Here is a 132165-nt window from a genome sequence, read left to right as displayed (position 1 = left end):
CGGGCACTGATAAGGCGGCACTGATGGGCTCCGATGATGGGCACTAATATGCGGCACTGATGGGGCACTGATAGGCGGCACTGATATGCAGCACTGGTAGACGGGCACTGAAAGGCAGCACTGATAGGTGGCATGGATGGGCACTGATAGGCGGCATGGATGGGCACTGATAGGTGGCACTGATGTACACTAATGAATGGTACTGATGGGCATCACTGATTGGCATCCATTGTGGGCACTGATTGACATCCATTGTGGGCACTGATTGTTATCCCTGGTGGCCATGGGTGGCATACCTGGTGGTGACTAGTGGTGGACATCCCTGGTGGTCCTGCTGGCGTCCCTGGTGGACCAGCGTGGGCATCTTCGGGGGGGGGGGGCTGCGCTGATAATCAACCAGCACAGGCCCCCCCTGTCAGAGGAGCAGCCGATTGGCTCTCCTCTACTCGCGTCTGACAGACGCGAGTGAGGAAAAGCCGATCAACGACTCTTCCTGTTTACACTGTGATCAGCCATGATTGGACACAGCTGATCACGTGGTAAAGAGTCTCCATCAGAGACTTTTTACCTAGATCGGTGTTGCGGTGTGTCAGACTGATATATGTGGACAGCCACAGACAGTATCAGCCTGTCATTGATTTGTACTGGCTTCCTGTCCACAAGTAATTGGAAACATCTGGCTGTTCCCTCTGCAGAAATATGCTGATGCATGGCTCTAATCAGGCGTGGCCACAAACCCTATGGACTCTAGTAATGTTGGTCTGTAAAATTCAAGTCTGACATCCATATTTGACTTATAGTAAAATTGCACCTTGGTGATCTATAGTGAAGGGAGAACACCCCAGGGAGTTGCCAGAGCTCTGTAGCTGTCTTAGTTGTGACTATTTGCATATTGAGCACCCTTAGTTTGGGGGCTACCAGGGAGAGGGGTGGACATCTATAGGAAAAAAGGAATTTTATGTAGAACAGCAGCTTACTGCGTTTTTTAGTGCCACATTCAGTATTAAAGCTAAGAAAAAAACAATCCCCATAGTGGTGGACTTTTAAAGCACATAAGAAGTAAAATAGTGGTTTAATACAAATATAATTTATTAAATGTATACTGTAAAAACATCTTAGTCATGTAACACATAATATCCGGAATGCATATATATAACATTTTAGCATCAATGTACATACAATAGTGTAAAATACTCTTGCACCCGACGCGTTTCGGAGTGTGCATATCTCCTTCCTCAGGGGTGGGTGTAAGCAAGAGAAATTTCTATTCTAGAAAAACATATTGAAAAAATAGGATAAACATCTATTGTGTCACACATATATACAATAATCCATAAACAATTTTCGCATTTTACACTTACATGTTTGTAATAAATTGCTGAATTAGCATTCCGTATAATCCTAATAAAAAAAAAGCTTTATAGGAAAAAAGCAAAGCTTCCATCTGTCCTTCCTGGAACCCAAGCCCTTTGTCCATTTTCCTCTTGACAGGGTGATAAACAATTTTTTTTCCTGCGGGGTTAATTTTTAGCCACAAAGAGTAGAATAATAAAGTAGTACGCACAGCGCACCATGGCAAATTTTCGGTGTTACAAAACACAATAGGATTGGCTTATAAATTCAGCTTACTCATTTGGGTCTATGTATAAAAATATGCTGCGTCAGCAATTTACACAGCAGTTATTATTATTATAATACAGGATTTATATAGCGCCAACAGTTTATGCATCGCTTTTGAATATAATATAAGTTGCGAATGATCCCAGTAATGTGTGTGTTATGTGCGAAATGTCATTTTTTGAACATCAACACCATCTAGTGGCTATGATTCTGTATTTTCATGTAATGCCACAATCAAGTAAATACCACATTATGGCCACTAGCTGCAAATATAGGAAACAAACAGAAAATTAAATTTCACACATATTAGGCAAGTTATGGGGATTATTTGCGACAGCTGTACGAATGCCAAGACATTCACACAGTAATTTTTTTATAAATAGACCCCACTGTGTGCAAAGTATTACATGGCACAGTCCTTGAATCTACAAAATATGCTTTAAATTACTGTGCCACACGCAAGAAACAGACACATACAAACCCCTGGAGGAGATACTTCCAAAGAGTCCTGGGTAGAGCTCTACTGGTGACAGCAAGAATGTTTTATTGTTTACAAACGATTTTTATTTGGAAGGTCAAGTACAAAAAAAAATACAGAGAAAAACGCCAGTACAGAAAGTGCGATATAGGGAACAGCAATGATATACCACATAAAGCAATAACCGGTATCAAAATGCTCCAAAGAATATATCAGCCCCGTTTATCTCACAACAGGTGGGATACAAAAGAAGGGCAAAAGGTCGTAACCTAATGAGATTGAGATAATAGATAAGTTAATGAGATAATACCACAGAAATATATATAAAAACTATCAAACCAATGAGGCAAATGTGTATGTTATTTAGACAAAAAAGCCACCTTAGAAATGAAAACAGCAGAATATCCCAATAGGGATATAATTTTGTATGAAAAACACGCATTGTGTCATATAGGGTGTGATGTATACATTCAGAGAGTTTAATCGTTTCCATTCTAGCCAGCATTGTTCATTTTGTTGACAAAAACATTTGTCATAATTTTCATCAGCGGTATATTTCCAGTGATAAAAGCAAAATGAAAATTACCCCACATTTTTGTCAATTGGTGAAAACTATGATGAAAATCAATTCCATTTTTGTCAACGAACGATAATGGAAAGGAAAATGTGAGGGGGGGACGTTTACCCTTGTGAACGTCTGGTTTCCTTGGAGATCTGCTTGTAAAGCCCATAAGTGCTTCCCCTCCCAGCAAGCAAGGTAGCGACCGTAGCATGATTAGTGCTGTGGCGTGCATAGCACTGTGCAGCATCACAGGCCTCCTCAGACAACCGTCCAGAGCACTGTGCATTACAGGCCTCCCAAGAGTCCTGACTCATGACTGTCCAGAGCACTGTGCATTACAGGCCCCCTCAGACAGTCCAGAGCACTGTGAGTGTGTACATTACAGGCCTCCTCAGACAACTGACCAAAGCACTGTGCAATACAGGCCTCGCGAGTCTCGACAGTCCCAACCATTCAGAGGACCAGAGCACTGTGCAGTACAGGCCTCCTCAGATAACTGTCCAGAGCACTGTGTAGCATTACAGGCTTCCTCAGATGACCATCCAGAGCACTGTGCATTACAGGCCTTCTGAGTCCTGACAGTCTCAAACATCCAAAGGACCAGAGCACTGTGCATTACAGGCCTCTTCAGACTACCCAGAGCACTGTGTGCATTACAAGCCTCTCAGACCACCGTCCAGAGCACTGTGTGCATTACAGGCTCTCGGACCACCGTCCAAAGCACTGTGTGCATTACAGGCCTCTCAGGCCACTGTCCAGAGCACTGTGCATTACAAGCCTCCTCAGACTGCCCAGAGCATTGTGTAGCATTACAGACTTCCTCAGACCACTGTCCAGAGCACTGTATGCATTACAGGCCTCTCAGACCACCGTCCAGAGCACTGTGTGCATTACAGGCCTCTCAGCCCACTGTCCAGAGCACTGTGTAGCATTACAGGCTTCTTCAGATGACCATCCAGAGCACTGTGCATTACAGGCCTTCTGAGTCCTGACAGTCTCAAACATCCAAAGAACCAGAGCACTGTGCATTACAGGCCTCTTCAGACTACCCAGAGCACTGTGTGCATTACAGACCTCTCAGACCACCATCCAGAGCACTGTGTGCATTACAGGCCTCTCAGGCCACTGTCCAGAGCACTGTGCATTACAGGCCTCCTCAGACCGCCCAGAGCACTGTGTAGCATTACAGGTCTCCTCAGACCACAATCCAGAGTGTCTGTGTACTTTGTTCAAACCTTAACATCATAAATAATAACAAGATATTAGATTTGTTTTACTCCAGGGGTATATAATGAGTTTAGAAATTCTAGAGAAATGCCTAAATAATGCATTACACGGTAAACCCTAAATTTGATTTTAGTCGACTAAAACGTACTGCAGATTTTAGTCGACTAAATACAACTAAAACGAACACAATTGCAGATGACTAAAACTAAAATGACATTTTAGTCAAAAGACTATGACTAAGCCTCCATTCACACTTGTGCGACTTTTCATGCAACTTTGGACATCAAAGTTGCATGACAAGCCATTCCCCAGGTTTTACAATGATAACCATTCATATATGTGCGATTTAAATTTGCAGCGACTTTAAAATAGTTCATGCGCTACTTTGGTCCGACTTTCATGCAACTTGAGGGCCATAGACTTCAATGTTATCCCTCAAAAGTTGCATGAAAGTCGTACCTGAATGTTAACCAATGCAACAGTTGTGCAATAGTCATCCATTATCACTGGTCAAAGCCAAAGTTGTATTCAAGTCGCACCCATCCAAAGTTGCATCAAAGTTGCACCAGAGCTGCATCAAAGTTGCACTCCAAAGTCATTGCAACTTAGGAGTCGTACAAGTGTGAATTGAACCTAAATTTAAATTTGACACCAAAATGAACACTGCTAGCCAGGACTTGAGACCAAGGAGCAGAAGGGGAACACCAATTATAGGCTATAAACCCATTGAATGGTGCCAAAAAGAGTGTGTAACAGTTTCACACAGGGGGTGGGAAAGTCAGGTATAGAAGTATATAGAAGACACATCTGCATAGTTAAAGAGATACTGCAACCTGCTATTTTGGTCGTTTTTGTGGCAGCCTGTTGCCACAGAGGTCAAAGATGCTTACAAGTCAAAAAAATATGGATAAAAGTCCCACAATCAGGGCTCCCGTGGAAGCAGCATGGATAGACGATGGGTAAAAAGAGTGAATCTTCACTGGAATTATGTGCCATCTGGTATGTAATTAAATAGCGGTCTCCCAGACGGAAACCAAATGGGTGCTCTTAAGTAAGTTGGTAAGCATCTCTTCTCATTCTAGAGGGGAAAAGGTGTTACCCAATTCAGTATCCCATTGAGTGATAGATTTGGATTTACCTGGGAGAGAGCATTTATTAAAGCAGAACTTTACTCATTACAACTTGATAAAAATGAATGTTCTTTAGCAAGTAACATACATTTCACATTAATAATTATGCTACCAAAATTAGTGTGTGCTGTAAATTGCCCCCAGCATTGCTCCTGTTTCTTCTTGCTGGGGGTTGCCATTTTGCTGAAGCCCAAAGCCTGAACAGCAGTAAAACATAAAGCAAGACTAAACCCATCTAATTAACAGTTTAAAAAAAACAGTTACATTCCTGGAATGCCAGGATTGCTAACTATCACATTTTCTTGTGTCTTCAACCAAACTGTCAAACCATCAAATGGCTGCTGTCATAACTGATCTCATGTACAGCACCATTGCAGGTGCAGCTTCCTTGGCTGTAAAGGATAGAAGGGTTTAATTTCGCTTTGAGGCTGTCAGCAGATCAGCCTCTACAAACTCAGCAGTACCTAAAAATGCCTAAAAATGGAGAGCAACTGAGCATGTGCAGATCAGGGTGAAACAGTGTATTACTCGATTTTAACCGGTTCCAGACCGGCTCAGCGCAGATATACTGCGGCACAATGGCTCTCCTGGGCAAAATCCCGTATGGGTACGTCCTTCCCCTTAGTGGCCGCCAGAGGTGCGCGCTCGCGGATGCTGCACGTGGGGGACCCAATGCGCATGGCCGGCGGATGCGATCGCCGCCGGCCAAGCGCGATCGCGTGCACGACCGCCAGCATGGGGATTTGTGTGTGTAAACACACATTTCCCTGTGCTGTCAGGGCAGAGGAGACATGTTGTTTGTTCCTACTAAGTAGGATACATATATGTCTCCTCCCCTAATAAGTCACATCCCCGTACAGTTAGAACACGCTGAGGGAACACACATTTAACCCCTTGATCATCCCCTAGTGTTAACCCCTTGCCTGCCAGTGACATTTACACAGTAATCAGTGCATTTTTATAGCACTGATCGCTGTATAAATGTCAATGGTCCCTAAAATGTGTCAAAAGTGTCCGATCTGTCCGCTGCAATGTCGCAATACCGCTAAAAATTGCAGATCACCGCCATTACTAGTAAAAAAAAAAAAATAATAATAAAAATGCCATAAAAATGCCATGAATCTTTCCCATAGTTTGTAGACGCTATAACTTTTGTGCAAACCAATCAATATACTATATATATATATATATATATATATATATAATATTGCAATTTTTTTTACAAAAAATATGTAGAGGAATATATATCGGCCTAAACTGATGAAGAATTTTTTTTTTTTTAAACTTGGGGGATATTTATTATAGCAAAAAGTAAAAAATATTTTTTTTTTCAAATTTGTCATTCTTTTTTTGTTCATAGCGCAAAAAAAGAAAACCGCAGAGGTGATCAAATACAACCAAAAGAAAGCTCTATTTGTGGGAAAAAAAGGACGCAAATTTTGTTTGGGTACAGCATTGCACAACCGCGCAGTTGTCAGTTAAAGTGACACAGTGCCGAATTGTAAAAAGTGCTCTGGTCAGGAAGGAGGTAAAATCTGCCGGGGCTGAAGTGGTTAAACAGTATAGACACTTATTTTTAATGTTTTACATAGCTATACATGCAAAAGGGGCCTGACTGAAGTGATCTAGCAGGGCTTAATTTTCTGACTAAAGTTGCATTTTAAGGTTCGATTCAATCCCATATCTCTAGGTGAACTGTGGAAAAGGTGTCTAAAGTGTTATGGAACAATGATAGTGAAAGAAGTGTCTGATTTGTGTAGCGTTACCCCCGCAAAGGCCTGTGTAATATATGGGTCTTCTGTCCCACCCCAGTGACGGCTCACCCTCACCTGGATCCAAGTAACACCAGTACACTGTTTAAACTTTTAGCTGGGCTTTATTAGAACTAGCAATAAGCCGATAAGCAAATGAAAACTGGAGTGGTGTTCGTTTTCTTTAACCGCCAGTGAGAGGCCTTGCCTGAAATGCACCGAGCGAGTGGTGAACGAATACTGTAAGTTGCACAATACAAAAAAATAATGTTCAACAATTACCCAAAAGTGATATTACTGACTATAAGAGCTTATCTAGGTCTTGTAAGTTCTAGCTAACCGCTGGCCAGTGGGAATTCTATTCACACACACAGAGTCTGCCAGCGTTGGGGCCCTTTAAATCCTGTGACTTTTGTGAAGCAATACTTGTAATCCACAGAATGGAAAGGGGTATCTTCGCAAAGTGTCACAGGGTAACAAAGATTAACAGATGTGCTAATCCACCTTCAGATAGAGCTGCATTAGCGGTAAATGGGACCTAGCAGGATTAAGCGAGAGCCACTCACACAAGGGTGGTAGAAGATCTCTCTCCATTGGATGCACTTGATATATCTTCCTTTCAGTATTTGGTAGATTGATCGATGTCTCAGCCGACTGGATGGCGATGGGAGCAACACAGGCCACAGAATCCTCCAAACAGGATGATGATGATGATTGCTGCAGTACGGAAATTTGTCTCTAGATGTCACTGCATTGTAAGCACATCTTCGGAAATCAGGCAAAAAGGGCAGAATAACACTGCAAACTCCCCTCTCAAGTCTGCTCCTCTCTTTAGGATAGTCAGGGACAGAATCACAGGCTTTGGCAGTGCACAGGAGACAAGCACAAGGGACACTTTTCCCTGTCTGGCTGCCACAATGCCAGTCTCTCCCTCTGTCTTCCTCACCCGCCCAAATACAGCCTGCCCCCAATCACAGCTCTCCTGGGCTGCTATCCAATCATGTCCTTCCTTGCCTTTGCTGTTAAGGGTGAGCTTCCTTTTTAGCTACAGCAGTAACCAATCTGCCTTCAGTCCTGCAGCTGTACCCAATAGAGTCTCTCCTCTAGTCTCTGTGAGCTATCAGTTTAGCCAGAAAATGCAATGCAATGTTTCATAGAGCATTACTCTGCACATATTACAGAGGCAATACTAAGCCGGTGCTACATCTGCATATATCCAAATACCTCTGCATTAGGCAGATTCAATTCTGATTCAAGCTGTGTAAAGGCCCCAAACTGGGAATCTGCCATAAAGGAATTCAATGTGATCAAATCATGCAGACAGCAAGAAAGTTTTAATACATATAAGGGTATTCAAAGGCCTCTCACCACACCGATCCAGATGTCCTCCTGACCCATCTGACCCTGTCCCATCAGTCCACTACTTGTCTCTGGTTTTGGTGGACCTGACAATCCTTTGACCAGAGAGAAGTAAGGCTGGCCATATATTATACACTTTTCCTTTAGATTTACCAAAACCATATAATATGAGGCCACACCTAAACACTTTCCATTTGTATGTAATCAGGAAAGACTTTATACTACATAGTTGATGGTAAATCTAAAGGAAATTGAATTAGAAAATTGTTTAATGTATGGCCAGTGTAACTGTGACTCAGCCACAAAACAGTACTTGAGCTGGGTGGCATGGGGGAAAATAATTGAACCCCCATACATAGTGTAGCTGCAGGACAGAAAGTGATGGGAAATCCAAAATGTTACTGTTGTAACAGGTGAGGAGAAATATTCCAACGGTGACCCTTGTTCTGGGAATAACTGCCTTAACCACTTCAGCCCTGGAGGATTTTTCCCCCTTCCCGACCAGAGCACCTTTTGCGATTCGGCACTGCGCCGCTTTAACTGACAATTGCGCGGTTGTACCCAAACAAAATTGACGTCCTTTTTTTCCCACTAATAGAGCTTTCTTTTGGTGGTATTTGATTGCCTCAGCGGTTTTTATTTTTTGCACTATAAACAAAAAAAGAGCGTCAATTTTGAAAAAAACGCAATATTTTTTACTTTTTGCTATAATAAATAACCCCAAAAATATATAAAAAAAACAATTTTTTTCCTCAGTTTAGGCCGATACGTATTCTTCTACATCTTTTTGGTAAAAAAAAATCGCAATAAGCGTATATTGATTGGTTTGCGCAAAATTTATGGCGTCTCCCAAATAGGGGATAGTTCTATGGCATTTTTAGTTTTAATTTTTTTTTTATTAGTAATGGCGTTGATCTGCGATTTTTATCGTGACTGCAACATTATGGCGGACACATCGGACATTTTTGACACTATTTTGGGACCACTGGCCTTTTTTACAGCGATCGATGCTATAAAAATGCATTGATTACTGTGTAAATGACACTGGCAGTGAAGGGGTTAACCACTAGGGGGCAGTGAAGGGGTTAAGTGTGTCCTAGGGAGTGATTCTAACTGTTAGGGGGCTGGGCTTTAACACACAGGACAGTGATCACTGCTCTTGATGACAGAGAGCAATTATTTCTGTCCTAGTCACTTGTTTACAAAAGCATCTCCCCGTTCTTCCTCTCCGTGACACGATCGCGGGCACCCGGCAAACATCGAGTCCGCGGGACCCGCAGTCATGGTCACGGAGACCATGACACCGCTTCTTAAAGGGGACGTACCTGTGCGCCGTTTTGCCTACCAGCGCCATTCTGCCAACGTACATCGGCGTGCGCTGGTCGGCAAGCGGTTAAAAGGGATCTTCCCTCACTATAGAGAGATTACCTCTCACTTTATGTTGTGTACCCCGACAGAAAGTGAAGGAAAATCTCCCAAATGAGAACAAATAAACATACAAAGTTCTAACCATTTCTTAAGCCGGCCATACAAGGATCTAAATTTGGCTGGTTCAGCAGGAACCAGCCGAGATTCGATCCATGTATGGAGAGGCTGATTGTACCCAATTCGATCCATCGATCATCTTGGGTACAACCAACCTGTTGGATTTTTGACATTTGATTGCTGCCGTCACTGATAGCCACTAGCAGTAATCATTATGTTCTGTCGGCCCCCCACCTCAACGGCAGAACACAATAGCGCTGTAGGAGTAGTGGAAGGAAAGAAACTAGAGTCATCTTTGGGCTGCTTTACTTTATCTAAAACTAAAAAAAAAAAAAGATTAGCTATAGATAACGTTTAGGCTGGTTACAAACAAAAATGTAATCACAATACTGCTAACACCAATGAAGAATAATATTGTCCATTGAAAAATGTTAAACTTATTCCCCTTCTACTGTATATGGCCAGAAATGTCCACAGGCTTGTGACGTGTGTGCAGCCTTTCCAGCTCTATGTTTGTGTACATAACAAAAGCTGAATATTTACAGTAAATGTGGGAAATAAGGAAAAGTTTGTTGTTTTCTAAAAAAAAAATGTGCGGTACTTTAGAAAAAATGACAAAGTCCTTCAGAAATATAAACAAAGCTCTGGTGATATCTAAACAGACCTGAGAAGCCATCAAGATCATCTTATGCCGCGTACACACGATCGGAAATTCGGCCAGCAAAAGACCGATGAGAGCTTTTGGTCGGAAAATGTGACCGTGTGTATGCTCCATTGGACTTTTGCTGGCCAAATTCCAGCCATCAAAAGATTGAGAGCATATTCTCAATTTTTCGGTCGGAAAAAGTTCCGATCGGAAATTCCGATCGTCTGTAGCAATTACGACGCACAAAATTCCTACGCATGCTCGGAAACAATTCGACGCATGCTCGGAAGCATTGATCTTCATTTTTCTCGGCTCGTCGTACTGTTGTACGTCACTGCGTTCTTGACGGTCGAAAGTTCAGCGAACTTTTGTGTGACCATGTGTATGCAAGGCAAGTTTGAGCGGAAATCTGGAAAATCCACTCGTGTATATGGGGCATTCCGCTCAAGCTTGGCTTGCATACACACGGTCACACAAAAGTTCTCTGAACTTTCGACCGTCAAGAACGCAGTGACGTACAACACGACGAGCCGAGAAAATGAAGTTCAATGCTTCCGAGCATGTGTCGAATTGTTTCCGAGCATGCATGGTTTTTTGTGCGTCGGAATTGCATACAGATGATCGCATTTTCGGATAGGAACTTTTTCCGACTGAAAAATAGAGAACATGCTCTCAATCTTTTGCTGGCTGGAATCCTGCCAGCAAAAGTCCGATGGAGCATACACACGGTCGCATTTTCTGACCAAAAGCTCTCATCAAGGTTTTGCTGGCGGCATTTCCGATCATGTGTACGGGGCATAAAAGTAGTGGGATTTTTATACTTTTTTTTACGCGATTTCGACGCGACTTGAAGCAATGCCTGTGTCTATAGACCTCAAGTAGCATCAAAGTCGGACCAAAATAGTGCAGGGACTATTTTGAAGTCGCTGCGACTAGAAGTCGCACAGATATGAATGGTACTCATTGGAAATCATGGGGTACGACTTGTCATGTGACTTGGAAGTCCCAAGTCACAGGACAAGTCGCACTAGTGTGAAAGGGGCCTTAGGAATGGTGGCCACTTTAAACAGTGTGATCTGTCAAACGAACGGAGGGGGGAATAGATAAAAAATGGAGCAGACAGAATATGGGGCAGCTGAGCATGGCAACCAATCAGCTTCTTAAGAGCTCCGGAAGGTTTTTTTTGCTATTCAACCATCCAACATACATCTACTTTGGCAGTATGTATTGGGTACATGATCAGGGTTAGGCTTCCATGCGCGCCCGTCACCCCGGCTGTGCTGTGATTTGTTACAGCCCAAGCCGATCAGTGGGTTCTGGCCAATGATTGTGGGGACCTGCTGATCGGCTCAGTCATTCAGGGAAGAGAGCTCTGTGTTGTAAACAACACAGAGCTCTGAACATTGACAGGTGATCTTGCTGGGTTTTTTTTATTCCCTGCAAAGCAAGGTAAAAAAAACAAGACCCTTCATAAAAGCAGCACATATTACGCACATTACATAATGTTAGGCACACAGTTAACCCCTTGATCACCTCCAAATGTTAACCCCTTCTCAGCCAGTGTTATTAGTACAGTTACTGTATATAGTATTAGCACTGATCACTGTATTAGTGTCACTACTGATGTCAGTGTCAGTCAGTTAGTGTACCCCTCAGCCAGCGTCAGCTAGTGTCAAATTGCAAAAATAAAGCCCAAAGACTAACACTGCACTAGAAATATAAATATAGGATATCAGATACAGCTGCTAGCACTCCCAAGTCAAATATGAACTCAAATAGATATAAAATGCAAAATGAGTGCAGCGCTAATAAAGTTAAAATGACATGAGTGAAAAAAAGCTTAAAAAGAAAACTAATGAAGAGTCCCAAATGCACAGTCCATATAGACAGGAGGAACTAAAACCAAACTAAAACCAAAATCCATGCTTCTTATAGATGAAAAAGCTGCAGGTAAGGGGAAAAGTGATAATCCTTCACATTAGATAGATCCTGCTCCACACCCAGGTGAGAGTAAGTATTCCTGCTTACCAGCTTTCCATGACCACCATGCAGTGGTCTCACCAAGCACAGGAAAACAGGTCTCCCCAGGAACCTTAATAATGGCCGGGACCACCACTTTACAGATGGAGCTAGGAAATGTAAAACAAAAATGCTCCCATAGTGAAGTACTTCAAAATTCCAAATTTAATGGTGTAAAAAGATTGCACTTAGTTAAAAGTTAAAAGCATCAAAACAGCATGTCTTTATACTGGAACTGCAGCTTCCCTACGAGCTTCGCTTCACTTCCTGGTTTGCTTGTCTGTCAACCTCCTGGGAGGTTCAGCGTGATGACGTCACCGTTGTAGGCCCTACCCTACACGTTTCGTCACATAAGAACGTCATCTGGGGATTGGCAGATGTCAGATTGCCCGCCACACTATCATAGTCCCACTACAAGTCGATAAGAACCGCCATTACTAGTATAAAAAAAAAATAAAAATCCAGTATATATACCATAGTATGTAGGTGCTATAACTTTCATGCAAACCAAATAACATTTTCTTTCCAAAGACATGTAGCAGGATACGTTTTGTTTTGTTTTTTTCTTTTTTTTTTTACATTTCTTTTTTTTTTTTTTATTGGTTTCATAGCAGAAAGTAAAAAATATTTTTTTTTTCAAAATGTTTTTGTTTATGTAATAAAAAATAAAAAACCCGGTGGTGATGAAATACCACCAGAAGAAAGCTTAATTTGTGTGAAAAAATGATATAAATATATCTTGCGTACAGTGTTCCATGACCGTGCAATTGTCAGTTAAAGTAGAACAGTGCCAAATAGCAAAAAAATGGCCTGGCTATGATCAAAACCTTCAGGAGGGCAAGTGGTTAGCTGGCAATTACGTGGTCATGCAACACTGTACACAATGAAATGTATATCATTTTTTTCACGCAAATACTGTAGAGATTTCTTTTGGTGGTTCTGATCACCACTGAGTTTATTTTTTATTATATAAACGAAAAATACAGATAGGGTGGTTTAGAGTTTTAAGTTGGTTTATATTTCTTTCACAGTGTAGTTTACTGCAGCCTTGTTTTATCCCCACACCTGCTCCTGGGGGGCTTCTGACACACGCATTTAGCCAGACTTTTGTGCCTTCCACTGGTTGGTGCTGAGCTTTTTGTGACTTGGTGAGTGTTATGTTAAGTTGTGTTCTATACAAATATGATAGGTATAATTTTTGAATTTTGAATTGTTTGTTTTTAGCCCTCTTTACCCCCTGGAGAAGCGTGTCATTCTCACGAAACATGTTGAGAAATTGAGTAACTGAGTAACAATGAATCAAGAACTTTCTACATATAAACTATATTGCCAAAAGTATTGGAAGTGGGACTTTAATGGCATCCCAGTCTTAGTCTGTAGGGTTCAATATTGGGTTGGCCCACTCTTTGCAGCTATAACTGCTTCAACTCTTCTGGAAAGGCTGTCCACAAGGTTTAGGAGCGTGTCTTTGGGAATGTTTGACCATTCTTCCAGAAGTGCATTTGTGAGGGCAGGCACTAATGTTGGACGAGAAGGCCTGGCTTGCAGTCTCCGCACTAATTCATCCCAAATGTGTTCTATCAGGTTGAGGTCAGGACTCTGTGCAGCCCAGTCAAGTTCCTCCACCCCAAACTCACTCATCCATGTCTTTATGGACCTTGCTTTGTGCACTGGTGCGCAGTCATGTTGGAACAGGAAGGGACCATCCCCAAACTGTTCTCACAAAGTTGGGAGCATGAAATTGCCCAAAATGTCTTGATATGCTGACGCCTTAAGATTTCCCTTCACTGAAACTAAGGGGCCAAGCCCAACCCCTGTCAAGCAACCCCACACCATAATCCCCCCTCCACCAAACTTTACACTTAGCACAATGCAGTCAGGCAAGTACAGTTCTCCTGGCATCCACCAACCCCAAACCCATCCATTGGCTTGCCAGACAGAGAAGCGGATTCATCACTCCAGATAACACGTCTCCACTGTTCTAGAGTCCAGTGGCGGCGTGCTTTACACCACTGCATCCGACGTTTTGCATTGCACTTGATGATGTAAGGCTTGTATGCAGCTGCTCGGTCATGGAAACCCATTCCGTGATGCTCTCTACGCACTGTTGTTGTGCTAATCTGAAGGTCACATGAAGTGAAGGGCAATGTACAGGGAAACATCATCTCCATAACAGTATGATCCTCTACATGTTTTGCAGTCAGGAGGCTGAGGGTATCATCCAACTTCTCTAATCAGTACAAAGAGCAAACCCATAATCACTGCTGTGCTCTGTATACTAGGGCAAGGGTCTCCAAACTTTCCAAACCAAGAGCCACTGTACTGTCCTTTAGACTTTACTACTGGGATGATCTATTACAACACTATAGCAGTTAGATCACAATTGATTGTTGTCTCCTCCATCTCTTTGATCTTATATTGATTCTATGTTTGTAGATATTTTGCATATTTTGTAAACATATCTTGCTACACCCCGCACTTCTCCATAGTAAGGATACACTGGGAAGGGGGAAAAGCGGACATCTTCTTACTCCCACTGGAGTCTTGCATTTTAAACTTATTTTTAGCAGTAAAGTCAGTTTATCTAGTGAAATACAGTACTTACAATTCTGTCTGACTCGTTAGATGTTGAATTTTAAAAGCACCGTCAAGCCTGCTTATGTCACAGGTTTGCAAATCTGACAGAAGTTCGCTGCTTTCAAAATTCAACATCTAACCAGTCAGACGTAGTTTTAAGTACTGTATTTCACTATATAAACTCAATTTACTGTTACATACAAGTGTAAAATGCAAAACTCCGGTGGGTGTAACAAGACGTCCGCTTTCCCCTTCTCAGTGTATCCTTACTATGGAGGAGTGCGGGATGTAGCAAGATGGCGACGACGGAACGTCACTTCTGTTACACATTCTGACGGCTTGCCTAATCTGACAAAACAACAGTGTTGGAACGCATATGTCGGTGTTGCGCATGTGCACTCCAGCGGGTAGCCAAATGTGATGGGTCGCCATATGTGACAAAACAGGGGCAAGCAGACATCTTGTTACACCATAGTTGCCAACAGTCCCGATTTTCCCGGGACAATCCCGATTTTGGGAACCTCGTCCCGATTGGAGGCTGTCCCGAATCGGGATTTCCATCAGGAAAATCGGGAATGTTGTTTTTTTTAATTTTTGGAGCAGCTGGCTCCAGCAAAATGGCCGCCGACACCGCCGCTCGATCTTCCCCCTAGTTTTCAGTGGAGAGAGGAAGGGGGCTCGGTCCGCGCAGCCAATGAATTGGCTTCTTTAGCTGCACGGATCGGCCCCTCCCCTCTCAATGCAAAATGCACCCAGAAAATGTATTAAGGGCTAGTTTACACTTGCTTCAAAACATGCCTTCTGACAGGCTTTGTTAAAGCTCTCTGAACGCCAGTCAAAGCTCCTGTCACTAAATAAAATGGTTAGCTTACAGTCCTGTTTACACTTTGCTTTTTCTTGGTGCTTCGATGAGGCTTCGATTAGGCTTTGATTAGGCTTTGATGAGACTTTTGGGGGGCTTCAATGAGGCTTTGATGAGGCTTCGGTGGGGATTCAATGAGACTTCGATGGGGCTTCAATGAGACTTCGGTGGGGCTTCAATGAGACTTCGATGGGGCTTCAATGAAACTTCGATGGGGCTTCAATGAGACTTCGGTGGGGCTTCAATGAGGCTTTGATGGAGCTTCGATGAGCCTTTGGTGTGGCTTTGGTGGAGTTTTGATGAGCCTTTGGTGTAGCTTTGGTGGAGCTTCGATGAGGCTTCGATGGGGCTTCAAGCGCGCTTTGTCACAGACTTCTATGGAGGCTTTGAAGAGGCTTTGAAGCACCACTAAAGCTACATGGGGTATAATTTTTGAAGGGAAGCCGAAGCAAAGCAAAAGCAAAGTGTAAACAGGACTGTAAGCTAACCAATTTATTTAGTGACAGGAGCTTTGACTGGCATTCAGAGAGCTTTAACAAAGCCTGTCAGAAGCCTTGTTTTGAAGCAAGTGTAAACTAGCCCTTACTGCAACCTGCATAGGTGTGATTCAGGCCTAATGCCCCATTCACACCCAGCATAGTAGGAATGTGCATTCTTTACACCTTTTTTTTTTTTTTTTGCATGCTTTGGTGCGTCTGCTGGCTTCTCTTTGGATGCCATTAAGAAATAATAGCACCTCATGAGTGACTCCTGGTTTTGCATGTTCTGGAATGGGACGTTTCTGCACACGCTTCCAGAACGCATAGATGTGAATGCAGCTTTACTTGACACAGGACTGGCCTAAGGATCAGGCCTGGAACCAAGAAATGTAAGGCCATGCACCGTGTAGAGTTCATGTATGATCCTGACTACAACTAAGAGCAGGTAGGTACGTCCTCCCCTCTCCACTGAACACACGGCGCCACCGTGTCTTGCCGAAAAGTTCCCCAGCTCGGCTATTTCCGCCGGCTCGTACTGCGCCTGCGCAGGGGGTCTGAGGGGGTCTGCACTGATGGAGGGGGTCTGCACTGATTGAGGGGGTCTACACTGATGGAGGGGGTCTGCACTGAGGGGGTCTGCACTGATGGAGGGGGGTCTACACTGATGGAGGGGGTCTGCACTGAGGGGGTCTGCACTGATGGAGGGGGTCTGCACTGAGGGGGTCTGCACTGATGGAGGGGGTCTGCACTGAGGGGGTCTGCACTGATGTAGGGGGTCTGCACTGAGGGGGTCTGCACTGATGGAGGGGTCTGCACTGAGGGGGTCTGCACTGATGTAGGGGGTCTGCACTGATGGAGGGGGTCTGCACTGAGGGGGTCTGCACTGATGGAGGGGGTCTGCACTGATGGAGGGGGGTCTGCACTGACGGGGTCTATACTGACTCTGCTGGGGGCACCTGATGCAAGGACAGACTCTGCTTGTGGCAGGCGACGTGGCTAGTGACACGCTCAGGGATCCCACTGATTCGGCATTATGGTGAGTTGAATTATTTAATTTTATATTACAATGTAATAATAGAAATAATGCGCTTCAATCATCCTGACACCATAACAACAATGGTGCCGGGATGATTGAAGCGTTAACACCAGGTGTTTGGAGTATCTTTATCTGGGGCTGCTGTCCTGTCATTCCTCTCTCCCCCTTTCCCTCTCCATCCCTCATTCATCTCAGACTCTAACCACACCCTCTTGAGCCACGGCCATTTAAGCCACACCCACTATTTCACGTAAACCACGCCCATCTTTCACCGCGGCGCGCTTGCCGCGCAGCACTTGTAGTTTTTTGTTAAGCCACGCCTACAAATGAATGTCCCGCCCCTAATTATTGTACGGCTCCGCCTACAGCCAAAAAAGTGTCCCACATATTTTTTTTGCAATGTTGGCAACTATGTTACACCCACCAGTGTTTTGCATTTTACATTTATTTTTAACAGTAAACTGAGTTAATATAGAGAAATACAGTACTTAGAACACTGACTGTTTAGATGGTGAATTTTAAAAGCAGTGGCAAGCCTGCTGATCTCATGGGTTTGCTAACTCAGTTTACTGTTTAAAAAAAAAGTGTACAATGCAAAACTCCGTTGGGTGTAACAAGATGTCCGCTTGCCCCTTCTCAGTATATCCTTATTGTGGAGTGCGGGTGTAGCAAGATGGCGGCGACGAAACGTCGCTTCCGTTACACATTCTGACGGGTCGCCTAATCTGATGAAACACCGGGGTCATATTTCCCCAATGTATTCAGTTTCGTCATCACTTATACTGTATATGGCGGGATTTGACCTTCACATGAGTCCCCGCCCCTCACAGAGAACTCCCCCTGTCCGCCGCGCCCCCCGCTGTCAGCTGACCGGTGCGCCCAGCGTCACATGACACTCCTCAGCTCCGAGCACAGAGGCGGGCGGTGTGTAGACAGCTGACAGCGGAGTGATCATGGCGGGTATGGCCCGGGGAAAGCTGATCGCTGTGATCGGGGACGAGGACACCTGTACCGGCTTCTTACTGGGAGGGGTCGGAGAGCTGAACAAGAACCGGAAGCCGAATTTCCTGGTGGTGGAGAAGGAGACGAGTGTGACGGAGATAGAGGAGACCTTCCGGTGAGTGAGCGGCCTGGACGTTTGTATGGGGGGGGAGGAGGAGGAGGTGAATTGATCTCTGTGTCCCCTGAGTTCCATGTGAGGGGCCCCTTCACCACAGGAAGGCACCCCCTTTCCTTCTATCCATGGAATGGTCCTTCTGTCTGGGCTCTCCCCTTTCTATACACATCCCTAATATTATATATATTATATAGTGACTGCTGTGCTCAGGAAGTATGGCGCCCACAAGTGTGTGCTTATAAAATACCACTTTCCTGGCTGTCACTCTGATCCACAGATCAATCACTGAAATATCACAAGTATTCCAGTCTGACTGTCCAGTATGATGATTAGGATTGACACCTCACCCCTCCCCCCCACCCTTCACACCAAGCCGATTTGACTTGTCAAATCTCATGCCGAATCGGAGCCTATTACTGGCAATGACACTGAATCGGTGCAATCCTGACTCTGAGGATCTGAAAAAAAAAGAATTGTTGTTCTACATAAAGATGGCCTAGGCTATAAGAAGATTGCCAAGACCCTGAAACTGAGCTGCAGTATGGTGGCCAAGACCATACAGCGGTTTAACAGGACAGGTTCCACTCAGAACAGGCCTCACCATGGTCAACCAAAGAAGTTGAGTGCACGTGCTCATCGTCATATCCAGAGGTTGTCTTTGGGAAATAGATGTATGAGTGCTGCCAGCATTGCTGCAGAGGTTGAAGGGGTGGGGGGTCAGCCTGTCAGTGTTCAGACCATACGCCGTACACTGCATCAAATTGGTCTGCATGGCTGTCGTCCCAGAAGGAAGCCTCTTCTAAAGATGTTGCACAAGAAGGCCTGCAAACAATTTGCTGAAGACAAGCAGACTAAGGACATGGATTACTGGAAACATGTCCTGTGGTCTGATGAGACCAAGATAAACATATTTGGTTTAGATGGTGTCAAGCGTGTGTGTCGGCAACCAGGTGAGGAGTATAAAGACAAGTGTGTCTTGCCTACAGTCAAGCATGGTGGTGGGAGTGTCATGGTCTGGGGCTGCATGAGTGATGCCGCAACTGGGGAGCTACAGTTCATTGAGGGAACCATGAATGCCAACATGTACTGTGACATACTGAAGCAGAGCATAATCCCCTCCCTTCGGAGACTGGGCCGCAGGGCAGTATTCCAACATGATAATGACCCCAAACACACCTCCAAGACCACCACTGCCTTTCTAAAGAAGCTGAGGGTAAAGGTGATGGACTGGCCAAGCATATCTCCAGACATAAACCCTATTGGGCATCTGTGGGGCATCCTCAAATGAAAGGTGGAGGAGCGCAAGGTCTCTAACATCCACCAGCTCCGTGATGTCGTCATGGAGGAGTAGAAGAGGACTTCAGTGGCAAACTGTGAAGCTCTGGTGAACTCCATGCCCAAGAGGGTTAAGGCAGTGCTGGAAAATAATGGTGGCCACACAACATTGACATTTTCATTTAGGGGTGTACTCACTTTTGTTACCAGTGGTTTAGACATTAATGGCTGTGTGTTTGAGTTATTTTGAGAGGACAGCAAATATACGCTGTTATACAAGCTGTACACTCACTACTTTACATTGTAGCAAAGTGTCATTTCTTCAGTGTTGTCACATGAAAAGATATAATAAAATATTTACTAAAATGTGAGGGGTGTACTTACTTTTGTGAGATACTGTGTGTGTGTGTGTGTGTAGATAGATTATATACACACACACCATATGAATGAATGTAGACTGGACTAATGTCTCATATGGGGACCAGTCAAGCTTCATACTAGATTGACTTTAAAATGAGATAAATATTCTGATCACTCTTGGCAGCCCTATGTTTATTTCTATTTTCTTTGCACCACAATTACAAATGAGCACAGATTTTATTTTATCATTTGTAGTAATGAGTTTAGCTGGTTGCCTTATAAATGTAACCATGAGGCTCGATTCACACCTATGCATGTTGCTTTTGAGCGTTTTTGGAGGGTTTTTTTTCATGCTTGCCGCGTTTTTGAGCCGCGTTTTAGCGGCGTTTTAGCGGCGTTTTTGCCGCGATTTGCGTTTTGCGTTTTTTTTTTTTTTTTTTTTTTTCATTTTTTTTTACAGTCTTACAAAAAAATTACAAAAAAAAAAAAAAAACGGCAAAAACGCACCAAAAACGCTGCAAAAAAGGTGCACTTGCGTTTTTGATGCTTGTCCATTGAAAACCATTACATGCAAAACGCTGCATTTTGCATGAGAAAAAGTCCCCGACCCTTTCCAAAAACGCGGAGATACAAAAAAGCATTGATGTGAACATGTTCCATAGGAACCCATGTTAAAAAATTCCCGTGCATTTCTGCAAAATGCAAAATGCATCAAAAAACGCGCTAGTGTGAATGGGGCCTAACATCACCAATGATCAATAAAAGGTTCTACTACAACCTTTAATCAGTAGGACTTCTGCTTTTTATTTTTTATTTTTTCTCCATACAGTCACATCATGCTCTGACCGCAGTCTTGCAGATTTTCCCCTCTGAGTATCTTGTGTTTGTATTGATAACAGAGGCTGAATGTTTACAGTAAATGTTCTGTGTCAGTGGTGATGGAAGTATCTACAGCATTCTGGATTGTACAGCTTCTATCTTGTGCACATATATAAGCACATAGATCTATCCTCTATATACACACACATGTCGGTGAAAGGCTCTTTTTTTTTTGCCCTTCCTGCCCTGTCATTCCTTTAACCACCTAAGCCCCGGAAGGATTTGCCCCCTTAATGACCAGGTAATTTTTTGCGATACGGCACTGCGTCACTTTAACTGTCAATTGTGCAGTCGTGCGACATTATACCCAAACAAAATTGACCTCCTTTTTTCTTCTCCCACAAATAGAGCTTTCTTTTGGTGGTGTTTGATCCCCTCCTGCGGTTTTTATTTTTTGCGTTATAAATAAAAAAGTGCCAATTTTGAAAGGAAAAGCAATATTTTTTTTCTTTACTTTTTGCTATAATAATAAATATCTCACCCCCCCCCCCCCCAAATATAAAAAATAAAAAAAATTATTCTTCAGTTTAGGCCGATATATATTCTTCTTCTACATAGTTTCGGTAAAAAAATTGCAATAAGCGTATATTGATTGGTTTGCGCAAAAGTTAGTGTCTACAAAATAGGGGATAGATTTATGGCATTTTTATTAATTTTTTTTTTTTTTTTTACTGGTAATGGCGGCGATCAACAATTATATAAATTTTTTTTTTTTTTTTATTGGGATTGCGGCCGACAGATCAGACACTTTTGACACTTTTTTGGGACCATTGACATTTATACAATGATCAAAGCTAAAAATAGCCACTAATGAATGTCATTGGCAGGGATGTGGTTAAAGGGGTTGTAAACCCTTGTGTTTTTTCACCTTAATGCATCCTATGCATTAAGGTGAAAAGACTTCTGACACTGGTGGTTAATTGCGCCTGTATGCCCATGGTGTGGGTAGGACATGATCAGGAGCCGGTCCCGCCGGCTGCCGATCATTAGTGAGGACCAAGGGCTATGTTTGACTGCTCAATCCTCCATGCTGGGAGAATGCTCAGCATAAACATTGGCCACCCAGTGAGGCAGGCAGCAACAGCAAATGACTGTTCAGTTTTTGTGGCCTTGACTGATGGTATGGTTTTAGTCTACATTTATTAAATGTAATTTCTTACGTTTTCTCTTTTTTTTGTCCCCCCCTTTTTTTTTTTTTTTAGGGGTTTTCTGCAGCGTGATGATATTGGAATCATACTGATCAATCAGTTCATCGCTGAGATGATTCGCCATGCCATTGATGCTCACAATCTCTCCATTCCAGCCGTGCTTGAAATTCCATCGAAAGAGCACCCATATGATGCCAACAAGGACTCAATTCTGCGGAGAGCTAAGGGCATGTTCACTGCTGAGGACCTGCGATAACTGCTCATCGTCTGGAGGTTCCTGTTCTGGGAGTTGTGTAACTCTTTCATTTCCAGAATTGCACTGTATGTCAGTGACATGTTAATAGTGGAAGCTGTCTGTATGTATTGTACTTTTTTTTTTTTTTTTCCCTTTATAATTTATCTCAAGAGCCTTAGCTGTATTATTTCATTAATAGTCTCTGTATAAATATTAGCTCTTATCAATGACCTGTTGTGTTCATCCATGTTTCGTGAGAAATATTGAAAAGTTTATCCACTGCTATAACATTCTATATGATGTACAGAACAGGATACACACATAGCACATCAGATTTGTAATGCTCAGCAATGACTCTGCAATAGTGAGTGTTCTAAACATATCTTGTGCTCCTTTACCTTCATGTGTCTTATGAATAAAGATCTCTCTATCCATGCTAAACAAAGCTCCCCCGCTGGCTGTTGGCATCTGCATCTGTCAGAATACCTGAACAGTGAATACATCTGGGTGGACAATTTTCAACCTGACTCCTTTCACAAAACTTGATTGTAAAATCAAATTTTGTTAAGCTGGTGCAGTGCTCCCAGGGCCACCCACAGCTTGAATTGTTCACCAATTCAGTAGGAATCGTCCAAAATTTGAGCCGTGTATGGCAGGTTTTAGTTTCTGGAAGAAATGTCTGTGTTGCCTGTTGTAAGCAGTTACACTTATTTCTGATTTTGGGCAGAAAATATATAATGAATCTAAACTTACTTCAGGGTCTCTGTTCTGGCATCTATGTCCCCTATTCAGTGTATTCAGCTGAGGGTGCAGGTCAGGCTGGGAGTCTACCCTGACTCTATGTAATCCGCAGAACAAGTAGAAGAAATAATCTCAGCCACTGCACACCATACAAGCTTAGTATGTAACAGGTGATAGCCTCAGCCTAACTCCATCCAGGCCACAACCCCACCCCCCTGACCTGGACTAAGCCCCTTGGGTGGGCAAAACAAATTGGAGGGCATAGTGCGGATGGAGTTAGGCTGAGGCTGTTAAACGCCAGGCCTCTATGGTGTGCAATGGCTGAAATGTTGTTTCTCCTTTTTCTGCATAAAATATATTGGTTTAATAAGTGCCCTGCTAGTTCAGCCCTCTGCTGTTCTTCATGTGGCAGCTCATACTGGCTGCACCTTTTTGATTGGAACGGTTAACTCATGTGCTTTCTCTGCTATAGAAGGAGTCTTGGCCATGAAAACTTGTGATCCCTTTGTAAAAATGAATTACTTTTAATTTAATCCATTCACATCACTGTTGTATTGTATTTTTTGTTTTGTGCATTAACATGCGTTAAAGGGCCCAAGTGAAAAGGAACCCACAAAAACACTTGTATCATGGTTTTAGCATCTGCCCAATGAAACCTGCCTGTATTTAATGCTCTTTGCATGATGCATAAATAAAAGTATGCAACATATACTGCATGCTCATAAATGTGAAAAATACATTAAAATATATTTAAAGCTAAAACTTGTTTTGCTAGCTGTAGCCATTGGGAAAATCTTCTTTTCCTGTCTGTCTCCAAATAAAAGAAGTCCCCCTCCTAGACTATTGTCTCTAGAACAAGTGTCCCCGAGTGGAAGATTTGATCTCTAGCCCTGTTCTGGTGACATCTGAGAATTCTGGATGTTCTTTCATGTATTGTCCTTGGGAGAATGGTCATCAAGACACAGAGGGTGTGACTGTCCTCAACATAGACACAGATCAGAGTGGGGAAGATTGTCATAACTACCTATAACTAAGAAAAAAAAAAAAAAAGTTTTAGCTTTTTTAAATCTGGACCTGGAGTACCTTTTTTTTTTTTTTTTTTTTTTTTTTTTTTTTTATTTTATATTGATAATAGCTTAAGAGTTCTAAATTTGAGCAGCTTTTTGTCATGGAAACTGTAAACATGTTCTAAATTTTGATTCATCATTGTTGGCTAAATTTATAAATGTTTGATGTGTTTTAATAAATACCCTAACAGTGGAAGTCAACGTTTTTGTTTATTTAGTAAACTGTATTGGACATGTTTTTCTCTAGATGAGAGATTTACCACACATTGCCGTGATGGTCACTAAAGCAGGATGTGTTAAAAAAGAAAAAAAAAGTTGTCTAGTACCACAATTTTTCATTTTTACACAACCATTTTTAAGCACATTTAACACATTAAAGCCTAACGCAATGCTTACCACTTCCCAGCTGACCTGATGCATTTATGCAACCTCTCGGTATGTGGGCTTTAATGCTGAGTGGCCACATATATGTCAGCCATAGGTAAACACTTCATTGTGCTAAGAGAACAATAACGATCAGGTACCAGAGAGCTCCAGATGCATACTTGCAATTGAGAGCTTTCTGATCATTTTACTACCAATCATAGCAGTCACATGATCAGAATGCCTGCCCCTGCCTCCCTGCATTTGGATCCACTTAAAGGGCTGGGAGACAGCGGCAGGGAGGGGTTAAGCAGGGTGGATTTGATTTAAATCATCATTTTTAAAGAGCAACTGTCATCTCTGTCCCGCAGCGGCTCCTCCTCTGACCCGCTGTTGACTCACCGACAGTCCCATTCACTTTAATGGGCCGGCTGGTGATGCGGCAGTGATATAACAAGGTGAGGGATGTGGTGGCAGCAGGTGAGTGGATGCCCACTAACAGACGCTGCCATGGTGGATCTGAAATGACAGGCGCTCTTTAAATGTAAGGACTTATTCTTGCTGGTAGTTAGAATCTTTAACCACTTCAATACCGGGCCAATTCTGACACTTTGCTCCTACATGTAAAAATCATAATTTTTTTGCTAGAAAACTACATAGAACCCCTAGACATTATATATGTTTTTTTAGCAAAGACCCTAGAGAATACAATGGCGGTTGTTGCAACTTTTTATCTCACACGGTATTTGCGCAGGAATTTTTCAAACGTGTTTTTTTGGGGAAAAAAACTGTTTTGTGTTTAAAAAAAAAACAAAACAGTAAAGTTAGCCCAATGTTTTTGCATTTTGTAAAAGATGAAGTTACTCTGAGTAAATAGATACCTAACATGTCATGCTTCAAAATTGCACATGCTCGTGGAAAGGTGCCAATGTTCGGTACTTAAAAATCCCCAGAGGCGACGCTTGAAATTTTTTTACTGGTTACATGTTTTGAGTTACAGAGGAGGTCTAGGGCCAAAATTATTGCTCTCGCTCCAACGTTCGCGGCGATGCCTCACATGTATGGTTTGAACACCGTTTTCATATGTGGGCGGGACTTACGTATGCGTTCGCTTCTGCGTGCGAGCACACGGGGACAGCGGCGCTTTTAAAATTTTTTATTTTTTTTTTTTATTGTTCATTATATTTTTTTTTTTTTTTTTTTAATTTTATTTTGACACTTTTTTGAAAAAAAAAAAATGATCACTTTTATTCCTATTACAAGGAATCTAAACATCCCTTGTAATAGCAATATGACATGTCAGGTGCTCTTAATAGTGAGATATGGGGTCAATAAGACCCCATATCTCACCACTAGGCTGGGAAGCCTGAAATAAAAAAAAATAAATAAAACGATCGCCGCTTCCCAGCCGAAGCGGCGCCGTTTTTTTGAATGGAGAGGCCGGGTGTGACGTCATAACATTGCGCCTGGCCTCCGACAATCATAGAGACTTCGGGGACCATCTGGTCCGCCGGAAATCTCTACGATCTACATCCGGCGCCGGCGGATCCACTCTCTGCCTCACCGATTGTAACGGTGAGTCGGAGCAAGCACCGGAGGGCGGTGGGAGGGGGGGAACGTCCCCTCTCGCCTCCCATAGGAACGATCAAGCGGCGGAACGGCCGCTATGATCATTCCTATGGTGTAGAGATTCGCCGGCTGAAACCGGCAATATCTGAATGATGTCTGTAACTACAGGCATCATTCAGATATACCCGCCCAAAGCCCAGGGCGTCATATGACGTCCGTGGGCTGGAAGTGGTTAATATTTGCAAACAAAATTAAGGTTTCCTATTTAGGATATAAGCTGTCAGGTTAGTAAAACAGCGATATTGGAAACCAATTTTAGGTTAATAGGTTAATCACACATAGTTGGAGAACTACTCAAATTCTTTTATTTAATTAAAACAATAACATTGCTAGTGCATGTTATCTCAGCTTGCAGAGCTTGGATTAATTGACTGACTTTGCCAAAAATGTAAATATTGCCGAATATACAGCCTCGTACTACATAACTAAGCTCCATTTCATACTAAATAAACAAAATTATTAATGTATCTTAAATGGAAACTCTTTACATAGATTTTTACTCCTAAAGCATTTTATAAAAAAAGTTTGGTAAAACTGTTTTAAATCAAAATCCGTAAAAAAAAAAAAAAAAAAAAAAAAAAAAAATCGATTTTTATCCACCCTGGGGTTAAGCAAAGTTTTTAAGTAGTTTGTTTGAACCAAGCTGGTCTAAAGTAACTGTTTCAGCACTGTATGTACAACAACCCGTTGTAGGCTACAAGTGATTAACTAACATTATCTCTCTGGTAGTCCACTGTTTCAGAAGGGTGCAGATGTCCAAAATGCTTAATCCAGACAGCGATCCAATCATATGGTGTGAGGACGCCGCACATCGCCTGCTCAGCATGTAATACTGTGTTAAAACGGCCTGGTGCTTAATCAGGGCAAGGCAAAACATGTTCGATGTGGGTTTAAAGAGGGGCTGGGGCCATTTTCCATACAGTCTCCTCACACCACATGAGCTGTATGTAGCTGAGACTGCATACATCACTGTGCTGGCAGCGGGACTTGATCTCCTAGACCTCTTTCACACTGAGACGGCTTTCAGTTATTTTAGTGCTAGAAATAGCGCCTAAAACCCGCCTCCTATTCATTTCAGTGTGTCTTTTCACACTGGGGCATTTTCGATCGTTAGGAAAAGTCCTGTAAAGCAGCATCCTTGGAGGTGTTTGGTAGCGGGGTATACACCGCTCCCAAAACACCCTGGCTATTGAAATGAATGGGCAGCGCTTCCACAGTGCCTAAAAAACACTTTGGAAGTGCCGCAACATAGGCATTTTTAAACCCTTTGTTGTGAATTCATGAAGGAATACATTTTATATTTACTGGCAAAAATATGAGAATTTCTTAGGCCTCAAAAAGTAGATGAACTGTGATGTTGCAATAATTGAACTGTTGCCCTTTTGGAGACCTTTAGGACAAATTAGACGTTCTCATGTTTTTCCAAGTTTTTCTACTACTTCAAACAATGGCTGTTCTCGTCACAAAACACGGAGATATTTACATGGTATTAGTGAATAAACGAAAAAATAGGAGACAAGGTTATACAGACTATTCTCACATAGAAATAACCTCACTTGGCCTAAACCCATTGTGTTCAAGTGAGGGACTGTTTAAATAGCTAACACCTTGGCTAACAAAACCCATTGTGTGAATTTTTAGGAACTGTTTAGACAAACAAGTCATCTCTAAACATCCAGTGGGAAAGATTTGAAGTTGGTGCAAGTCAAAAATATTTTAAAAGTATCTATAAGGTTATTATAAGTCATTTCAAACTATCTATGACATTGTAGGTCACAGAGACATATTATAATTTTGGCATCTGCGGACCCAACAACTTTGGTATGAAGAAAATGTATATGAAAGTGTGATTTTATAAGTAGAAGTGTTTTAAGAAACTAATTAGTATTAGGAAAAACATATAATTATGATTATAACTATATAAGACTGTAGCCTATGCTTAGATAAACGAATATTCATTGGAGATACCAGAAGTTATACAGGTATCCAGATGGATAATCATTTTTATGTAGTATTAATATATATAACAACATGGGTATTTCATAGACCAGTTTTTATAGACATACATTTATAGAGATACATATATATAACCAAGTTATGTAATGGTGACTAATCAAACTTATACTGAGTGTATTTTACATTAGACCGATTACCAGAATATTTAAAGGTATATACTATCCTTACCATTATACACATTATGAAAATAGAATGTATTAACTTAAAAGGATAGATTCAAAACACATGTGAGACACCTGGTGGTTGAAGGTGGTATTATTTGAACTCACTAAATTTACGAGAAAGGTAAATGATTAAGTTTGTAACCAATAGAAAGAAGCCATGTCCTTTTGAGCAGAGCCATTATAATTTTTATGGTCTTATTATCTGAAATGGTATTTAGAGGCAAGTGAGATGCCAGAAAGGGGAGAAAAGGAGGGAGAAAAAGATGGAGAGGAGGAGAGCTCAGGGGGAGAGCTCAGGGATCCACCCTGGGGGGGGGGGGGGGACACTGGGAGATACACACGCTCCCAGACTGACACTCATGCACCATGCATGAATACATATCTTTACATTCATGAAGATTCCTCAACACCTAATACTTAGAACTTGGAGGTCACAAGAAGTAAATCCTCCTTAAGAGTATCCATTTTGAAACTACGGCAGCCATCTTAACTCTGGTAACCAGCCAATAGGAACTGTAGCCATCCTGGAATGGGTAATTATGCCATGTTGATTTTATCTTGTATGTTCTCTCAAATATTGATGTATTGAATATTATACAATTGATAATCATTCTCCCGAATCAATAACCGCCTTGTAGATTTTTCTCTAAAGATTCAACTTTTTCATCATATTTTTCTTTTTGCATAGTTGCCACATTTATTGACAATACAAACGTCTAATTTATTTCACATTTTTAACCACTTACTTACCTGCAGCATAGTAACGGTTGTACGTGTGAAATACAGACGTTCTGTTTAATTGTCAAGTTCACAAGGTTATTGATTCTACCGAGAAGTTATCATGGTGGTATTAGGTCAAAGGGACGGTACGCCCATTTTTGCAAGTGTTTTTATTGATTTTCAAGACGTTCATGTAACGCAATCGGTATCTTAATTTCATGTGATTATTTGTTTTTGTCAACCAATAAATAACTGTTTCGTATGCTCACACGTCTCCGTGAATAAGTTTCACATGCACAGACTGTGTCATATAGATTGATTTTGTATCTTAAAAATATCCTCGTTAAAAATTACTCAATAATAATTATTGTGCGGGAAACCTGTCCTTAAAAAGGCGCAACTTATTACTGCTTATTATTCACGACACCTTCTTTGGGGTTAAAATTGCCCGCTAGTGGACAAAAAGCGCCGCTTAAACAGCGCTAAAGCACTACTAAAACAATTGGCGCTTTTGGGCTAATGTGGCTGCGGCCCCAGTGTTAAAGGGGTTTAAAAGGGTCTGAAAATGCATGCATTTACATTAAACTGGTGCTCCATTAATTAGTAAATAATGCCCCCACCCTGCTACAGTCCAAAAGTTGAAGGTTTATTGCTCCAAGGACATATCTCGCATTAGACATTGGAGATACATCCATGGATCAATAAACCTTCAACTTTTGGAATGTAGCAGTGGTGTGGCTTATCTATTGCTCCTGGCTGTGAGATGGATCCTCTGAAGCAGGACTGATTCCTATATTAGGAACTTGCCTGTAGCAGTACTTGCACCAAAATGTCCTTTACTTACTGAAAATCAATCAAATAATAATAATAAAAAAAAATAATAACCAGCCCTCTGGGCTCATGGCCAATTGCCTATAATACAGTATGTTCATGCTGTAAGACATGTAGACACTAATACGTGTAGATCAAGTCTGGACCTGCCTGATAGCTGCTCGTAATTTACCAAAAACCTAAACCAACTGAGATATCCAATATCCAATGAATTTTCCTGCTTGTTAACAAAAGAACCTTGTGAAATAGGTAGGGCATACGTCATAAGTATTCTGGTGGCATGTATTTATAGGATTATATCTCAATACTTTATTTGAGACCCCTAATTAATATGCATTTATTGGATCTGTGCTTGCCAGTTTTAATTCCCCTTTTGTTTGGATCAGAATTTCCCCATTTGTAAAGATTTGCTTAGGTAGATATCAAGTCTGTTCCTGTTACTGCTCTTACCACCTATCCATCCTCTGGAATCATAAGAATGTGTTACCATGATGGTAATACTTATGTGTGAGTTCTTGACGGCTTTGGATGTGGAGACAGAAACACAATGAGCTTCATGCTGAAGAGCCTGAGATTTGAATGGTATGTTCAGACTAATGCACGGTTCCTTACTTGTTTGTCTATGTTTTACTAACCTCTTTAGTTTATAATTCAGTTCTAAAGTGCTTATAAACCTAATCACAATGATTTAATATACGTTTTAACATGCTAATTTAATTTCAAAGGTCATTTTCAGTGTTTTTTTAAAAAAATATGTATTGTCCCTGTCTAGGTATTTCATGTACTAAGGTGATAACTCTGTATCCTGGTCTCAAAATTGTGTTCATTGTCACCTTTTAAAATGGCAATATACCTTGCAGTCTGAATGTGCACACTCAACACAACACTCCATACCAAAACTATGTAGTAGAAGCCCTACCTAAAAAAAAAAATCCCTACTTTGCATCTAGTCACAGATTCTATGAGTTGATCTACTTAACCACTTGCCTGCTGGGCACTTTCACCCCCTTCCTGCCCAGGCCAATTATCAGCTGTCAGCGCTGTCACACTTTGAATGACAATTGCACGGTCACGCAATGCTATACCCAAACAAAATTTTTAGCATTTTTTTAAAGACAAATAGAGCTTTCTTTTGGTAGATAAGAAAGCGTTTTTTGGGACTTTGAGTGAGTGTGGTAGGAGGAATGTAAAATTGTTTAATTGGCATACAAACAAAGCATTGAACATGAGTATTGTTTATCTATATACACAAGACGATGGCATGGGGAGAAGAAGAAGAATCCATGTATGTACACGCACGCATCTGAAATCGCTTAGTATCCCATGGATGTAACTAGTATAAAAAGCCACCTCATTTAAAGTCCCACAACCCCCTTGCTTCCTGTTCTTAGTTGACAGGAGTGGCACCCCAGTGTGGTCTTCTGCTGCTGTAGCCCATCTGCTTTAAGGTTCGATGTGTTGTGTGTTTTCTGCATACCTTGGTTGTAATGAGAGGTTATTTCAGTTACTGTTGCCTTTCTATCATCTTGAACCAGTATGCCCATTCTCCTCTGACACCAACAAGACATTTTAATCCACACAACTGTCACTCACTGGATATTTTCTCTTTTTCGGACCATTCTCTGTAAACCCTAGAGATGGTTGTGTGTGAAAATCCCAGTAGATCAGCAGTTATAGAAATACTCAGACCAGCCCGTCTGGCACCAACAACCATGCCACATTCAAAGTCACTTAAAACGCCTTTCTTCCCCATTCTGATTCTCGGTGTGAACTTCAGCAAGTCCTCTTCACCACGTCTAAATGCCTAAATGCATTGTCTTGCTGCCATATGATTGGCTGATTATTTTTGTGTTACCAAGCAATTGAACAGGTGTACCTAATAAAGTGGGCGGTGAGTGTAATAAGGCCCTATTCTGACGTTGACTTCCTGGTGTTTTACAGCGAGTTCTTTTAGGGCAGCCCATTTAAATGAATGGACTGACAATGCACCAGAATGTCCTAATAAGCAGACTTGCATCAGTTGGACAACTCAGTGGGGGTGATTTACTATGAAGAAGGCACTGCACCAGTTCATACATTAATTGGTGCGCCTGAAAAGTCATTAATCGAACATGCGAACCGGCGAACATTGAAGAGCAAATAACAATAATAAATACCTGCACAGGCATTACTAGCCATTATGGGAATTGTAGTTCCTGAACAACTGGAGGGTCGTAGTTTGAAGACTCCTGTGCTAGACCATTATTATGCCTCCAGAATTGGTTATGTGGCATGTACCCAACTTCTCTCTGCTGGTGGACACAAGAACCTACATCTATAGATATAGATATATATATCTATTATATATACACACACCTGAAGCAGGAAGCAATATGCATTGGCCCGGAAGTGAATCTGTACACAGAAAGTAGGTGTGTGTTTTGAGGCCAAATATTTTAGACATACAAACATGACCCACACAAACACCTCCCCATGTAAAAATAAATAAAAAATTATCTTAATTTGCAAATAAGGATCATCACTTCCAGTGAGCGGGGCATGGTGGTGGGAAGAAATTAGCAGCAGTACAGGCAACTTCCTGGAGGGGCGTGATGTCATTCCTGTGTGCTGGCCACCGCTTCCAGGAACCAGATATGCGCCATGGGTACATACCTCTGTGCACACAGCAGTTGCGCATCTCACATACACAGCGGTCGCGCATCTAGCTGCAGGAAGCCAATTTTTATGGAAATGAATAGTAAAGCAGATGCAGATTTCCAGGACTGGACTAACAAATGTTTATAGTGAAAGGCAACTGGTGTTTTCTATTAAACAAGGTCTAAATGGGCCAGTGACATGCATCACAGTTGAACTTAGGAATGTGTCTTTGCAAAGTTAAACTAAATGAAATCCTTTCTTATTTTTGCTTGGGGATAGAGTGCAGAGGGATTAGAAGTCTTGTCAGTTTTTGGGGATGTCTGCACCCCTGAAAGGGTGAAGACACCTCCCAAATGTTGCCAGTTTCTCCTTCAAATTTGTTCACTTCCTGACACATAGCCAAACAGGAAGTGAGGGTAAAACCCTACCAATGTGGGGACACACAGGTCAGTCTAAATAGTTTCCCCATTATGTAAATTGCACTCTAGCATTTTGCTCTGTACACCCCAAATTATTAGGTATCTTGAACTTTGGGGTTTATTTACTAAAGGCAAATCCGCTTTGCACTACAAGTGCACTTGGAAGTGCAGTTGCTGGAGATCCGAGGGGTACATGCAAGGAAAATAAAAAAACAGCATTTTTGCTTCTACATGATTAGATGATAAAATCACCAGTGCTTCCCCTCAGATTTACAGTGAGTACACTTGTATTGCAGAGTGGATTTGCCTTTAATAAACCCCAAAATACCTAATAATTTGGGGTGTACACAACAAAGTGCTAGCGTACAATTCGCCTAATGGGAACACTAGTTAGATTGACCTGCGTGTCCCCAAGGAAAGACATTGGTAGGGTTTTACCCTCACTTCCTGTTTGGCTATGTGACAGGAAGTGAAACCAATTTTCAGAAAAGGGACACAAAGTCCAACCTAAAAAAGACAAGCAGGGGTTCTAACACTCACTTGCTTTCCCTCAAATGCCCACAATTAGAATAGGATTGTCTTGAGCTAGATTTGAGCTCAGTGCTCTAAATGAGTGGTTCTCAACCCTGTCCTCAAGTACCCCCAACAGGCCATGTTTGCAGGTTTTTCCTTCATCTTGCACTTTAAATCACAGTCAATGGCTTGGTATTTTGGACAGCTATTTTAGCTAAGATAAATACCCAAAACATGTCCTGTCAGGGGTACTTGAGGACTGAGGCTGAGAACTACTGCACTAAAATGGAAAATTGAATACTTACCTCTCTGTAATTTTCCTTTCCTGGTGCCTATCCATGGCACAATCCATGCATATGCTATCATGAAGGCACCAGGAAAGTAGCTTTTAGACAAATCACACCTTTTCTTTTTTGTTTTGCCATGTCAATGAGCCTAGTTAAGCTGTAGCTGGGAAATCTGTTGCATGAAAATTGTTTGGGGGGGGGGGGAGTGTAAAATGCATTATTTGGATTGAGCATGCATTTGCAAAACAAATTAACAAAACACATAAAACATAAAAAATTACTACAAATTTTATTGGTCAACAAAATAGGACTTGAAAAAGAGCAAGGAAAGCAAAAAACACATGTATGTTAATTTGAGACACTAACAGAATATGGTTTTGAGGTCTGACCATTTTGCAGAGGAAATTAACAGGAGGTAAAAGGACTGCGCCACAAACGAACAGTCTCTTATGGATTTAAACATTTTAGTCACAACATGTTGAGGAAGATTTTGCAAAATAATGCAGCACAGACAATTTAATCAAAGAGAAACTAACAACCTACAAACAACACAGATTGACAACATTAAAAATATTTCAGTGAAAAATATCCCCCTCAAAAAAGACAGACAGACAGGCAGCCCAGACCGACCCAAATGCAATGAGCACAAAATAAGCCACCCCCTGTCCAAAATTAAGCACATCATCCAGCATGCTACAAAATTACAGATGGGACAAACACCCCCCCGGTCCAGGGGGGAAAACAAAGAGCCTAACATTGGCAAAAGTTATACAACAAATACCATTGCAGTCTATGGGTACTGACTTGTTAATTTTGTGAGTTCCCACTTGGCTGGCTTATATTCTAGTTATTGGCCTTAAAATTGGTATGGGGGCCCAGGTCCCACCCCGAGGGACATATGTCAATGTCATAAATTTGGACAACCCCAAAAACGAAACAAGGAGAAGTACCTTTATAAATGCAAAATTGCTTAAAAGCTAGTAACTAGGGGTGGGGGACTTACTCTGCCTGTAAAGTGGTGCATCTGTAGCATGTATCCAAAATGCTGCTTCAAAGATGTACTGTTTTAGAGAAAACTTACAAATTTGCAAGATTTTAACCCAAAACAAAAAATAGCCTGCCCCCAATACATACAAGGCTATTTGGGTCTGTTAAGGCTTAAAATAAGAACCCTCACGTGAAAAATACCACCCCAAACTAAAAAAATTGTGCCCCTCCCACACACTAACAAACCCCTAGCCAAACACACAGCAAGCCAGCCCATGAAAGGGGGGGTGGATGCTTGGGGGCAGGAGGGGCTCGGACATCCCAAAAAGTTAACCACCTTGTTCCCATATTCAGGGGGACAAGGGCCTCATCCACACAACCCTAGGCTGGGGTTGTGGGGGGATGCAGACAAGGGGCTTTACAGAATGTGGAAAGCCCCTTTAAACTAGTGGGTACAAGGTGTTTTGTGGTTGGTATTGGGCTGAGCCCAACATGCTCCAAAGGCAGCCAGCTATGTTGAGCGCATGTGGCCTTGTATGGTTCAGGAGGGAGATCGCTCTTCTCACCCCTTTCCTAGCTGGCCCTGTTGTATGCTCTGAAAAAGGATGTGGTTCGGATTGGTGAAGGCAGCTCACAGCCTTTTGAGAATGGAGTGGAGTGTGGAGTTCCCCTTTAAAAGCAAAAGCTAGCCCATGGAAATCATATGCATTAGAGGGGGAAAGTTAAATGCCCTTTTAGGAGGAGCTAGAGGAGCGAGAGTCTTTTTACATAATTTTAACAAGGTGTCTATAGTTCTACTTTAATTTGGAAAAGCCCATTGCAGTCATAAAAACTGTCCTTACAAGCATAGATCAGACCATCTGAGACTTCTCATCAGTTGCAGGTAGCCTGATCTGCAGTAGATTTAGCCATCCATGGTGATATAGGAGGATCAGACAGGAGCTGTCTACCAATATCACGTAGAAGAAAAACAAACTGTTGTGTTAGAGTGGGTGTGTGCACTACTGCAGCCCTAAAACAATATCTAAGTGAATACCTAACAAGTGGTAAAAACATCAGCTGCCCTAATATATGCTGATTATTGGTGGAGAAAGTCTAAATGAGGCTTCTCTGTAGATAACCTACATACACATGGGCTAATTTGGCAAAGAACCAATTGTTTAAATAGTGCAGCACTAATCCTTGGTTTAAAAATGAGTGAAGCTATCTTTTTATCACACTATTCATAAAAAAACAATAATTCTTGAAACATAAAAAAACAAAATGTAGATTTAGATATAAGTATCCAACAATCTTTTGTGCTGTCCCTTTAAGAACAAGTTTTTCATCTGTCCTTGTGAAATTACACAACCAAAAAAGTTTTTCAAGCTGTATAGTGCTATTATTTCCTGTTTGCAATTTTGTGAGCTGCAATGTATACTTTATATAGAGACAAACAGCTGCCAGTACCCTAGCATACTCCCTTTAAAATGTGTATAAATACCCTTCAGATCCTGCCCCTACATGTTTCATCACACCTCATGATTTCCTCAGGGGCTCAGGGGATATGATTGGATGACGCTGTTCCCATTCAATGTATTCCAATCAAATCCCCCTGAGGAAGTCACGAGATGTAGGGGCAGGACCTAAAGGGTGACGCTGTGAGTAGATCAGAGATACAGGTGAGTAGTTTTTTGCTGATTGTAACTGCAGAACCCGAGGTATTCCTTGCTATGGTGCCTACAGCATACAAGGCTGTATTTTAATTGTTTTAATGTGAGTATTGTACTGGCCTGTGATGGAATAAAAAGAGTTTTTTAGGGATAAAGCACGATTGCAGTTTTTCATTCTCTTGCGTGGCAAAATAAGCTGGAGACTGGAGGCTGCTAATCAGCGGGAGAAGTGATTCACATGTGAGCCTAGGTTTACATTGATCCGATTTGACATGTCAATGGTACCGTCCGAATTGTTGCGGCACCGCACCGATTCCCAAAATTAGTTTCTGTACTACTTTTGGCGATTTTGGGGTGCGATTTGTATAGATATCTGTGCAGAAACCCGCACAGATGTCTCTGAAATCGTTCCCGAAGTTGGACTGACATGCGGTATGCAATTGTGCGAGTTCAGCTGAACTCGCATGATTTCAATCCTGCTGTCAGTGTGAACCTAGGCTGAAGCATGGTTGGAGTAAAGGCTACTGGAGTAAAAGTATCAAGTCTATATACAGTATCTATGTTAACAAGGTGAGGGCACATCTGGTGAAGGTGGCACAATTTCCAGTGATCAAGGTACAATGAAAAGTATTGGAAATTGGTGGATATTTTTGAAAACAAGAAATAATAGCACTATACAGCTTGAAAAACTTTTTTGGTTGTGTGATTTCACAAGGACAGATGAAAAACGTGTTCTTAAAGGGATAGCACAAAAGATTGTTGGACATTTATATCTAAATCCACTTTTTGTTTTTTATGTTTTAAGAATTATTGTTTTTGATGCACAGTGTGATAATTAGAAAGAGTCACTCATTTCTAAACCAAGGATTAGCGCTGCACTATTTAGACAATTGGTATTTATACACATTTTAAAGGGAGTGTGTTAGGGTTCTGGCAGCTATTTGTCTAAATATAAAGTATACAGTGCCTTGCAAAACTTTTCACCCCCCTTTGCATTTTCCATGTTTTGTTGCCTCACAACCTGGAATTAACATGGATTGTTTGAGGATTTGCATCATTTAATTTACAGAACACGTCCACAACTTTAAAGATGTTTTCTTTTTTTTTTTTATTGGGAAGCAAACAACAAATAGGGCAAAATAACAGAAAAAGTCAATGTGCATAACTATTTACCCCCCCTTAAGTCAATACTTTGTAGAGCCACCTTTTGCGGCTATCACAGCTCCAAGTCACTTTGGATAAGTCTCTATGAGCTTTTAACATATTACCACTGGGATTTTGCCCATTCCTCCTTGCAAAACTGCTCCAGCTCCTTCAGGTTGGATGGTTTGCGCTTGTGAACAGCAATCTTTAAGTCTGACCACAAATTTTCTATTGGATTGAGGTCGTGGCTTTGACTAGGCCATTCCAACACATTTACATGTTTCCCCTTAAACCACTCAAGTGTTGCTTTAGCAGTGTGTTTGGGGTCATTGTCCTGCTGGAAGGTGAACCTCCGTCCTAGCCTCAAATCACACACAGAGTGGTACAGGTTTTGTTCAAGAATATCCCTGTATTTAGCACCATCCATCTTTCCCTCAACTCTGACCAGTTTCCCAGTCCCGACTGCTGAAAAACATCCCCACAGCATGATGCTGCCACCACCATGTTTCACTGTGGGGATGGTGTTCTTTGGGTTATGTGATGTGTTGGGTTTGCGCCAGACATAGCGTTTTCTTTGATGGCCAAAAAGTTCAATTTTAGTCTCATCAGACCAGAGCATCTTCCTCCATACATTTTGGGAGTCTCCCACATGCCTTTTCACAAACTCAAAACGTGCCATTTTATTTTTTGCTGAAAGTAATGGCTTTCTTCTGGCCACTCTGCCATAAAGCCCAACTCTATGGAGCGTACAGCTTATTGTCGTCCTATGTACAGATACTCCAGTCTCTGCGGTGGAACTCTGCAGCTCCTCCAGGGTTACCTTAGGTCTCTGTGCTGCCTCTCCGATTAATGCCCTCCTTGCCCGGTCCGTGAGTTTTGGTGTGCGGGCGTCTCTTGGCAGGTTTGTTGTTGTGCCATGTTCTTTCCATTTGGTTATGATAGATTTGATGGTGCTCCTAGGGATCATCAAAGATTTTAATATTTTTTTATAACCTAACCCTGACTTGTACTTCTCAACAACATTGTCCCTTCCTTGTTTGGAGAGTTCCTTGGTCTTCATGGTAGTGTTTGGTTAGTGGTGCCTCTTGCTTAGGTGTTGCAGCCTCTGGGGCCTTTCAAAAAGGTGTGTATATGTAACGACAGATCATGTGACACTTAGATTGCACCCAGGTGAACATCATTTCACTAATTATGTGACTTCTGAAGGTAATTGGTTGCACCAGAGCTTTTTATGGGCTTCATAACAAAGGGGGTGAATACATACGCACATGCCAATTATCAGTTTTTTTATTTCTGAAAAATAGTTTTATGCATATATTTTTCTAATTTTACTTCACCAACTTAGACTAGTGTGTTCTGATCCATCACATATAATTCAGATTAAAAAAAAATACTTTTGCAAGGCACTGTACATAGAAGCTCACAAGATTGCAACACATTTAAATTAATACTTTGGCAAAGAATATCTTGTCTTTATGGCAGGAATGTCATTACCTATTTAGTCCCAGTGATATATGTAAATATGTAGATTTACTTTTAGATCCAAAAAGGTATTTTACAGATCATGAAAAAAACCACATATGAAGCATTTCTTCTGATAGCAAAATGTTGTCTTGGTGTTTTGTTTAACCATAGTGACTGACCATCAACAAGAGCAATGACTCTTACATGGGTCTCAAGTTAGTTTTCTCAGCCAGCCAAGTGTAACACTAGGGAAAGCATTGACAAAGTGTCCTTTGTACACCGGTACATAAGGAAGGGTAATGGAACAGCCTAAACAGTTCTACACCTTCTTGCACAGATACATGCAGAGCAGTTGAAGCTGGCCATTGCTTATTTTAAATATCACTTTAAACTAGGTAGAGATCAGCCTCATTGAATCACCTATTCTTGTCATATTTAGAATTATTTCATATACTTTTCTGTTTTTTTTTTTTTTTTTTGTGAATTCCTGTCTTGTGATAACCAGTTTCTCCAATGGCACGGGAGTTTAATCTAACCACCCAGAAACAAGACTTTTTGAAGGAATGTTATCTCAAAGAAGTCCTAACGCGTGCCAGTTGGCGGCATCACTATGGACAGAACTTACCATGTTTCGCAAATACAAAACACAACATTTCTGTGCCGAAAATTAAGGATCATTTCAAGCTGCCGGCTATTTCTGATTCAGCCTTTCATGGCAGTATGGATAAGAAAATAACTGGGAATAGCCATGAAAACAAGCAAGGCCCAAAAGACATTAACAAAATAGACGGAGGAGAGACAACTTGCTTTACTGATACTGTGATGAGACCTGCCAGTCCCAGAACGCTAACTCTATTGTATTCTGGAACTTCTAAAGAGGAGCAAGGACGTTACCACTACATGAGAGTAAGAAATAAACTCAAACCAGAGAACAAATACACTTACCCATTAATTTCCAGCTGGGATTATGGGTGGCAAATGGGTGAGTTGAGATGTATTGTTACTTTTATATGTTTAATTTTAACAGCTGTCTTTAACCACTTCAGCCCCCAGGAAGTATTTACCCCCTTAATGACCAGGCGATTTTTTGCGATACGGCACTGCGTTATTTTAACTGACAATTACGTGGGCGTGCGACACTGGACCCAAATAAAATTGATGTCCTTTTTTTCACACAAATAGAGCTTTCTTTTGGTGGTATTTGATCACCTCTGCGGTTTTTATTTTTTGCGCTATAAACAAAAGAAGACTGCCGATTTTGAAAAAAAAAAACCCAATATTTTTTACTTTTTGCTATAATACATATCCCAAAAAAATGTAAAAAAACAAATTTCTTCATCAATTTAGGCCAATATGTAGTCTACATATTTTTGGTAAAAAAATCCAAATAAGCGTATATTGATGGTTTGCGCAAAAGTTATAGCATCTACAAACTGCCGAATAGATTTATGGACGTTTAATTTTTTTTTTTTTACTAGTAATGGCGGCGATGTGCGATTTTTAGCGGGACTGCGACATTGCAGGGGACAAATCTAACCCTAAGTGACACTTTTTGGGGACTAAAAAAATACACTGATTACTGTATAAATGATACTGGCAGAGAACGGGTTAACATCAGGGCAATCAAAGGGTTAAATGTGTTCCCTCAGTGTGTTTTCTTACTGTGTGGGGTAGGTGCTGACAGGAACAACACAGAGATCGCTGTTTCTAATCACTAGGAACAGCAGATCTCCATGTTGTCCCCTGTCAGAATGGGGATCTCCCTTGTTTCCGCTCTGTCCGATGGTCACGCGCACCGACTCCTCCTCCATGCAGCATGCGCGCGTCCACACTATCTATTGCATGAAACGACGGCGGGCTTTAAGTGGTTAAGACTGGACCCAATTTTGTTAGAAAAAAATTCCTTCCATTTCAGGGGTGCATTATTATAGTAAAGAAAATATCCCTTGAGCCCCACATCCCAGTAAATCCACTATGAAAGAGTATGCGATCAACCCGGGCAGGACACACCCCCAACATGTTTTGCTCCACCCCCTGGAGGTAAGTCATCGCTCCCTTTGACTAAGCTGGGGGGGGGGGCATAGCAAAATACGTTGGGGCATGGCCTGGCCAGAGCACGGTCTGAGACTGCCACATACTCTTCCTTAGTGGATTTGCAGCGATATGCAGCTCAAAGGGTTATTTATGTCACTACATTTTGACGTTTAAAGTTCCCGGCAGGCACTCCCAACAGTTGGCAATGGACTAGGACACTCTGGAGCCTGAGTGGCATCCACATTTTTACATTGGTACATTATTATACCCTTCTATCGTATTTGCTTGACCCCCTTCCTGTTCACTAATATTACTAAATTTGTAGCACAGCTGAACATCTAACATGACTACCAAGCATAGGACATGTAATGTTAGCTGTTTGTAATTTGGATTATACTGTATCATATCTTGTGAAAACCTATAAGTCTTCATGTACACTTGAATTACTTTGACCACCGGCCGCAGGAAAACCTTGCAAAATTGCACCGCGATTTGGCGCATTTTGCGGGTAGTGGTCAAAATGTTCCTATCCTGAACGAAATTCTTCCGCATTCAGGAGAAGAAGGTTAGGGGAGGTTGAACCTTCTCTGACCTCAGCAGCTCCCAATTGATCCTAAAGGCCTATGTGTACTTTAACACATAGGCTTTTATGGAGTTGAGTTTAGGAGCGTTGGCAAAAGAAACGTCAAAAGCTCCTAAACTCAAGTTTAGGAGTTGCTAGTGTATATGGAGCCCTACAAGCTGCATTATGGCTGCTGAATTCAAATGTAAATGGCTTGTGACTCAGCATTATCTGCAATTGTTTAAATAATATCTAATATACTAGTCCACAATATCAAAGGGACATTACAGTGTATTTTCACTGAATACACATTTAGTTGTATTACTGGAAGATTTATTTGAAAGGCATTTTAGATTCGACTTTCACATTTTTACATGTTCGTTGCTCGTATTGCTATACAGAGAGTGTTTTGCTGTAAACCAGTTTAAAGGCTGCCATACATTGCCCAAATTTCAGCTGATTCAGCAAGAATTTCATCTGATTCAGCAAGAATGAGCTGAATTTCTTCCCAAATTTCATCCAATTCAGCAAGAATGAGCTGAATTTGAAGCCGTGGGTGGAATATTGTTGGCAGAAACAGCGACTGTATTCAATCACACGCAGCCACTGTTTAGGTACTCTGACAGCGAGTACTGGTTGTTGGAACCTAATAGCCAGCAGTAGAGAATTTCCCATTCCTGCCTTTATTATGGATGGAGGAATCTGTCAAATTTCTTTCATTTGGCCTGCAGGCTGAAAAAATAAATCTATAAGTGTATGGCCAGTAGTTATACGCTGTAGTTTTTAATCAAGAAACTGTGGCTGACTCTGATCTATATACATATAGTTACCAAATATAGCAAGAAACAAGACTTTTAAATTGTTAATGTACATTAAACAGATTATTTATATTATGATCATCATAGTATCTGAAAAAATAATAGAAAGGATACTATTTATCAATGTTTTCACCCAAGATTTGCTTTATAGGACAGCTTTATAATAGAATCTTATGATGTTAAAATTGGGGAAATATCGTGTACATCTTGGGTGAGGAACGTGATAAACAGACTCCAAAGACTAAGGAATCCTATACAATGGGCTTGGATGTCAGTAGGTGATCCACATCAGCAGAGTGTCAGCGAAGAGGGGTGAGAACTTATCCAACGCTGCTTCTTGAGGTCCGCCGTGACCCTCATTTCCACAGTGGTGCTGGGCGTTTCACAGAGGAGGATTGAGTTTGATTTGGATTTGATTTGCAGTGTCAGTTTGGCTTGAATCAAGAGTTTTTCTTGTGAGTGTAATGATTGAAGTTTTAAAGTTGAATAAATTTTATATGTTTTACGGTATCACACTATTTTGAGTTCTTTTTATGAATTGAGGTGACACTTGGATAAATAAAGAATCTGGATCCTTTTACCTTCAATTGACCAACTATATACCTATGCCTTATTGCCAAAACACGAGAGTGTGAGGCATATTGAGCTGGTGAGTGTTGAATTTAAGGGGAGAGGAATCACCAACACTGAGTGAATTGGTGGACTGTTTCCAGATACTGCACATTTCCTTCACGGTGTCCTGTCTGTGGAATCTTTATGGACTAAATTACCTATATCTCACGTTCAATATCATTTTGCAATATAAATTGCTGTGTGTATGGTACACTTTTATGGAGATTGTCACGATTTTTTGTACACCGATGAGATTTTGTATGATTGTTTTTTACTCATGATTTATTTATATACATTCTTTGCTACAGCACTAGATCACTTTAGTTTATACTAGACAGTACAGATACTGTCATTTAGCGCCACTTTTATTGATTCACAAGGACCAAAAAAGCTTAGGGCCTCTTGGAAACAATAGAAAGGTTTGTACAGTTTATTTTACTTTTAAAGTGGCAGCTTTATAGTAATTTCATAGGACGTTTTCTTCTGTAGGGGGTTAGCACCCCTTTGCCTGGCAGTTGAGCGCAGTGGTGAAAACTCGAGAGGGGCGTATAGATTTGAGTTTTCTCATTTGTCACATTATACAATGTATTGCAACACCTTACGATGATGTTATTTGTTATTTTACATTTGACTAGTCAATTTTGTTTTTTTTTACAGTTATTGCCAGAAACGTGGCAAGATTTGATCTTGGGATTTGCTGTTTTTGCCTAGTTTTGTGCTATTTAAGTAGTCTGTATTGTTTGTTGCTCTTTCCACTTAACGAGGGCCAGCCCTATGGGTTAGTGCTGGTGCATCATATAAGAGCCCATGTTAGTCTTTACTAACTTGACTTCCCATCCCCAGTCTGTTTATGTTTTTGAGGTTTGCCATTCTGACGTGTCTGATTCCTGACTTGACATTGTCATCTATCTATATTATTTTACTAAAGGGGTAGTTGATTCTTGGAATATGAATATGAATGCCTTCAAACATACTTGGGACAAAAAGTTAACCAAAAAAACAAAAACAAAAAAAATACAAATTATGTATTAAAAATGCCTTCAAATATAGTTGGGAAATATGTATTAAAAAAAAACAGGAAGACTCGATGAACTACTTGGTTTTTCTTCCTGCCTTTTCTATGCTTATATAAAGGGAACCGTAGCCTCCCTGACGGTATTCCTGAGTGTGGCTCGGGGTTAAATTTCAGTCCCATTAGCGGTAACCCCGAGCCACACTCAGGATTACATTGCAGGATCCTGGTGCGGCGTTACTTACCTTGTCCCCAGGATCCTGCGATGTCCCCCGCTGTGTCTGCGGGCTCTGTCTCCTCCGAAGCCTCTCCGTGCCAGGCTCCGTTCCCTGCGAGCGTCGCGACACACGGGGCGGAGCCTGGTGGCAAATTTTAAAAAAATGTAAAACCCATAACACATACAGTACTGTAATCTTACAGATTACAGTACTGTATGAAATTATTTCACATCCCTTATGTCCCCAGTGCTTTGGCCCATGCCCTGCATGCAGTTTTATGTTATATATACTGTTCTTTCTGCCTGGAAACTGGAGATTTTCCATAGCAACCAAAAGTGGCTACGTCAAAAGTGGCTTTAGACCAGCTAGAAAACAGCGATAGTAAAGATGCAGAATTGAGCGATAGTGAATCGTGGGGAAATTTATTTTATTATTATTATATTATTATTTTTTAAAATTATTTATATTTATTTATTATATTATAATTTATGTTTTTGTGTGTTTCAAACTTCATCATACCCGGGATATCTACTAGATTCTTGTTTGGACAGATTTAAGTGTGTCAATGTTAAGAATTACAGGCCTACAATATAAAACGCCAAATTTCCATGCAAAATAATTGTACCGCATTCAGCACCTAAAATCCGAAATAATCATACCGCCAGGGAGGTTAAAGGAATGAAATATGCGAGCTGCCATTGCTGGCTTATTTTCAGTGGGGTAAGTTAGAAAGCAGTCCTCCTCATCCTAGTTGGAATACTTGCTAAGATATTGACCTAGGGATAAATATGCAGCCTCTGAAGTTTCAGTCGTTGCCCTGCACTTTGTGTCAGTGACTCCCTAAGTTGTGAAACACAGATGCAGAGTTTCACTTTAGGTTTTAAAGGATTTATCTGCCAACCTCTATTTTCTGTATGCAGCATAGCGCACTAATAAACAATGTGATTATTTTCTTCCAGGTAATGCAACTAAAAACGATGGAAGTTTGTACCGGCGTTGTCCTATTGTGAAGGACACCTTCTATAGAAAGAATGGTATACCCTGCGAACCGCACCCTAAGGATATGGCATTGTAACGTTGTCAGACTGAAAAACTGAGGAGTTAATCAATTTATGATCATTTCAATGCAAAAAAAGTTATTTCACAGATGTAATTTGAGCGACCTAATTCCACTGTTTATATAACAAAAAAAAAATAGCTGGTAACCATAGAAACATATTTCCATTATCAAATTTTATTGAATTGCTTGTGCAATCTTAAGTAGAATTCTTTTAGCGCTATTACATAATTAATCAGGTTGAAAAAAAGAGCATCTAGTTCAAGCAATAAAAATAAAATAAAACATAAAATAAATCATACAATCCCAAAACCCCCAGCAAAGGATGATCCAATTTGCTACAGCAGTGGAAAAAATCCCTTCCTGATCCCCCGGGAGGCAATCAGATATTCCCTGGATCAACTTTGCCTATAAATGTCAGTACACAGTGACTTCACACACGTGCTCCCCCCCGGGTGAATGCGCTCACCTCCAACAGTGTGATCGCACACTTAAGTTTGGTCCACATAAGCAGTTGAACCACTCCTGGGCTCTAAGTGAAACTGGCTCAGCAGGATCCCACAGGAAAATCCAGAGAACTAAAACAAGAAAGAGGCTGGATAGTGCATTATCGTTAGTTTAAAAACGTATTTAGAAAACATAGGGGAAGGGCCAGAATGGTGGAGGAGCTTGGATACATGCTTGTTTGTACAAGCTGCTGACACATACAAGTTTGGAAGTCGTTTGGAGAGAAATCCTAGGCTTAATGCTTTTATAGTTTGGTGCGTTGGAAGCACCTAATATGTAAGTACCCTGATGTAATCTGTGCGGTCACACTGTTGGAGGTGAGCGCATTCACACGGGGGTGGGGGGGGGGGGGTGGAGCACGTGTGTGAAGTCACCCTCTTCTGATCAGGATTATCGTCACTAGAGTCACTTTTTGGACATTAATACATATAATACCCCAATTTGCACTTTTTTTTCTGTGGATTGATGTAAATTTGGAGAGAGAAAAAATCTCTCTTTTTTTTGGACACTTGATATTAAGGAATAATACTACATTTTTTTCACTGTGAGCTTGCTTGTTACACAAAAAATATTTTTTTATATTCATAGTTACATTTTTTAGCAATATTGATTTTCATTGTTTATGGCATTATTTATGCATTTGTAAGGTTCAGTATCACACAGCGCTGCATTTTTTTTGTTTTTTGTATAAAGAGTGCCCCCTTGTCCTCTATTATGACCTTAAAGTGAATAATTCAACACCAAGTTTACTATATGGACCTCTTATGTATTTGTACATGTTAATCATATCCCCCTTAATCTTCTTTTCTCAAGAGAGAATAAATTCAGTTCCTCTAATCTTTCCTCATAGCTGAGCTCCTCCATGTCTCTTATCAGTTTGGTTGCCCTTCTCTGCACTTTCTCCAGTTCCCCGATATCCTTTTGTGAACTGGTGCCCAAAACTGAACTGCATATTCCAGATGAGGTCTTACTAATGATTTGTACATGGGCAAAATGACATCTCTCTCTCTGGGGTTCATGCCTCTCTTAATACAAGAAAGGATTTTGCTCACTTTGGAAACTGTGGCTTGGCATTGCATGTTGTTATTAAGCTTATGATCTACCAAAACCCCAGATCCTTCTCTACCATGGATGCCCCCACTTGTACACTAGTACTGTATGCATGATGCATACATATTCTTAGCCCCAAAGTATATAACTTTACATTTATCAACATTAAGCCTCATCTGCCACATAGTTGCCCAATTAGACAGTGCATTGAGTTTGGCTTGCAAGTTGGAGACATCCTGTAAGGTCGTTATTCCACTGTATATCTTGGTGTCATCTGCAAACACTGAAATGGTACTTTTAATCTTAGACGCTATATCATTTATAAAGGTATTAAAAAGTAAGGGTCCCAACACTGAACCTTGGGGTACATCACTGATAACCTTAGACCATTCAGAGTAAGAATCATTAACCACTACTCCTCTGAATTCGGTCTTTTAGACAGTTTTCTATCCATTTACAAACTCATCTTTCCAAGCCTGTAGACTTTACCTTACACATGAGCCGTGTGTGGGGAACTGTGTTAAACACTTTTGCAAAATCCAAGTATACCACGTCCACAGCCACCCCTCTGTGCTAGGTTTTACTTACCTCCTAATAAAAAAAAATCAGATTTGTTTGACAACTTCTGTCTTTCATGAATCCATGCTGTCTGTTGCTTAAAATATTTTTTTCCAGAAAGAACTTGTCTATGTGGTCTTTTATTAAACTCTCCAGTATCTTCCCGACTATAGAAGGTAAACGAACAGGTCTGTAGTTACTTGGTAAAGACTTTATTCCCTTTTTAAATATAGGCACCACATTGGCTCTACACCAATCCAGTGGTACTATTCCAGTCATTAAAGAGTCCTTGAAAATTATAAACAATGGCTTTGAAATGACACGTGAATGAAACGTTATTCCATCCCATTGACCCATCCCAGAGTGGACTGATTCAACAATTAAAAAGAAAAAATAAAAAAAAAGAATTTTGGGGTATTTAAAAATAAAATCAATGCACGTATTTTTAGAGATAAAAAAATTAGCATTTTTTTAATTGTTTCTCTCAGGAGTTTGCAGAGTATTGCAGTGGATCAGTGGAAAGTCAGGCTCCTACAGCTCTGTGCCCATACTCCTGTAATGGCTGTCAGTTTCAGAGCTACAGGAAGAGTGAATAGACTGCGGGGCACTCACCAAAAAACAACCTCCTTTTATTCAGTTCACATTACATAAAGTAAAGAAGCCTTATAAATTGTGTGTATCCAGTCCCACGTTCAGCCTATTGGAAATGTAAGGGTACCAAGTCCTAAAGAATAAAGGTTTTCATGCTGTACTCACTGTAAGACCTTTCCAGGGTTTACATGTTCCTGTACGCTGGCTGGAAGGCAGAAAATAACTTACCTTTTTTTTCTGTTATTCCTTATTGATTACAGTGAAATTTCTCTTAAGCCCAGGTTCACATTGAGGGCGGGTTTGAAATTGTGCGAGTTCAGCTGAACTCGTACGATTTAAAACCGGAAACGCAGTCCAATTTCGGGCCGATTTCATGCACAGATGTCTATTCAAATCGACCCTGAAGTCGCCAAAAGTAGCAAAGGAACTACTTTTTGGAATCGGTGCGGTGCCGCAAAGTCGGCGTCGCACCAATTTGGATGGTGCCGTTGACAGCAATAGCCGGCGATTTGACATGTCAAATCGCATGTCAAAACGGCCCGATGTGAACGTGGGCTTAATCTTACAGCATGAAGCCAAAAGTCCACTGACACATGCTGAACCCCTTTAACTGTTTCATGCTGTGACAGGTTTACATGGCTGGAGATCTTTCACGGGAAATATATATATATATATATATATATATATATATATATATATATATACATATACATATACAGTATCTGACAAAAGTGAGTACACCCCTCACATTTTTGTAAATATTATCTTATATCTTTGCATGTGACAACACTAAAGAAGTGACACTTTGCTGTAAAGTAGTGAGTGTACAGCTTGTATAACGGTGTAAATTTGCTTTCCCTTTAAAATAACTCAACACACAGCCATTAATGTCTAAACCACTGGCAACAAAAGTGAGTACACCCCTAAGTGAAAATGTCTAACTTGGGCCCAAAGTGTCAATAATTTGTATGGCCACCATTTTCCAGCACTGCCTTAACCCTCTTGGGCATGGAGTTCACCAGAGCTTCACAGGTTGCCACTGGAGTCCTCTTCCACTCCTCCATGACGACATCACGGAGCTGGTGGATGTTAGAGACCTTGTGCTCCTCCACCTTTCATTTGAGGATGCCCCACAGAAGCTCAATAGGGATTAGGTCTGGAGACATGCTTGGCCAGTTCATCACCTTTACCCTCAGCTTCTTTAGCAAGGCAGTGGTCGTCTTGGAGGTGTGTTTGGGGTTCTTATTATGTTAGAATACTGCCCTGTGGCCCAGTTTCTGAAGGGAGGGGATCATGCTCTGCTTCAGTATGTCACAGTACATGTTGGCATTCATGGTTCCCTCAATCATCTGAGACCTTGTAACACTAATGAGTCACATGACACCGGAGAGGGAAAATGGCTAATTGGGCCCATTTTGGACATTTTCACTTAGGGGTGTACTCACTTTTGTTGCCAGCGGTTTAGAAACTAATGGCTGTATGTTGATTTATTTTGAGGGGACAGCAAATTTACACTGTTATACAAGCTGTACACTCACTACTTTACATTGTAGCAAAGTGTCATTTCTTCAGTGTTGTCACATGAAAAGATATAATAAAATATTTACAAAAATATGAGGGGTGTACTCACTTTTGTGAGACACTGTATATATATATATATATATATATATATATATATATATATATATATATATATATATATATATATATATATATATATATATGTTTATCTTCAGTTTGTAAACTTTAATTCTGGATTAGTCATTCATGCCTAGATTAGGTTGCTATGACAACCAAGGTCATAATCATAGCTAAAGGGTGATCTCAATTTATGCAATTCTGTTTTCAAGCAACATAATAGCTTTGTTAGGAAAATAAAGCTGTAAAGAGATGTACAGTGAATTACTCACTGCCCTAGGGGCCCATTTGTATTGTTCTCCCAGCAGTTTTGATCCCTTAGCATGACATTGATGGCAGAAGCTGCATAGTTTAGAAAAAAACCATACCATAATGAATAGGGCTGTTAAGTGAATATCAGGACTGTACAGTATCCACAAGTTGGTATTACCACCTGATACAAGGACGTGCCAATGAATGGGTTGTCTGTCTAAAGAACTGTATATAGTATGGTGATAGTTATGGCCATGTGCAGAGAGTGTTCATCTCATGCAGAGACTCTGTCAGTGAGGTCTACTGTATATAGCTGATCCACTTTAGAGAAGCTGAGGATTAAAGTGGTAGTAAATGCTATTGATTTTTTTTTTTAATGGGTCCCCTGCAGGTTTATGCCATAATGTAAACCTCACTATAGTTAAGGTACATTTTTGTTCTTTCTGTGTTATGAATAAAGTTCTTTTGGGAGGGTTATAAAAGAATGTATGAATGTTTTTTGGTCATGGACATTTTGTGAAAAGATAAATGAGTGTGTTCATGCTAAAGTTTATCAGTTTTTTTTACCTAACTTACCTGTAATGTCTCACACCATGCAGGGAGCTGGATCCGGTAGAACACTTGACTGCAGGGCTGGCCTGTCCTCTTCTTGTCTCTGAATTACCGGTGTGCAGGGGGATAACAGCTTTGGGTTTCTGGGCTAAATTAGAAAAAGAGACCTGCCCTGTCTTCCCTCTGATCCATTGTGACCTTCTTTCTCTGCTTTCACAGCCTGGTCTTTAAATGGTGGAGAGTCTGATAAGTCACAGGATTTTCTCTCCCATTCACAGATAATGTTCCATGCAGTGAAAACAATGAAATAACTTTTCCTAAAAGAGGAGGAGTCAGGAATCCTTTAATCCCATGCACACCAGACGTTCAGAGAAAGGAAGAGGATGGGGCATCCCTGTAGTGAAGATTTCTCTAGGATCCAGCTGCCTGCGTGACATGGGACATACTTAATTACAGGTAAGTTAGGTCAATAAAGATGAAGGGCCAAATAGTTCTCAGCTTTAAAGGCTGTCTTGTGCCCAGAACTACTGAACAGATTGCACTGATTACATGTGCTAACAGGCTCTATTAACAAATTGTAATTTCTTTATTTAATATTTACTGTTCCACCTGAAGAGTAGGGGCGTGGATAATTTCCACAACATCGGTATTTTTTTTAATTTGTAATGGCTTTGCTTTCACAGAACACACCTTGTTACAAAATAGTTGTCCTACAGCAACCAATCAGGTTTAACTTTTCAGTCCTGTGCTACCTTATACTAGCCACTTGCCTATACATATCCCTATTGACTTTTCTAGAGCCACTCAGACACTGTGAGGACAATAGACCATATCTACAGAGCCCCCTAGGCCAGTGTACATCATTGTCTATTCTCTTGTGCCCTGTTAAAGTGTTACTAAACCCAGGACCCTGCATCCACTATATCTGTTCTCCCACTGCTAAATACCTTTTCTCATCAGCAGTATATAGCAGTCTTGTGACCTCTATCAGTGTCTGGTTAAAGCTTGTAGGAGCAGTTTTCATTCTATTCTGACTGTACTGTGACCTGCAGGACACCTGACCCTCTGTCTGGACAGTGCTGATTGGCCCTGTGCTGATCACATGCATCCTCCCAAGAAAAAAAAAACTCTCTAGCAATACACACTATACTGAGCATGTGTAGAGTGCCCCCAAAGGCTCTGTCTTATCAGAAGATGGATTGGGGACAGTGGAAAAATGGGAGGATCAGAGAAGACAGGTTCAAACAGCCTTTTTACACAATGCGGAGGATTAACCCCTTAGGCTCCATAGTGAGTATATTAAGCATGATTTACTGCATATACACATTGATTTTATGTTGTGAGTTCAGTAACTTTTTAAGTAAATCAATGGGTGTATAGGGTATGTATGTTATTTCCTATGTAAAATAGATGCTAGTTAGATTGAACTCTGAGGCTATAGTAGATGGACCTGTGTAGAACTTTATACTCTTGATCTTGGCCTCAAGCTTCTCTCTAGGCTTTACATTTTCATATACTCTTATTAGCATTGTACAACCCAGGTGACAGAACAACAGAGCACAGAGCCCCCGCACACACTGTTTATTTTTTTTATTTCACATAAAACAGATTTAAATAAATTCACAGCATATCAGATTGTTACATCATAAAACTCCATGCACACTGGGCTTAAAAAAATGCCAGTTGTCTGGCAGAAAAAACGCTCATATAGAGCGTTTTTTGTACAAAGTTTAGACAAGTTTAGGAGAGTTTTGCATTTTTTCTTCCAGAAAGCTCCAATCAGAAATGCAAACCAGAAGGGTTTTTTTTTTTATTCCTGCCTCTGAATGATGAGCTCAAAATATGTCTATGATCCTCCTAATGTGCATGGGCACATAGGATAACATTGAGTTGCTTCTACAAGCAAAACACAAAACTCCTGTAGAAATAGTGATATTTAAGCCAGTGTGCATGGAGCCTTATGAGTCTACATTTTACCTGGGTAAATTAAAAGAACAAAAAAAGAAAAAAAAAACGAATGGTTTCTTTTTAACAAAGGACAGTAGTTTATGCAAGGCCCTGGCCAAGTGGGATATTTTATCACATCCCTTCTGCACCTCTCAACTCTGATCCACTATCTTCCCTCTTATTCTTTGCAAGCACAGGGTCCAGTAGTTCTCTGAAGCTGCTCATATTCCTGTAATTATAGAAAAAGATTTTAGAATTTGCTGTCAAGCTGAGATTCAGTCTGTCTAATACACATTAACCTATATTAACTTATCTGTGTACCACGTAGCTCAAATCAAAAAGGTACAGCTCTACAGCCTATTCGGAAGGTAGTCATTTTTTCCATTTATAGTTTTTAGCTGATTGTAAAGCCAGGTACACAGTGCAGTTTTTTTTTCCTGCAACCCCCGCGGGTTGCATGTAAAAAAAATTGTCAGCTCCACATGAAGTCGCTGTACTAACCATGCGAGGTTAGTCCAGCAATCTCCCAACGCCCTGCTGAGCTGTTGTATTCTGAGAGGGGGACGGCCTCCCACCAGAACACTCCGATCAACGTTCTCTGCCATTGGCTGAAAGCGTTGATCGGGAGTCAATCGGCTGCTAGTTTTCCAGCATGCACGTCCAACAGAACCGACATACACAAGGGCAGAATTTCAGCCGGTATTTTGTGTTTCGGCAAATGTCTCCCGACATTCTGACTGTGTGTACAGGGCTTTAGATAGAGCAGTGTAAGTCAGACATTTATATTTGCAATGCTGAGGTTGTATCCAAAGGTATTCATTCTTCACAGATTTAAATTGTGACATTTTTGGGTAGATTTACTAAAACTGGAGAGTGCAAAATCTGGGGCAGCTGTGCATGGTAGCCAATCAACTTCTAATTTCAGCTTGTTCAATTAAGATTTTACAATAAACCTGGAAGTTGATTTCTGTGGAGAGCTGCACCAGATTTTGCACACTTCAGCTTTAGTAAATCAACCCCTTTGCGTTGTACTTGATTGAAAAACGCTGTACATATTTACCTGTCCCTCCTAGTTTGCATGATGTATGTGCGTTCTCGTTTCATCTTCTCCAGTCTCTCTCGCACTGCAGACTTTTGTCGTTCTGTATCTCCCTGTGTGTTATCAAAATGGTCAAACTACAATGTGACAGAAACAGTTATCTTAATAGTGAACTGATTGATTGATTAGCAAGTACAAAGAAAGCTTGTCTGTTAATGCTATTCTACAAATAAATGGATTCACTATGAAAATACTCCTGATTACATTTCTAGCACTCCACACCTGCAATCTGCCCACCCATACGAGCAGACAGATACACTGACAGGTCTGCAGGAGTTCTGCATGGTACCCACCACCTGCTGTTAGTAGGTGCAATGGTTTACGGGTTCCAGGTTAAAAAAAATAAAATAAATGCACATTTTCTACCTGCAAAAAAGTGTGTATTTAAAAAAAAAAAAAAAAGGTGAACTTATCCTTTAACCCACGTTCACATTGGGCCAATTTGGCAAAAGTAGTTCCTGTACTACTATTGGAGACTTCGGGGGAGATTTAAATAGAAATCTGTGCATGAACCTGCACAGATGTCTTTCATATCGCCCCCGAAGTCGGACTGCATTGCCGGTTTCAAATCGTGTGAGTTCAGCTGAACTCGCGCAATTTTAAACCCGCATCAGTGTGAACCTAGGCTTAAAGAAAATCTCCCAAAGGGAGGGGAATTTTCCTCTTGGGTAGTTGTCTTCAAGACAGGTGTTCCCATTAGATGATTTTCCCTATACCTCTTAACTTTCAATAGTTTTTATTGAGTTATCAACAAAAGAATATAACATAAGAGTTAAGCTACAATACAGGTAAAGCCATTGTACATCTATTAGCGAAATAGTACTAGACCGAGTAAACATTTTAATAAAGATGGAGGCATGTATGGTTTCAATAGTAGTCTAAATCCATGGAGGCCAACTCCAGAGAGAGGGGCCGCTCCCCCACCCCAGCACCCCTCACGGGAACTCGCTGTGCCAGGAGGGGAGGCCCGCCCCCCAGGCGGGGCCGAACATCCAGTATTGTGGATTATGGTGATACATCTGTGAATTGAAACCCTGAAGGAGGGGAGGAAGAATAGTGAAATGAAAGTGGAGAGTCTAGTATGACCATTGAGCCTAAACTGTGGAGAGGGTAGATCGCTGTTAGGGCTATAGTTATATGTGTAGGTGCAATAAGTGGAGGTGGTGTAACCCACGCTCCAATCTTCAACAACCAAGCTGTGGTAACAATCAGAGGAAGCCTTCCGCCTATTTTTGAGAAAAAAGTAGAAGTGGCTTCTCCTAGTGTTAGCAAATCATAAAAACCTGTACAAAGATAACATGAAGTATAAAAAGAGGAAAGGATAGAGGAAAGAAAAAAGAAAAGAAAGAAGAGGGTGGAGAGGGAAGAGAGAGGACATCGTAGGACGGTGCAGTACTCGCTCAACTACAGAGATCCGGAAGACGTAGTGATAGTGGACGGTAGAGATATGTATCTACTCCAGGGATTCCAGATAGCATCGTGTTTAGAGGTAGTGTCCAGAAGTATGCTAACCGTTTTCTCCTGGGCCATGATCCAAGATATCTTCCTCTTAACCAAGAGGAAGGAAACGGTCGGTTGTTTCCAAGCCCGTGCAATTGTGAGCTTGGTCCCCAGAAAAATGAACCTAATAAGTTGTTGGACTAATTTTGGGGTATTGGGGCAAGGAAAGTTTAGGAGAGCCAGTTGAGGGGACTTTTGGATCGGAAGTCCCGTTATTTTTCTAATGATATTAAATATCTTATTCCATAGATCCCTGATCCTGGGACAGTCCCACCAAATGTGCAGCATGGACCCAACATGCCCGCAGTTGCGAAAGCACATAGGGGAGGCATTAGGGTAAATTTTGGATAGCTTTAGGGGGACCATATACCATCTCATGAGAACTTTAAGGTTCGCTTCAATTAATGCTGTATTCAAAATGCCCTTAGATGCTGTAGTAGAGGCTCTATGCCATTCTTCAATACTCCACGTGTGTTGTAGATCATTTTCCCACTCTCTCATAAAGAGCGATTTGGTTTCAGCCTTAGCAAGTGATTGGTAAATCATCGTAATCCCGCCCCTCTGCTCCACAGCCTGACCACACCACCCCTCATAGTCCGTGATCGAAAAAGGACTGAAATTAGGGGACCTAAGGGACCTGAGAAAGTGAACTATCTGTCCATGTCGGAAACTTTCGGTGTTGGGCATATCAAGTTTGTTAATGCAATGGGTCCTAGAGAGAGGACCGGCAGGGTTAGCAAAATGTCCTATCCTATACATCCCCTTATCTAGCCACCACCGGAATGCTTTTATGTCCATGCCAGGGGAAAGAGTGGATTTCGGAAAATGTGCGACAGAGGATGCCAAGGTGAGATCAGCCGAGGATTGGTTTTGAGAGAATCCCATAGTACAAGGGAGTGGGAAAGTGTAGGGACCATGATGGCAGGTCTCGATTTAGAAGAGGACCAGAGGATATAATCAAGGGTATAGTGAGGGATAGCTTGTCGTTCCATGTGTACCCAATCTGGGTGTGCAATCTTAGAGTAGATAGTGGAAAGTTGGGAAATTTGTGCTGCCTGGTGATACCAAAGGAGGTTAGGTAGACCCACACCACCCTGATCCCTGCTCCTAAACAGGGTCTCCTTGGCAATCCTGTGGCCCTTCCTACCCCATATAAATTTAATGATTTTAGATTGAAACTTCCTAAGGGGGGCCCTGGGGACGGGTATGGGTAGAGATCTAAACAAGTATAGGATGCGTGGAAGTAGAGTCATCTTTATCGAATTTATCCTACCCAACCAGGAAAGTCCCAGTTTATCCCATCGTGACAAGTCCTCACCTAGTTTGCGATATAGAGGGGGAAAATTTGCCTTATAGAGTTTGTCAAAGGACGCTGTAAGATTTATACCCAGATAGGGGATCATAGCCTCGCCCCATCCAAACCGGAAGCTATCTTTGAGCAGAGCTATCATGGATATTGGTAGATTAACATTTAGTGCCAACGATTTAGAGTAGTTAACCCTAAGACCAGACACCTTGCCGAAGTCATCAAGCACCCTGTAAAGATTTGGTAATGAGGTAAGTTGTGAGGTGAGGAAAAGCAACACATCATCAGCAAAGAGAGTGCACTTGTGGGTTTGTGGGCCACAACGCACTCCATGTATGTTCGGATCGTCCCGAACAGCGATAGCTAGTGTCTCAATGACCATGGCAAAAAGCAATGGGGACAAAGGGCATCCCTGTCTTGTACCTTTCAAAATCGGGAAAGAAGTTGAATAATAGCCCTGCATTTTAACTTGTGCTATCGGAGTGGAGTATAGTGCCCCTAAGATATTCAGGAGTGACCGAATCCCCATTTTTGTAGTATTTGGATCAGGAAGGCCCAGAGACAGAGTCGAAAGCTTTCAAGAGGTCCAGTGAAAGCAGGAATCCCTGCTGTGGGGGTCCCTTGTCCCAGCCCGAGCCTAGAAGTGAAACTACATCTATAGCTCTCCTGATCTGGTCTGGACCCTGTCTCCCAGGAATAAAGCCCACCTGATCCCTATGAATATATAGGCTAATAAAGGTAGATATTCTGTTTGCCAGGATTTTCGTTAAGATTTTTAGATCATTGTTGATCAATGATATGGGTCGATAATTGGCGGTGCAGCTAGTGTCCTTCCCTGGTTTTGGTAGTACAGTGATAAAGGCTGAGTTGAGCATCTCTTCTAGTCGAGAACCAGTTCGAAGCTGGTTAAAGAATCGGGCCAGGTAGGGAGACAACAGTGGGGCAAAATGTTTGTAGTACGGGGCTGAAAAGCCATCCGGGCCAGGAGCAGAGTCATTTTTAAGGTTCTGAATGACCTGAGAGACTTCCTCCGCCAAAATTGGGTTCTCGAGGCTGTCCCTATGGTGATCCCGAAGCTTAGGGATATTCAGTGAACCGAGGTAGGAATCTATGAAGCTAGGGGAAGGTTCATTCCCAGGTGCGCTGTACAGGGAGCGGTAAAATTCATGAAATGTTTCCATAATTTTCTGGGGATTCTGGGAAAGTGTACCATTGTTCAATCGTAATTTAGGTAAAGCGCGAGCCCTCAACTTAGGAGTTAGCCTGTGAGCCAACATGGTACCCAGTTTGTCCTTTTGATGATAAAACCTCCCTCCATCCCATCGCAAGCTTTTCTCAGCTATGGTCGTGAGGGATAAATTAAGAGCTGTGCGTGCTGTTTCAAGTTTAGCTGCTGAGGCCGAGGTAGGATTACGTTTATGTTGCTTGCTTAAATGCGAGAATTCTGTTTCTAGTCTGTCTATATCAAGTCTGCGGGCTTTGTTTATCCTAGCGGACATTTGGATCAGTTTACCACGTACATAGGTTTTGTGAGCCGCCCATAACGTGGTAGGAGAGATGTTATCAAGGTCATTAAGCAAGAAATATTCCCGGATATCTTGTTCAATCTCACGTGCGTGAGAGGGGTTGCTAAGTAATGAGGCATTTAATCTCCAATGAAACTCACGTCGCTGAGTCATTGGTGTGTGAATTATCAAGAGAAGGAAAGAGTGGTCCGACCAGACAGAGTCCTTAATGATTGCTTTTTTTACCAGCGAGGCCGAGCTTCCGTAGCAAATGTTCTCCCTCTGCGAGCGTAGAGAATCTTGTCTTTAAATTCAAATTTCAGGCTCAAAGGAAAAAGCCACCAATATTTGATATTCATCTGTTGTAGAATAGATAGAAGGGGTTTGAGCGCTCTCCTTCTTTGAATAGTGAAGGGCGAAATGTCAGCATAAATCTGAACTGTATGGCCCAGAAGCTGAATTTGCGGGATGGTTCGGGCTCTCCTCATGACTTCTTCTTTAACATTGTAATAGTGAGGCTTTACTATAATGTCACGGGGGAGCCCATCAGAGCGAGGGGGGCCCAGAGCCCTATGGGCCTGATCAAGTTCCAATTTGTGAGCTCTGATGTCAGGTATCAATTGTTTGATTAAAGAGTGTACTGCTTCCGGTATGTCAGTGCAAGTCTCTGGAAGGCCTCTGATCCTAAAATTCAGCCTTCTGGACCTGTTTTCAAGGTCATCAATTTTGGCTATAGCCCCCTCCAGTTGTTCATGAAGCTCTTGAAATCGATCAGTATTTTGATTGACGCGCTCAATGGTGGCATCCATTTTAGTTTCAATATGCTCAATCCGAGAGCCCAGGAGGTGAAGGTCTGATTTAATGTCTGAGGTAATATTTGAGGTGATTTTAGCAGCTGTTTGAGCAAGACCTTTATCAAGCATGTCAGCAAATCTTGAAAAAAGCAAAGAGAGATCATGGGGATGAGAGGTAATCTGGCTCAGTGTCTGTGGCTGCAGTTCAGGCTTCTGTGAAGTTGACAGAGAGGACAGCAGTTGAATGTCATTAGGTGACTGATCAAGAAGAGACAATGTGGATGGCGGGGATGCAGGGCCTGTTGCAGGAGAAGGTGACAGGATCCCTCCACATACCTCCTCATGAAGAGCCGCCCGCCATGGAGAGGAAGCAGCTGTGCCTGTTTAGGCTGTGTCGTGAGGCAGCCGCTCCGCCGCCATCTTAGGTGTCTCAGCGGCCTCCAGCGGAGCTGTGATCGTGGCTGTGGGGGTCCGTTTCGGCAGCACAAACACTGGATCTTGTGCCAGCAGGTAGCCAGAGGATTCTGGTCCCGAAAGAGGTGACAGGGGGGGAGTGTACCCGTTGCTGAGGGCGCCGGTATCTCGGAACGGGACGGAGCTCTGTGACTAAGCGTCCATGTCACAGAGTTCCGCGCATGCGCCTCTTTCCCTATACCTCTTAGGCCCCTTTCACACTTGTGTGACTTGTCCTGCGACTTGGGACTGCAAAGTCGCATGACAAGTCGTACCCTATGATTTCCAATGAGTACCATTCATATCTGTGCGACTTCAAGTTGCACCGACTTCAAAGTAGTCCCTGTACTACTTTGGTCTGACTTTGATGTGAGTTACACAGGCATTTTCTGAAATCACATCAAAATTACGGTAAAATCATGACAAAATCACGCGACTTTGAAGTCACGGTAGGCTCCTTTCACGCGATAAGCCCGCTCGGATCCGCCTTTCCATTTTTCAGGCAGATCCAAGCGGGCCATCCATTGACTCCTATGGGCAGGCAGATGTCAGTGGAGATGTGTCCGCTGACACCCATCTGATCCGCTCAAGACAGATGTATAGCGATACGTCTGCCATCCATCTTGGCAGATCAGAACGGCTGTGATCTGATGAAAACAGACATGCTGTCCTTAGGCATTCGGTCTGGTATGGATTAGGAGGGGACACCCCCAGGCCAAAATTTGAAAAGAATGGTGTGGGGTCCCCCCAAACATCCATACCAGACCCTTACCTGAGCATGCAGTCTGGTAGGTCAGGAAAGGGAGGGGACAAGCGAGCGCCCCCCCCCCCCCCCTCCTGAACCTTACCAGGTCGAATGCCCTCAACATGGGGAGGTGGGTGCTTTGGGGCAGGGGAGGCTCTACCCCCCCCCACCCCAAAGTACCTTGCCCCTATGTTGATGGGGACAAGGGACTCTTCCCGACAACCGGCTTATTGGAATTTGGAAGCCCCCTTTAACAAGAAGATCCCCAGATCCCAGCCCCCCGTGGGGGTGTCCCCCCCAATCCATACCAGAACAATTTTTTACATTCAGTTGTTACCGGGGAAGCCCGCTGATGGCTAATGACTCATGGGTTGTTAATGAAATGCTTCTTAGCAACCAGCTATATACAGTGAATGTATAAAAAACATAAAACGCAAAATTGCGGTAAAATCGCGGTTACAAAAATGCAGAAAGCACAGCAAAAAGCACTGCAGAAATGCTCAAAAGCAACATGCATAGATGTGAATCGAGCCTTAGGCCCCTTTCACGCATGCAGACAATTCGTTTCATCAGTTCAGTCACTTTTTTTCAAAGAAAAACGTATGAAGTTTACATCAGTTTGTCATCAGTTTTTCTTCCACTTTTACATCCGTTTTTTACATCTGCCAGCTACAGTCCTTAATCACTTGAGTCCCAGAGCCATTATTTCATGTAAAAACAGACTGTTTGTCCATTTTCATCACTTTTTCATCTGTTTTTCGTCCGATCCGTTTTTTTTTAAGCAAAAAAATATAGGGCTCTGATCTGTTCCAAAAAACTGACATTAATGGAAGCGGGTGTAAATGGACGTAGATGGATGATCGTCCATTTACATCTATTTTTCCATTAAGATGCATTGATGTCTGTTTTTCGTCCATCGTCCAGGGGCTTTATTTTGAGGACAACTCTAACATTTTGAATTTAACCGCTCGGTCTTTTCTAGATGACAAGGGTCACCAGTACAAACAGAGCGGTGAATATCTCCATTGCAGATACAGGCAGTAATACAAACTTGACAGAGGCACTTTATCCAAAACTTAAAACAATAGGATTTGCCTAGAGATACACTTTAAGTTAAGACAGTAACTCACCTCTGGCAATGGCTCTGGAGTCATTTGGGGAGATCTCCTCTGAGTAACATCCATAAGATCCACCTCAGATTTTCTGTTTCGAGCTATCGAAAGTCTCTCTTGAAACTGTCAGCAATTGAGAAAAGAACATAATGGAACCTTATGGTGGTGGAAAACATTAACTAGTAGAAACCTAAAATGATAATACAGCAAAAGGCCCTAAAGCACTAAATACACAATGCATGTATTTATTTTATCAGGTAACCTAATTTTCCAACAGATTCCTCATTGCTTTTTAAGATTCACATTAGTTCCTTTCTAATGGACTTTAAAAGTCCAACTTGTGTAAAAGGAATTAGCTAAATTAATAGTGCTATAAAACTATTTTTCAAGTCAGTAAAAGAAAAGAAAAATAAATAAACGTAAATACTCAAATAGGTGGATGCAGCATCTGTCCCCCACCTCCTCTACACCGAGAACTGAGAAATCAAAGACAGCTGATCACTCATTTCTCTGTCTTTAGTGAGCAGAGAGTCTGTGACTGACAGTCTCAGGCTCTCTGCTTTTACCCTCCAGCGCTCACTGGAGCACTGGGCTGTGGAAGGAGCGGGAGTGGTTGGTTCAGGCTGTCAGTGGTGTGCTAAAAGGCTGAGCCAGCTGCTGTTCAGGCATCTGGTAAGATCCCAATATTAAAGTCAGGATCTCTCCAGACCCTGGACCAGCTGAGTGACATCAGCCGATTTAGTCGGCTGTTGACTGAATGCAGGTCACGGGAGTGTAGAACGAAATGCACGCCTGTGATGCCCAGGGGAAGTAAGGCCAAAAGAGCTCTGGCCCTACATCTCCTTAAAACTCACACCAGCATAACATCAGACTCAGACATGAGACTCTGTAAAAGACTGTTGATAAAAAACACTGCTCTCTTGGTAAAAGCAGCAGTCTATCTGCATTGGGCCAACACGCCCCTTGATTAGGCAACCATCTCAATATCTCTGCAATTAGCATGGCACACGAGGGACAGCTACAAAAATACCAAAGCTTTCACGCAGTGAGCAGGGGTATTTATCTGCAGCCTGCTGCCCAGGGCTCAAAAATGTTATGCTAGTGCTTGACATTTAAAATGTGTTTTGCTGCCCCCCCATTGTAGCTCATTGCTTTTACATTAAAGTGGTCTTTAATTTCCCCAAATAGCTGCAGCAGGCTAAGACATCCAGTAAACATTGTTTACATCCTATGCACTTGTTTGATGGGAGGAAACCAGAGAACATGCATGGAACCCTGACAAAAAACACTGCTAAGAATCAAACTAGTGACCTAAAGTAGCTTCATAGCAGAGTTTAGCACTCTGTCAACATTGTTCAACCTAAATGATTGATGTAATCCTGGGTTTCTCTTGTCTGTGTGCAAAGCAGTCATCAAACAGCAGGTCTCGTCAAACTAAATGTGACTATTATCAAAGAGATGGTACCTAAGTAAATTCACTAATAAACTCAAACATGGAGAGATTCTTTCTCTCACCCCTGGCCCTCAATGTTCTCAGTGTGTTGTGATCTCAAATTCTTACCTGACATTTCTGCAACTCATCCATGCTCAACTTAAAACAATTCATGATGTTTATATAGTGGGAAAATGGGATTTCTCTTCTCTGTTAAATTAAGTTGAGCAAACATAGTGCATCATGGTTATGGTGCATCAAAGTATTGTCCTACTCACTCTTAGCATCTGTCTTCTCCTGTCACTGGTGCACTTTAATTCTGCCTCTCTTTGCAAATCCTGGAGCCGCTGCAGGGCTTCCTGCTGCTCCTTCAAAGACAGGCGGATGAACACTTTCTCCCTCTGCAGTGCTGCTTGTCCAAGGGGAAGAGAGCACATGTGATGGACACTACTGTCCACTGTATAAGGCTTCAGCTATGAAATCAATGAAAAATTATGTATGATTATAGCACTTTTATAAACAAGTACAGTAATACCAAAAATAGGTTACTGGTGAAAAGACAAAAATATCAGTAGTAGGGCCTTTATAAAGTATACTTCATGTATGTCAGAGAATACCAGACATACATGAAGTATACTTTATAAAGGTGTTGAAGCCAAAGAAAAATGTTTTTTTTCAGTGCCAGTCTTTGATGAAATTCAACTATTTAACAACCAATAAATCTTTGTGCAGAGATATTTGCTTTATAGTATTATCCTGGAGAAGTCCTGGAGGCAAGCATGGGAGGAGGTGATGAGGGAGCTAGAGGTCTTGGGAGGAATGAAGAGAATGATATGGTTGGTATTTTGAGACAAGGTTAGTGATGGAGCTGGGGGTAGAGTTGTGGGTAGCTATGTAAGTCGTTGTTAGTGTTTTGAATTTAGATCTTTGGGTTAGCAGAAGCCAATGGAGGGATTGGAAAAGAGGGGTAGCAGACACTGACAGTTGGTCAGGTGGACTAGTCTGGCAGTGGCATTCATGATGGACTGAAAGAGGGGTAGCCTATGTATAGGTATTCCAAAGAGGTGGGATAGATAAGATGAGAATCAATGAAGAGTACAGTCATGGAGACCAAAGGAATGCAGTTTTTTGAGGAGGATGGGGTGGTCCACTGTGTCAAAGGCAGTGGAGAGGTACAAGTGTAAGAGTAACGAAATAGTGACCATTGGTTTCAGCTGTTAAAAAGTTAGTAAATTGTTTGTCGGTGTTAGCAGAGCAGTTTCTGTGGAGTGTTGCGGGCAAAATCCAAACTGAAGGAGATCAAGAAGGTTATTCTCAGTGAGGTGGTAGCTTAGGCAGTTGTAGATCATCCAAAGGAGTTTGGAAGTAAAAGGGAGCAAGGAGATAGGTGATAGGAGTATGGGAATGACCAGTGCATATTTTATAGAGTTGGGGAAGATGCCACAATTATAGCTCTCACATGTTAGTAACATTCCTCGGTAAGTTTGAGGTGACTTCTTAGATTGCTTCCCTTGTGACCATCACTAGCACCAATGGACAGAAATTTTTCCCATTGGACACTATTAATATTTTTTTTTTTTTTCGATTTGCCTTTTGATGGACATTGACTATTATAGGTAAAATTAGTTCCTTAAAAGAAAAAACATCTTTATTGTAAAAATCACCATGTGTAAAAAAAGGGGTGAATGAAGCCTTTGTTAAAGGGGTTGTAAAGCTAAATTTTTTTGATCAATATCTGATCTATATGCAGCATAGATCAGAAATATAGCTGTTATTTCTGCCGAAATTTTCAATTTACCTGTTAAATGCATATGCTTTTTCTGAACTTCCTCCTTTAGTGTATCTATGATCTCCTCAGCTTCTGTTTTTTAGAGCACGCTCCATGCAGCAATGTCGCATCTTCAAACGAACTTCAATTCCCTTGATGCTTAGCGGCATCGCACATGCGCAGTGCCGCTTTTTAGCTGCGTCAAAGAACGAGAACGTGGCCCAACAGCCACGCCCATTCCCGCCTCCCCAGCACGCTCATACACTGAATAAACATAAAGGGGGAGGAGTAAAGGCTGTGCTGCTGAGATCGTAATTCTGATTGCAATAACATGGCAATGGGAGGCGGAGCTACAGCGTCTTGGACACGCCCGTGGCTCCCCTGCCTCCCGTGCCTGTGAACATACACATCGTCTCCCCGCAGGGATGTAGTCCCAAGGGAGGGGGCGAGCACGCTGACTAACCCCCAGCCATAACGGATGATGGGGGCAAGCTGACAGAAGAGGAACAGGTAGTGAGAAATTCAGACAGAGAAAAAATACATTTAGAAGGGAAATCGTAGGAAAAGGTACGTGAACCAACAATGCACTAGCCTAAAGGAACCTAATTAGAAAATAAAAAACAAACCTTTACAACCCCTTTAAACATTCACCTGACATTTCTTCAACTTATTTCTCACTAAAATTCACCTGGTTGTTTTATTCCACAGCTTCTGTATGTTCTACACAACACCCCAATGGTTATTTCCTTAAAAATGTTCCGAATCATCAACTCTATTTTCAGAACTTTTATTTGCCATTTTAGGCCCCCTAGAATTAAATTGGAACAACTGCAAAGACCAAAGGAAGATGGAGGATTGGCATTGCCAAACCCCTGGTTATATTACCTCGCTGTCCAACTACAACCCATTGCTAGGGCCATGGCACCAGAGGGTGCCAGTGTGGACCCAACTTCATTCATTATGCTGTATGTTACAGGAGCAAGCACTGTTGTCATGGGGCTGGAGGCTTTGGCCTTTAGCAAGTCCAATAAACAATTTCCCACTTACTCTCTTGTGCAAAAGGTGTGGAACAAAGCGAGGCAGATGCAGGAGGTGACAGGTTTTACCAGATTTAGCCCTATCTGGGCAAATGCGCACTATCCCGAGTTGAGTTCATTGCAATATGGAGCTAGGTGGAAATGATATGGAATAACACACTTGTACTACATTTTTGAAAACGGCAAACTGAGTCCCTTCTCTGTATTGCAATCTAAATTTCGTCTTCCACAATGTACTTCTACTATCTACAGTTGCAGAATAGAATAGAGGGATTGATGTCACAAGGAACCATTTCCCCAAAGTTGCCTTTTAATATTGACCTCAGGGATATATAGACAAATAAGTGTTTGTAAAAAAATACGTGCTGAATTTGAAAGATAAGAAGCGCAAATCACTTTTGATATACCTTGTTTATATGTTTGCAAGCACTTACAATATCTTGCAATCTGTCTGGTCTCTCCAGCATATGTAGTGGCTGATATGTATGCACAGGACAAAGCAGTTGTGCCTGGAACATAGAGAAATGTAGAAACGTTGCTACTATTTTGTACATTGTTAGTTTACAATATGTTTAAGTATTTCTGATAAAACCCTTAAAGATCCTTATAAGGTGCCCACACACATAAAGAGTGAGGTCATTTTTTAAATCGTCTCTCAAAAATTGGCGCCTATGGATCCAATTCAATACATATCTGTTCATATATCGAACTGCAAGGGATACATTTTCAATATTTTACAAGCTGTACTGATGTGTGTATGTGGTTCCCAGCAACGGATATACCTGTATAGCCCACATTTATATTTCATTTGTATATATATTCAACGGGAGAGAAGATTTAGCATTCAGCTGTTAGCCTGTTTTTCCTTTCAGTTACATATCTCTGTACATTGTGTCCTAGGATTACTGCAAGACATACCTCATTTCTCACCAGCACCCCATTTGCTGGCACTTGTACCATGTCATTCAAGATTTCATCACTCTGTACAGTTTCGGCCAGGGTTTGACAGGCCTCCTCCTTAAGCTGCAGCCATTGACTTTCTGCCTAGAATAGCACAGTAAGAATATAGTGTATGTCCATGTTAGGATCATGCTATGGATGATTATACATTAATGCCTACTTGGAACTCAGATTATCTGCTTTTATTAGGACTGACTTTTCTGAATGAATGCAAAGAAAGGCACTTCCCATGCACTGGCTTTATTTCAACATAATTCAAGCAACACGTCTGTTAGTGCTAATCTCCAAGTGTGAAAGAAATCTAGGAACTAATGAACCCAAATGTAAAAAAATTGAAAGATTGTCTGTATGTAGGTGTATGCAGATACAAAATACCCATATTTAGTAACATTATAATATAATATAATATAATATAATATATAATATAATTTGTTTAAAATGCTGAAATACTGTATATATTTAATTAGTACCTTACTCTTTATGGGTAAAACTTCCTGTCAGACTCGAAAAAAGAGGGGGGGGGGGGGTCAATGTAAGCCAACTATGATTTACTGTATTGCACAGAGCAGTGAATCTAACAAACAAAACATGCTGATTGTAGGAGAGGGCAAAGAGACTTTAACAGTGAGATGAAACTCCTTTACTATCCAGTCACAGTCTTGACCAAATTGTATTTTATTGACTGTGATAGAGCAAAGTACATTTCAATGAAATGTACTTTGTCCATCTCGCAAGACCATCTTTCTCAGTCCATGTTTTTGGACTGAGCTTCATCAATGCGTTGACAATAAAAACACTGCTGTCTTTGATCTTCCTTCTCTTCAAGACCCGCGAGTGCCTCTAAACCAGTTTTATATATACAGTTGTGCTCATAAGTTTACACACCCTGGCAGAATTTGATTTCTTGGCCATTTTTCAGAGAATATGAAGGATAACACAAAACGTTTCTTTCACTCACGGTTAGTGTTTGGCTGAAGCCATTTATTATCAATCAATTGTGTTTACTCTTTTTAAATTATAATGGCAACAGAAACTACCCAAATTACCCTGATCAAAAGTTTACATACCCCCGTTCTTAATACCGTGTATTGCCCCCTTTAACATCAATGACAGCTTGAAGCCTTTTGTGGTATTTGTGGATGAGGCTCTTTATCTTCTCAGAGATGGTAGAGCTGCCCATTCCTCTTGGTAAAAAGCCTCCAGTTCCTGGAAATTTTTGGGCTGTCCTGCATGAACTGCACATTTGAGATCGCCCCAGAATGGCTCGATGATATTGAGGTCAGGAGACTGAGATGGCCACTCTAGAACCTTCACTTTATTCTGCTGTAGCCAATAACAGGTCGACTTGGCAATGTGTTTTGGATCATTGTCATGTTGGAATGTCCAAGTATGTCCCATGCGCAGCTTCCTGGCTAATGAATGCAAATGTTCCTCCAGTATTTTTTGATAACATACTGCATTCATCTTGCCATCAATTTTGACCAATTTTCCTGTGCCTTTGTAGCTCACACATCCCCAAAACATCAGCGATCCACCTCCATGTTTCACAGTAGGAATGGTGTACCTTTCATCATAGGCCTTGTTGACTCTCCAAATGCAGCTTTTATGGTTGTGGCCACAAAAGCTAAATTTTGGTTTTATCACTCCAAATGACTTTGTGGCAGAAGGTTTGAGGCTTGTCTCTCTGCTGTTTGGCGTATTATAAGTGGGATACTTTGTGGCATTTGCATAGTAATGTCTTTCTTCTGGCGACTCAACCATGCAGCCCATCTTTCTTCAAGTGCCTCATTATTGTACATCTTGAAACAGCCACACCACATGTTTTCAGAGAGTCCTGTATTTCACCTGAAGTTATTTGTGGGTTTTTCTTTGCATCCCGAACAATTTTCCTGGCAGTTGTGGCTGAACACTTAGTTGGTCTACCTGACCGTGGTTTGGTTTTAACAGAACCCCTCATTTTCCACTTCTTGATTAGAGTTTGAACACTGCTGATTGGCATGCTCAATTCCTTGGATATTTTTTTATATCCCTTTCCTGTTTTATACAGTTCAACTACCTTTTCCTGCAGATCCTTTGACAATTCTTTTGCTTTCCCCATGACTCAGAATCCAGAAACGCCAGTGCAGCACTGGATGAAAGATGCAAGGTATGTCAGGAGTCCATAAACTCATTGACCTTTTATACACACACATACTATTTACAAGCAAACAGATCACAGGTGAGGATAGTTACCATTAATAGCCATTTAAACCCCTTTGTGTCAACTTGTGTGCATGTTATCAGGCCAAAATCACCAGGGTATGTAAACTTTTGATCAGAGTCATTTGGGTAGTTTCTGTTGCCATTATGATTTAAAAAGAGTAAACACAGTTGATTGATAATAAATGGCTTCAGCCAAACACTAACCATGAGTGAAAGAAAAGTTTTTGTGTTACCATTCATATTCTCTGAAAAATGACCAAGAAATCATAATTTCTGCCAGGGTATGTAAATTTATGAGCACAATTGTATATATATATATATATATATATATATATATATATATATCCACAGTATAATACCTATATACACATACACATCATATGTGGTTTACCTGTTTAACTAAGGCATCTTTAGTCCTTGCTCCTCTCTCTATATCACAGTCTCGTGCTGGTTGTTCTGGCCTAGTCTCCATGTCTTTTTTTCCCTCTTGGCTATATTTTTCCTGTTTTTGCTCCATGTTTTCATTAATGTTCCTGGTCATCAAATACATTTCTGCTTTGCTTTCTGTCTGCATAGTTTGTCGTTTCTCAATAGATTTATTATTAATTGGTAGCTCTGTATTCATGGGTAAATCATCATCATTGCCTGCCAGTTCCTTTGAAGCCAACTTGAAGTTGTCCAGGCCCACTCGTTTCCCTTCCTTTTCTACATGTTCTCTGCCAACAATTTGTTCATGCGAACAGCTACTTTTATCCTCTTCTTTCTCTTTTGTATGCTCTGATTTCTTTTTTGTTACTTCATTTTTTATATGTTTTCTTAAACTGTATAAATCTGACAAATCTTTCATCTCTGCACTTTCTTGCTTTTCTGTGCTGCTTTGTTCCTCTGCTTGCTGTATTTCTCCAGCCATTACATGTTCATCCATCTTTTCCTCAATCCATTCATCTAGGCCCATACCTTCATTTCTCTCAGGAACTAAGGTATTCTTACTAATGTCACTCAAATTATGTTGAGGAAATATCTGAAATGGTAAAAGCAGAGCAAAGGAAATGCATCATTAGTTATGGATTGTGATTCATGGTGTAATGACACATATGGCATATTGGTATCTAAGCCTAGCAGCACTTGGGGCCCAATATAGTCTATCTGAAAAAAATATTTATCAAGGCCAAGACAGAATTTCAGTTGTACTTTAGGATGAAAAGACTGAACAGCTTTGATATCTCTGATAGATTTTTTATGAAGAGATTCTAATGCTAGACTGTCTAAATGTTGAGCTTGTTACAATGATCATTAATGTGACTGCTTTGGAAATTAAGGCAGCTGAGTTGGACTCTTGGTTTTACTGTAGCTCCTGTCATATACAATTGTACCATTGAATCACTGGTGTTTTAATTATTTTTTTGTGTTTGATTTCATTCCCTAAAATGGCTTAATATCTTAGCAATGCAGCTCTGTGAAGCATCTGCCTCATCTTTAAGCAACACAAGTGCCATCATAGAATCTATCTGTTATAGGTCACTGGTGTCCTCCACTAGGATAGGTGAATCCATTATTTGTTGTTAAATCAGATTTACAAAGTTCTTAGTGTTAATGTGAAGCTATCCCTTCCCTTGAAACATTTTATATGATGGGCTTTTTTTTATTATGAAACAGCACTTGGCATAGCCAGTATAGATTAACAAATGGTGTTTCAGCTATCCAGTTTAAATTGAAATGCCAGACAAACAGTTAAACAAACAGCTGAAATGCATACAAGTCTGTTAATTTCATTGTTTAATTGTTGAATTTTTAAATTCTTTAAGGCCAATGTTATGAACTTCTATAATTTGCTCTCTTTGGACTGGTTAAAATACCATTCATTAAAAGTGTTTTTTTTTTCTAAATCTGCAAAAATACTTGATTCTGACATAACCGCCCCACCTCTCCACCTCGTCCAATTAGAGAATGCTTTGCATTCATTTATAAAATGCAAACCATTCTTTGAATAGTGCCCGTGCTGAGTGGCTGAACTCTGTGTTCACAATGTATCAGGCCGGCCATTTGGCACAGGACCCGGAAGCAAGTGGAGTTCACTGGAGCAGCTATGTCTACCTCAGTGATTTCCAACTTCCAGGGATATTGACCAGGTATGGTAAACTCTTAGTTACATTGGTTCAAGTTGGACCAATGTAACTATTTATGAAAATATAATTCCTGGAATTCCTCTTTAATCAGTAGTCTATACAATCTTTCCAAATAACATTTATTTATTTTTTTTATGTAATCTTTATTTGAAAATGTTTGCATTATACAACATACAAAAGACATAGAACAAAACATACAAAGAGGAGTAAAAACATATAGAGAGAATCCTCATTGGTGTCTTACACAGTACTCAATTGAGCTGGTTAGAGGGAGAAGGGGAGGGGTGCGGGGTGGGGCAAAGGAACATCATGCTACTATGTCATATGAACACTAACATCAATTAATCGCCCCTGTCACTCCCTCCCTGACATGACATTAATGATGACTTAGACCCCCAAACATGGACAAGAAACTGGAAGTAACCAAAAATAAAAGAACAAAGTAAAATTGAAAAACACCAAACAGAACAAAATAGACGAAACACATTAAGGCATCATTCCATGCTGGTTTGTTTCGTGTAGGGATTGGGGGCCCCTACAGTCCAGCCCTATCAACAGGAGGGGCTGCTACATGCGGAGACCCCTGAGGACCTGGTGTGACTTTATTAGTGTAGTGCATCCAAGTGGCCCATATAGTATAGAACTTTTCATAACAGTCTTTACATTTTGCCATCCACTCCTCTGCAGTCATGATGTTATTCACTAAAGTAAACCATTCAGTGCCTGTAGGAATGTGTGGTCTCTTCCAGTATATCGGAATCAACCTTCTGGCTGTGTTGAGTAAATGAGGCAGTACAGACTTGCGATACTGGCTGAGAGGAGTGGTAGGGACATGTAGCTAGGATTCCAACGGGGAATCAGGGAGCTCGAGGTCTAGAACGGCCTTAATCTGGGCTCGTATATCTAACCAGAAGGGCCGTATCTTGGGGCATTCCCACTAGATGTGGAGGAATGAGCCCCTGAGCCCGCATTCCCTCCAGAAAGCGTTGGATACAGATGAGTATATCCTGGCAAGCTTAGAGGGAACTCTATACCACCGGGTAAGTACCTTAAAACTATTTTCCTGCATTTTCCTGTCCACTGAACTTGTATGCGTGAGACGATAAAGGTGCTCCAACTGAGTTTCAGTAAAGACATGATGAAGGTCTCTCTCCCACTCCCTTATGTATCCAGGCTTCCCTCCGCTTTCCCAGGACTGTGGTAACTCATATAATACAGATATAGTGTGTGGATATGTGCGGTCCCAACTTTTTAGGTCTGTCCTGATAGTAGAAAGCAATGGGGCATAATTGCACTTGTATAACTGGGAGCAACGTGCGGGAAGGTAAACCCCCAAATATTTTAGTGAAGTCCGACACCAGGTAAAGGAAAAAGAGACCTGCAGCTGTGTATGCAAACCCGAGGGCACATTCAGGGACGGGCTCTCCGACTTATTATAATTTATTTTGAAATTGGACAGCAGGTTAAAGTCCTTCAGTTCGGCCATGATATTAGGGAGAAAGATTAGGGGGTCTGAGACATAGAACAGGACATCATCCGCATAAGCAGATAACTTATGCTCTGTCGGTCCCACCGTAAAAACTTTTAATAGAGCTGTTAAGGCGGATCTTATTAAGCAGTGGTTCGAGGGTTAAAGCGAAAATGAGGGGGGACAAAGGGCACCCCTGTTGCTTCCAATTGCAGATTGGGAATGAGTCTGACAGTAGCCCATTCACTTTCACTTTGGCCTCCGGAGAGCTATAGAGGGAGGATATCCAAGACAGCATGTTGGAACCCAGACCAGGTCTGGTCAACACCGTGTGCATGTAAGTCCAATGCACCTTGTCAAAGCAAAAGAGAGGGGGGCACACGGCCTGTGATTCAACCCAGTGAATAAATTGGATTGCTCCATTAGAATTGTCCCTGGCCTCCCTCCCCATAATGAACCCCGTTTGATCAAGGTGTATGACCGTTGGAAGGATCAGTTTAAGTCGGTTGGCCAAAATTTTTGCTAATATTTTAATATCAGTATTTAGAAGCGAAATTGGCCTATAATTCCCAGGGATGGAGTGATCCTTCCCTTCCTTGGGGAGAACTGTAATGTGGGCCATCAGCGCCTCCCTGGGCATCGCAGTACCCGGGGCCAAGGCGTTGAAATAGGCACATAAGGGGCTAGAAAGCAGTGACGGAAACTTCTTATAATAGGTGTTCGTGAAGCCATCAGGGCCAGGGCTCTTCCCTTTGGGGAGGTCTGTAATAACCTCCTCAATTTCTGACAAGGAGATGGGGGTATCCAGCTGGTTGCTAATCGAGGTAGTGAGCTGTGGGGACTGGGCCTTCTGTAAATATTGCAGAATACGTTCCACCCTCTGAGGTTCCTTGGAACCAAGTAGAGTATTAGGGAGGTGGTATAACTGGGCATAGAAATCCCTAAAGGCATTAGCTATTTTTTAGGAAAGAACTACGGATGATCCAGCCGCAGTGGTGAGCTTATGTACATGTCCCGAGTGGCAATGACGTTTGAGAGCTCTTGCAAGTAGTCTCCCGCATTTGTTGCCAAATTTGTAGAATTTGTGTGAAACGTGGCGTAGGAGCGCCCGAATGTTAACATCGAGCAAAGTAGCCAGTTCCTGCCTAAGGGATTGTAGTTCCAGCGCCAGCTCTGGGGTAACACAGCATTTATGGGTGAGTTCAGCGAAGCAGATTTTGGACAAGAGGGTCTGCAGTTCCCCCTCCCTTGCTTTTTTCAGCCTAGAACCCTGGGAGATCAGCTCCCCTCAAACTTCTTTATGTCCTTCCCATATAGAACTCTTTCCCACTTCACCTTTCTTATTCTCAGCAAAGTATAAGGAGATGGTGTTGGAAACCTGTTTCAGAGCCACCGTGTCATCTAGTATACCCTTGTTCAGGAGCCAGCTCCATGTTCGTGCATCCGAAGACAGGGGGTGCAGGGAAATGGAAACCGGAGCATGATCTGATATGGTTATGGAGTCAATGGATGCACCAGATAGGGAGTCAAGAGAAAACTGGTCCATCACCAGAAGGTCTATATGAGTATAGGCACTATGGGTGGCCGAGAAATAGCTATAGTCTCTACCTGTGGGATGGAGCAGCCTCCAACAGTCGACCACATGGTGCGCCTGTAGGGACTTTCTAAAGTGTTTCAGGAAAGCAAACGAATGAGCAGAATGGCCTGAGGACATATCTAGTTGTGGATCGGGGGCTAACATTAAAGTCACCCCCCAATATTAGCTGGCCTTCCCGGAAGGTGGCTAGAGATTCTAGGACAGAGTCCAGAAAAGTATGCTGTTTACTGTTCAGGGGCGTTCACAGCTGCAAACGTGAATTTATGGTCAAGAATCGTGCCTTTAATAACATTTCTTTTAAAGATTCTTCTGATCTTATTACCTTCTGTATGTTATATGAGGCCTTCAGTACTTCAGTTGTATCTTCTGTGTGATGTTCATAATTTTTGCTATTTCTTAATTCCTCTACCGAGGAAACATTTATAGTAGTTTCCACCACTGGTTTTGGTGAGATCATTTGTTTTTGTAACACCTGATCCTTATTCCTGGTTTGCATATATGCCTGCTGATTACCATCTTGTGGAAAGTCAGGTACTGCTGTCTGCATGTGCTTTTGTGGGTGAAGTTCTTCATCTTTATTTAACAACTCATTTTGAACAATACGTAAATTACCAGTAGAATGCCCTGTGTTGGTTTCCTTTTCTTTGATTTGTGTCCCTTCTGATCCAGGCAGTCCATGTACTTGAATGTTTTTTTTATATTCTTCATCAGTAATTATTGCTCGGATAAGTTTACTGTCTGTCTTTATTTCACTCAGTGCTTGGTAGACTATCACCTTATCATTTCTGATGCAACCTCGATTATCCTGGATTTCATCGTCATTATCCACAGTATCTGTCTGCTTCAAGTGTGCCATTACCATCTAAAGTAGGAATAATATAGCTGAACAGTCCTTAACACAGAATAAAAACATTAAAGAAGCAACAGGGGTCTACATTTTTATTTTCAATAAGACCGATATCTATCTTCGGTTATTTTAAGCATACTCTGTAAGTTATCTTACATTAAAAAAAAATGTTTTTACCTCATACCACCATTAAACTTAAGTTATAACTAAAGGCAAGAGTTTTTTCTAAGTTTTGGATGGGGGGGGGGGTGGAGAGGAGTTAGAACACCTGTCAGATTTTATTGCTATCTGTGCCCCCCCGTTAAGGAGATTCCCCCTCTCTATTTGTCCTGTTTACCATTATCAGTCAAAGTGAAAGTAAAAGAAAATTCCAAATTTTGGGCTGTCCCCGGAAGAGTAATGGAGGGGAAATCTTTCAATGGGAACACTAGTTCCGATGACCTGGAGTTTCCAAGGTATTCCCTTAACTTGCAGGGATTTTCCCTCACTTTCTGCTTGGCTATGGGACAGGAAGTGAAAGCAAATCTCCACAGATGGAGGAAAAAAAATCTGAAAGGGGTTATAAACCTTCCCTACTCTATCCAATATGAAAAAAAAAAAGTTTGCCTATAGTTCTACTTTAATTCATTTTGTTCCTTGAGTTCTGTATTATTACATTTATTTATTAAATTAAATTACATTATTACATTTATTACATTATTTATTACATTAAATTTATTTATATTTATTACATTTATTTTACTCACCCCATCTGACGTCTTTGTTTCATTTACATACTCTTTGTAATTATGCATGCTCTGCATATTTTCTATGTCTCTGCTTATTACATTATTCTGCGAATTTCCAAGTTCAGCTTTCAGTGAGGACAATCTTCCTATTAGACTACCTGTGGCTTCCAGTAAGGATACAGTGAAATCTTTAAGAGAACCCTAGAAAGATAAAAATAGAAAAAATAACCTCAGAGTCTACATTCCTTCAATTAAAAGCTTAAAGACCTGATTTACTAAACTATAACAATCACTGTCTTCCACAATGACTGTTATTTTCAGCAATGACAGCCAATTAAAGTTAAAATAAAAGTCACATGCCTGAAAATCAATATTAAGTAGCAATTAAGTAAAAGAATCCTGAATCAGTTCACTTCATATCCTGAATTTCTTTCCAGAGCTTGGGTTCCCTTTTCAAATAAGTCCCTAGCAGGGTCAGATAAAAGCATCTATGTTATATTGATAAAGAGCATCCATAACAGCCATGTGCCACACCGTCATTTTAATAAGTGATCTCCTCTTGACCACACATTGAGGATGGGCAGGATATGCATGATCTGGAATGGAATGTTGGGAGACTAAAACCTTCCTGCAAACTTTCTATTTCACCAAGCATATCTGCTTGCTCAGCTTGATTCACTGTGAATTCTTCCCAGAGGATAGACTCTTCTATGGTTAGTGTTATTCAGTTGCAAACGTTCTGTGTCCATGTGCCTCCAAGCTGTATTACAATGGTATTAAAGCCATACCAAATTACACTATGCAAAATGATATGCTGTTTAAGCATAATGTTATGCCTTCAGCATAGGGTTTTTACCAGTTGCCAGCAATTCCCAGCTGTAAAAATTATGGATGGCAGTTGCTGTAACTATGCAGTAGATCAATGCTGGATTTAGTGTGTGTGTGTGTGTGTGTGGGGGGGGGGGGGGGTGAATATTTAAATTCAACATATCCCAGCAAACTAAGTAAGAGGGGATAAAATCAAAATTAACTCTCAAGGCAAGGGGTGAAATTCCTCTTTAATGTTTTGTTGTGTGACTATTCAATTTGCTTAGGCTGCACCTAGCAGCCACACCACACTATCTCACCATAGCAGATAATCCTGTTTAAGCAGTGTTCTTCATCCTGCACTACATCTATACTCGCAGATATAGTACATCTTGAAAAGCCCAACCACCATCTTAGGCACTACATGTGGAGAACATTATCCATTTCCCCCCCTTTGTGGAATTATAACTGTACAGCTTTGAATTTGTACCCAACTTGTTACACCCACTAGCAGTTGAGGGACACTGTTCATTTGACATTGTATATGTTCTTACGATATGCTTTTCATCCCACCCTCTTTGTTTAATAAAGTTCCAAACTTCTACACAATCTGACTAAAGCTTGCCATACATGGATTTAATTTTTTTCTTGATCCATGTATAGATACTATGGTTGTACAGAAGTTGATCTACCAATAGACTTCTGTACAACCTTCCTGCTATATTTTACCCACTCAATCAGCATTACAGGCTATAGACTGCAACACCGATCAGTGTATTCTGATGGTGGGGATGTCTCCCTGCTGTCAAAATAAAAAAGCTCAGCAGAGGGATTTCCCCATCCACCTTTGAATTTGTAGATAGGGGAATTGAGTCAGGTTTTTTGTTCAACCCGCTGGTTGAATAAAAAACAAACTGACTCATCTATGGGCTCCTTTATTGGATAATAGGAGGGTTTAGCTGCCTGTCAAGCTGCAGGGTAATGTGCTGTGAGGACACAATAGTTACACATGGCTTTTATCACAGAACTGCCATTGAGATTTTCTTAAAAAGTAGGGATAAATATGGATGATTATGGCTTAAACCGAAAAACGGTATAAAGGGCAAATTTACCCAAACCTGACAGTGGCACCATGTGTCTCTGCTGCCTCACATTGGGCCATAAGAAAGGTGTCACCCTTTTGTGGCTGATTTGTTTATTCCATATTATGTGGGTTCCAATGGGAAAGAAGGGAATCCCACAATGGTGTCATGGCCTCTGCTTTTGGATTGATGTGGGAACCCAGTTGTCACTAACAGACATGAAAAAAACAGACATTAAAGATACACTTACAACTGAAGAATTTATTGTGCCTGATTGTACAATTTTCTACAACAAAACAAAATAATCAGGCAAAGCAATATTATGGTATTATTATAGTTATAATAAGTATACTTTACCGGGTCATTTAGTTCAGACCCTCCGGATTCATCCTCTGTGTTTTCAGTGCTTATCATTTTCCTCTCATTAGGTTCCTTTGTTGTTCTTAATATGTCTTCCTCAATCTTTGTGTCTTCATTACCTAAACACAACTGATCAGCATTTCCATGCTCAGACTCTTCTGTGCCCGAGATAACTTGTATAGCAGGGTCCGCTCTCTTCCTATGTGAATCCGAATCACTTTTTGACTTCTCGATAACTTGAATCTTTAGTCTTTCTGAAATGCGAGACTTGACGTACACAAAAGGTGGTAAACATGGTAATATAATAGCTTACTATCTTAAAATACTAAGAAAAGCAAATTACAAATGAAATACATATCAAGTAAATTACAACGTAGGGGTGATTTACTAAAACTGGAGCACTCAGAGTCTGGTGCAGATGTGCATGGTAGCCAATCAGCTTCTAACTTCAGCTTGTTCAATTAAGCTTTGACAAAAAAAACTGGAAGCTGATTGGTTTCTATGCAGAGCTGCACCAATTTTAGCAAAGCTCCCCTGGTATATAGTTGTTTTGATAAATATAAATAAGCTGTAGATTAGATATTAAAGCGGAGCGGCACCGAAAAAATTTTTTTTAAAAGTCAGCAGCTACAAATACTGCAGCTGCTGACTTTTAAAACATGGACACTTACCTGTCCAGGGCGCCCGCGATGTCGGCACCCGAGGCCGAAGCGTCTCTCCGTCCTCGGGTGCTGCCGCCTCCATCTTCGGTAAGGGAATCAGGAAGTGAAGCCGTGCGGCTTCACTTCCCGGTTCCCTACTGCGCATGCGCGAGTCGCGCAGCGCAATACGAATGGTCCCTGCTGCCTCTGGGACCCGTGTGTTTCCCAGCAGGCAGCGGGGGGGGGGAACAGGATGTGGCGTAAATACCCGCAGATACGCCGGAAGTGGGTACAGATACCTGTAATATACAGGTATCTGTACCCCCCTGAAAGGTGCCAACTGTGTCACCGGAGGGGGGGAGGAATCTAATGAGTGGAAGTTCCACTTTTGGGTGGAACTCCACTTTAATAACTGAAATGAACTGTTTTCCTTGCTTACTACAACAATTCCATGTACCTAACTTAGTGCTTTAAAAAAAATCTGTACAATCACTGTTTGTTTTGTTGCTTTAGTCCCTAGGATTTTACCATCTGCTTGCAGAAAGAAGTTTCACAAAGGTTCATGTACATGGACTAATATAGACAATTTTCAACGCTTTCCTGTGCCCAGCCTGTCAATCATCTGAATGGCTGTACTCAACCATACTCCTGTAAATGCCACTGCTTTTCTGCATCAGCTATTTGCCCACTCATACACATCCATCGTATTTCCCAAACTCAGAAATTTTGTGTTCAGCAAATATGTTGGCTACGCATATACGGGTAAACGCAAATGCAAAGAAGCATCAGCATTTAGAAAAGCATGGCTGTATCCACCATTCATTTGAATGGCAGATTGTACATTGCACGTAGTCAGGTCCCCGGGTGCCAGGAAATGTATGCTTGGCATACAAAATACTTATAAAAGTCCATGTTCCTTACACCTAATAGTACTGCCTACATCACTTTAGCAGCATCTAGTGAAATAGCAAACATATCTTACTTTCCCACCATGTAATTGTGCAACATAAGCATGGACTAGTAAATGTACACCATTATAAAAGCCCTACCAACTGTCATTTCCTTATCCAATGAGAGGCCTTCATTAGCCAATGAGGGCATTTCACTGGGCAAGTAAAGGGCAGTTGGCAAGCTTACAGTAGTTTCAAAGTCAGGCCCCAAGTAAAAATATTTTCCCTAACAGGTTGCCTTTAAGAATAAATATTTTTTTTGACCTGTGAGTGCTGGAGTGGCCTGTAGTTTAGTAAATAACCATTTATTAGGATTTGCATATATATGATTTTTTTTAAATGATTGATCATACTACAAAATAAGGAATATGTTATTTTAAATATTTTACATAAGCTTCCTTTTTGTCCTCCACTGATCCTCACCTTTAATATCTGATTCTCACTTATTGATCTCCACTTGTTCTTCAGATTTTTGCTGTCTTGCTGAATCAAATCAGGCTCCATATAAGCAAAATGCAGCTCTTTGTCCCCGGAAGGTGGGCTGGCAGGGGGCGCTGACACCTCAACTATAGATGGAACAAAGATACTTTGTTCTGCATCTTCCTGGTGAAAGTAAGGTAAAGAAAATGACATCCTTGATCATTAGGAAACAAATAGTATGCATAGCAGTATATTCAGGAGGCCACGCCTGAGTGAATTACATGAGATCAGAAGAAAATGATAATGTACATCAAGGCAAGAAAAAAAAAATCATGTGCACATCTCTAGAAGACAACAAACACCTTTTTGTGGACTGGATGTAGTCAGCCCTGCCCAGTGTAATTTGCTATACTGCTCTACCTCCTCCACTCTCAGATCTCTGCAACATAAAGGTTAAAGTATAACTAAAAACAAAAGGTTTTTTTTAGTTTAGAGTGGAGAGGGATTAGAACACCTGTCAGGTTTTTATTGCTGTTTGCATCTCTGTTACAGAGACTGTGATCATCAAAAATGAAAGTGAAAGAAAATCTAATTTTGGGTTGTCACCAGAACAGAAATAGAGGGGAAATCTTCCAATGGGGACATTAGTTCTGGTGACAACCAGGAATTTCCCTAATTTTGAAGAGATTTCCTCTCACCTCCTGTTTTGGCTATGGGACAGAAAGTGAAGGAAACTCTCCCCAATAGAACACAGATGGCTAAAAACCGGGGGTCATAAATCTGCCCTTACTCTATCCAAAATGAAAAAAAATGTTGCCCTCAGTTCTTCTTTAATCATTCTAAACTAGAGTGGTTATTTGCGATAACACAGGAAGTCTGCACAGGACAGCACCTTCAGTGGTAAGGTAACAGACCAAAACTGAGCAAATAAAGGCTCAATAATAGTAATGGTTTATTATATGTAATAAAGAAATCAGCATTCTATTATTTTTGCTGAATTAGTAATAAATTAGGGCAATAAATGATACACCTTTTATAGTAGTGTTCAGTTCTGCATCAACCTTAGATATGGTATTAAACAGTACAAACGAGTAAGTGTAGAACCATTCAATAATGTATGCAGCAGCTAGGTATCAAGACCCACCTCTGTATTGCTGCATATATTAAATGGAAATGTAGTTTTAAATGTACTTTGTACTTTTTTTGTCTCAAAAAACAAGAACTGCTGTGCTAATGCTAGACACAGTCTTCTTTATATATGTCATACTTATTTTTGATTTTGTACATAGTTCCACCTGAACCTATGTTTGCATAATGACCTCTCCTGTGTCAGGATCCTCCGAGCTGAGGTCCAACCCCACCTGCAGCAAGAGATGCAGCCATAGAATCTACTGCAGGCCTGACATCCAGTACAAAAAAAAAACAGTCTGTCCACTTATTGACAAGTTATAAAGTGCTCCCTGCCATAGAGATGTTCCTCGTAAATTGACCTTGTAAACAAAAGGCTGAAAATTGTATTGAACCAGGTATAATTTATTATAAAGTTCTTAACTACAGTGTAATAATAATTATAATGATAAAGGACCCACCTTTTCAGCCATTCTCTGATTAGTGTTGCTTTGACTGCTATTGTTATTTTCTTGTAATAAAAACTGACTACTCTTGTCTGCTGAAAGCTTGCCTCTATTTATTAAGGTGCTATTTCCACCACTGTGAAGTTCAGATTGCTGGCCATTCTGCATTTCTTTTTCGTCCTCCATGGCACACTGATGCTCCTTGTTTCCTTTTAAAGATATATTGTTGTCCTGTTCCCCGGTTAGTTCATCAGATTTCTCTGGGCCACAGGTAATGTTCAGGGGTCCTAATGCTGGTAATTCCTCATTTCTTTGAAAGTCCAAAGTAGCACAAAATTGATAATGACCTTCGATAGTGTTTTCTGCAAAATCCTGTGGAGGTAATTGTTTCTATTAATGGAGTGGCACCATGCAACCCATATGGTGGAATTGCCCTATTGGAGTTGGAATTGGAGTCCATTCTGGGATAATGTTTTTAAAATATATAATGGTTTTGCCTCAGACACAGGGGTTGATTTACTAAAACTGGAGAGTGCAAAATTGGGTGCAGCTCTGCATGGTAGCCAGCTTCTAACTTCAGTTTGTTCAATTAAGCTTCAAAAAAAAAAAAAAAAAAAAACGGAAGCTGATTGGTTTCTATGCAGAGCTGCACCAGCTTGTGCACACTCCAGTTTTAGTAAATCAACTCCACAGTTCCCCAAACCCCCAAATAGCATTATTATCCATGCTGCCAGAACCTTTTTTCAGAGGTTAAGAAGGGGAATTTTCATTTCTTTTCAGTGGCTGCCAGGGCAGTAATCCCAGGATATTAGAAATCCCAGCATATATCCTCTATAACAGAATGGATAATTGAATTAAATAACCTTATGAAAATGGAAGAACTATCAACGCAATATTCTCATTTTTAGGACATATGGCTCCCCTGGATATCTTTTATGATTAGCCCTAATTTTTCAACCCCACCATGTTAGAATTCCTCAACCTGACCTCAAAACCCCCAGAAACTCCACCTTTTTATATCGTATTGGACACCTTGGCAACAGGCCCACCTACATTTTTCTCCCTATGTCCCTCCTTTTTTTTTTGTTCCTTTTTTGAGTCTTTTTTTTTTTTCATTCTCTTTTTTGTCTTAATATATTTTTATAGCAAATTCCCCCTTCTCTGTTCCTCACACTCCTTTTTTTTCACACTTGGCCTTGTTATACCGACAAGGCCCCAACATTTTTGTTTGTCCCCTCCCCCTCCTTGGACAGTTCAGTAAACATGTAATCTGCCTATATTGTTTTTTTTCTGCAGCCTTGATTTCTTCCAGTCATCCTTTTTATGATCCATTACATTGGAAAAGTATCTATCAAACCTATTATATCTTGACTTCCTAATTGAGAGGCTACCCAGGCTACATTTCTTGCTATGAACGTTTGCATCATTCCTTTGGCCTTTTACTGTTTCCAAACATTCTTTTAAGCTATGGCCCTGTGAATTTTGTTATGTTGTGTAAATTTCATATGTACAAGTATTAGTTTATGCTTGTACTCTTGTATTGTAAATTTCAATACACATTTTTTTACTGGTACTGTACTGGAATTTTTTCAACTTATCAGCACATGCCAAACATAACAGAGAACATAGTAAATGAACCTATTTCTTCTACTGGCCCCAGTGACCATGTTTTACTTACATGACAGCTGCCTTATACTAGTTTTAGACTTGCGTCTAAACCGCCAAGCCTCTGAAAACAATCCCTGTTCAGTTTGTATTGCAGAGGCATTTGACAGAGGGTGAGGAAGCAACGTGACGCATTCTAACTGCCTGTTTTAACCCCATAATTGCCTCACCAACAAGCCGCAACCGCATGCATTGCACATAGTTGTGAGGTGTTTGCAATGCTTCGCCATTCACTTGAATGGGTTGCATCTGGTTCGCTTGCTGCCCACCAAAAGTGTCAGGAGCGATCATTTTTACTGCAGGCGCGAAGCATTGCATATGAACAGCCCTTATTGCTACCTTTGCAGCATAACAGGGGAAATTGGAGGGTTCTAAAAACGCAACTCAATCTAAAAAAAATCCTATTTGTTTGCTGTTTATTATAGGTAACCTAGTAAACCACAGCTACATAGTCCTCTTACCTTACTTACCTTTAAATGGTAGAGCCCTGTAGACTCAACACTTGTTTGTGTTCCTTATGGTAAAGTTGTTCCTGTCTATAAAACCTAGTTACAACAACAACATTTGGCAGATTTCAAACTTACCTGATCATGCATTTGCCCTGCTGGTAATTTGTTACTTATATTGTCACTGGTAGCCAGACTTTTAGCTCTGATATTATTTCCCATACTATCCTTAAGTGAAGTCAAGCTCCCAATGAGATCTTGAGTTGCCAGGAGGACATTTCTTACCAGTGTGTCTGGAGAACTTCTATATGGATGCTTTAAAAAAAAGTAAGCAACACAATGTACTCAACGTCTTGTAAATGATAATATATAGGTATAACAATTTATACATGAAAACTGAATAACAAGATAGTGTTTTAGATCTTGCAGTTGTTTACAAACAGAGTATTAAAGTTTTTGTCAAGGCAAAACTTTTTCTTAATTTTGGATAGAATGGGAAAGGTTACTCTGTTACAGTGATTTACCATCACGATGTGTCCTGCTGCAACATTTTACCAGCCAGGAAGGCAACAGCAACACAGATTTTATTTTTTTAATAGTAGGGGAAGACTAGAAGAAGCCCTATCATATTTATATTTCTGTCCCTGTTGCAGATTCTCCCCCACTCCCTGTCTAGTAAAACTGGACAGAAAGTGAGGAACTCTGTAACCACGCCACAGATATAAAAAAAAAAAACAGACAAGGGTTCTAATTTTTTCCCAATTCACCCAAAATTAAAATTAGTTTTGGATTAACATACACTTATGCTCATATCTGCAGTGTTGAGTTGTGGTCTACAGTTTTCAGAAGAATTTAAGCTTTGATAATTACCATTTTCCATCCAGAGATGGAACCCTGTGCCACATAGTGCCTTCTGGCACCAGATGCTCAACATGTGTGCAGAAAAGAAAGTTCTTGGTTTTCTTGTAAACATTCAAATTACTGTCATTGATCCAAGCGATATATAAACCATTCATTTTTAACACTGACAAATCTCTAACACTCACCAGATCTTTGTGTTCTTCCTTTTTAGGTTTTATGGTTACGTTATCGTCTTCTGCTCTGCAGAGATTTTCTTCATCTTCTTTTTCTAAAAGTTCTTCACAAGTGGATCTTCCTTCTTCAGTATATTGCATATCTGTCTTTGACCCTTCACTTTCTTTGTGATCTCTTGATCGTGTGTGCATTATCTTCTCTCCACCTTCTCTGTCTGTAGTTGTTGTCATCATGATGCTCTTACTCATCTCATTTTTTGCCTGGGACACTGGGTCTCCTCTGTCACTTGTTGTGGTTTTTGGTGCAATATTTCCTCCAACAGATTTCTGTTCTAAAATAGATTTACTGTTTAACTCACTTGTTTTTCCCTGACCTACTGTCAGACCTAGCTTTTCACACCCAAAATTATCAAAACATTCAACGTTATCAATGGTCTTTCCCTCTTTCACATTGCAGTTTGTTTCTTCCCCCTTTCCTTTCTGTAGCCCAATAACAGGCTTATTGACACCATCTTCACTGTCTGCTTTTATTTTTATGTATAGTTCCAAGTTTGGTTCATTAGCCATCTCACATAAACTTTCAGTCAATGCTTCCTCTTTAGCTGATATGATTATTTCTTCTTCATTTTCCATATCTTGTAATTTCACCAACGGTGTCTCTAATATTCCTTCACACCCATTTAAGGGACAGATCATCTTCTCAATTTCCCCCGAGTCTGGCACATCTGGCTGCAGAGAGAAAATCTTTACTGCATATACAACTTTGACTCTCTTAGCATATACTTTAAAACTGATGAAATGAAGATTACAACTTGATGCTACAACAAGAATGGAGGTGAAATAATAGCTTAGGACGCCTACAGAAATAGAAAAAGCTTAGTAACGTTATACTTGCAACCTGACTTTAAACAAACATGTTTTCCTGGAAGCAGCCCCATTTAGTATTCAAATCATTAACATTTTCTGATGCTGTAGATGTTATTTTTTCATGAAGCAGTGATGGCTTCTGACCTCAGAGATGTGCAGTACCACTACGATCCTGAAGTACAAAGGCTGGCACAAAATGAAACAGGAAGAAAAGAGGACAGTTGGCCAAATCAACCAATCTGATGTTTTTTTTTGTTTTTTTTTAAAGTAAATGTGATTGGTTGTGTTTGGATAACTGATCTGCTTTCATTCCAGTCGTCTTTGCAGCAGTATTTGTAAATTATTGCCTTCTATTCTGACCAATCACAGAGTAGTTCATTGGGCTCTGAATGTCCCTTTGCTCACAGGCCTTCTTAGCTTCATAAAAGATAGTGGTAGTAGTAGTAAATGTAAGTAATAGATCTTGCCATGTTGAGCCCAGCATCATGACACAGATCCCCTTAAGCCTTATATCTATATTGTTAGTAAATGATAGGAGTGGAGCCTAAAGGCTTATACACACTATAAGAAAATTGGGTGAACTTTTTCATCCAAGGAATGATCATACGATTTTCTGATTTTCGATAACCGATTCCAATCTTCCAAACAAAAATTTCTGAAGGGACAAACTCCAAAATGTTTCTCGTGCGGGAAGAGAATGAACGATTTTCGTTTTAAAAATCCTTTGTCATATGAGAATTATCATACATTATTTCCTTCCTCGGGTCTGGCTTGCGTTGAAACAATAAGGAAAATCGGACAATTATTCACCCGATTTTCTTGTGTGTACCCCACATAAGTCGGTTTTCTGTTGTTGCAGCCCATCCTATTCAAGGTCTGACATAATTTACATTCATCAATACTCTTCTAAACACTGTTTGAACAAGCTCCCTCACTGGCCGCAGACATCTTAGGCCGGTCTTCTTCGGGTTTCCGATCTTCCACCATTTTGATTGGCTGGGCCAAGAAGACATCACTCCTGTGCATGTGCGCAAATGCATGCCAATATTATAAACTGAACTGCAGGTGCACAGCTCATTGTATAGTGCAGACATGCAGGTAAAAAAACTTTAAAGCAGAAGAGACATAGTAGTTTCTATTCTGCATTAAAAAAAAAGCCCTGCCTGTTTGCGTTTTTTCCAATTGAAGTTCCACTTTAACTGTTTTTCAAATGTGTTAAAGCGGAACTAAAGTTCCACTATGACACATTGGGGTTTAGTAAGGCTGGAGTGAGCAAAATCTGACGCAGCTGTGCATGGTATCCAATCAGCTTCTAACTTCAGCTTGTGCTATTAAAGTGGTTCTAAAGGCTGAAGGTTTTTTACCTTCTGTGCAAGGGGGTAAAAAACCTTCTGTGTGCAGCAGCCCCCCTAATACTTACTTGAGCTCCCTCTCGATCCAGCTATGTGCATTAGAGCATTGGCTCTCCAGGGACTCTCCCTTCTCATTGACTGAGACAGCAGCGGGAGCCATTGTCTCTAGCTGCTGTCAATCAAAGCCAATGAGCCAATGAGGAGAGAGAGAAAGGGCGGGGCTGAGCCACGGCTCCATGTTTGAATAGACATACAGAGCAGTGGCTCTGGAGCACGCCTGCTTGGGTGCCCCCATTGCAAGCTGCTTGCTCTGGGGGCACTCGGCAGGTGTGCCGCCAGGCGACCCGGAAGAGGAGGGTCAGGGCTACTCTGTGCAAAACCGCTGCACAGAGCTTGTAAGTTTGACATGTTTGTTATTTTTAAAAAAATGTTTGCCTTTAATATCACTTTAAGCTTTGACGAAAAAAGACCTGGAAGCTGATTGGTTTCTATACAGAGCTGCACCAGAGTTTGCACTCTCAAGGTTTAGTAAGTCAATCCCACTGTGAGCAGGCAGGTATTTTATTGCAGAAGAGACATGCAATGGGGGAGATTTACTAAAACTAGTGCACTCATAATATAGTGCAGTTGTACATGGTAGCCAATCAGCTTTTAACTTCAGCTTGTTAAATTAAACTTTGGCAATAAAACCTGAAAGTGATTTCTATGCAGACCTCCAGTCTTAGCAAATCAACCCCAATGTCTCTTCTGCAATAAAACACGTCACATGCACTCCTTGTGGAGATCACAAGGGGCTGTGCCAAATAAAACATACCTACCTGCCTGCTCACAGCGTTCCCTGGACTGTAAACTGTATGGCACATGCGCACTCAGCTTACAGCTGCCGGGCCGATCCTGTGTGCTGAGAAGTTGTCGACCCAAAAGGTGAATGATTCCATGACTGCACAGGACTGGAGGGTTTAGTTCCACTTTAATGTATTGAGTTGGAGACACATGGTTTCTACTTGGCTATATACATTAGTGCAAGTGTACCCAAGTGGACATTTAGAGGTGTAAACATGCATATTTTCACACAAGATACACACAACTTTCACCCAAGATTTGCACATTTTTCTATTTGAATTTAATTGGAAAAATGTGTAGATTCCTTAGCATGTATCCATTTTTATTTACCCATTTGGTCATCTCTGTCTTCCTTGTACAATGTCCACCTGGACATTCCTCTGAAGGGTCAGCATAGTTACCATCCAGAACATTGGTCCCTTTCTCACTGATGATTAGCTCATGGATGAGATCATCCCTTTCTTCCTTGGATAAGCTGGTGTCCTGAGATTCATCACCTGAAGATCCCTTTTAAATAGAAATATTCCTTAATGAGCAACCCAAATAACAACTAACATGAGTAAATGTACTGTTATGCTAATATGATCAAGGGAAGTTTACTATTGTATTCAAAAAGTCTGATCAATTTTACCTAGAACTGTTTGACTTCTATTGCACCCTTTATTATATTAGATCTCCACATGTGCCCTGGAGTGAATTTGCAGCTTTCCATGATAGGATTTATGCTGTGCTGATCTTTTTTATGAATGAGAAATGTCAAAAAACCTACAGTGAATTGTACTCTGGAGACCAGGTCTGCACATATGCATGGCTCACCGGCTGGTGTTCCTACATCAGCCTTTCTCAACCAGGATGCCATCTGGGTTCTTCATGGGTGCTATGGCAAAATGCCTAAAAAATGCCCCAACAAAGGCAGGCAGGTGAATCAAGCCTACCTTATTTTACACAGAGCCACAGGTTATTACTACCATTACTAATGCAACATATAAGCACTGACCCTGCGCTGGGCTGCACCAAGGAGCATGTGGGGCACCTGCACAGTGTCCTTGGATACCTCACCCCTGACTCTCTCCCAGTGCTGGAGCTAATGACTAGGAGAAAACAGAAGTCCTGGCTGGATGGATAGGCTCTTTCCTTGTATGCATGTCAAAGATGTACTTTCAGTCTTGAAAGAAGAGTGCCTTTGCTATTTATCATATATTTGGGATGGTATTACAATACCAGGTCTTAAAATGTGCATGTAAAAAGAAGACAAAAGTTTTTTATTTGCATCTTTACTATAAACCAAAAAAAGCTACTTAGCTATTCACAAAAGTACAAGAAAACATTTGCATTCTTAAAGCAAAGACTAACAGGTTTTATCTTTGTAAGCTCTAAGGAAATGACATCTGCTTAACAATTACATATGCAGCTACTTACCTCCAAAATACTAATTGTCCCACTAGCTTCAGAAAATTCTTCGCCCTGTTCTAGAATGACATCACCATCATTGGTAGAACCATCTGTCAATATGACAACAACTCGTCCCACCACTTCTTCTTTACCTGGTATCAGTCCACCTATTAAATTTTGAGCTGCTTCTAAAAATGACATTGCTAGTTTGTCAGCAGAATCCTGTTTTGGGAAAGAAGACAAAGAAGGAAAATTAAAATGAAGAGGAGCAAGGTAAGACAGCATACTTACGAGCTTTTAAGCATTTGGTTCTTTTATTATTTTTAAATATGCAGCTTTCAATAAAATATCAACATGATCCTGCCATAAAGATAATTTTGTAGGCACTTTATTCTATGATGGGGTGACAACAGTCTGCCCATTGTACTCCTGTGTTGCAGCCAACGCTGGAGACAGTGCATGTAGATAGGAAGTGGTTGTAAAGGGGCTGCGCAAGATCAGTAGCACTGCGACAAAGAAAAGTGAAAATAGTGTTTTCTAATAAAAAATAGTGATTGTCTATAATACACAGTTCTTTATCAAATTAAATGTCTCCAGCTGGGGTTTAGATTCAGTGTATTATGTAGCTATAACACTGAGATGGTTGAAAACAACCCATAGTTAGTTGGAAGAAATAGAATTCCAGAGTATAGACTCTTCTCCAAAACATTACTGTAAACAAACATTACCCGTGGTGAACAGGGAGGTAGTTATCAACAAACTTGATGGATGGATGTTGTGTCCAGCTAAAAGAGATCTGACTTAATTTATACCTTTCATTAAAACAGTGGATGGCATTCTAGTTTAAAGATAATATTCTAAATATACTTAGAGCAAAAGAGAGCCACTGCAAGAATTTACAGAGGAAAGTTACTTGTATGCACTGTTAGCATATTCCATACATGGTTCAGCAAATTCCTTTTTTATGCTTTGTTCATCTTCCAGATTCCTTGGAATCAGGATACCAAGTCAATTGTAATTATGTTAATAAATACAGCTCAGGCTGGGCATAGACAGTCATTTTTATACATGGTGTGGTGCTGTTTACCTACATGATGTAGAAAGTGAAATCATACACAGTTACCAGCAGTGGTTTATAGCTAATCTTACCGGTTCAGTGCAGCCGTACTTAGATGAATCTGCCATAAATGCCATAGAGGAAGTTTTATCTTCTCCATATTCCTTATGTACAGTGCTGCTAGATTCTGTAGGTTCCTCTGTGCTTGTGACTAAGGCGTGTTTTTTGTGTTCACCCTCTTCTTGGTCCAGTCCATATCTTACTGCCTTTTGATCTTTTAATGCAATGTGTTCATTTTTAGTGCTGTCGTCGCTTTGTGTTAAGGGATCGCTGGATAATCTTTCTAGTTGTTTTTTCTCAACACCACATTTAAAGTCACCAGTCTTATTTCCTGTAGTCTCTTCTGTTTTCGTGATCCCAGAATCTACATTCTAAATAGAATCAAATGCCAAAACCAATACTCAGACGCATAGATTCAGTGCAATACTTTGTAGCATTTGACCATTACATTTATTAAACAGTTCACTCTGAGACGACATAATAATATGCATTTTTAAAAAATGTTTTTATTAAATGAACCGCAAATTTGACTTTCAATGTGCTAAATGTACAAAGCTTATATATATCTATATATATAATATATAGATATATATATCTATATACTGTATCTATAGATATATATTAATATTTCAGGATCTAATTAAAACTGAAGATACTGTATTAGGATTTTTTGTTGATCTGTAAAAATCCTTTTGGAGCACATCCTAGGACACAGATGACTTCCTATCAATGACTACTTGGGTTATGCTGCCACCTTCAGGTGAATGGACACTGGCCAAAAAAGGCAGGAATCCCCCTCCAAGCATACCCCAAAGCAATGAAGAACAGACAAGAGGGGAAGGATCTCTACATTCTATATTGTACTCCAAGAAAAATATTTTACAGGTAAACCAAAAATCCTTAATTCCGTACATCACAGGACACAGAGGAATTCATATGCATGACTACATGGGATGTTCCAAAGCACTGAACATGAGGGGTGAGGAACACAGCAACAAGGCTGATATTCCCAAACCCAAAAACAAAATAGGGGAGATTCAAATACAAAGCCGAATGCAAGACCATTCACCCAAAATTGGTGTCCTCAGAGGCATAAATATCTACCTGGTAGAACTTAGTAAACGTGTGAAGAGAAGACCAGGCAGCAGCCTTACAAACTTGAACAACAGAAACTTGATGCTGAATAGTCCAGGAGTCACTGACACTCCCGGTGGAATGGGCCTTGACCATGCAAGGAGGAACCTTGCTCTTGATACTGTAGCCATGAGAAATAAGAAATAATGAATCAACCTATCAACAGTGGATCGAGAAGCAACATTCGAGGACCCTCAGGCAGAACAATCAAGAAATCAGACTGTTGAAGTAAAAGCTGTAGACTTCTGTTAATTTGCACTGATCCTCTGGATTTCATGCTCTGGAATGGAGCATATCTTCTGCACAAACTTTAAGGGTTTGGCAGACCCCCACTATAGCCATTGATGACTGCAAAGCCATTCCTACCAAGGGCCTTTAGCCTTTCATCTGTGGTGTCTTTAAAAACCGGGATCTCCACCAGGAATGTCAGGGTCTTGTTTAGGTATGAAATAGCTGGGTAAAGAGCCAGAGGACCACATTTCTTGTAGAATTCCTCCTTCATGGTGTACTGCTGAGCAAATTGCTTTGGAAGTGAAAACACCTTCTTCAGGTGAGCCCTATCGACATACACCAATTCCTGCAAGAAGTTTTTAGATTGCAAAAGATTTGGGAGTTATTTGGCAGCTGCCATAACTCAAAACCAGTAACTTGCATGAGAAGAATGCAGTTTAAGTGTGCATTATGTCCACTAGGAAGCTAGCTGTAGTAATCTGTTTCTGAGACAGCCCAGGATCTTGGAAAACCTTCTGTGAGGACTTGTCTACAAAGGATTCCCAATCCTTGACAGCTTCCTCCTCTTCATCATCCTGATGATGTTCCTCCAACACCTCATCCTTACTCAAAACCTGAGAAAGGGAAGGCATGCACCAATGTTTACATTTCAGATGTTCCTAGCCAGTGAGAACACCTGACCGCTGATCTTGCAGACAAGAAATGGCTACAGAAAAGTCTCCCTTGACAAAAAGATGTGGAGGACTGTTCCCCTGAGACCATGGAAATACTAGATAAGGGCAGGGGTTTAGAGCTGATCTTACCCTTTAGGGAGCCATTGTAGAGCAAACTGTGTAGTGTGTCCTGCCTACAATGATAGAAGGATTTGGGAGCCCAATCCATCATCCTTTTCCCCACATCTCTGCCTACATGAGGTCATGGCTTTCTGAGGTTATGTAGGCCCTCTATACCCTGCAGAGATTTGCCACTCAGGTGATAGAAGTATAGGGTGTCTGTTTCTGAGCTAAAGGAGCTTGGAGAACACATGCTAGTGGAACCAGCAAAATTTTTATTGTAAGTGTAGTAGGAAAGCTAAATTCCTGGCCATTAGTAACTTTACATTTTACTGCAAATAGTGTCATTAAAGGGCAACCAATACTGAGAAAAATATTGAGGCTGGCACTTCTTAACCCAGTCTAAAAATGCTAATTCTTTAGTGATCAATTGTTCCTGAGACACTGGCTTCTGGAGTCCTGGGTCACATTTATTGGTGGGGGGGTTCCCCTGCGGTAAATGGGCCACAGGATGTCAGAGGCTGAACACTAGCCAGGGTATTAATGAGTGAAAATATCCCAGCTGGCTTTTGGGCTTACTGCGTAAGTCAGTTGACCTCTGCTGCATTGTACACTCATAATTTTTATGCCAACATCACTAAGAGAAGCTAGCACTACCATCAGTGTCTCCTCTGGTTAATGTAAGTACCCACTAAATACCAACATTTGGGGGCCCTTTCCCACTAACACCAATGTTTGGGTGCTATACTGCTACTGACAGTAGCATCAGGAGGATTTTTTTTCATGGATACTCATGTAAGAAGGCCCTTCTCTTACTGACACTAGTGTGAAAGGGCATGACATGTAAGGTCCAAAAACATATTTAAGAGGTGCTGGTACTTCAAAATGTATTTGTTCTATAAAATGGAGAAAAAATTATACTTTGTTGAAACAAACATGTTATATTTACCTGCTCTGTGCAGTGGTTTTCACAGAGCAGCCCCGATCCTCCTCTTCTCGGGTCCTCCACTGGCACTCCTGGTTGCTCCCCCTTGACCAGTGCCCCCAATAGCAAGCTGCTTGCTATAGGGGCATTGGTGCATGCTCGCACCTAGCTTTGTCAATGGCTCCCACTGCTGACTTAGTCAATAAGGAGAGGTAGTCCTGGGACAGCTGAGGCTCTTGTGCACATCGCTGGATTGAGAGGGGGCTCAGATGAGTAATAGAAGGGCTGTGGGGGGAGCAGCACACACAGAATGCATGAAGATAAAAAAACCTTTCGCCTATACAGTAACTTTAAAGGTTAAAAAAACAAAAGGTGCACCAGACCAAATAGTGAAAAAGTCCAAATTGCTTTAATGATTTGTGATATAAGCACATAAATCAGCCTGTTAACCCAGGTAGCAATCCAAGTCACCAATCCAGTATTTACCGCTGAGGATGCAGGTTAGAGCTTGCCTTGGCTCAATGGATACAAATGTGAAAAAAGAACACCCCCGGTGCTGCATGTCCAGCAAAATCCAACAGTCTCTGTAGTAAAAGCAGCCTCAGTTTAGGCTTGTCCAGGCCATACTACTGACGCGTTTCACCCTGCCCTTGGGGCTAAGTCATGGAGGTGGAGATTCCATGTTGTAGTGGAGAATAAATACATCATCAGCTGCTACTGCAGGATGAGGGATCACTTTTCCAATATACACACCAATAAAAACACCTAACCTAACCAGTCACTTTTTAAACACTTCCAAGGCTCTAATACACAATCTTTAAAAGTCCAGGTTGTTGAAAGAGTAGACTGTCCTGTCCGTGCTGGTGACCGGTTTTCCCTCTTTTGCAAAAGGGATATCTATTGAATTTTTAAACTTCACACTCTGATCCTGAAGGGTCTAAACTTCAAGTGGGATATCACCTGTTAATATGAGTGATATCCCTACAATACACCTACCTTATTCTCAATAAAACTCTGTAATATTTCTTCTTCCTGTCCTTTTCCTCCTGTTTCCCACTTTCCCTCTCCCCCTCCTCCTCCTCCCTTTCCTTCACCTTTTCCTCTCCCCCCTCTCCTTTTTTCCATACCTTTATCCTCTCCCACCCTTTTTTTTTCTTCCATTTTATTTTCTCTTCCTCCATCTGCTTTTTTTCCCTATCCCTCCCCTACCCACAAATTCTCAAGTCCCAGAAGATGCTACTTGTAGCAAAACGCATAGGAAGCAGCCTCGGTTTGTGACGTCATCACGCTTTTGGCATCTGCAAGTGGCCCGCCCCTCTCCCAGGACTGGCTGCAACAAATGATTGTGTTTGGCTTTTTTTTACATGTTTACTTTACAAGCTTTTAATAAATACAAGGTACTTTTAATGTTTGTACTGGAAGGTGGCCTATGTACTGAACTAGAGTGGAATACCTCAGCAGTCCTGTGAGGTGGATTTGACTGTATTTGAGCCTTCTTTGACCAGGTGCACGGCAGTGAAACACTATATTTGCAGTTCTTTTGACCACTCTGTAATAGGGGGTCAATATGTTCTAGTAAGCAGGAGTGACCTAAGGTGTGGTGGAGGTGCACAGTGGTGAAACACTATAGAAGAAATTTACTAAAACTGGTGTGCACCAAATTTAGTGCAGCCCTGTGCATAGTAACCAATCAGCTTATAACCTCAGCTTGTTCAAATAAGCTTTGCAATAATATTTAGAAACTGATTGGTTACAATGCACAGCTGCACCAGATTCTGTGTGCACCAGTTTTAGTAAATCTCCCCCTATATTTGTGGCTCTTTTGGCCACTCTATGATAGGGGGTCAGTACGCTCTGGTAAGCAGAAGTGATTTCGGGTTCGGTGGAGGCACATAGTGGTGAAACACTATTTGAAGATTTTCATAGCTTTATTGGAGTTGTGTGGACTTTTTCACATTATTTACTATGATGGACTTTTTTCACATTAGACTGTTTTTTTTTTGCAACAAATGAAGTTAAGAGCAGCACTTTTTTATATTATTAAAAAATACATAAACTTAAAAAAAACATAATAATAGACAATTAAATGCAATAGCCATACTGCATTAAAACATTTAACTAAACAAAATGATTGCATAAATTAAATAATAAACAGTTTTGTCTGGTCATTTTTTTGCCTGCCCCCCATGACCCCCCCTTTCTCAAATCACCCCTCCTGACACCCCCCAAAATCACCAATCACAAATCCCCCCCCCCCTTGCACCAAGTTCCCCCTCCTAGAACAAATCTCTCTCTCCTCCTTCCTTTTGCAAGACAAAATTCTCACCAAACAGAAATGTGATGAAATCCTCCTTCCCAGCACAAATCTTTGCCCCCTCCCAGCAAAAATCACTTCCCCTCCTACCACCAATACCTCCTCCTAGTTCAAATCCCCCTAATTATCTTTTAAATATTCTAATCATTTAATCCACAAGACTGCTAAATAAATTATTTAGAACAGATGGAATACCTTCTCCGGTGAAGTTTATATAAGAGCAGTATAAAATTTACAGTCAAACACAAACCTCAGTGCACGTTTTTAACATCTTTGGCCATACATTTGGAACCAGCTGAACTTCTGAATTAGGGTGGTTTCACACTGCTGCCCTGTCAGGACTGCTGTTAGAAATCATGGGGCCCCGTATAGCGTTCCTGACGGGGCCCTCCCACCCTTGTCTACACCACCCTCCAAGGTGCAGCGGGACTGACTTTATCCGCCTACACCCCAAAAATTAAAAGAAAACTTCCTCCTCTGCTCCCACCTCCTGGGCCCTTCTGTTGACATGATGGGGCACAGGAAAATGTAAATTAAGCCCTGGTAAGCAAGTAGGAGTGGGGGTGTGGTCTAGTAAAATCAATTTATTCATTTAGGTGAAATGAACAATAAAGCTGCCCTGGGCCCACTTGTTTAGCTGATGAGGCCTGGGCTCAGTACAACAGGACCAGTTGTACGGCCTTATCGGTGGCCCTGCGTGCTATGATTTGGCAACCGTATGGTTTTTCTGTGGGTTACTCACTGTCTCCCATAGACTTCTATTAGATTGCAAAAACACACCAAACATACAGCATGCAGGACTTTTGGTGTGCTTTCAGAAAATGCACCAAAAACTCACAATCTAATAGACGTCTATGGGAAACCACAGGTACCACACACGAAAACCACGGGTACACTACGCTGCACCTGTTCTGCAGCCAAACTGCAGTGTGGCAGAGTGAAACCAACCTTAGACACGAGATAACAGAAGATTTCACATTACACCAGACAAGTGTCATTCATCATTTTCATATAAATCAATTTGTTTGTCAAACCCTAATATATTACAGATAGCGCTTTGATCTCAAGTTTGGTTTGAAAAGAAGGACTAAATGTTTGGCCCCTTGGCAGCTACATGAGAGCTTCAAGGTTCCTATTTACTGGTGCAGTTTTTTTTTTTTTTCAGTTGTATGCAAGTTAACATAATTTACTCTTCAAAGAGGTAGACAGCAGGAGAGATGTCCACTGCTGCAGCAGGGGCATGGGATCGGATTAGAACACCACTGGCTATTAGATCGGGACAGTGCAGTATGGAGTGTTTACTTACCTGCCGCCTACCCACTTTCTTTGCTACTGGGACAGGAGTGAGGAGACAGGGGAATGGTAAGTAAACAATGCACAGTGCGGATCCGACAATCTTGATCAAATAGTGCTGCAGTGGCAGGGGGGAGGAGCTGGAGGGGGAGTCCACAACAGCCCACAACTCCTCTCAGAATTCTCCTCCACTTCAGAATATATCACTTCCAGCACAAAGCTGTAATAGGAGTAGTCAGATGCTGCTGTCACTGCTCCTATCAGCTTGCAGTGTCAGGAACTTGGGTCAAGGTGCCCCTCCCCTGGTTCCACAGCGCCCAGGTCAGCCACCCCTCCTGCCCCCCCCCCCCCCCGTCCTGACCCTATGTACTGTATATGGATACATCCTTTTTATATTTATTTTGTATATTTAATATGGGGGGAAGTGTGTTGGGCCCCAAAACACATTGGCTGTTTTTATTTGTTCATATCACGAAGTCTTTAAAGCAATTTGAATTCTCTCACCATTTGATCTGGTGCTGCTGTGTATTTTTTTGCCTGATGTTTTTATGCCATGAATGTAAGGGGGCACCACACCTACACCATTGTAAGGGGTCCCTTTTACTAACACCAATGCAAGGGGTAATTTTTCCCACTGACACCGATATAAGATGACCCTTCGTTCCTTCTCCTACTGACATCAATAAAATAGGGGTCTTTTCCCGTGGACACCAAAATAAGTGGGCCCTTTTCCCAGTGACTACAAATGTAGGGGGGCCCTTCTCCCACTGGCCATCAATATGGGGGGGGGGGCTCTCAACTTTGAACAAATTTGTCAGTGGCACAACAGTTTAATAACATTGTTTGTAAGCTTCTTCTTGTCTACAAAAACGACTTCAAAACCACAACCTATTCCCTAGACTTCTGTCATATCCATAGTTTCATATATTCCTGAAATATAGAATATAGAGGAATTGTATCACTAATCGCAGCATCTCCATGGCTTACTATTTTTAGCCTCTTCAAAAGGTGCCAAAGTGCTGAACGCATTCCGAATGATGAGTCACTGATGAAGTGAAAAGAACGCCACCTTCCCAGAACCTGTCCTTTGCAGCATGGTCAATGTTAAGTTCCAAAAGCATTAGAGTGTATTTTGATAGACCGTAGCCACAAAAAAAACCTTTACAGTGCTAGTGCACCAGAATATGCCAGTGGAGGTGGTAGGTATCATAATTTTTTTTTGAACCAGGTATCACCTAAATGTTTAGTCTGTAGCATCAGCAGCAGAGATATTGTAGTCATTGGTAATCCAAGACTAGTTCTTTTTAATGAAAATTAGCCAGTCCACAGTGTCAAAGGACAGGCAGATTTGTCTCTCTGTAATAAAATCTCCTGCTGCACTGAAGGTCTTTCTAGACAGCACACTGAGTGTAGGGCAAGCCAGAGGCTCCAGAATATACTGTGCAAGCTCTAGCTAGTTGTCCGGCCTGAACACCCACTAGTCAATGGGTCCATGTCAACCCTGGAACCGATGTAGTAAGCAATCATATAGTTCAGACTCTGCCAGTTAGTGCTGCTTGCAGCTGGGCCTGGCCCCTATAGTTTAAAAACACTGAAAAGTGTTGCTGAGGCAGCCACCACTGCTATTCCTTTCAGGGATCAAAGAATTGAAAGTACGTGGGTCACTCTGGGATGCCAAATCAGATTGCAGCCGTTTGGTTAGAAAAACGAAAACATAATAATCGACGTGACTTGTTCTGATTCAAGAACTGGCTGCAACAATCAGCTCACAATCAGAACATATTGGGTTTATCTAGGGGGCCATAATAAGTGCTTCAGAATGCCCATTACCATACTCACAGATTCCTATCTAGTTGGAGCCATTCATTTCCATCTCTGTGGAGGAATAAGATGGTATAGTCACCCCATATGCCCTCTATTTACCCCTCAGCCAAATCAGAGGGTGAAGTGGTTCAAGGACAAGCTGATATCTCATTTCTCAGCATACTGAGTGAGACGTCTGCTCAGCTATGGCAAGCATTTGCTGTCATAGAAGGGGCCATCCCCAAACTGTTCCCACAAAGTTGGGAGCATGAAATTGTCCAAAATGTCTAGGTATGCTGATGCCTTAAGAGTTATGCCCTGTACACACGATTGGACATTCCGACAACAAAATCCATCGTATTTTTTCTGACAGATGTTGGCTCAAACTTGTCTTGCATACACACGGTCACACAAAGTTGGTAGGAAATTCAGAACGTCAAGAACACGGTGACATACAACACATACGACGAGCCGAGAAAAATTAAGTTCAATAGCCAGTGCGGCTCTTCTGCTTGATTCTGAGCATGTGTGGTACTTTGTGCGTCAGAATTGTCTACACACGATCGGAATTTATGCGAATGGATTTTGTTGTCAGAGAATTTTAGATCCAGCTCTCAAACTTTGTGTGTCGGAAATTCCAATGGAAAAAGTCCGATGGAGCCCACACACGGTCAGAATTTCAAGCTCCGATCGCACATTTTCCGTCGGAAAGTCCGATCGTGTGTACAGGGCTATGAGTAAAGAGTAAAAATAATTACTTGGCTCCATTTTGATACTCTGTGGTAAATACAAATGGTACAATCTAGAAATAAGTGTATGTTGGCAAATAGGTTTTCCCAAACTGGACTATCTTGGCTTTAGATTTTTCAGCAGTGTAACAATCCCATACCTTTAGTCACTATTAAACAACCTGACATTCACCTTTATTGTAATATGTTCACTGTCAGTTTCTGAATCCCAAAGCTTGGCATGGCTGCAACCCTGGGAGCATTCTGGGTGTACTTCCCATGAGACTTCTCTGATCAACGGCTCAGGAACATGAGGGGGGTCATCTTCATAAGTCTGAACAGCTTCATCCTCCAGACTAGAATAACAACAGAAACACACTAGAAATCATTTGCTCAAGTACAAAACACAACTATGCTTTAAAAGGCTTCTGTGTATTCATCTGGGGGCTACTATAGTAATCTTTCCACTCGTGGGATCACCTATGTGCTGTAATATGTCTTTCAGACATATGTTACATGCAGTGCCACCTTAACAGCATCATGGGTCCCTAGGCAAAGTAGTGCGCTGGGGCCCCTACCAGGGAGATGGTGACCCATGGCAGGCCTCTTCTGACAGCGGCAAATCACATGCGATGTCCGTGCGATGCGATTTCAGCCATACAGATAGTATGGCTGAAATTGCATCGCATTCGGACTAAACTCGCACAGGACCCTTTTTTGGTCCGCATCAGAATCGGATCTCATGGGTTTTCACACCTATGCGATCCGATTCATGTCCGAACTGACAGTTCACAGTGCGATATGCGAGCTGAAATGGGGGTGTCATTAACATTGTATTGACACTCCCCAGCAGTTTGCATATGGCAGTGTGAACTGCTGTGCGAGTCGGGTGCGATGCGGGAATCCGCAGTGAATTCGCAGGGTTCCCACATTGCACCAGGTAGTAAGTGAAAGTGGTGATCTGTGAGTGCAGGGCTACACAAGGCTGAAAATAAAAAAACCTGGGGAGGTGAACAGACAACTGATCCTGACACTTTACATCTTTGTCCCAGCCAGCAATATATGTCAACTTCTGGATGAATAGGACCTGCAGCTGTGTGAACATCCAGGGATTGGCGAGCAAGCCAGCTGGATGTGAACTGTGCAGCTCCAATGACAGACTTCACCTGTCAGATCAAAGCTGTGATGTTGGGTATGGGTGGGACTGCTACCCAGACCCAGCCCCTCTGTCAAACAACCAATGTAATCAAAGAGCCGGCCAGAGCTGTCAGTTTTTTTTTTTTCATTCAGCCTGCTGGATGAATGAGAAAAAAATGAATAGTGTGTACCCAATTAGATTTTCAGTTAAATGTCAGCTTTAATGTGTCCCCACACCAGGGATGGGGCCTGGGCACAGAACAAAGCATTCACCAGGTGCCTTATAGACAGACAGAAAGATGGCAGTTGAGTGCAGGGATGGTGTCAGCAATGGAGGCGCTCAGCTCTAGTACTTATCTTTCACTTTGATCTGAATGGACGATGACAGGTTCTCTTTACTGCCAGACACCCCTAGGTGCCTGATCCCCCTCTCAGATCTCCTGTATGGGGCCCTGGAGCCCACACACTGGACAGATTCAATCTTCAGAGAGCTGTAATATCTGCAAAGAGAGATTCCACTAATACATACAGAGAGCTGAGGGGGAGGCCAGCCTGACACATCATTTCCCCCCCACCAGCACTGCATGTATTACCCAGGAAGTGATATCCTCAGCACTGTACATAGTGATGTCACAATAAAAAACATCAGAGCTGCAGACACACAAACCTTCTCAGAAAGCAGCTGACATGCTGGGACCTGTAGTCCCTCCTGTGAATGTCTCATTTAGAGCTCAGCCTCCTCTCACTATACACTCACCTCACATTCGCCTGCTGCTCATGCCAGAAAGGACATAGGGGGAGGGGTGGGGCTTAGGTACAACGTGCTAGAGGGGAGGGGCCACTGTGCTCTGTGTAAGGGAGGAATGGGGAAGTGTGGTGTGCGGATGTGATAAGGAGGGGGAGGAGCACTGCACATAATGAAGTATGATGTCAGCCGGCTCTTTCATTACATTGGTTGTTTGACAGAGGGGGTGGGTCTGAGTAGCAGCCCCGCCCATACCCGACATCACAGCTTGGATCTGACAGATGAAGTCTTTAATCGGAGCTGTACAATGCATATCCAGCCGGCTTGCTCACCAATCCCTGGATGTGCAGGATGTTCACACAGTGGGACAGGGCCCCAGGTGAATGTGGGGCCCCCCAGGCAAGTGGGGCCCCCGGGCAACTGCCCAGCGTGCCCATGTGAAAAGATGGCCCTGGTTACATGTGGCCCTCAAGTGGAACTAAAGTCTAGATAAAATAATTGTGAGCAGGCAGGCCCTGTATTACATAAGAGACTGAATGACTGAACTCCTATGCATGAGTGGGCGTTTTGACCGCAGAGCCAGCATCTGGAAGAAGCTGGTTAGAGGTTGGTGTTGCTGGTCCTCACTGGCCTTGGACCATTGGAGCAGAGGTAAGTATTTTGGACTTTAGTTCTGCTTTAAGTTATAAGAGATTTTCAGTTCATTCTGCACTCTCATTCCGTACATTGACCAGCACTTCTTCTATGAACTGTGTTTGTTTTTCCATAACCACTGAGATTCTTATAGTCCAACTGACATTTTCCAGAACATGATTGCCTATTGGTTATGATGTTGCTTTGTGAAAACAAGAACAAAGAAGACTGGAAAATAATGATCTAAAACATGAAGCTTAGATTGTTGTGGACTATCTGAAGTTTATTGGGTAGGCCTCATAATACAGTTACAATGGGATATTTGACTAGTCAAACATTGACGGTTGAACATAAATGCACATGGACATGTGGAGAGGTACACAGATAACCACTTTAATAATATTTTAAGAACAGGTACACTGTTATTACAGGGTGTAGTACTTATGCTATTAAAGTACATATTTTGTAATGTATTTGAACAGCAAATAATAGCTGTTTGCTGGGAGTTCAGCTTTAACAAACTTCCATGACAGAATGAATGTATAAATAGTACTTTACAGCTGAGCAGAGGATAGGTAGGTGAGGTTAGACAAGTATGTAGAAGGGCTAAGCATAGAACATGTTCTTCCCTCTACGTCTCTGGAAATAAGGGTATATGTGAGGGGACAGTATGACACTATTTTTGCACAGGACACTTTTTATCCAAAGGGTAGCCTTGTTTGTACCGCTTTAATTACATCACAAATGTGAATAAAACAAATTTAGTCCAACTTTATCATAATTTCAACCACAATATTCTCTTTTTTAGGTATTACAAGATCTTGTAACATCTTGTTTCTAAGCTTTAGTACCTTTTCTCATTCATCTTTTTGTCTTCTGATATTGATTTGTATTCCCCTTGTTTTAATGATGGAGGCATTTCTGTCCCAGTATTGTCCTTCTTGACTGGGGTACCTTCTAGATATTTGTATCCATCTATTGTAGATGTTTCTCCCATCTGTTTCGTGATCTGGGACTGAGAGGCTCTGCTAATTTCTTCTTTAAGAGTTTTCAGGCTTCCAATGAGATTCTCTGCAGCTTCCATAACAGCAGATGCTACTTGTTCGGATGAAATCTGTGGGCAAGAAGAATGTATCATATAAACCAGCGGTCTCCAAACTGCGGATGCTTTATCTGGCACTATTACTCTAACTGACACCAACAGTGGGGCATAATTCCTGCCACTGACAATAATGATGGGGCACTATTACTCACAGTAATATCAATGTTGAGGCACTATTCCTCCCATTTACACCAATAATGGGGTACTATTTCTCCCACTGATACTAATGATGAGGCACTTGTCCTCCCATTTACACCAATAATGGGGTACTATTCCTCCCACTGATACCAATGATGAGGCACTTGTCCTCTCATTTACACCAATAATAGGGTACTATTGCTCCCACTGATACCAATGATGAGGCACTTGTCCTCCCATTTACACCAATAATGAGGTACTATTCCTCCCACTGATGCCAATGATGGGGTACTATTCCTCCTCCTACTAACCACCAGCCCAGAGGCCATGTTTATTCTTCTTGATGCTGAGCCCAGGACATTTTCTACCCCTACTGGCCACAATCCAGCCCGCTTAAAGTCTGAAGAACAGTAAACTGGTCCTTTGTTTGAAAAGTCTGGAGACCTCTGATATAAACAATACAACGAATACTCTGTTTTACAGAAAACATAATATAGAAGTAGCTTTATTGTCAAGAAACATCTATTATTATAATTTGAGAGGCAAAGCAGTTGCTGGTATTGGATGTCCCATTAATTAATAATAGCTTTTCCTCCTTCTCTGGCAAGATGAATCAATGGGGCTAAAAGACACAGCATGGCTTTCACAGACTCCCAATAATCTCCAAAATGAATAGATATGTATATAGAAATGAAAACAGCTTTTTCAAAGGTTTCATTTAGATACATACTGTTTTTTAAAATATATTTTGCTATTAAAACTGTATCTATTAATAAATGTTTCTGCAGAAACAAAATCTTTTTTGTTAACATTAAACAGAAAAGACGTGCATACAGTTATAATTATTAAACCTTTTCGCTGATTCGGCGTAAGTAAGGCTGATTTACTAAAGCTGTCGAGAATCTTTACTCAATAAATTGTGTGAATATTTAATTCAGTTATCCAATTATTTGAAAAGAAGATTACTGTTTATCCTTTCTGCACATGACTGGAAACAGGAATTTGCTCTCCACATGATTGAATAATTGAAGTGACATGATAATTGAATAGAATATACACTTAATTCCCTCATCTTCATACTGCAGCCAGCGTTCTGAATGTGGCTCTTTGCTTGTTTTTATCCGGCTCTTAGGACATTGTTTTACCACTGATATAATGCAGTATTCCTTCCATTGACACCAATAATGAGGTACAATTCCTCACACTGGCACCAACGAAGGGGCATTATTATTATGTTTTATAGCATTGTGTTTCAAATTGCAGTAGAATTCCTAATGATATTTCCATTAATACATGCAGCTTTGCTATTATAGATACTGAAGACATATATGCATTTCAGTTTGTTTATAATGTGGTCACTCACTTCTGCCGATGGTCCATGCATATTAGCATTTGATTCCATATTTGAGTCATTGCTGTGGTTTGTTTCTGCACCACATGACAAACTTATTAACTCTGATTTTCTCTGCTCCTTAGCTTTTTGTTTTCCTTGGATTGCCCCAAGTTCCCTGTGTTCCACTGAGTCAGGGTGGCTTTCATAGCCTTCTGTTTGGGTCCCCTCACCTTCATTGCTGCAATAAACATTTTTTAAAGGCTTGGGTTGAGTTTCTTTTTTCGCAAGCTCAGTCCGGGTGATAGGATCAGCAGCTTCATTAGAGGAAGTGTCATATTCTTCCATGGCTTTAGGTATCATATTTTCTTCCACTTGTGTTTTGTTTTGTGAGTCACTGACTTGTGCATTCAGCGGGAGCTTGAAAAAAACATATCACATTTATAAAAAGCCTAAATATGCCAGTTTTTCTTATATGTAATAACACATTTTATTAATTAAACTGTGACGCCAGTCACTGCTGATCGAAGTAGATCAAAACAAAATTTTTGTTCCATCAGATAGGAGGATCGCCCACACCTCCCCTGATGGATTTTTAGCTCCCTGCTGGGATTTAATCATAGAGATTTATAATTAACCCCCAGTAGGGGGTGGGGTGCAACAGAGAGAGCCTTGGGTAGAGTGTTACCATTTCTGCTGGCTCAATAAAGTTGTTTTGAGGTACTTGGATCAGTAGTGCGCAGCTGCATCTTTGTACTAGTGAAAATTGTTTGGGGAGTGATGGATCCCAAAGACAGCCAGCTCTCACAGCTGAGGTGGATAAAGCGCAGGACCTGTGAGTGGTACCACGGTGTTGTGAACCCATTTTATCACCTCTATAGAGTATATTTGCATTTTAATTCCTACAAGTCCAGATGTTCATTGTTTTAGTCAAATACTAGATACAAAATCAGAATACAAAAGGTAGAATCCACAATCAGTAGTTACTTATATTACACAGTCAGGTACAAAGGAGGACACTCTGTAACCCAATGGGGTCGATTTACTAAAACTGGAGAGTGCGAATTTGGTGCAGCTCTTCATAGAAACCAATCAGCTTAATTAGCTTAAGCATAACTGAACAAGCTGAAGTTAGAAGCTTATTGGCTACCATGCACAGCTGCACCAGATTTTGCACTCTCCAGTTTTAGTAAATCAACCCCAGTGCGTCATATTGGTGCATGTTGTTTCGATGTATTACTTCCAGTATTTACAGCCTTTAAAGTCTCTGACATAATCATACTTGCACATGGATACACACACAGTATCTCACAAAGCACACCACTCACATTTTTGTAAATATTTTGTTATATCTTTTCATGTGACAACACTGAAGAAATTACACTTTGCAACAATGTAAAGTAGTGAGTGTACAGCTTGTATAACAGTGTAAATTTGCTGTCCCCTCAAAATAACTCAACACACAGCCATTAATGTTTAAACCACTGGCAACAAAAGTCAGTACACTCCTAAGTGAAAATGTCCAAATTTGGCCCAATTAGCCACCCCCCCCTGGTGTCATGTGACTCATTAGTGTTACAAGGTATCAGGTGTGAATTGGGAGCAGGTGTGTTAAATTTGGTGTTATCACTCTCACTCTCTCATACTGATCACTGGAAGTTCAACATGGCACCTCATGGCAAAGAACTCTCTAAGGATCTGAAAGAAAGAATTGTTGTTCTTCATAAAGATGGCCTAGGCTATAAGAAGATCACCAAGACCCTGAAACTGAGCTGCAGCATGGTGGCCAAGACCATTAAGCAGTTTAACAGGACAGGTTCCACTCAGAACAGGCTTTGCCATGGTCAACCAAAGAAGTTGAGTGCACGTGCTCAGTGTCATATCCAGAGGTTGTCTTTGGGAAATAGACGTATGAGTGCTGCCAGCATGGTTGCAGAGGTTGAATGAGATGGGGTCAGCCTGTCAGTGCTAAGACCATAAGCCGCACACTGCATCAAATTGGTCTGCGTGGCTGTCGTCCCAGAAGGATAATGATGTACAAGAAAGCCTGCAGACAGTTTGCTGAAGACAAGCAGACTAAGGACATGGATTACTGGAACCATGTCCTGTGGTCTGATGAGACAAAGATAAACTTATTTGGTTCAGATGGTGTCAAGTGTGTGTGGCGGTAACCAGGAGAAGTGTACAAAGAAAAGTGTGTCTTGCCTACAGTCAAGCATGGTGTTGGGAGTGTCATGGTGTGGGGCTGCATGAGTACTGCCGACACTGGGGAGCTACAGTTCATTGAGGGAACCATGAATGCCAACATGTACTGTGATATACTAAAGCCGGGCACGATCCCCTCCCTTCGGAGACTGGGCCGCAGGGCAGTATTCCAACGCGATAACGACCCCAAACACACCTCCAAGATGACCACTGCCTTGCTAAAGAAGCTGAGGGTAAAGGTGATGGACTGGCCAAGCATGTCTCCAGACCTAAACTCAATTGAGCATCTGTGGGGCATTCTCAAACAGAAGGTGTAGAAGTGCAAGGTCTCTAACATCTACCAGCACCGTGATATCATCATGGAGGAGTGGAAGAGAACTTCAGTGGCAACCTGTGAAGTTCTGGTGAACTTCATGCCCAAGAGGGTTAAGGCAGTTCCGGAAAATAATGGTGGCCACACAACATATTGACACATTGGGCCCAATTTGGACATTTTCACTTAGGGGTGTACTCACTTTTGTTACCAGCGGTTTCGACATTAATGGCTGTGTGTTGAGTTATTTTGAGGGGACAGCAAATTTACACTGTTATACAAGCTGTACACTCACTACTTTACATTCTAGCAAACTGTAATTTCTTCAGTGTTGTCACATGAAAAGATATATAAAATATTTACAAAAATGTGAGGGGTGTACTCACTTTTGTGAGATACTGTATATGTTGCTATTTATCCATGATGTATGGACCTATGTCACCACCTCACATTGAGAACATGATATATCTATCTTTGTACCTGTCAAGTATTAAGCACTTACTTCTTTGATGATGTTGTTTGGTGGTTTCTGAAAGGGATTTCCCTCAACCTCTCTCATCATATATACTTGTTCCACTCTCACTTTTAGTGTCATTAGACCAGCTATCAGACCTTCTGTGGCATCCAGCACAGAGGTAGCTAATTGATTTTGGGGAACCTAAAAGAAGGATCACATTGATTTATTATATATAAGTAAATAATTTACTACATTTCTAATATATACTAGCATAGCTCACCTGTTCGTGTACATGCCTGTTCTTCTCATCCTTCCCGTATTTTTCATTCTTTCTCATTTGATGAATGTCTTTTCCAGGTACTCTGGATAGTATCTCCATGGCACCATTTCCATGTACCATATTTTCTTCTGACTTCATTTCTTTTCTCTTGCATACATGGTTTTCTGGGAGATTTGTGTCTGGTACATGTTCTAAACTTTTTGTGTTTTCATCCCTAAATTCGGTTTGTGATGAGGAATCTGTAACTGTGTTTCTATAGTCTGTATTGTTTTGTCCTTGATGACAGCCCTTTTCTACTTGTGCCTGTTTCTTTTTTGGATCAGTCCATCCATCTGTTCTTATTTCCTGAAATTCGTTCTGCGCTCTTCTACTATCTTCATTCATTTTATCAGTTATTTCTTCATTTGTAGAATCCAGGAATGCTAGAGGTGACTTGTTGCCAGTTTGAATTTCATTAAATGTTTCAGCTTCTGTTATGTCACGTGTTTGTCTTATGTACTGCTCCTCCATACATGGGTCCTTCGCTATAATGGGATTTCCATTGTCAGAGACAAGCTAGAAAAAGCATAGCATGTTAGCATAGCACAGCAGGGTCCCATGGAGCCCAGCAATTACCACTTTTACACTTGTGCCTTAGCCTGGGTTAAGGCGTGCATGCACTTTTTTTTATTATGACATGAATGATCATTGTGTGCCATTTACAGTGTACATGTTTGACTCTGGGACAAAGTATGCATGAACTGTGCTATCTCTCGAAATGAGATATCATGTACTCCAGATGTGGGATTTAAAAAAAAAAGAGATTTAAAATGACTTTTTTTCTCCTGTCATGGCTCCTTGGATCCTCCTCAATTCTAGAAATGTGAAGGAGGTCTCCAGCACTCTTGTTAATGGCACTGAAAGGGCCTGTATGGCACAGCAGTCTTCTTGTCTTGGAATTTATAGCAGACAGATAGCAGGTACCAATAGACAACAATAAAGAATTCATCAGGAAAAATTGTCCTGAAGAGTAGACCAGCGTCTTCCACATTCTATGGCATAAATGTTAGTTATGTGAAAATAAAGATTTTGTCGAATATCCTCTAATGCAATATAAACATGTGAACAAAGCAATCTCTTACCTTAATATTAAGTTGATTTAAATCAAGATGCTCTTGAGGTGTCAGAGGCTGCAATAGACGTATGAGGTCCGACACAGGATCTCGTTCTTCCACTACATTGGGTATAGTCTGATGACCAATGTTCAAGTCACTATCAAGCTGTAAAATTTTTGGAATTACTTCCAAAAAAAGATTAAATGTACAATAACCACACTATATTAAAATTGAATGGGGAAATAGTTCTTTATTGCAGAAAAGAGATTTTCCTCTCTGCTCATTTGTTATTGGTTATGCTCTCACTGTCGGACATTTTTACATTTTAAGTTTTTAAAACCCCAGTCCAACATTCAGTTCACTAGCACTCAGCAGGCCTGTAGAGTGAAAAATAGTTCAGCCTCTACCAACACATTTTTAAAAGTATTTTGATTTTGTGCTAAATAGCTTGGGAAAGCTTTTGAATTTTGTTAGTTATCCTGCTACAGTCACTCGTATGTCCACAACAATGTCCAGCAAGCCTCCTAGCAGGGACATAGATAAGGGGGGGAGTTTGGGGGTTGAAACCCCCCCAGATCATCAGTGCAGAAGTAGTAACTTTATGTGTGCTTGAACTACATCGCCACACTCGGCAGGCACTGATTCACACACGCTGTTGTTGTGTGCTGCCTGAGCCTGCTGTTACACTGTCTGACCACCGGGGTGCACCGGCCTGGGCTGTTGGGCTCAGTTTGGGTTGAGGGAGGCTCTGTAAGCAGGGAGGGACGGGGCCGGGAGCTCCATTGATGCTCTGACCTTGCCCTGCCCCGCCCCATGTAGCCTGTATGTGCTCGGAGGCTTGGAGCAGAGAGGGAGCGCTGAGAGTTCCTCCCCTACATCTAAGAGCTCCGCCATGGACCACTTAGAGCCCCACCCCGGACCTCTGAAAGCCCCGCCCCCTACCATGGAAAGCCCAGCCCCTTTCTGTGGAAAGCCCTGCCCCAGGACCTCTGAGAGCAGGAGGTGAGCCCGCTGGCTAGGTAGGTCTTTCTGCCAATATACACTGCCTGTAGACAGTAGACTCACTGTTATGCTATGTAATTTCCTGTAGTCGCAGCCGCAGTCTCTGGTCATTTCCTGTAGTCGCAGCCACAGTCCCTGGTCATTTCCTGTAGTCGCAGTCTCTGGTCATTTCCTGTAGTTGCAGCTGCAGTCTCTGGTCATTTCCTATAGTCGCAGTCTCTGGTCATTTCCTTTAGGTGCAGCCACAGTCTCTGGTCATTTCCTGTAGTCACAGTCTCTGGTCGTTTCCTGTAGTCGCATCTGCAGTCTCTGGTCATTTCCTGTAGTCACAGCCGCAGTCTCTGGTCATTTCCTGTAGTCGCAGCCGCAGTCTCTGGTCATTTCCTGTAGTCACAGCCGCAGTCTCTGGTCATTTCCTGTAGTCACATCCGCAGTCTCTGGTCATTTCCTGTAGTCGCAGCCGCAGTCTCTTGTCATTTCCTGTAGTTGCATCCGCAGTCTCTGGTCATTTCCTGTAGTTGCAGCCACAGTCTCTGGTCATTTCCTGTAGTTGCATCCGCAGTCTCTGGTCGTTTTCTGTAGTCCCAGCCACAGTCTCTGGTCATTTCCTGTAGTCGCATCTGCAGTCTCTATTCATCTCCTGTAATCCATCTGCAGTCACTGGTCATTTCCTGTAATACATCTGCAGTCTCTGGTCATTTCCTGTAGTTGCAGCCGCAGTCTCTGATCATTTCCTGTAGTCGCATCCGCAGTCTCTGGTCATTTCCTGTAGTCGCAGTTGCAGTCTTTTGTCATTTCCTGTAGTCTTATCCGCAGTCTCTGGTCATTTCCTGTAGTTAAAGCCACAGTCTCTGGTCATTTCTGTATTCGTAGCCGCAGTCTCTGATCATTCCCTGTAGTCGTAGTCGCAGCCGCAGGCTCTTGTCATTTCCTGTAGTCGCATCCGCAGTCTCTGGTAATTTCCCGTAGTCACATCTGCAGTCTCTGGTCATTTGGCTTGTGGCTGTGGCTACTGTGATATCAATGGGCAAGTTTAATGGCGGCACCGTGAAGCTAAGCATTGATGTCACAGCAATGTGTAGTCAACGATGCAGCTGCTATGATCATTTAGAGGTAGGTGGTCAAGGGGTGGTTTTGTTTAATCATCCCCTTTCACATTGACTGCTGCTTTGAAATCGTGCAACTTCTTCTGAAATTGCATGATTTCAAAGCCGCATGTGAGTGCGACTTTAGGTGTGACTTGGAAGACATCTGTGCGGCTTCATGTACCGATGTCTATGCAAGTTGCACCTGAAATCACCATAAGTAGTGCAGGAACTACTTTTTCAAATCAGTGCAGCATTTGAACTTGGCTATTGCCAGCAATAGGGTGTGACAGGTCAAATCGCACAAGTTGCTCCAATGTGAATGGGGGCATTCTGCGGCATGCTCAACAGAATTTGTTTTTCAACTGTATCCCAGGAGGGCTGGTATTTTGTCACACTGCTGTAATCTCTAGCAACCAATCAGTGAGCGGTAATGATAAGCAGTAGTCTATCACTACCAATCAGTGAGCAGTAATGTGCAGTAACCTCTAGCAGCCAATCAATGAGCAGTAATGATGTGCAGTAACCTCTAGAAACCAATCAGCAAGCAGAAATGATGTGCAGTAACCTCTAGCAACTAATCAGTGAGCCGTAACGTGTGCTGTAACCTCTGGCAACCAATCACAATTGCTGCCTGATCTGCTGCTGTAAACTGATTTTGAAAGTGTTTACCCAGGGTCCATTTAATTTTAAAGAGGGTCCTGGCTCTCGCTGCTCCACCTCCGCACCTCGGTGCCTCCAGGCTCCTTTATATGAGATCATGTCTTCTTGAATTGTCCAGCTGCAGCCACCAGGACAGGAGGAAGCACTGAGTAGAGTGGGAGCGACCAGAACCTACCCGGCCACCAGTCCTCTCTATTTCCATTGGCTCCGCCTCCTTGCAGTGTCGCTTCCCACCTTTGAGTGCCGCTTGGGTGAAGAGCTGGACCCTCAAGGCTACTGTTAGCCACCAGCCTGCTATGTGGACGAAGATATGGATGATGTTCTGAAGTGCGGCTGGCTGCTGCTGTCCATTGACCCACCCAGTCCACCCCAGGTCACTAGGTGTGTCCCTCTTTCCCTTGTGTCCTCCTCAGTCAGGCTAGCTTAGAACTGCAGTGCTGCAGAATTTCTTCCTGTTATTCTACTGGTAGCTGAGATTGTGGCAACTGCTGGCAAAGTTGGTGATTGAGGCGCTGGACTGAATTGCTGTTGTGTTAGCCTGTTAGGCACATGTAGTGATTTGGGATCGTGGGCAGAATATTCCTGTAATTCTGTCTGCCACCGCGCCCTGATTCCAAATCACACTGCAATGCTGGCAAAACGCAGCATGTGTTTGTGTTCCATTCATTTTTACTGACACCACAATGTGTTGTCTTTTTGCTGTGATTGTTAAGCGATTTATCGCACAACAAGCATCCAAAACCACACCATGTTTTGGTACCACTAAAAGTGAATGGAACACAAACACATGTGCTGCGTTTTGCCAACATTGCAGTGTGATTTGGAATTGCGGACAGAATCACAGCAATTCTGCCCACGATCCCAAATCGCTACATGTGAACAGTCAGGGCCTAACAGGCTAACACAACAGCAATTGTGGAAGACTCAGCCTCAGCATATTTTATAGGTACAAGGAAGCCCAGGTTTTGTTTAACCGTGTCCCTTAAAGCGGAGTTCCGCTTAAAAAAAAAAATTAAAAGTCAGCAGCTACAAATACTGTAGCTGCTGACTTTTAATTATTCGGACACTTACCTGTCCCAGGGTCCAGCGATGCGGGGGATCGAAGCCCCGCTTGTCTCCCCCTCTGCTCGGCGGCGCCGGCATTGTAACTGTGGGCGCCCGGCTGTGGCTTCACAGCCGGCCCCCACTGAGCATGCGCGATCCACGCCACGCGCCGTGACTGGCCGTGCAATCATCTGGGACCTATGACGTGTCCCAGATGATTGCCTAGAGCAGTGATGGCGAACCTTGGCACCCCAGATGTTTTGGAACTACATTTCCCATGATGCTCAGGCACTCTGTAGTGTAGTGGAGCATCATGGGAAATGCAGTTCCAAAACATCTGGGGTGCCAAGGTTCGCCATCACTGGCCTAGAGGGAGGGGGGAGAGGTGATCTTCCTTCCGGCGCCGAGGGAAGTGACGTAAGGAGCCGTAGTGAGTAAGGAGGCAGATTGAGAGGGACCCCCTAGCAAAAGGCATTATTAATCGTTTTTAATGCAGCTGAAAAATGCTACACCCACTTTTTTGCAGCGGTGCGCTGCAGGACACTGCTTCCCTGTCATGCCCCTCATTCTAAAGCTCAAAAGTTTATAGGTATGCTCTGTATGTATGGACTCTACACAGTACCACTTATCTTGTCTGGTATCCTGGGTTAACATAAAATCAATGAGTGTGCTGCCTTCCACAAGATGGTGCCCTTCGCACCTGCCCAGTAAGATTGGCTATTACAATGCATCACCCTGTGATAGGCAGTCCAATGGCAGAGAGCACTGACCGCTGTCTTCTGGGGGGGGGGGGGGGGCAGTCCCATGACAGAACACAATAGCACAGCGAGGAGATCGCTGTATTAACACCGACTGTGTTTAGTACATTGATCCGTCAGGTTTTTTTCATTTTTCGTTCAGCCAGTACCAGGCCTTAGACTGGACAATAGCCAACCTCACTGGGCAATGTTCATAAAAACTGGAAGAAGGCAAAACTGAAATCAGGTTCGATTTTCAAGAGGATCTGAGAAAATAGAATTAAGGATGTGATTGCTTACTATGAACAACACATAGATTTTCCTTTTGGCGCAATTTGTTTTGTTTAAAAATACTTTTATTTAGTACCTGCTGCTGAACACCCCCCCCTGAGCAATAAATTATCTACGGCCCTGCTACATAGAATATTACTGTATATTACAAGGATGACAGAATACAGCCAGTGGTAGCAAACAGACCAAACATATTCAGTTTGCTTGTTCTGTTTTTTGAATACTTCATTATACTCTGCATGGGTACCATTCAAAGAATGTGTTGCATGCTCCAAATAAATGCAACATGTTCTCTGATTGGATGAAATGGAGAGCATGACATTGCCACCCTGCCTCTCCACCTTGTTCAACCAGAGAAGTCTTTGCATTAATAGAAAGCATTCTCTGAATTGAGCCCATGCTGAGTGGTCAACCTCCTGTTTTTAGAATGAAGAAGGTCAGCCACTCAGCACTGGACCTGGAAGCAAGTGGAGCACACTGGAGTAGCAGTGTATACTTCAATGATTTCCAGTTTCCAGGGGCATCAGTCAGGTATGGTATATACATAGTTACATTGGTCCAAGCCATACCTGACATTCATCTATAAATAACTAAAAATGTTGAAAAGAATCTCACCCCATTAACCAGCTCTTGAATGAGTTCTCTTAGCTCCAGTTCCTGCTTTAGCTGCACTTGTACAAGTAATCTTACTGCACAGTCTCCCCATGTCACCACTCCACGATCCTCCTGCAGACATGTCTTTGTCACCGTCATAGCAAGAAGAAAAAGGTCTCTTAGTGGATTTCGTGCAACTTTATTTCCTGAAACTTGAAAAATAAAACCCTAAGTGAACATGATAAAAGGTGTGAAGGTTTTCAACTATCTTTTTTCCTTGTCAAAAGAAGTTTATTGAGTATACAATGTTATAAAGATACATAAAGTAAGTTTACAAGGATCTATAAAGTAAGCTCATTGTTTTACAGTAGGGTTTATATAGGTAAATATCATGAAATTTCAAATATTAAACATTGGGTTCACGTAAACCTAAATTAAAGATATATATCATTTCCTTAGTTACTTTTGTAGGTATTTAAATGATTTATACCTACTATACATATTGTTTACAAGTAGTGTGTATATAGGTCAAATAAATTCTGATAATGAGCTTTAATCGTAAGGTGGAGAAAAGGAAAGAGAAAGAAGAAAAAGGGTTGAAAGGTAGAGGTATGGTCCACAAGGTTGTCCCGCTCGTCAGTTTATTATTCTTTTTAGTTCTCTTTGAAGCCTTAGAATGGGTGTCTCTGTAAGTCATTTAATCTGTTACCATGGCAACAGGACAGAGTCATTGAAGTTTGACAGGAACTGTTGTTTTATCCAAGGATGCCAAAGTTTTTCAAATTTTGGAATTTGATTTTGATCGATGGCTACCATCTTAGCATGGGACATTGTATTATTCATTCTGTGAATTGTTTCTGCTAGTACCAATGTAGGAGATTTCCATGCCTTGGCCACTGTTTGTTTTGCAGCCGTTATTAGTTGGATCATAAGTTTGAATTGAGAGAGTGTTAACCATTCCGGTTTTAGATTAAGTAAAGTTAAATATGGATCTGGTTGTATTATTTTTTTAAATATTTTAGATGCAATCACGAAGACTTCCTTCCAGAAGGTTTGGATTACTGGGCACGTCCACCATATGTGTAAATGTGTGCCTATTTCTGGGCATCCTCGAAAACAAAGAGCTGAGGTATTAGGTGAATATTTTGCCACTCTAGCGGGTACAAGGTACCAGCGAGTTGGGACTTTATAATTTGTCTCCAGTGCTAAGATGTTGGGTGAAGATGACTTAGATGTGAGCCATATGTTAGACCAGTCCGTGTCTTCTAAAGTTCGTCCCAGGTCCTCCTCCCACCTCTGAACGTAAGAGGGTCTATTAAGATTTGCTACTCCATATAATTGATTATAAAGTGATGAAATTGTACCTTTAGCAAATGGATCTTTTGTACAGATTGATTCAAAAATGGACAATTGGGATAATGGTGTATCCCCCTTTAGGAATGGTGTATAGAAATTTTTGATTTGGAGATATCTAAATATCTCAGAGTTTGGTAGATCATATTTTTCTCTAAGCGATGGGAATGAAAGGAATGATTTAGATGCTATGAAGTCATTTAGTGTCTGAATGCCTGATGTTGTCCAAGCTTTAAAAGAATTTGGGTAGATCCATGCCGGATAAAAGGCCGGATTTCTGATAAAAGAAAGGAGAGGATTGTGTGGAGATTGTAACTGATATTTGGTTTTTAGTTTATCCCAGAGAGATAAGAAGTGTTTAGTTATGGGATTATGAATTTTAAAGCGGTCTTTAGGATCAAGCCATAATAAATTTGATATTAATAGAGGGTCATTTTCTGAAGCCTCTATAAATACCCATAATGGGATTTCCTGTTTTGCATGGTATTTGGACAGACTGGCCAAATGTGCTGCTCTGTAGTAGTTAGTAAAATTAGGGTATCCCAGGCCTCCTTTATTTTTCGGAAGATGTAGTGTGTGTATAGGTATACGTGGTTTAGAAGAGCCCCATATAAACGAAGTTGCTCTTTTTTGTACTATTCTCAAAAAATAGGAAGGAATTGGAATAGGGAGGACTCTGAATAGATAAAGCAATTTGGGTAGAATAGTCATTTTGATTGCATTAATCTTCCCTATCCAGGATAAAGGAAGTTGCGACCATTGTTTTATTAGATTTGTGATCTGTCTTAATACAGGAGCATAATTGGTTGAGAATAAGTCAGAATGAGATGCTGTTAAATGAATTCCAAGATATGGGATTGATTTTTCTGCCCATGTGAATGGGAGTGCAGCCCTAGCCGGGATCAATTCCATGTTTGTGAGTGAAATATTAAGCACTAGGCATTTCTTAGGATTAATCATAAGGCCGGATAGGGCTGCAAACCCATCAAGAGCTGGTATTAAGTTAGGACCAGAGACCTGTGGTGATGATAGAAAAAGTAATATATCGTCTGCAAATATACATAATTTGTGTGTAATACCTCCTACTTCAATGCCAGTTATAGTTTGGTTTGTTCTGATGTATTGGGCCATGGGTTCGAGTATAAGGGCAAATAATAAGGGAGATAATGGGCAACCCTGTCGGGTACCTCTTTCGATATTAAAGGCTTCAGATTTGTATCCAGCATATTTTATATAGGCTTTGGGTTTATTATATAATGCTTTGATCCATGTTAAAAAGTGGGGTCCAAAACCCCATTTTTGTAATGAATATTGCATATATTGCCAGGATACTGTGTCAAATGCCCTCTTAATATCGAGAGACAGAAAACATAAAGGGATTTTCCGTTTTTTAGCAATATGTGCCAATAACACTGCCCTGCGTATATCATCGCCTGCCTGTCTATTTGGCATGAAGCCTACTTGATCTCTATGTATTAATTTTCCTATAATGCTATTGAGGCGTTTTGCTATTATTTTTGCTAATAATTTAATATCGAGGTTTAACAGAGAGATAGGCCGATAATTCACACAGGAAGTATCATCAGAAAGGGGTTTTGGGATCATACAAACAATTGCCATTAGTGTTTCTTGCCGAAAAGAATGTCCATCTAGAAGTTTGTTAAAAGTTTCAGTGAGAATGGGAGAGAGTATTTCTGAGAATGTTTTATAGTATAAAGCCGAGTAGCCGTCTGGGCCTGGTCTTTTATTAAGTTTTAGGTCTTTTATGGCGTTAGCAACTTCATCTATAGTTATAGGCTCATCCAAACTGCTTTTTTGATTTTGAGATAACTCAGGTAAGGTTATTTTTGAGAAGAAGGATTCAGCCTCTGTAGGATTAAATTCATTGTTTGTCTTGTATAAAGTTGCGAGATGTGAGTGAAATTTATGGACTATTTTAACTGGATTACAAGTGTAAACATTTTTTGATAATTTCAAACGTATTGGTTTGAAAGATTTGTTAGTTGAATTTAATGCCCGAGCCAAATATGTACCTGGTTTGTTTGTATTCATGTAGAAATTGTGTTTGGAGCGTTTGAGGGATTTATCAACTGACTCCGTGAGAAATAGATCGTATTCCAATCTAGATTTTTCCAGATGAGATTTTGTACTCTGAGATGGATTATCTTGGAATGATATGTAGGCTGCATTAAAATTGAGTTCTAGTTTTTTTGCTAGATTTTTGCGTTCCCGTTTAAATAGTGCCATTTGTCTTTGTATTGTACCACGCAAGACAGGCTTATGAGCTTCCCACAGTGTTATTGGGGAGATGTCTGTTGTATTATTAATTGATATGTATTCCTTTAAAGCTTGTTCAATGGCCATCTGATGTAGTGGGTGTTTGAGCATTATGTCCGGTAAGTACCACGTTGGGTCATGCGCTTTTGGTATGGCTGAGGCTATAGTAGTGTATACTGCATTATGGTCAGACCACGGAATCGGAATTATATCTGATGCAATAATTTCTGGTATCATTCCTATTGTTAGAAAAATATGATCTATTCTGGTGAAGGTTTGATGAGGGTGCGAGAAATAAGTGAATTTCTTTTTCATTGGGTTACTTTCTCTCCATGAATCTACCAGATTGTATTTGGAAAGAAGTTGAGAAAAAGGTAATCTAGAGGTTATTTTGGATGGTGTAAAAGGTGATTTATCTAGAAATGGGAGGAGGACCTGGTTCGAATCCCCACACATTATCACTGTTCCTATTTTGTGTGTATTAATCACTTGTAATATATGTGAGAGGAATGGTGTAGGTTGTTTGTTAGGAGCGTAGTAGGAAATCACCGTGATTGCTGTATCCATTATATAACCCATGAGTATCAAGTATCTACCTTCTGGGTCTTTAATTTCTGATGATAAGGTGAATGGTGTGGATCGGTGAAATGCAATTAGAGTTCCCCTTTGCTTGGTACAGGCAGAAGCCGTGTAAATTTGTTGATAAAAAGGAGAAAAATATTTTGGAGTAGAATCTTTGGTGAAGTGTGTTTCTTGGAGGCATACTATGTGAGCCTTCTTGTTATGGAAAGTACGGAAGGCTTTGGTCCTTTTTTGAGGGACATTTATTCCCTGAACATTCAGGGAAAGTATATTCAGTGGTGCCATGGCAATAGATCAAATAGTTTTGACTTACTTTTTGTTATGCAGAGCTGACTGCGCAGATCAACCTGTGTGGACTGAAGAGATGAATAGATAGAAAAGAAACCAGTGAATTCTGGAGTAAAGAGTAAACAAAAAACATACGAGATTAGATGATACATTGTATAAATTATTTTTTGCAAGTAATCACAATTTACCCGTGAAAGAGAATAAATATCTCTCTCAGGGGAATAAGTGCCTTCGTCACACTCCCACATAATATGGTTGGGAGAATGAGGAGGGCTAATGGGGGTACACGGATCTTCCGCTTACAGGAGAGAAGTGCTATGTCAAAAGACATCAAAATGATGTTTCATTAATTGGAGTGCAGAATATAGTTTTTGTTGAAATTATTTATTCCAGGGTGGTTGTATATGGTTAGTCTTGCCCTAGGCTAAATAATTCAGTTAGAAAGGTACTGTTAATAACTTTGGTATTGATGAAGATAGTTTGAATTATTTTGGGATTTTAACCCTTTTAGAGTAAACAATTACATATTTTATTCATATGTAACTGTTTAGATATGTTAACTCATAAAATTGAGGTTGTATTGCTTCAGATTAGAATAAACAAAAACATAATTCTAGGAACTAGTTAGATAATAATATATTTGTTTTAAGAAAAGAAAGAAAAAGCTTCCATTACTTCTGGATTATTGAACATATTTGTCCTAAAAAGTAATAAATCTATTGTTATTACCTGATAATATATAACTGAACAAGAATTTCCTTATTTCACTTATATATTCTAAGGCTATATGAATCAGAAGTAATAAGAAATATAACTGGAATGTAACATGATCCCACACAGTGTGTGACTATCAGAATGCAGTTACATTCAGTTATAAATATAGGTTTTTTATAGAGAACCATCTCTTAGTATAATAAATGAAGAGATATCAGGAATTAGGATTTCAGTCCATTGAATCTTCTTGGTCCATGGATGATGTGGTATAACGGCCTCTTTTGTGAGAATGATGATTCCCATTTTGTTCTGAAATTTTCTGGGTGCTGCCTGAAGGTGAAGATGACGCCATTCTTCTGCGTGTGGGAGTGTTGCTGCTTGTGGGTTCTGTCAGATTTAATTTTAAAAGGGTTTGTTGTAGTTCATCTGCTGATCTGCTTCTGTAAATTGTATCTTGGTAGTTAAATCTGACTGAAAAGGGGAAGCCCCATTGATACATAATGTTGTGGCATTGCAGTTCCATTAGTTGGGGTTTCATGGATCGTCTTTTAGTAATAGTAAGTTGGGATAGGTCAGCAAAAATTTGATAATTGTGTCCTTGAAAATTAAGTTCCTTTTTTTCTCTTGCAGCAATTAGTATTTGTTCTTTCGTTCTGTAATAATGAAATTTTGTGATTATATCACGTGGGGGTCCATCTTTCTTTTTGGCTGTGAGGGCTCTGTGTACTCTGTCCAGTTCTAAACGTTCAATAGGGATATCTGGCTTTAGTTCTTGTAATAGAGCAGTAATAGTAGATTGCAGGTCTGTCACAGTTTCAGGTATTCCCCTTATGCGCAAGTTTGAACGTCTGGCTCTATTTTCGTAATCTTCGAGCTTAGTTTGAAGTATTAAATTCTCTTTTTTTAATTGTTCCAATTCTGTTATATTTTCTTGGGTTGTAATTTCAATTTCATCCATTTTTATTTCTAAAGCTGCGGTGCGGTTTCTCAGCTCTCTTATTTCTTTGGTTAGGCTTTTTGTTATTTGGTCTGAGGTTTGTTTTAAAGCCTTATGAAGCATCTTTTCAAATTGTAATAATATTACTGGGGATACTGAGGAGGCTTGTGGAGAAGTTTGTGAGAGGATTTGTTCTGTATCTGACTCAAATGGAGAGTCTTGCTGTGACATTTTCTGTCTGTGAGAGCGCCCTGATGCTGTAACTTGTGAGGTGACTGGAGCTGCTTCAGCTGCAGTGAGTGCCTGTGAGCTCTTTGTGAGGTGATTTTTATTTCTGCCACAGTTTCCTCCCAGTACCATATTTCCTGCCCAAACTTTCACAGTTTGTTCCCTGGGGCAAAAAGGTTCAAATGGATACCTTTTGAGCCTGCAGGCTCCGCTTTGTCCTTCTCTTCTCTCCTCAGCGGTGTGGAGCTCTAACAATGCATGTCTGCTCTGCTAGGCTCCGCCTCCTGCCCCCCTCAACTATCTTTTTAAGTGGTTAACTTATTATTATTATTTTTTTTTATAATGAAATTTTTATTCTGTTTTACAAATTGTAAACAAAACAACAAAGTCCACAATAGAGTATGATCATACATTTCACAGCGAGGTTACACATTTAACAGTTCCAACTAAGTTGGTTTATCTGATCCAGATATGTAAGGTAGGTATGAGGCATTCAAAAAAGGCACCCAGTCTCCCCACCCAACCCTACACCTTCGTCATCACGGGTGCGAGTGGCCAGGTACAGATAAGCCCAAGCGCCTAATATAGCATAGTCTTGTAGGTATAGCTGAACCAACCTAAGATATACAATGTGCAAACAATATTGAGATATATTCTGGGTGGTCTAATTATTGTGGCGAGAAAGAGGGGTAGCAGGAAAAGGGAAAACGGCCCTAAAGAGGGAAAGTGGGAAAGAGGGAAGGTGAAACATTGAATCTAGTTGATGAATATCGGGTACATCTATGAGGGGGTCATACATCAATTCTGTAAATGTCATAGGTGTGGTATGGTAGTGATACAGTGCCTTGAAAAAGTATTCATACCCCTTGATATTTTCCACATTTTGTCATGTTTCAACCATAATAATTGTAAATGTATTTTATTGGGATTTTATGTGATAGACCAACACAAAGTAGCACCTAATTGTGAAGTTGAAGGAAAATGATAAATGGTTTTCATGTTTAACTGTGGGGATGGTGTGTTCAGGGTGATGTGCAGTGTTAGTTTTCCGCCACACATAGCATTTTGCTTTTAGACCAAAAAGTTACATTTTGATCTCATCTGACCAGAGCACCTTCTTCCACATTTTGCTGTGTCCCTCACATGGCCTCTCGCAAACTGCAAACGGGACTTTCTTCTTGTCACTCTTTCATAAAGACCAGATTTGTGGAGTGCATGACTAATAGATTCTCCCACCTAAGCTGTGATCTTTGCAGCTCCTCCAGAGTTACCATGGGCCTCTTGGCTGCTTCTCTGATTAATGCTCTCCTTGCCCAGCCTGTCAGTCTATGGACGGCCTTGTCTTGGTAGGTTTGCAGTTGTGCCATACTCTTTCAATTTTCAGATGATGGATTGAACAGTGCTTCGTGAGATGTCCAAAGCTTGGGATATTTTTTTTATAACCTATCCCTGCTTTAACCACTTCAGCACCGGAAGATTTGGCTGCTCAATGACCAGAGCACTTTTTACAATTTGGCACTGCGCTGCTTTAACTGGTAATTGCACGGTCATGCAATGCTGTACCCAAACGAAATTTGCGTCTATTTTTTACCCACAAATAGAGCTTTCTTTTGATGGTATTTGATTGCCTCTGCAATTTTTATTTTTTGCAATATAAATGTAAAAAAAACTAAAATTTTGAAAAAAATTATATTTTCTATTGTTTGTTATAAAAAAATCCAATAAACTCAATTTTAGTCATACATTTAGGCCAAAATGTATTCAGCCACATGTCTTAGGAAAAAAAATGTCAATAAGCGTATATTTATTGGTTTGCACAAAAGTTATACAAACTAGGGTACCTTTTCTGGAATTTACGCAGCTTTTAGTTTATGCCTGCCTATCTCATTTGTTGAGCTGCTAAAATGACAGGGCAGTACAACCCCCCCCCCCAATGTCCCCATTTTGGAAAGTAGACACCCCAAGGAAATTGCTGAGAGGCATGTTGAGCCCATTGAATATTTTTTTTTGTCACAAGTGATTAAATAATTACCAAAAAAAATAAAAATTACACAGAGTTGTCACTAAATGATATATTGCTCACACATGCCATGGTTATATGTGGAATTACACCCCAAAATACATTCTTCTTCTTCTCCTTAGTATTGGGATACCACATGTGTGAGACTTTTTGGGAGCCTAGCCGCGTACAGAACCCCGAAAACCAAGCACCGCTTTCAGGATTTCTAAGGGTGTAAATTTTTGATTTCACTCCTCACTACCTATCACAGTTTTGAAGGCCATGAAATGCCAAGATAGCACCCCCCCCCCAATGACTCCATTTTGGAAAGAAGACACTTCAAACTATTTACTGAGAGGCATGTCGAGTCCATGGAATATTTCATATTTTGCCACAAGTTTCAGGAAAATGTATTATTTTTTTTCTTACACAAAGTTGTCACTAAATGGTATATTGTCCAAACATAGCATGGTTATATGTGGAATTACACCCCAAAATACATTCTGCTGCTTCTCCTGAGTATGGGGATACCACATGTGTGAGACTCTTTGACAGTCTAACCGCGTACAGGACCCCGGAAACAAATCACTGCCTATAACAGTCTCGGAGGCCATGAAATGCCCAGATAGCAAACCCCCCCACCCCAAATGACCCCATTTTGGAAAGTAGACACCCCAAGCTATTTGCTGAGAGGCATGTTGAGTATTTTGCAAATCCCACTTTTTTCACAAAGTTTTGAAAACTGAAAAAAGAAAAAAAAAAGTTTTATTTTCTTTCATCATTTTCAAAAACAAATGAGAGCTGCAAAATACTCACCATGCCTCTTAGCAAATACCTTGGGGTGTCTACTTTCCAAAATTGGGTCATTTGGGGGGGGTTGTGCTATCTGGACATTTCAGAGCCTCTGTAACTCTGATAGGTAGTGAGGAGTAAAATCACAATTTTACACCTTTAGAAAGCCTGAAGGCAGTGCTTGGTTTTGGGGTCCTGCATGTGGCTAGGCTCCCAAAAAGTCTCACACATGTGGTATCCCCATACTCAGGAGAAGCAGCAGAATGTATTTTGTGTAATTCCACATATAACCATGCCATGTTTGAACAATATATCATTTAGTGGCAACTTTGTGCAAAAAATAAATAAATAGATTGTAATTTTCCCAAAACGTGTGGCAAAATATAAAATATTCCATGGACACAACATGCCTGTCAGCAAATAGCTTGAAGTGTCTACTTTCCAAAATGGGGTCATTTGGGGTGGTTTTGTGCTACCTTGACATTTCATGGCCTCCGAAACTGTGATAGGTATTGAGGAGTGAAATCACCATTTTACTCCCTTAGAAAGCCTGAAGGCGGTGATTGGTTTTTGGGCCTAGGCTCCCAAAAAGTCTCACACATGTAGTATCCTCGTACTCAGGAGAAGCAGCAGAATGTATTTTGGGGTGAAATGCCACATATGCCCATGGTATGTTACAACAAACAGTATGTTACAAAAAAAAAAAAAAAAAAGTTTGTAATTTTCCCGAAACTTGTGGCAAAATATAAAATATTCCATGGACTCAGCATGCCTATCAGCAAATAGCTTGGGGTGTCTACTTTACAAAAAGGGGTCATTTGGGGGGGGGGGCGGGGGGGGTTGTCCTGGCATTTTATGTACAACATTAGAAGCTTATGTCATACGTCACCCACTCTTCTAACCACTTGAAGACAAAGCCCTTTGATCTTATGCCAAGTACATGGATACCAAACACAACATGCTTTAAAATTGCGCACAAATGTGCAAAGGCAACAAACTAGATACATTTTTAAAAGCCTTTAAAATCCTTTACAGTTTACCACTTTAGATTTACAGAGGAGCTCTACTGCTAAAATTACTGCCCTCGATCTGACCTTCACAGTGATACCTCACATGCATGGTGCAATTGCTGTTTACATGACACCAGACCGACCCTTGCGTTCGCCTTTGCGTATGAGCACAGGGGACAGGGGTGCTTTTTTTTTTTTTTTTTTAATTTATTTTGCTTTTTTTTTTGTTTTTAAACTGTTCCTTTCATTTTTTTAAATAATTTTTATTGTTATCTCAGGGAAATATGTAAATATCCCATATGATAGCAATAGGTAGTGACAGGTACTCTTTTTTGAAAAAATTGGGATCTATTAAACCCTAGATCTCTCCTCTGCCCTCAAAGCATCTGACCACACCAAGATCGGTGTGATAAAATGCTTTCCCAATTTCCCAATGGCGCTGTTTATATCCGGCAAAACCTAAGTCATGAAATGCTCAAGGCTAAGTAGCCGCTAGGATTGCTTTTACATGAAAGCTGACCCCTGGCTGAAAAGAATGAGACCAGGATGATGCCTAAACCTTTTTGATACCTAAACCTGCAGGCATCATTCTGATATAACCACTCAAAGTACAGCAACATACCAGTACGTTGCTGGTCCTTGTTGGGCATATATTGTAATGTTCGTAATTGATCGGTGGGTATGCCCACCATTAGAATACCGCCCTTCATCCACCTACTTCTGATGATGGGCGTACATGCAGCATTTTTTTTTTTTAACTGTGGTGGTGAAATCACCTCCTACAGCCTTGGAGTCGCTGATTTATGTATCGTGAGAGCAAACGCTGTTGCTGTCAAGATACAAAATCAGTGCTGCAGCTCAATGGTGTACCTGAAAAGCAAACAATGGTAACGATAAAACATTAACTTAATAAAACTTGATTTTTAACGCAATCTGTGCCTAAAAAATATATGCCGAAGCAGGGGGGCAATCCACCCCTAATGTTAGGAGCAAATCGCTCCTCCACCCCTGCCCCAATGCTTCGACATATTGTTGTAATACGTTGGCCGATTTATGTATAATGTTGTATTGGAGTGCCATGTTGACCAGAAATTCAGTTGAGCTGTCCAAGCCAACTGAATTTTAACATATCAAGGGGACAGCTGAAGACCCTTTGATATGTTGATCTTATGCAAGTCTACCTAGGTGTGTGAGGTATGGCCTGTTAACCTGATTGAACATTTCAAAGGGTACATTGTTTAAAGGACCATAGAAGAAGTATTTATTGATGGTAATTAGACTTGAGGGGGTAACAATAAGATCAAAGAGTATTTTGGGTTGACCTAGCAGAAACTCCCTCCTAGTGTGCTAGTATTTCAGGGGGGACTATTCAAGCGGGCAAACAGTCTTGTCTGTGTGTAAGATCTAGGAAAATTGGGACTCTGAGTTATATACTCCATTGGATTTTTTTGTCATCTGTGGACTTTGAACCTTGTTCTGTGTTGGAAGTCAATAAAGTGTATCTCTCTGTAAGAATTGGGTTGCTGCGGAAGAGTACTTACATCATCATAATAATAATTATGAATTAATTATCTACCCATGATACTACTATACATCATATATCGCTACACCCACTATATCATATATCACTACACATATATGCACTTTTCTTTAACTGTGGTGGTGAAATCACCTCTTACAGCGCTGGAGTCATGGCTTTATGTATTGTGGGAGCAAACGCTGTTGCTGTCAGAATAGATAAACCCGTGCTGCAGCTGAATGGCGTACCTGCTGAGCAAATGATGGTTAACAATAAAACAAAGTAACATTACAGTATAACAGTAATACCATACCTGCAAAGCAAATACAATAACACATAGTAAAAATAAAAAATTACCGTTCTAAAATACAGTAACAATAGAGAAAGAACAATAGATATAGAACAATAGAGAGCGAACAATAGAGCTGACAATAGAGAGCGAACATAAGAGAGAGAACATTAGGGAGAGAAGAAAAATAAAACCACAACTATTTTTGGCTTTTTTATTTTTTTTTGTGTTTTTGTGTGCTTTTTTTTTCTTTTGTACTTTTATATAAACTGTAAACGTTCCAGATTGGGGTCTCTCAAAATGTGATGGCCATCTCATCTTTCGAGACTCTTTGTACGTGTGTCATAGGACTGTGCAATGCTGTACCCTACGCTAATACTCCACTAGTGTGTGGTAGCGTTTGAAACAGTCACCGATGCAAAGACCAGGTTGGTCAGGACAGGAGGGACAATAAAAGCGGGTGTGACACCTAAATCCGTGTTTTCTGCAGACACGACATCTTTTTTGGGGATTTCTTTGGGTAGGGGTACCAGGGAGGACATACGGAAAATGCCTCTCATGCAGCCGGCTCACTGCATTTGCGTTGGGAAGGTGGGCCGCAGCACCCTCTGGAAACAGAAGGGCTGTGATGATCTCTTCCTGGAATTTAAGGAAGGATCCAGTTCGTCCTGAAGATTTGTATGGCACATAAGCATTCAGCAGAGTCAATTGCAATAAATATACAGACACTTTTTTGTACCAGCTTCTGGCCTTATGGGCAATTAGGTACGGCGCCAACAACTGGTCGTTGAGGTCCACCCCTCCCATGTTCAGGTTGTATTCATGGACAGAGAGGGGTTTCTCCACAACACCAGTCGCCGTAGGAATTTGGACAGTCGTATCTGCGCGAAGGGAGAACAGAACAAAAATATTCCATGTATCTCTCCACTTCACTGCTAACAAATTATTACATTTCAAGCAGGCTCTCTCCCCCCGTCTAAGTCGGGCTTCTACAAGCCCTTGGAGGAAGCCCCGGTGATTAGATTGCATGGTGCCACATGCGCCAATTCCACCATCAAAAAGATGACTAAAAAGTGGCACGCTTGTGTAATAATTGTCCACATACAAGTGCAATTGGTACCCCTCTCCGAATAAGGATGACACCAAGTCCCACACAATCTTACCAGCGCTCCCTATGGGCAGTTCTCCGGCTCCACATGACTATCTCTTCCCTCATAAACCATAAAACTATATGTATAGCCTGTTGCCCTGTCACAGAGCTTATGCATCTTGACCCCATATCTGGCACGCTTGCTGGGAAGATACTGTTTGATAGGCAAGCAGCCAGAAAACGTAATCAGGGACACATCAACGCAGACAACTTGATCGGGAGTAAACAAGGCTGCAAACTGTTGGTTGAAGTGGTTTACGAGGGGCCGAATTTTGTGGAGCCGATCGTATCCAGGGAAACCCAGAGGATGACAGAGTTCATTGTCATTGAAATGCTTGAACCGCAAGATCTGCTCGTATCGTGTCCTGGTCATGGAGGGAGATAACATGGGCATATGGTGAATTGGGTCAGTGGACCAATATGACCGCAACTCACTTTTTGTAACTATGTACATTAGGAGGGATAGGCCCAGATAGGTCTTAAATTCGGAGACCGTAATAGGTCTCCAATCTCTGGCAAGGGCCAACTGGGGATTAGCGGCGATGAATCGACCAGCATACAAATTGCTTTGGTCCACAACAGATCTATAGAGATCTTCCGTGAAAAACAGCGAATAAAAATCAAGTGACCTAAAATCAACTGTTTCCACCTGAATTCCGGGTTGGCCAGTGAATGGGGGACGCATGGGTGCTGCAGAGGTGGTGGGCTCCCAATTCGGATTGGCAAATGCTGCAGGAAGGGCACTATGGGCTCAACGGGCCTGTGTTTGTCTTGGTGGCTGCGGGACTCTACTTGTGCTAGCCACCTCACTAGCTTGAACTTTGGACTCGCCATGTCACCATGTGTTACTGCAGTGCTGGTTTGACTACGACCAGGGTGTACTAGGCTGCTGGTGCAACAACAGCAGAAGAAAGGGGTCGGGTAAGCCTGACCTTGGCAGGGACCACTACTCCGTCGTCAGAGCTATCTGTCAGGGTGCTGTCTACTGGTTCGTATTCTGAGCCAGAATCGGTGACTTCCTCTTCACTCTCATCTGTCAGGCTCAGAAACGTGTAGGCCTCTTCATTACTGTACCTTTGATTAGACATTTTGGCCTCTAAATTTACTGGTATACTAGTGCGACTCACAGGAAAAAAGAGCACCTGACTGTCAGCGACTGCTTCAAACGCTACCAAAAAAACTGTTATGCCCTGTACACACGATCGGACATTGATCGGACATTCCGACAACAAAATCCATGGATTTTTTCTGATGAATATTGGCTCAAACTTGTTTTGCATACACACGGTCGCACAAAGTTGTCGGAAAATCCGATCGTTCTGAACGCGGTGACGTAAAACACGTACGTCGGGACTATAAACAGGGCAGTAGCCAATGGCTTTTGTCTCTTAATTTATTCTGAGCATGCGTGGCACTTTGTGTGCCGGAATTGTCCACACACGGAATTTACGAGATTGGATTTTGTTGTCGGAAAATTTTATAGCTTGCTCTCAAACTTTGTGTGTCGTAAATTCCGATGGAAAAAGTCCGATGGAGCCCACTCACGGTCGGAATTTCCGACAACAAGCTCCAATTGCACATATTCCATCGGAAAGTCCGACCGTGTGTACAGGGCATTAGCGTTCGCAGGGATCAGGTCTGACTCTGCGAATGCTGCGGTTATGTGTTTAGTGTTTTGTAAGTGACAGTGATCGATTGATACTGCACTTGGGTGGGCTGGGCTGGGTGGAGGGGCTAAACGCAGGTGCTAGCTAGTTGGTGCAACTTACTCTGAGATGTCTTCTCTCCTCTCTCTGGAACGAAAAGAGTTCCACGAGGGGAGATGACATCACTTCCCCTGCCTGTGTTTACACTTACACAGGCAGGGGAAGGATTTCATTCGCCAGAATCGATCACCAGGTCCAGGCTAGAAATCATTGGCCTGGGCCTGGAGACTGATCAGTTCTGAAGCGAATCCGATCGTCTAGGTGGCCGCGCACCCAACGTAAGATAACGTCGCTTTGCCCAGCCAAGCCAACCTGCCGCAGTACAACTGCGGCGGCTGGTCCGGAACTGGTTAAACTTCTCCACAACTTTATACCTGACCTGTCTAGTGGGTTCCTTGGCCTTCATGATGCTGTTTGTTCACTAAGTTTCTCTAACAAACCTCTGAGGGCTTCACAGAACAGCTTTATTTATACTGATGTAGCGGTACCCCTGTAGGGGCTGCTGATGTGGTTGTAGCAATCCGCCAATCACCCTGCTGCCATCCCCTCATCGGTCACTCAAAAGACATTAAACAGTCAATTACTCCTTTTTTCTTGCTTTTATTTGTGGGATTAAACCTGGAGAGATATTAGGGATGTATGAGATGCCCATGAAGATTCCAGAAGGATAGGTTATCATCCATGGCCTTGGCATTGTTAATAGATTTCTCCTATCCAGTTCTCACTGCAGACTATTACTTCTTCTGTTATCTTTCTGACTGAAGATTTACTACTCGCGGCTTCCAGCTAAACAGGATGAATCACTCTGAATAATTCCCCTGTACAGCGCTCCCAAGTTTAACAACAGGTACTACTCTGAATAGTTCCTCTGCTTGACTTGATATGATTCTTTTGGGGCATTAATTCTTTAAGGTCAAAGGCCTGCACTGCCTTCTTCATGACCCGCATACTAACACCCTACAGTCTTTGGAAGTTGTTGCAAATGTGAGCTTGACACATAACAAACGACAGACCATCACTCCAGCCCATCCACTTGTTGTCCATACTGTGTTCAAAGGCCACACAGTATGCTATGCTACTCTCTCCAGTACTTCTGCTTCTTCAACCTTACACTGACCTTCTCCTTTTATCAAAGTCCTGTGTTCCCCGGTCACAGAAATCCGATAGCTGATTTACTTCCACCGCTTTACTCCTACTTCCGCTGGATCCTCTTTACAGTCAAGCACTGTGTTCCCCGGTCACAGAAACTTGATGCACTCCGTGGAGATGAAGATCCTCAACTGCGGCTCCTCCATCTCTCCTCTGCGCACATGGCACATCCCTGCATGGGGATGCCCGGTATAACACCTCAGCACGCCATGCTGAGGTGTTCCACAACTTCTCCCTGGAAGCATGCGACCCCAATTTATATAGGAGGCCTGCCCCCTACCAATACAAATTAATGATTGGTCAGAGCCCCCCACATGAGCTGCCTGCCACTCAGGTCTCAAGTCCAACCTCCCTTCCAGAACAATTCCACTGAAAGCAGGAGAGGATCTCTGAGCCAGAATGTAGGTGGCCACACCCCCCACTATACTAACACTCCCATTCCCAAATCAAAACAACCAGGCCTGGAATAGAAATACAGGCCTGGCTAAATTTACCTGCCACTAGTCCTGCAACTAGAAAAACGCCAATCTAGTGCCTACCTAAAAGTAGAGGGCGCTACACTGAGATTTAATTACACACAGGTGGACTCTTTTTACTAATTAGGTGACTTCTGAAGGCATTTGGTTCCACTAGATTTTAGTTAGGGGTATCAGAGTAAAGGGGGCTGAATACAAATGCACGCCACACTTTTCAGATATTTAATTGTAAAAAAAATTCAAAACCATTTATCATTTTAGTTCCACTTTACAATTATGTGCCACTTTGTGTTGGTCTATCACATAAAATCCCAATAAAATAAATGTATGTTTTTGGTTGTAACATGACAAAATGTGGAAAATTTCAAGGGGTATAAATACTTTTTCAAGGCACTGTACTTAGTCTGTGGGAATCTCTGAGGAATAATACATCCACCCTGACCATATGTCTTTAAACTTGTCTTGTTGGTCTTTGACTGTGTGTATCCACCGCTCTGCCTCCAAAAAATGTGTCAACATCCCTTTTCCAGTCCAGTAATGAGGGAGATGATTAATGTTTCCAGTATCTGAGGATCAGTGATTTAGCTGTATTTAGTAGGTGTGTGGTAACACTTTTCTTATACAATTTAACAGAGGAAGGGACCCCATGAAAAAGATGCACAGGTGAAAACGCTATAGGTCTGAGGGTCGTCTTTTTGATCCATGGGGTAATGGTCTCCCAAAATGCCTTAATGGGGACAAGACCACCACAAGTGAATGAATGTGCCCGGCTGGTCACATCCCCTCCAACAGCGGGCATCCACTGTCAGATATATCTGAGCAAGGTGAGAGGGGGTCCGGTACCACCTAGTAAAGAATTTATAGGATGTTTCTTGCACACGGGAACTTATGGAGGTGGTGTGTGTTAATCTGATCATCCTCTGAATCTGTCAGAGGGTGAGATCCTGACCTATTTCTCTCTCCTATTCTCTAATATAGTAGGGTACTGATGTAGATTGTGTGCTAAGGACAAGTTTATACATTTGTGACAGTAGGTGTTTAGATTCTGGAAGGTCGATACATAAGGATTCAAACTTCATGATTGTGTTGAGGGGTCTCAATTGGGGCTGTAATTTATTAAGGAAATCTGCCAGTTGGCGATATCTCCAGGATACTAAAGGAATAGTTCCATAAGATGTCAGTAACTTGAAAAGAGAGAACAGGGTGCCCTGTGGGGCAAATTTAGCACATGAAATATTGCCATCAGATCCACAGGAGCTAAAAAATCTCAGCTCTTCTCTGGGTGGGAACCAGGGATATCCTCCTAGGGGAGCTAAGGGAGACGTTTGGGGAGCATATTGGCCCGAAGCATTTAATCTGTCCCATATAGACAGGGAGGCTCGAGTCAGTGGGGATGTCCAGTCCGAAGGACCTCTAAATTCAGTCGGAACCCGATGAGATTCCTACCGGCCAATGTTTCCTCTTGTGGGAACCACAATTTACTCGAAGAGTCATGACACCAGTTTAAGATACGGACTAGAGCCATGGTCTTGTATTATATGGCTATGTCAGGAAGCCCGACGCCACCAAGTGGTTAACTTATTATTTAAACACAATTGTTTGCAATATATAATTTTCTCTACTATTGATATTATCAGTCAAAAGAAGTTGCCCTAACATATATACTGTAGTAATAAATATTGAATATGTGTACTGGCTGGAGGAACTAGTAAGTTTACAAACTAGAATTCAACACTGGAAAGTCTCAAACTCTTCCTGTGCTCTATAGTACAGTAGCCAAAAATTACTTTAATTAAATTAACACATTTTCTGTCAAAATTACAGACATACTATAGATAATTCACTATATTAGCAAAATTAACCTATCTACCTGTACACCATCTGGCTGTACACTGTTGCACCTCATCAGTGAAACATGTCTCTTACCTTCTTCTATAGGGTGTGAATGTTCCTCAGAGTTGTTGTGTAACAGGTTTAATAAGGGCTCTTGTAATTCTTTATGGCTACAGCTTTGTAAGAGTTGAAATAAGAGGTCCCTTGCTTCTTCTTGTTTTCTCAGAAGAGAGAGTAGTTTATCTTCCTGTTTCATTGCAAGATAAAAAAATATAAATTATCAGCAGACCTGAAATT

The 132165-nt window shown here is 41.4% G+C and overlaps 4 protein-coding genes across 5 annotated transcripts; 2 read left to right on the top strand and 2 right to left on the bottom strand.

Annotated features, from left to right (window-relative positions):
- Positions 1-18071: 18071 nt before the first annotated feature.
- ATP6V1F (ATPase H+ transporting V1 subunit F) lies at positions 18072-29213 on the top strand. Its single transcript, XM_073619331.1, has 2 exons — positions 18072-18348; positions 22065-29213. The coding sequence occupies exons 1-2, from the start codon at positions 18185-18187 to the stop codon at positions 22264-22266; spliced, it is 366 nt and encodes a 121-aa protein (XP_073475432.1). The 5' UTR covers positions 18072-18184; the 3' UTR covers positions 22267-29213.
- A 757-nt stretch (positions 29214-29970) lies between these two features.
- SPMIP1 (sperm microtubule inner protein 1) lies at positions 29971-45816 on the top strand. The gene is made up of 3 exons (XM_073624002.1): positions 29971-30358; positions 39384-39860; positions 45094-45816. Exons 2-3 carry the CDS (start codon positions 39392-39394, stop codon positions 45207-45209), a joined length of 585 nt encoding a protein of 194 aa, XP_073480103.1. The 5' UTR covers positions 29971-30358; positions 39384-39391; the 3' UTR covers positions 45210-45816.
- A 6264-nt stretch (positions 45817-52080) lies between these two features.
- On the bottom strand, positions 52081-79404 carry LOC141131724 (uncharacterized). 2 transcript variants are annotated; one of them, XM_073619329.1, is made up of 11 exons: positions 79229-79404; positions 77212-77481; positions 74984-75166; positions 73713-74252; positions 68591-69220; positions 65956-66081; positions 65472-65546; positions 62511-62705; positions 60819-60923; positions 53347-53438; positions 52081-52515 (listed from the first exon to the last, which is right to left on the bottom strand). In XM_073619329.1, exons 1-11 carry the CDS (start codon positions 79307-79309, stop codon positions 52419-52421), a joined length of 2394 nt encoding a protein of 797 aa, XP_073475430.1. In that variant the 5' UTR covers positions 79310-79404; the 3' UTR covers positions 52081-52418. The 2 variants fall into 2 exon arrangements, with proteins under 2 accessions (XP_073475430.1, XP_073475431.1); XM_073619330.1 differs by lacking the exon at positions 73713-74252.
- Positions 79405-80793: 1389 nt separating this feature from the next.
- Positions 80794-91151, bottom strand: LOC141133932 (uncharacterized). Its single transcript, XM_073623547.1, has 8 exons — positions 91016-91151; positions 90670-90770; positions 89548-89886; positions 88426-88620; positions 87337-87513; positions 83957-84673; positions 83049-83225; positions 80794-81171 (listed from the first exon to the last, which is right to left on the bottom strand). Exons 1-8 carry the CDS (start codon positions 91149-91151, stop codon positions 80794-80796), a joined length of 2220 nt encoding a protein of 739 aa, XP_073479648.1.
- Positions 91152-132165: the final 41014 nt, after the last annotated feature.

The sequence above is a fragment of the Aquarana catesbeiana genome, linkage group LG03, assembly GCF_042186555.1.
Source record: "Aquarana catesbeiana isolate 2022-GZ linkage group LG03, ASM4218655v1, whole genome shotgun sequence".
Classification (NCBI taxonomy): Eukaryota; Metazoa; Chordata; class Amphibia; order Anura; family Ranidae; genus Aquarana; species Aquarana catesbeiana.
Note: the sequence above shows the minus strand (reverse complement) of the source record. Positions and strands in the feature narration are given on the sequence as shown.

Excerpts from the sequence above, each read along its gene's own strand:
- ATP6V1F (XM_073619331.1), top strand. The coding sequence starts at position 18,185 with ATGGCGGGTATGGCCCGGGGAAAGCTGATCGCTGTGATCGGGGACGAG. Across the intron at positions 18,349-22,064 it reads GAGATAGAGGAGACCTTCCG|GGGTTTTCTGCAGCGTGATG; the intron begins GTGAGTGAGCGG and ends TTTTTTTTTTAG.
- LOC141133932 (XM_073623547.1), bottom strand. The coding sequence starts at position 91,151 with ATGAAGGAGGAATTCTACAAGAAATGTGGTCCTCTGGCTCTTTACCCA. Across the intron at positions 87,514-88,425 it reads GGACAATTAGTATTTTGGAG|GGATCTTCAGGTGATGAATC; the intron begins GTAAGTAGCTGC and ends TCTATTTAAAAG. Across the intron at positions 83,226-83,956 it reads AGGAAGAACACAAAGATCTG|CATCCATATAGAAGTTCTCC; the intron begins GTGAGTGTTAGA and ends TTTTTTTTAAAG.
- SPMIP1 (XM_073624002.1), top strand. The coding sequence starts at position 39,392 with ATGGCACGGGAGTTTAATCTAACCACCCAGAAACAAGACTTTTTGAAG. Across the intron at positions 39,861-45,093 it reads GGATTATGGGTGGCAAATGG|GTAATGCAACTAAAAACGAT; the intron begins GTGAGTTGAGAT and ends ATTTTCTTCCAG.
- LOC141131724 (XM_073619329.1), bottom strand. The coding sequence starts at position 79,309 with ATGGAGCCTGATTTGATTCAGCAAGACAGCAAAAATCTGAAGAACAAG. Across the intron at positions 77,482-79,228 it reads GTGAGAATCAGATATTAAAG|TCTCGCATTTCAGAAAGACT; the intron begins GTGAGGATCAGT and ends GTGTACGTCAAG. Across the intron at positions 65,547-65,955 it reads GGGTGCTGGTGAGAAATGAG|GCACAACTGCTTTGTCCTGT; the intron begins GTATGTCTTGCA and ends TCTATGTTCCAG.